Source organism: Rhipicephalus sanguineus, chromosome 8 (assembly GCF_013339695.2).
Source record: "Rhipicephalus sanguineus isolate Rsan-2018 chromosome 8, BIME_Rsan_1.4, whole genome shotgun sequence".
Classification (NCBI taxonomy): domain Eukaryota; kingdom Metazoa; phylum Arthropoda; class Arachnida; order Ixodida; family Ixodidae; genus Rhipicephalus; species Rhipicephalus sanguineus.
Window position 1 is genome coordinate 77,999,122 of NC_051183.1, and position 118,559 is coordinate 78,117,680.

Consider the following 118,559-nt stretch of genomic DNA (forward strand, 5'->3'; position numbering starts at 1 on the left):
GGTTGCCTACATCGACGAATGTGTAGCCGCCTGCGATGCTTTCGCCCTCTTCGATGCTGCCGAACCTGCTTCGACGAATAGAGGTCCCGAACCGGATTTTGACGTCAACCCGAGCCTTCCGAAGGTCAAGCAAGACCAGCTCAAAACCCTGCTCCTGCAATACAAGCACTGTTTCTCGTCGTCCTCGCGGGTGCGACAAACGCCCCTTGCTAAGCACCGCATTATAACAGAAGAAAATTCTCGACCACTCCGACAGAGCCCCTACAGAGTTTCGACGCGAGAACGTGAGGTCATAAAGAAACAAGTCGACGAAATGCTACGCGACGATATCATCCAGCCTTCAAAGAGTCCGTGGGCGTCACCCGTGGTATTAGTGAAGAAGAAGGACGGGACACTGCGCTTCTGCGTTGATTATCGGCGCCTGAATAAAATCACGAAGAAGGACGTGTACCCCCTCCCACGGATAGACGACACCCTGGATCGACTTCACAACGCAACGTACTTTTCGTCGATGGACCTCAAGACCGGCTATTGCAGGTCGAAGTAGATGAAAGAGACCGAGAAAAGACCGCTTTTATAACACCCGACGGCCTCTTTGAGCTCAAAGGTCATGCCTTTCGGTCTTTGCGCGGCACCTGCGACGTTCGAGCGCGTCATGGACACCGTACTGGCTGGATTGAAGTGGCAGACGTGCCTTGTGTATTTGGACGACGTCGTCGTGTTTTCCTCGACCTTCGACGAGCATCTCCGGCGGCTTGAGGCAGTACTTCAAGCAATCAAGACCTCTGGACTGACCCTGAAGCCAGAAAAGTGCCGATTCGCATACGACGAGCTCCTGTTTCTCGGTCATGTGATCAGCAAGTCTGGAGTGCGCCCAGACACGCGGAAAACAGCGGCCATCGCCGACTTCGCGCCTCCCACCGACAAGAAGGCCGTCCGCCGATTTCTCGGCTTATGCGCCTATTACAGACGCTTCGTCAAAAACTTTTCACGCATCGCCGAACCACTCACGCTTCTCACGAAGAATAACGTGAAATTCAGGTGGGAACCGGTGCAAGTGCAAGCATTTGAGGAACTTAAACGACGCCTGCAGACGCCACCCATACTTGCGCATTTCGACGATTGCGCCGATACTGAAATACACACCGACGCATGCAGCGTAGGACTCGGTGCCGTCCTTGTGCAAAAGACGGACGGGCTTGAAAGGGTTATCAGTTATGCTAGCCGGTCATTATCCAAGGCAGAAGCCAACTATTCCACAACAGAAAGGGAATGCCTCACCATCATCTGGGCTACGTCAAAGTTTCGCCCCTACCTCTATGGCAGGCCCTTCAAAGTTGTCAGTGACCATCACGCCTTATGTTGGCTAGCTACTTGAAGGACCCTTCAGGTCGTCTCGCACGATGGAGTCTGAGGCTTCAAGAACTCGAGATTACCGTCGTGTACAAGTCCGGACGAAAACACTCTGACGCCGACTGCCTCTCTCGTGCCCCCGTCGACGCGCCGCCGCAAGACGACGACGATGACTGCTTCCTCGGAACTATAAGTGCCGACGACTTCGCCGAAAGGCAACGAGCCGACGCGGAACTGGGGGGCCTTATGGAGTACCTCCAGTGCAAGACCGCCGTTGTTCCGAAGGTATTCAAGCGAGGACTGTCGTCTTTTTCTTACGGAACGGCGTTCTCCTGAAAAAAGAACTTCTCGCCACTTCGAACGGACTATCTTCTTGTCGTGCCCTCATCATTGCGACCAGAAGTCCTCCAGGCCCTACACGACGACCCGACGGCTGGACACCTCGGTGTTTCCCGCACGCTCGCCAGAATACAAGAAAAGTACTACTGGCCACGCCTTGCTGCCGACGTCGCCCACTACGTCAAGACTTGCCGAGATTGCCAGCGACGGAAGACACCGCCGACTAGGCCAGCGGGACTTCTGCAGCCAATCGAACCACCTCACCGGCCGTTCCATCAAATCGGGATGGACCTACTGGGCCGTTCCCGACGTCGACTTCCGGCAACAAGTGGATTGTCGTAGCAACTGACTACCTCACCCGCTACGCCGAGACAAAAGCATTGCCCAAAGGCAGTGCCGCCGAGGTAGCCAAGTTCTTCGTGGAGAACATCGTCTTGCGTCATGGCGCCCCAGAGGTCCTCATCACAGACAGAGGTACCGCCTTTACTGCGGACCTAACTCAGGCGATCTTAAAATACAGCGAGACGAGCCACCGCCGCACCACCGCCTACCACCCGCAGACCAATGGCCTCACCGAGCGTCTAAATAAGACCATCGCCGACATGCTCGCCATGTACGTCGACGTTGAGCACAAGACGTGGGACGCCGTCCTTCCGTACGTGACCTTCGCTTACAACACGGCCGTCCAAGAAACGACGCAGATGACGCCGTACAAGTTGGTCTACGGAAGGAGCCCGGCGACGACGCTCGACGCCATGCTACCCAAACGTCACCGACGAAGAAAATGTCGACGCCGCCGCTTACTTACAACGTGCCGAAGAAGCTCGACAGCTGGCCCGCCTGCGCATCAAGACCCAGCAGCACACCGACAGCCGTCGCTACAATCTTCGACGACGCTTCGTCGAGTACCAGCCCGGCGACCGTGTCTGGGTCTGGACGCCAATACGACGACGCGGACTAAGCGAGAAGCTTCTTCGACGATACTTCGGACCGTACAGGGTACTTCGACGTCTCGGCGCACTCGACTACGAGGTTGTCCCCGACGGCATCACGAACCCTCAGAGGCGCCGAGCTCGACCCGAGGTCGTGCATGTGGTGCGCCTTAAACCGTACTATGCTCGTTAACGCACCTGAGGACTCTAATGTTTGCTTTCTTTATTAGTTTTCTTTAGTATTGCATGTATTCATGTTCTGTTTTTAAGCATCGGGACGATGCTTTTTCAGAGGGGGGCATTGCCGCAAGTCTTATGAGTTGAAGCTTCACCCACAAAGACTGTGAGCAACGCGCTGCGCAGGCCTCGCCGTGATGTGTAGGAAGCTTCGCGATTGTTTTGGAACAATCCGTTAAGATTGCGCGCCGCACGAGAATGTTCCAGCTTTGTCGAGAGAGAACGCCGCCAACAGCGATATCGCTGGAAAGTTCGATAGCACCTGTATAAAAGCCGACGCACTTCGCCGCTTGTCAGTTGATCGACGGACGACGCCCTGTTCGCCGCTATCATTGTACAGCGTGTATTGCTGTAGTTCTAGTTCTCATTTTCCGGCCACAAGTTCGGCCCAATAAACAGTTTCATCCTGCAAACGCCGACTGCTGTCTTCGTTGACGTCACGACCCCGTGACAATATTGTCCTTATGTTTTGTATTGGAACTTGCGATTGTTTGTTCTTTAGAGTTTCCTTTTTTTTTGCCTTGCTAAACATATATGTATTTTTCACTTTCGTTTTTTCGCACTGTGCATTTTTTTTCTCACCGAAGATACCGTAACCACTGAATGATGTATATTTTGTTTCTTCTCCCGTTAACATCATGTACGGGAGCCCCCCTGACAGTTTCTAACTTTGGGGCTCCTTGTGTATTACCAATCTTGTACACACTTTCCTGTAACTGACGTCGTTGTTGAATAAACTTAAATAAGTGACAATCAGACGTACGACTTGCATTAGTCGCTGCAAAACGGCACCCGCTGAAAATCTACGGTGAGGTGCATATGCACTGAAGGTGAGGCAAAGGCAAACTTCGTACAAAAGAAAATTCTTTCCTTGCTTAGAACAAAAAAAATTATTACTCGTTCCAAATTTGCTCTATGTCATAACAACGAAGCATACTACACAACGATTATAAGTGACATTTTTACTTGGACCGCTACATTGCGAAATTCAAGCCGTAGTATGGGTCAAACTGATATCTTTCTCGACTTGGTCAGAATATTATCGTGATAATTTTCCTGCTTCATTCGGTCTCACAGTATCTTTATAATTTATTATATCAACTTGTAAAGCCCACAATGTGATTATATTACTCATGAAAAAATCAGTGCTTTTTCTAAAGGAACGATAAACATCCTGCATTTAGCGATTTTTCGTCAAGGCCAAAAATAATGAGAGTGAAAGGAAAAATGAATAAGCTGTCATAGTGATGATAGATCGGCGCCTTCAGGTTAAGAAAAAAAATGTATCACATAACGGCTCACACTAGTAATTTTATACATATGTTATTTAGTGCCACACAGTTTCACTTCCTTACCCAAAGCTCGAAGCGCCCGCCAGGCAACACAAAGATTTTTCCGGAAATATAACGCCTCAATAACTACTGCTCACATTCACACATACTAGCGAGAATTGTTTCAACATGATCGGTGATGGTCGAAAAGGCACCGGGTCCACTTGATATGAAATTACCCATATGTATTTTGTCGCTCTTTTGTATCTTCTGAATATTATCAACTTATCTATCTTTCGGCAGGTGGCTATGGAATGCTTTATTGACACGGGAAGTTACATTCGAAATAGTTCAGGACAATTCAAGAATATGGATGACTCAGAACTGTGCGATCGTGTTTTTACGCAAGACAGGAGCGTATACGTACATCAACAAAAATTCTTTGCAACTCAAAGAAATTGAATTCCACAAACCATGCGAAACTGGTGTCACCTTTATCACCGCGCAGTAAAAGTCTGTATTGTCATAAAGAAGCTTCTCCTTCGCAACAAACGTATAACCTAGAAAACAGAAGAAAAGTAGAAGTCAGCCATTGGGTTAAACTTGAATTCTAACATTTTGTGCTTTCTGACAGCTTGGTGGAAGCACCCATCGTCACTGTCTTTCTTATACCAATCGGAGCAGAGGCACGACGATGTTACTTCTCTTTACCCGTTGATTATCGGAACAGTAATTAGGAAGAACCGCTTCAAATTAATGTAATATTGCTTACAGTCATATTCAAACACAAAGTTAATAAGGCACGGGCAGCAAAAACACGCTTATCGTCTCAACCCATCTATCAGGACACCAAATCCGAAGTTGATATTACCACGCCCACTTCTTGTCTTCTTTTGATGTATTCGGGTTTGACCGGCAGGGACGGTTATCAACGCTCGACGTTGTCCGCGAAGCAGTGTTCGAGAAGCTTCGCGATGGTAGTAGATCGTTTTGTTAAGATTGCACCCCGCACGCGAATCGACGCGCCGCGTCCACAGCAAGGTGAACGACCACGTGACATCGCCGACTATCTGGCAGGAGCGCAGTAAACCCCCCGAGGACCTTTCCAATCGCCATCGCCAAGCCGCTACGCCTCTCCCCAACGCCGACGATACACTGGTCCAACCCGAGGCCGGTCACCTAGCCCACATACGGAAAACTAAGGGCAGCGACCGATGGAGGTACCGTTGCTGTGGGACGAAATACCGAAGATCCTCCAGCGCCGACGACGATGCCACGACGAAACCTTCAGGACACGACGAGAGCCAGACAGTGCCCTGACGACGAAACATCGCGGGCCGAAGTACACCTGACGACGCAACGCGGAAGCAGCGGAACAAACCGACGTAGCCGTGACCCGACGCCAAGACCTAACTGCAACGCAAGACGACGAACTAACGACCTCGACGTTCTTATCGACGGCCACAGCGTGACAGCCCTCGTCGACACCGGAGCCGGCTAATCTGTCATCAGTGGACAGTTCGCCACGAGGCTGAAGAAAGTTAGGACACCTTGGGAAGGCCCCGAAATCCGGACAGCTGGATGTCACCTCGTAACGCCAGAGGGAATCTGCACAGCGAGACTCACCATTAACAACCGGATTTATCCCGCGAACTTCGTAATCCTGCCGCGTTGCTCGAGAGGTGTCATCCTTGGTATGGACTTCTTAGGCCTTCATGGTGCAGTGATCGACCTAAGGTCCAAGTCGATAACGCTGTCCACGGAAAAGGCACTACCGCTGCGCACTCCGCCAAGAAAGCACCCATTGAATGTGCAGGAAGAGCAGGTCACCATTTCGCCTCGCTCCAGCGTCATCATTTCCGTCGGCGCTCAGAAATCAGCAGACCAGGAAGGCATCGTTGAAGGCGACCAGCACCACTTGATTAACCGCAAAACTTGCGTCGCAAGAGGAGTAGCCGAGCTGCGGGCAGGGAAAGCAACAGTTATGCTCACGAATTTCACCAACGAATACAAGCACGTGAGCAAAGGCACGATGGTCGCCTACATCGAAGAAATCGTAGAAGCCAGAAATGCTTTCGGCCTCACTGATTCTTCCGAGCCTACTCCGGCGAATAAAGCTCCGCAACCAGCCTTCGACGTCAATCTCAGCCTTCCAAAGCACAAACAAGAATAGCTCAAAACCCTGCTCGTGCAATACAAAGACTGCTTTTAATCGTCATCAAGAATTCGGCAGACTCCCGTGGCAAAACATCGCATCATAACGGAGGAAAGTGCCCGACCACTCCGTCAGAGCTGGTACAGAGTTTCGACCAGAGAACGCGAGGCCGTGAAGAAACAGGTCGACTAAATGCTACGCGACGACATCATCCAGCCGTCGAAGAGTCCGTGGGCATCCCCAGTGGTGCTAGTGAAGAAGAAGGATGGGACTCTACGTTTCTGCGTCGATTATCGTCGCCTCAAGAAAGTCACGAAGAAGGACGTGCATCCCCTTCCCCGGATAGACGACACCCTGGATCGATTACACGCGCAAAGTACTTTTCGTCGATGGCCCTCAAGACCGGTTACTGGCAAATAGAAGTCGACGAGAGGGACCGAGAAAAAACTGCCTTTATAACACCAGACGGCCTGTTCGAGTTCAAGGTCATCCCCTTGGGTATTTGCTCGGCACCTGCGACTTTTCAACGGGTTATGAATACAGTACTGGCCGGCTTCAAGTGGCAGACGTGCCTCGTGTACTTGGACGACGTCGTTGTGTTTTCCTCAAACTTCGACGAACACCTTCGGCGCCTTGAAGCTGTACTTGAAGCAAACAAGATCTCCGGACTCACCTTGTAGCCTGAAAAGTGTCGCTTCGCGTACGAGGACCTCTTTTTTCTTGGGTCACGTGATCAGCAAGGATGGTGTTCGCGCGGACTCGCGGAAAACAGCTGCCATCGCTGCCTTCCCGCCGCCCACCGACAAGAAGGCAGTACGCCATTTTCTCAGCTTATGCGCCTATTACAGACGTTTCGTCAAGGAATTTTTATGGATCGCCGAGCCACTGACGCAACTCACGAAGGCCGACGTCGAATTCAGGTGGGAAACGTCGCAATTTCAAGCATTTCAAGAATTAAAACGACGCCTGCAGACGCCTCCAATACTTGCGCATTTCGACGAATACGCCGATACGGAAATGCACACCGACGCAAGCAGCGTAGGACTCGGCACCGTCCTTGTGCAGAAGACGGACGGATTGGAAAGAGCCATCAGTTATGCTAGCCGGTCGCTATCAAAGGCAGAAATCAACTATTCCACAACAGAAAAGGAGTGCCTGGCCATCATATTGGCTACATCGAAGTTTCGCCCCGACCTCTACGGCCAGCCGTTCAAGGTTGTGAGCGACCACCACGCATTGTTTTGGCTAGCTGACTTGAAGGACCCTTCAGGTCGCCTCGCACGGTGGAGCTTACGACTTCAAGAATTCGACATAACCGTCGTTTACAAGTCCGGAAGAAAACACTCCGACGCTGACTGCCTGTCGCGCGCCCCCGTCGACCCACCGCTGCAGGACGACCAGGAGGATGCCTGCTTCTTGGGAATCATAAGTGCCGACCACTTCGCCGAACGACAGCGAGCGGACCCAGAACTCAGGAGCCTTGTGGAATACCTCGAGGGCAGGACCACCGTTGTTCTGAAGGTATTGACGCGGAGACAGACGTCGTATTTCTTGCGCAACGGTGTTCTCCTTAAGAACTTCTCGCTGCTTCAAGCTGATTCCCTTCTCGTGGTGCCCTCGACATTGCGACCAGAGGTCCTCCAGGCTCTGCACGACGACCCGACGTCTGGACACCTGGGTGTTTCTCGCACACTTGCAAGAATACATGAAAAGTACTACTGGCCGCGCCTTGCCGCCGACGTCACTCGCTATGTAAAGACTTCCCGGGACTATCAGCGACGCAAGACACCGCCGACTAGGCCAGCCGGACTTCTGTAGCCTATCGAGCCACCTCGACGGCCGTTCCAGCAAATCGGTGTGGACTTACTGGGGCCGTTGCTGACGTCGAATACCGGAAACAAATTGATCGTCGTAGCTACCGACTACCTCACCCGCTACGCCGAGACAAGTGCCCTACCCAGAGGCAGTGCCGCCGAGGTAGCGAAGATATTCGTTGAGAACATCGTCCTGCGTCATGGCGCCCCAGAGTTTCTCATCACCGACAGAGGTACAGCGTTTACTGCTGACCAACTCAGGCAATACTGATATACAGCCAAACAAGCCACCGCCGAACCACAGCGTACCACCCACAGAACAATGGCCTCACCGAGCGGCTAAACAAGACCATCGCCGACATGTGTGGCAACTATAATTCATCTGCGACCCGCCGACGAGGTTAGAATTGGGCTTAGGAGATCCTTTCCGACTTGAGCAACTGGTGTACCACGGACGTCAGTAGGATGAATCAGGCCTGCTGGTTTGACGGGTGAAACTTTCTTTCAATGGCAATCAAGGCATGTCCGAACGTACTGTTAAACGGTCGCCGTCAATCTTGGCCAGTAGCACTTCTGCCTCGCTCTTAACAGCGTTCGCGTGTAACCAAAGTGGCCGGATGTTGGTACATTCGGTCACGATACACACTTAATATAGTATAGCTGCGAGTTGTTCATTTTAACGCGATAGCGTTCAAGAGCTCGTTTCGCAGAAATTGCGGTGCCGGCATGGGTGCCGGCGTCGTTGGTTGTGAGCTAGAAATCGTCATCTTGTCCGTGACCGAAAGAGAGAAAGAGGCCAATAAAATAATTAATAAAAAATCTTCGGTTCAAGTGAGAATCCAACCCAGGCCGTCTGCGTGGCAAGCAGGTGTTCTACCGCAGAGCCCTACTAATGCTTGAAAGCGCTTAAAAAAAGCAATATGAATGTCATGTAGTGGAACAAGTCTCCATAACTCATGTGATTTTGCGTGGCAGCAGCGTAGAATGGCGCCAAGCGTCAAAAGATATAAATGGCGCAATGAGTGGGTGTTTTAAAGGTGTACCCGTTACAAAGCGCTCAGACATAGTTATTTATCATCAGCTGGAAAAGCATGAACAATGTGAGCAGCCGCGTAGACTCACGTGTTGCCTTACGAACGCGTAGTGGGCCCTTCGCTTATTCGCAAAAGGAAGAATTATGGTGTAGTGGGTACTTAACAACTGTACTTGCACTAGGCATTCTAGGATAGTTTTAAACGGCTAATGTTACCCGCACAGTCGTTCATTTATTTACGGAGCGGTTGAGGCATGCCCCGAGAACTGAAGCGAGGCTAGCAATATAGAAGGCGATACTCACGGGGCCCAATTATGCTATCGCGTTCTACTCCTGAAGGCGACTCTCAAGCGTCCTCCAAAATTTTCTATTTTGATGTATACCAGAACGTAGAAAAGCAAAACGCAAAAAGAAAGCAACGCGCACGACGAGTACTTAAGTGTGTGTCCTTATTCCTATGCGTAGTTTGCTCATTTTGTTCCGTTGTATGTGAGAATAAAATAGTAGTTCTTATATCTATATACCTGGTGAATCGTGACGACCGAGTGAACGCTATTTAAACCCGCCCAGTGTTTTTCCTAAGAGGTCACCATTCACTTTAGACTGTTATTGTGCTGACGGATGTGATTTTTCGTTTGTTACCAGTTTCCCGCCTGTACGCTGTTTTTTTTATTTCCCTCCCTCTCCCTTGAAACATTGTGCAGACGGCCACTTGCGTGAACGAGCGCCTGCACGACCAAAATACTGGAAAGAGGACAACGAGCACATATATTCATGTTCACAGTAAAGAGCCGCAATGTAATTGTTTCTTCGAAGCAATTAACAACGTCATGAAGCACAGACAGATAGGCCCACGAACTGCAGAAGCCTTCCACGTAAAATTCTCTTATATGTTTCCATTACACTGTCGTCATTGACTCGGCCCATTGTGTCATCTAGTGCTCTCTCCACTGAACCACTGTAATAAACTAGCTGCCCTTGAGAGATGTGAACTTTGTGCAGCGTAGGTGTGCTCCGTTGAATACGTTCTTTTGCCGCTTGCAGATTTCAACCCGTGATTTAGGCGTGTTCGCAGCCTTCGAACTGTTACATTTACAGCTCCATACCTCCACACAGCGGCACAGGCTCACGCCCCTGCTACTCCAGGTCATTAAACACCCGATTCCCTTTCACGAATTTTGCATTATCAAAGATTACAAATTTCACGCTCCTTAGCTTGAGTTCATACCTTTGCATGAACAGAATTTGAGTGAGCAGACCACAATAATTAGAAGGCAATTAGGTGGAGTATTTCAGAAGCTGCTACACACGTCGCCGAACGCACTGGTGCACTGGCGTAGTAGGTGCATCATAATTGTACTTGCAGTAGGCGCGATAGGCCAGTTCACAGCGGCCAATTTCACGCGCACAGTAGTTCGTTCACCCGCGGCGATGTTTAATTAGAAGCGAAGCACGGCGAGCGAATGAGAAATGTGAATGGTGTCCTATAAATTATCGCCTTTGGCTCTTATAGATGAAGCATTATCGACCTCAAGTTCCCAAACGAACGATTTTTATGCCAGGGTACATCAAGAAGTGAAACGGGCCACTTCTGTAACGAAGGTGACGTCAGTAAAAGGGCATGTTGTTATTACACTTAAGAATTGGATCAACATTTTGATCTAGTTCCGGTCGGGGGTAGTTCTGGTCGGACGTAACAGAGTGGTCACATTTCTTGCGCGCAGGAAGTGATCAGTTTCGATATCGGCCTTAAAACTGGATGCTGAATATCTCTAATTACGTGCAACTTTCCTGATTTCTAAGAAGTGAGTATGCTCAACAATTTTCTAATATAGACCACTGCTGTCACGTCAATGATAAAAAAGTGAATTAACGAGTTTTTCTTCCGTCATTTTAGCGGTAGCGAAGCGCTTCCGCCTTGACGTAGAGTTCGTGTGCGACACCGACAGGAGCCTTATTCTAATAGGATTACAGTAAAAATGTCTGTATTATCTAAAGAAAAAAAAGGTTTATGCGTTGTCGACATTTCTATCAGCGAAAATGACTCCCCGATTCTCGTTAATCCGGTGAAGGAAGGACTTCTAATATTGCGAGGCCGTCGTGTTGGTCATTCACAGTGTGACAAACGTGTGTTCGAAGGGGACAGCCTTCCATTGCAAGTCATCTCACGCGCAGGGCAGCCCTTTGTGCCAAGACCACTTCAATGCCAGGACTGCTTTAAGATGGGACACGTTTGCGCTCTTTGTACAAACTCTACCGTGTGTTCGCGATGCTTAGGGTAACACAGTACACTAAAAGTGATGTAAGTATTGAGACAAATGGTCCGAGATGGTTAAACTCCTAGGGACGCTGCTGCATTGGTGCGTCGTCGGTGTCATGAGGGTCGTGGTAAAGTCCCTCATGAATGTCACTGCTATTCCCCCAACTAAACGATTTGCCATGGGAATTTCCGCGGCCCCAAACCCCGAATTTCGCATATTTGACTGTTTTTTGTGAGAATCAGCACGCTATTATCTTTATTTGTGAGCCACGCTTTCACAATGTAATACGGTTATCTAGTTTAAGAAGCCTTGAAGTCTGCTACCTTCAACGAGCATAGTAAAGTCATCATTTATATCAGGTGCGAACTTACCTATATCGAGCGTACAGTAACACCTGATTATAAACACCAGTATTTCCGCCTGACAGCAAAACCCAACGACCTCAGTTTCACGCTAGCAGGCGCAAATGTTTCACCCTCAAGCCCTTCTGACTCATCCACGCTAAGGACACATCTATCAACGACAACTGAAACATGGATTATTACCGGAGATTTCAACACTCACCACCCACTATGGGAAATGGGTGGATTGTCGCGAAAGACAGTTGCTATCTTTTCACTCAGATAAGGAACTGCATTTTCAAGACGACAGCAGTCCTTCGTTTCTATGGGAATTTACATATATCGGCTTCCTCAGCATAACGTTTCTGTCACGAATTCTAAGCACCAAGGTGGAGTGGTGTTCGGATAATGGAACACATGGGAGTGACCACGTTACTACTTTAGAAATCAAGGTGTTGAGCAGGACAATCCAAAAACGTGATGCCACATTTCAGCATCCTTGCTTGACGAAGCATCACATTGTAGATTTCCCTTAACTTGGTGTGTTGTGAAATATGTCCTTAAAGAGATACTGACAAAGGAACATGCATATGTAAGAGCTATGCAGAGCCGTGCAGAGGTCATCAAACTGTTTTCTTGAGGATGCATGGTTTCGCGATGCAGGTGCCACAGTGCATGTATTGCGCCTCAACGATTAGCTTGGTCAATTCTTCATGCTTGTACCGAGAATAACTCTGCCACTAGTGGAATCAGTAGGTGCATTTCCTTCAGTCAAGTGTAAGAAACACAATGGTATGCTCTTTACTTCGTTTGATTTTTGTTCACAGAGCCTATCGTTCAGACGTACCCTACCAGTCAGGCTGACAAAGTTGGCATCGCATGCCGTTAGAATGTAAATGACACTTGTCATATACTTGCTAAATCTGCATTTTTGTTTTGTTTATTAGCTTCTTCTTTGTGTGTCCTGGTCTCGTCTTCGCTTAACTCATTTGGTGTGTTGCCATTTTTTCTGCCATTTTCTTGAGGCGTATGGCAATGAATTGCTGCATTTTTTTCATCGAACATTCAAACTTTTATATTGTCAAGTGTTGCGCTCTGTTTTGATTAACGTGCTCTAATCTGATAATCGTGTACTATTGAATTTTATTACGAAGTATTTTTGTTATTGTTATTAACCTGCACTGTAGCTTTGTTCATTGTGAGATTTTGTTCATTATCTAATTTCACTGTAACCCCCCCTTACTCAATGCCTTCGGGCATGTAAGGTATTTTCAATAAATAAATAAATAAATAAATAAATAAATAAATAAATGGCATAAATCCTTACTTCTGGTTCTCAGTATTTGACACGTGTGACCGGAACGAGGCGCGTAATGGTTTTGTAACTGGAGGAACTGAGCTATCACTCTAATATTCTTCGCCCAATGCACAAGAAGATAACACCCGCACGCTTGCCCTTATCCCGTGTTGACGGAATGAAACGTCTCTAATTTTTAAAAAAAATCAAGTTAATAGTGAAATAACAGAGTTCATCCATAAATACGTCCGGTGACCAAACAACAGTTGGTTGAAATCCATTGCTCTACTTCAATGCTCGGTGTATGAGCAGGAAATATCGTATAGTTCGAACACATAGAAAACGACGCATGACGCTTCGGCGAAATGGACAAACACAGGCGCGTAGTCGCAGGCAGAAAAAAAAGCAATAGCGTCAATCAGAAGATTTTGTCGACCTGGCGAGCAAAACACAATTTCGCGTTGCCCACCTGCGATCTTTTCGGCACAATAGTAGGGTTGTATTGTTTTCCATACCAATATAGGTAAGTCTATTTCAGTAGAAGCTGCCATCCAATCCTTTGTGTCTGCTCATATGCTGAAACGCAGTTGCCGAGAAGAAAAACATGGCTGAAGAGCTGCCTTGTAAGATCCTCCTGGTTTTCGCTTCGATGGCATTGGTAAACGGTTTATTCACATGCGGAATGGGTAAGAGCTGCAGACCGGATATAAGACAGGTGAACATTTCACGTCAGTCTATTTATCTTTCTCTATAATTTGTCCCACATGTAATTATATAAAACTGCTTTATTTATATTGGCACCGAATTATTTCCACATTACTACATGCATGTGTTGTGGACTTTGACGTCGTGCAAATAGTAGGAACAGCATAGATTCGGTATACCATAATACAAGTAGAAGAAGTAAAGCCGTTTTACCGAGTGCAAGTTAGAGCGCCCATGTAAGCCGCAATGCGCGAGGTACTTCAAAAAGCACCAATGTTTACATCTGTATGCCCCATAATGCAATGAAGCAGTTTTGTGCTTCATAGTGCCGCCAGGCTGCGTCATCGTTATTTGAATTTTCAATAAGGTAGCAGTATTCGCTAACGTTATGCCAGGAGACAGTTCGCTGATCACAGCAATACAAGACAGCGTCCATGGAAAACGTATAAAAAGTACTTCGAAGGAATATTTTGCAGTGTAGTATGTTTGGGAACGTTTTTGCTTCATTCTAATTTCGCTTTTATTATTCAGAAAAGCTTGTGTGAGCTTATTTTTGTTTGGGTGATGCCAGTGCAAGAATAATATACAGCGTAATGTAAAGCAGGGTGCATTAGTCGATACTACTCCGCAGGGGCACTACTACTCCGCAGGGGCAGCAACACAGTGCAGAGAAGTACACAGCAGATGTACTCAACTAACACCTAACTTTCAATACTCACGCACTGTGTATTTGCTTACACGCTACATTCTAGCCCTTAACATTGGACCGCTGAGTATGCGTTATCATTATGCGGCTGCACACTTGAAAGCTTAGAAAGCATATGTTTTATTCTTTTGCATTGAAGAAAGCATTCATATTGTGACTGTTGTGACTGTAATCTTGGATTTATTAATGAACAGTAGCACTCATGCATGGTTTTCTTTAATCATGCAGTTTTTATGCACCAAGGAACGTGTATGGACATACAACACGAGCACAAGCGAGTATGTTCGATGTAAATTCGACCAGGTGGCGACTATCGCTAGCGCATCTGTTCTCTTCAAGCGGTATTATTTTCATGATGAGCAACAGTAAGGTATCACACTACTTCATAAACATTATCATAATTACTTTCTAATATTTATTGGATGACACTTATAGCCACTGGACCGCCAAGCGCTTTCAGGGAATCTTCTCTAAGCAGCAAAGAGACGTCATGCAAGTTCGCAACATGGGTATGCACATAACATTGTATCCGTTTCTAGGATTCTCGAATTTCAGCATGACAGGAGTGAGGGGAATTGCGGTGTACTTTTTTTGCGGTATCAATTATATGGACACTCTCGGCTGGCTTGTTTTTGCCGGCGCCGTTGCCGCCATATCCTGGAATCATATATATATATATATGTATATATATATATATATATATATATATATATATATATATATATATATATATATATATATATATATATATATATATATATATATATATATAAACCACAAAGCCAAATAAATCAGGACAAATATTGCCGCAGCACGCCACAGAGATTCGAACCTGCGACACCCCTCACTCCGCAGCGCGCTACTTTAAACAACTCGGCCATGCGCCAGCGGCTGTTCAGCATAACAACGGCGAGGTATTTATATACACAATTTAAAGCTAACGGCAGACAGAGTTCGGAGGTGCATCAGTGTGTGTAGTATCACCCGCGAGATTGCCTGAAGGGCGCGCTTTAAAGCGATGCTCCTATATTTTACTTCAGTTTGAAGAAGACACGCAATTGGGCGAGTTGGTGAGGTTCCACGGTAAAATATAAAACAGCGCTTACTTAAACACAAGTCGAAGGAAGAAGAGACACACACGGCGCTGACAGTCTGTGTCTCTTCTTCTGACAGTGTGTGTCTCTTCTTCCTTCGTCTTGTGTTTAAGTAAGCGCTGTTTTATATTTTTTCCTTCAGTTTGAAAGCTGCCCTTGAGACGCGCACTAAAAAGTGGCCCATTTCTGCACCCACCGATAATGTGGAACGCCGATTAAACGATGCTTCGAACGCTATTGCGCGGCAGGAGACAGGGAGGGCTCCCTCCACGCGCCGTAGATTTAAAGAAAAAGATGTCTAACAGCGTTGGGTGGCAGAACGCTGCTCACACATGAAGTAACAACCGTAACAGTTGTTAGTTCACGCTCGTCCCGTGTGTACCTGTGGGTTCTTTTCGAGAGTCCCTCCTTGTGCTTGAGCAGCGCGCTGCAAGTGTCGAGCTGAGACCGTCGTTAGTTTGCGGTTGTCCTGTGTGTGCTCTTTTCGTCAGTCCATTGCGCTCGAGCGGCTAGCTGCAAGTATCAATCTGCTTGCCGTTCTCCCTGCGACATTTTAATTTGTTGCTATCGCATCTCTGGCTTTCCCGTTGAGGAGAAACTGTGACTTCTTTTACTGTGGTGAAAATGACAAGATTGTTTTTCACATCGGCAGTAACGAGCATGTTTTTTTTTTCCACAAAGCAATGAATTCTATTTTTAATTGGGCCCTGAAAGTCGTGAACGTATGACCACTAGCGTCACCCAACAGCGATGGGGTTTCACTCTATTGGTAGGAGCAAAGCACTCTCGCAGGTAGACTTAGTTTGTTCAAAACAAGTATGTACAGCTTAAAATTCTATTTTGTGCACATCTCGCATCTTTCCTTTGCATCAGAGAGTGACTTTCGCTTTTTTTTCTCACGTGTTAAAAGAGGCGCCTGGTGGCGCTGCCGGCGACGCGTTCGCCGGCCTGCCTGCGGCAGAGAAACTTGAGCCACGCGAGGACGGTGTCCTGCGCCACTCATGAGAAAAAGAAAAAAAAACGATGTCTTAGGCGAACAGCAGCGCGACGGACATGAGGGAATTTTAGAACCATGCCCACGTGTCCTCATGCCTAAAGTGCATACCACTATTCACCGAAGCTCTACATTGAAGACCAAGGCGTCCGTGTTGGCTGTCGTGTCACATATGCAACACAGAACACCTAAACATAACTGAAAAACAGAAGGGACCGTCTGTTGTTTTGTTAAGCACGTCTCATGTTCCTTTTATTTGCACGTCTGGCATGAGTGCAACCGCTACAGTTCGTTGCACAACGCCGGAGTACCAGTGTTGCTGGAGCATACCACGTTTTTCGCTCAACTGCGGTGGTGTTTCACGCTGACTAAACAAAGCTGGAGAGACTGTGGTAATAATATTTTGTTTGATTGTCTGCGTGCGTTAAACGGCCACTGCGGTATTTGTTTTATTATTAAACAATACCTAATAAAGCCTGCAAAAAATTGAATGTGGTTCCAGTTTTCGATATTCGCCGGCGCTCCAATCGTCATCGCGTCCAAGAACCAGTGTTGTGGGCGTCACTACATCAATGAAAGAAGACAAAACGCAGATCGAGAAATTCTGTTTGAAACATTTCTACTCATTTTCCAGAGAAACAGCTGCAATGTCAGACACTTCACACGGTATTCTATCCATTTCAATACAAAACAGAAAAGCGATGGCGCACGGTAGTAATTTCTTTCTCTGCTAAAAAAACCATATTCGATTAAGTACAATATTTCAACATTCTCAACGTATTATACTTTTGGTGACAATTTCCTAAATTAAAAAAAAAAAACTTCGTATTATTCTTGGGGCAATTCCTTCAAGCATACCTCGTATGTTTCAGCAATTTCAAAAAAATATATAGAAAAGCCACAGTTTCACACTAGTGATGGGAGTTTTACATTAGAGATGCCACAGCTGAAGGTATAGCGTAGCTGGACGTCCTTCCTTGTTTCTATTTATTATTCCATTTCTGCAATTTCTGTTTTTCTCAATATATCTATTTCTTTCTCTCACTTTCAAGCTCTTTCTATCTTTTTGTCTTTCTTTCCTTTCTCTTTGTGCCTCTATATTTATCGCTTCCTCTTTCGTTCCTCTTTCTCTTTTTTCTATTTCTTTATCTTTCTGTCGTGCTCTCTGTTGTTCATATCTCTTTTTGGCGCTTCTTTCTTTTTATCTCTTTCTCTGTCTGGCTATTTCTTTCTGTCTATTTACCTTTTTTAGGAGCTCGCTGCTTATGCTCAGGGCTTGTCCATCGCCGTAGTAGCCGGCCGTAAGACAGGTGAAGTATAAACATCTCAGCTCACGCTCGCGCTAAATAGAAGCCTTCTTCCTCTTGTTCTTCGAGCGCCTTGACGATGATATGAACGCAGGTAAAACCACATATAACCTAGCCAACTGTAGCATGCGGCGCTCGCTCCACTCCGGCGCGTGCTCTAGTTTGATAGGAGACCACCAGAGGGCTACTACTGCGCGCTTCCTCTCTCTTTCGACAGTCGTCAGTCAGTGCGCTTCGATACTAATAACATGAACGAAGACAAGGCGGCGGAGCGGAGGGCTCGCAAGGCAGCAGCAGAGCTGGCTCGCTGCCAATACCCTGCGGTGAGAGCTCGCGAGGCCGCAGAGAGACGTCAGCGTCGGGCGGACCCCGAGATACACGCCCGCAAGCCGAAGCAGCGCGCAAGCGGCGGCAAGAGAAGCTCAAAGAGGTACGGGCGCGGGACGCAGCGGCCAAGTGCCGAAAGCGGTCACTACCTGAAGTTGGTGGCGCCGATGCGCGTTTCAAGCGTGATTTCCTCGACCGCACGTTCGGCCACAGCTGCAAGGTCTGCGACCGCTTCTGGTTCGAATCAACCTGACCACAATCGCCCACATTTAAACTACGCGCGCCCTCATAAAGACGTCGGTGTGCTGTTAAAACCATACAAAAGTAGTGACGCCACGTGCCTCGCCCGCACGTAATCGCATAACATTTACTGTTCTTTCATCACAATACAAGTGGAACGCCGCTTCATGGAAAAACAAGACGTTCTTCTTGGCTAACCAGGAACGCTTCACTTACATTATGCAGTGATCCAAGGAGTCACGAGACTGCCGTTCTCCTTTTCAATTTCTTTTCCTGTTCGGCATTTGCTTAAAACTGTTCAGCCAATGCTGAAACCATTTTTGCGCTCATCTGAATCTCATTCATGCGAAAGTGCCAGGCAATATAATTAGGTATGCAAATAAATATTTCTGTTTATGGAAGGTTGTTTCAATAATACACATTTGCACAACGACATGGACTAACCTGGGCGCCATTCTGGGGCCCACTGTGCTTATAGATGAAGTCGCAAGTCGTACAATTTACAAACTTGAAAAAATTACACCATTTCCCGCTAAAAGGGACCATGAGGCGATGCGAAGCCACAGCACTTGCACGATCACGTTCCGTTGGCGTTCTTTGGGCATGCTACCGACCTCGCGTCGTGGAACGCGAAGAGGAACGTTACGCGCGTCTTGTCTTCCTTCTAACCTGCCCGTTAATTCTCACAGGGCGAGCGGGGAACGCAGTCGGCAGGCGTGCGAGAGGGGGGCAACGTAGGAGAGGAGAGAGAGGGGGAGGGGACGGGCATGCGCTGGTGCTCATTGCGGCGTTGTGCAGGAAAGAATTTCGGCATGTCTAGCCCGCGTTTCAGAGGAAGAGTGGAAAGGGGGAGGGGAGATGGGAAGTGGAGAGGGGGAAATGGGAGAGGAGATGTGGAGAGGGAGAGAGAGAGGGTGAGTGGAGAGGGTGTGCGCATGCGCAGTAAGGGTGGTCACGCCGCACACCTCCACCACAACCACCACCACCGGATTGAACTCCGCCATAAGATACTTCGCATCTAAAACTTGGAATGCGCTTGAGCTTCGCCTTCAAGAGTAGAACACGATAACGTAATCGAGCCCCAGGCACATCGGTTTCTGAACTACTGATTCGGCTCCGAGTAAATGCCTCAACCGAGCCTCAAGGAAACGAACGTTTGTGAGCGTAACATTGGTCGTTTCAGAGTATCCTAGGAAGCCCACTGCAAGTACAGCTGCCCAGTACCCATTACGCCATAATTCTTCCTTTTGCGAATCAGTGAAGGGCCCACCCCAGGTAGCACAAAAATGATGATTGACGTTCGATAAACATTTATCCGACACGATAAAAACGTGCAAAAAGGTCACGGAACAGAAGCCCAAGGTCAAGAAAACGTCTTAGATCTCGTCTAATGTCTGGCTAGAATCCGTGTTTAAGACCATCTAGAAAACGTTTTAAAGACTATCTAAAAAACGTTTTTAAGATCATCTACAAAACGTTCTAAAAACGTCACAAAAAATCCCATTTTAAAAAACGGATTAAAATATCCCATTCCATTGTCTTTGAAAATACGTTTTGTAAACATTTTTAAGACGTCATGCGGGATCTCTTTTCTTTTTGCTGTTTTGTTTTTATGCATGCAATTATGATAATGCACGTTTTTAGCCCTCCCTGTTATAGTAATTACAGTTACTTTATTCTGTAATGACTATTACAGAGTGAGAGCTCAGTAGATTTCATGTCATACTTTATTGTGTAAAACAGCAACGATTCCTGTACAGCATAGAAACGTAAAAACCATGAAATGAGATATAGCATGCGACTAAATAAGATTATTCTGAAGCGGCAAAAGAAGCCAAAATATCGCGGTAATTAAAACGCAGCTATATAGTAGCCAACCTTCAAGAACACTTTTTGTTGTATGATTCATCATTAGCAAAATTGTTGTCAAACAACTAGCAATGCAATATGACAAAATTTAGGATCAGGCACAGCCATTCTGCAATATGTAAGCGTCGTCTCAATTAGCTTTACTGAATGAAACGCAAGGATGAAGTGAAGAAAAGTTGTTGAAAAGGGAATGTCGCTGAAGCCAACGACTCGACAAGGGGACTAGTTTCCGTCAGGGCCCTGATGAAGACAACAGCCCATGATGAAACGTTTCCTCAACGCTTCATCTTCCGCTGAACTTTTTTCTTGTAGGAAGGAGAGAGAGAGAGAAGGAATAGAGGATAGGCAGGGATGTTGACTAGCGTCCCGTTTGCTACCGTACTCATGGGAGGAGAATGGGGGAGTAAAAAACACAGACACACGAGGGGCGTATCACAGGTGGTCACTCAATTCTTTTGCCTTGAAGTACTGCACGAGGGCTCGTATGGTTTTTTTGGGCTGATGTTATATGAAGACAGACTCCCAAGATCTTTCCTTCAGTAAAAGGCCGACCATCAAGTCTCCTGGCACATTGGCACACTCGAGAGTCCGGCGATTTGTTTGAAATTGCGGACAGCGGCACAAATGATGATCGATAGTCTCTACACAGTTGCAGTTGTCGCACATTGATTATTCTGCCCTACCAAGCCGATAGGTGAATGAGTTAGAAGACGCTACACCGACCCACAGCCAACACAGCAACACAACAAAAAGGCGTGGACAGTCGATGTGGACAGGACAGCGCTCACTCCTCTCCACTTCAACTGTCCACGTTTTTTTTTTTCAATGTGCTTCAATCTAATTTTGCAAACATGAACGTAAACCAACAGGCCCAACTCGCCATCTTGCTCCGACACAGCATTCTAAGCAGGAAAGGAGGCATGCATCAAGCACCTGGTGCACGGTGTTAGAATAGTTTAGGTGGAGCGACGGCGCGTTGGAATGAGGAGAAATCGGGGACCTCTTTCCCTTTCTTGCCCAAAGGCAGCGCGCGCGGGACGGTGGCCGCCTGGCTGTACCCAGCGCAAACCTGACGCTTCTAACATTCGGTGTTTTAGCGTGTTTAGTGATATCGCAAGACCCCGTGAGGATTTTGTGGTATTGTAATATGATACACTTAAGTTAGATATAAAGACTTAGTAATGTTTTATGCATGACTGTTCGGCATGCCGCATGACGCTCATATACACCGCCTTCGGCCTCGGCATTGTTGCGGATATTTCCATGAAATCCGAGGTGCTCTATTGCTATTCAGTGCCTCATCGAAGCTCACAACTTTTCTTGGATATAAGTGATGAACAGGAGCGGCATGGTAGTTGTATCATTCGACTTCCGCAGCCATTCCCACAGTACAGACATTGTTTTCGCGGCCACCAATGCAGCATTAGACACGTGCATCTCTGAAAACACTACCGTTTTCTGGCCATCGATATTTATTTTATGATGTGCCCAAGCTGCAGTTGGCAGAGTGACGAATTCAGAGTTCTTAAAAGATACCACCAGTACCTAGTTCTGCATCTGGCTGGGACACGGTGGCCTCGGTGCTGCAGTTGGCAGTGGTGGAACAGGAAAGATCGCTTCGGCAATTCCGGAGAGGGCGGTATTGGAGCCTCGACTATCCAGCGATGGCAGGAGTGGAGCTGGATGAATCTACACCAATAACACAGCGTTTCTTGGCGGGAAGGCAAACACAGGTCGCAGGTGCTTTCCTTTTCTTCACAGTCTTGGTTAAGGGGCAGTCCAGGAAATATTGTTGGGATGGCGTTTTTTGCCAAAGCCGCCTTCCTCGGCGCACTGACAAGAACGTTTCCTTTGTATAGCGCTTCCCATGATTTGGTGACAAATCGCGCATCAAAATGTTTTTCACAAACAAAATATGTTGTTTGCAACTCTTGACCCTTCCGTGGAATAATATAGGTCGCCACACTATTAAGAGGTCATTATCCTCCGGAGCAGCGAAAAGGGAAACTTTTTCCGTGCATGATGTGTAGCCTGAGTTGCATCGCGGCACAAAGCACTTCTTTCCCATCTGGACAGTGTAAGTTGTGTAAATAAGGACACGATGAACAAGGATAAGCTATTTCAAATAGTCTAGCATTTGGATGGCAGGCGTTTCGTCTGGCGAACGTATATGCACGAGTGGGGCCTCGTCTGGCTTGGCGTGTTAGTTTTAACGGGTCAGACAGTGACGTCACCGAATATGGCGGCACTCTCAATTCCTGTGATTTCCGATAGAAGAAACTAGAAAGCAGATGGTTAGGACGCTGAAAAGGAAACGAGCACGACCATTTCACGTTTGTTCACCCAAAGCAAGGCACAAAGTTGTACTTCTGCTACTGCAACAAACAGCATGTCTGTGACGAATAACGAGAGGAGCAATCAGAATGGCACACGGTGAGTCATGATGAATTGGTCGTTAAATTTACGTTTACCTTCATTACCACGCGCGAGCTAGGGCGTGTAAACGTCGCAAAGGTGGCTGCTGGAATCCATCTGATATGGTACATGCACAACGACCACCCATGAAAGGAATTTCTAACCTACCATTGTCAAATGTGTTGCTTTCTTCTGACAACCATCATTTAGTGAAACGTCCCCCCTCGCCCCCGCTTTCTTTTTCAGGGAACACCTTTTTTTCTTTTTGACTAACCGAGTTCGGGTACACCACGGTGGATCAGTGGCTAAGGTGCTCGCTGCTGACCCAGTGATTATTAACCCAGTTCGTCACGGCGGCCTCACCCAATATGCCACGGTGGCCTTATTTGTGCACGAGCTAAAATATTTTTGAAATTCGTGTTCACCTGTAAACTCATTATCGCTGTTCGCAGAAGCTATATTTCCTATGCGTTTCCCTCTGTTGGCTACCGCCACTGAATTTTCTTGATGTTGCGCATTTACTTTGAAATCATAATGGTATGTGCCCTGATAAAAAACGAGCGGCGAAGAGTAGTCGCAAACGCGGCTTTGTAAGCGACGCGACCCTCGTTGAAGCGGCTGACCTGAAGCCTCGATACACCCAGCGCAGCCTGTCGGAAATAGTGCGAAGCGCGTCTCCGTGTTCGGCGTGGAGGCTGCGCGGCGGATGCGGAGCGTCGGTACACCTAACCTATTCTAACACCATGACCTGGTGTGTGACTCCCTTCGTTTCAAAACAATCGTTCAGTAGCGCTACTTAAGACGACAGTTAGTGGAAATCGACTCCAATGTGTTGAAATTTTTTATTTTTTTTTATTTCAGTATACTGTCAACCCCAAATGGGGTTTTTACAGGAGTGGGTACATTTAGAGAAAAACAGCAAACACACAAAAGTGTTACAGTGAAAATGTAGATGAAGACGGAATCGCATAAATCTGTACAATTCATACATAAATGTCTTGACAAATGTCTGATGGCATACATGCTAAACACAGAAATATACTTAGGTTACAATATATTCACTGAGGTTACATCATCGTAGTATTCATCTTATGTTACAGGCATGGGATAAAGCAACAAGCAAGCAGGAAACTATTTGTGAATCAATCTGGCAATGTCAAGCATCTAGATCGGTGTTGCAATGGACAGCTCGGCAAGTTCTAGAAATTTTTGTACTGTCGTTTGCAACACCGTAGATGCGTCTAGCGCATTCCACTCGCGCACGGATAACGGAAAAAAGGAATAAAGAAAGTGTTGTTGTTGCAAAGGAATTCTTCAAGAGTGAGGGGGTGTTTGTTTCGAGTAATTCTAGACTGACTTATATTGATGTGGTCTGATGCTTTAATCCTAAATGAGTTGTGCAAAAGTAAGTAGATAAACTTTAGACGATGGAGTTTCGATCTACTGGATAAAGTAGCGAGCCCTGCGCGTCGCAATAATTCAGTAGGTGAATCTGTGCGCCGGTGCCGGTTGTAGATAAATCGTGCTGCTTTGCGCTGCACCCTTTCCAGTGTTGATATGCAGGTAGACGTGTACGGGGACCAGACAATGTTCGCATATTCCAATATCGGACGTATAAGGGAAAGATAAGACAGAAGTTTTATCTCGGGGGGTGAGTCTTTCAAGGCACGTTTAAGAAAGAAGAGCTTGTTCATGGCTTTTTTTGTTACTTGCTGGACGTGCGTTGTCCAGTTCAAATCGGATGTGATGTAAATACCCAGATAACGGTATTCGTTAACAGAACGCAGTGCAGTGCTGTCGGAACCATAAGTGAATTTGAGCGGAATTCTTTTCTTAGTAACTGACATGGAAACGGTTTTTTCTTTGTTAATGGTCATGCTCCAATCATGACACCACTGGAATACACTGTTTAAGGCACCGTTAAGTTTAATTTGATCAGAAATCTGTTTGACTTCGTGGTAGAGCACGCAGTCATCTGCAAATAATCTCATTTTGACTTCACACTGGTTGGCTATATCATTAATAAAGAGTAAAAATAGAAGTGGGGCCAGCACGGAGCCCTGGGGAACCCCGGATAGTACGGGAATAACATCAGAGGTGTGTCCGTCAAGTTGCACATATTGGCAGCGGTCAGCTAAAAAATGGGCGATCCATTTCGTGACAGGTCCATTACCAATTAGATGCTCAAGTTTGTAGACCAGTTTCCGGTGTGATACACGGTCGAACGCTTTAGAGAAATCAAGAAAAATTATGTCAATTTGGGACTGATTGTTGATACCCTGTGCAAGATCGTGTACGAATTCGACAAGCTGCGTAACAGTGGATAGTCCGTTTCTAAAGCCGTGCTGGCAAGGGTGGAGAAGATCGTTGTCTTCGACATACTGAGTTAGAAATTTCAAGATAATATGCTCGAGAATTTTACCGCTTGTACATGTTAGAGAGATAGGCCGGTAGTTGTTTGGGCATTGTTTATCACCTGACTTGTGAACGGGAATTATCTTGGCAATTTTCCAATCTGAGGGAATTCGACATTCTTCAATTGATTTCTGATATATCAGACAAAGATATTTGCTACAGGGTACAGCGTAACGTTTCAAAAAATCATTAGGAATGTTGTCCGGACCACTGCTTTTCTTTCCGTCAAGGTTCAGAAGCAAAGATAACACTCCCTCCTCAGAAATTATAGGGCCACTGGTCAGTTTTTTGTGTTCAAATGATGGCATGAAAGTCTGGCTACCATGGTTGTTTTCTTTACTGTCAACAGTGAAGACGGACTGAAAGTATTTATTAAAAGAGTCTACTTTAGCTTTCCCGTCTGCGGCTACCATTGGGGCACTTGATTTTTGCTTCGTCTTCAAGTACCGCCAAAATTTGCTTGGCGAGGTTTTAATAAAGGTATGCAAGGTAGTACTGCAAAACTGTTGTTTTGCACATCTTGTTACATTCTTAAGCTCAGTGTTTAAAGCATCGAGGCGAGATCGGTAGTTATAGTTAATACGATTTTTACTGTGCTTTCTAAGTCTCTTAATCTTTCGTTTTATATGAATAATCTCTCGCGTTATCCAGGGATTTTGTTTGTTCGTCCTTTTCTTGACCGTGGGAACGAAATTGCTGATGCAATAATGGATGATTTCTTTGAAGTGCGACCAGATCCTATCAATGTTTGACTGTTTATCAATACATACATTGGCGAAATCATCATATTCGTGAACAAGATAAGTCATGATAGCGTCATCGTTAGCTCTGTTGAAAACAAGGATGCGTTTTTTCAGCACTATGTGGACGAACAAGACCAGCTAGGGGCAGTTTACACAATATTAAATCATGATCTGACAGACCGTGAAGGCTTTCTATTGAGGTGTTGCTGCTTAGAAAGTGGTCGCTAACAAAAATTAGGTCTAATATTGAGCTGCTGTGGTTATGAATACGAGTCGGCGCGTCAACAATCTGAGTAAGGTTGAAAGTAAACATGAAATCTGTCATCTGGTTGGTAATGGTTGTTCCAGGGTTAGGACGGCTCCAGTTTACGTCGGGGAGGTTAAAATCTCCGGCCATAATAATCCTACCACAGGAAGCATGCCTAAGCATGTAGTCAAATAACGGGTCTAGATACATTGTATCGCTATTTGGAGGCCTGTAGACGGCTCCGACAAGAACAACGCCATCGGTTAAGTGTATCTTGCACCACACAGCCTCAACACCGGAGACTTCGGGCAGAACGGAATATACTATATCTTGTTTAAGAAGAATAGCCACACCCCCACCTCTTGATTGTCTATCTCTACGGATAACCGTGTAGCCAGGTGGTACAACTTCATGATCAGAAATACCAGAGTGCAACCAAGTCTCAGTGATGGTTACGACGTGAGGTTCTAAGGCTAGTAAAGTAGCTTCAAGTTCAGGTGCTTTATTTACCAGGCTACGTGCGTTGAAGTTAAGAAGCGTTATTATTTTTTGCTTCTGGTGACTCGGGGTTCGGTTAAAGGTGTTGCGTTTTTTGTTTTCATTTCAACAATATCATTTCGCTCTTCGTCCCATGCAAACAGTCGCCCTTTATACGCACCTTATCGTATGTTAGCATTACTTTCTCTTTACGATCGCGATTTTCTTTTGTTCGATTCCAGAGCTTTTTCCTGACGTCACGTACAGCATGGGAATAATCTTCGCTGATAGAAAAGCCAGAACCTTTTAATTTGAAGCATTCTTTCAGGATGCTGACCTTATCCCGGTAATCAAGAAGTTTTAGGATTACGGGTCTGCTTTTTGTGGGATTCTCTTTGACTAGTTTTCCAAGTCGGTGAATCCTCTCAATTCCTGTAATGTCAAGGCCCAGCAAGCCTTCGAGGACGCGTTCTTTGGTAGTTCGAAGCAACGTTTCAGTTGTTTCATTCGGTTCTTCTTAGATTCCGTACACAATGATGTTGGAACGACGACTTCTATTTTCCAGTTCGTCAATTTTTTTTGTCATGGCTGCCAGGTTTTTCTCGAGCTCAACTACTCTTTTTGTGCAAGCGGAGACTTGTTTTTCAAGACCTGTTAGTTTCTCAAGTTTCCTGTCAATTGCACTTAATTTCTGATTTGTGATAGATTTTTCTGCTTTGATTTCTCGGATATCGTCCGCTATAGCCTTTAGTTGATCGGCAAGTACGGAGTCTCCGGGGCCGGGGTTTGATTCAACATCGCCCCCCAGTAACAGAAGAAATCTTAACGAGAAACGAATGAATAAGAGCACATCTACAAGGGGCCGTGGGCCCCTTGTAGATGTGCTCTTATTCAAATTCAAATACCACTATATATATTATATATTATTCAAATACCACTTGTTTCTGAAGGTCCGTCGCGTCTCTAACTTGTTGATCTGGCCTTTTTAGCCAGTTTGCAGCAGTTTTGGTTTCGTTTCTCTTTATCTACGCGAGAGGGGCGCATCGGGCGTTAGCGTCGGCGCGCGCAGCAATCTCTCGGCCGCTCCCATGGCGTCGTCAACCCGCGGGGCTGCGTCGCGGGAAAAACGTTCCGCTCGAAAGCGTGCTCAACCCGCTCACGAATTTAGTGAAGCTGAGTCGAGCTATGAGTCCGAAGACGACACCAGCTCATCTTCAAGCGCTGACAGCGACAATGCTTCGAGCCAGCCCGGGCCATCCTCAGCTGTGTACCGGTAAGTTTTGTTTTCCGCCTTGAGAGGTCTCATCTGTCGGAAGCGCTTATCTGCCGATCTCGGTGCACGACCTTTGAGATGTCCTGGTTATCTGCAGGATACGCACAGCGCTTGGACAGGATGTGCTGCCGCCGGCAGCCAGAAAGCTTCAATTTTCACCAAGAAGGCCATCCGGCGCGCATCTCGGCCCGGCACACCGGAGCAGCGCAAAACGTTTCACGACGGCGCGCGATTTTTCTTTCCTGTTTTTCACAGCAGAGGTCATCAGGACCATCTGCGAAAATACCAACAAATATGCTTGAATGCATATCTTGGGCCTTCCGACGTATGCCGAAAAAGATGGCTTGTGAAAACAGGTGACTCCGGAGGAACTGGTGAAGTTCATTGGACTTCTTATTTATATGGGCATTGTGCACGTCCTGCGCATTCACCTGTATATTGGAGCACCAGTTCTCTTTTTTCGGGCCTTATTCCACGGAACGTCATGGCAAGGAGACGGTTTTCAGCACTTCTGCGCTTTTTAAGTGTAAGTGATCCTGAGGCGACTACTGTGGCTTCCCACGGCAAGCTTCACCGGATTGCGTGGCTTTTGGGACACATGAACAGCACATCCGCGGAGCTTTACCAACCTGCGCGGAATCTCTCTGTCGGCGAAAGAATGGTAAAATCAAAAGGAAGATCGGGTATTCGGCAATACATGCGTGATAAAATTGTAAAGTGGGGGTACAAATTGTGGGTGCTTGCTGAGTCGCACACTGGTTATTTGGTCCAATTTTATGTGTACGCAAGCAAAAGAGAAACGTCTGGCGCCAGTGGACTAGCATGTGATGTGGTGACAAAGCTTTGCGGGAGGTACTTTGATCAGGGATATATTATCTATATGGACAACTTCTACACGTTGGCGGCACTTTTTGTTCACCTCTTGGAAAACAAAACCCTCGCTTGTGGCACTACACGGAAGGACCGCCGGTGTTTTCCGTACGAATTGAAGGACCCCACATGGGAAAAAAAAATCAAAGAGAGGCGAAGTTCGGTGGCTACTGCCGGGACAGCATTCTGTACATGCAGTGGAAGGACAAGAGAGCTGTCCATATGATGTCCACTGCACACACTGCCAACAAAAGTGTGACAGCCACAAGAAAAGAGAAAAGAGGTGGCGTGTGGAGCCTCGTTCCAATTCAGAAGCCGCTCCTGATTGAAGAATATAATTATGGGATGCAGGGCGTAGATCGATCAGATCAGCTGATCGCATCTTACAATGTCTTGATGAAATGTGTGAGGTGGTGGAAACTCTCTTCTTTCACTGCATTGACATTGCAGTTGTGAATAGTTTCATTATTTTTCAAGAACACCAGTCAGCGACACCTCTCTGCCCCAGAACTTCAGAGAAACTCTAATTTTGACCAGCTATCCTTCCGGTTGGAGCTCGCTCAACAGCTTCTCGAGGTGGATGCGGATGATGTTCCACGAGTGGAGCCTCCGCCAAAAAAAGTGCAGCACCACCCCGAAAAGATGCCGAAAAGGAAAAACTGCCGCAAGTGCTATGAGGAACGCAAAGTTGAAAAAAAAACGAACGTTCTTTGTGAAACCTGTGGCGTCCACCTGTGCTTCACGAAAACCAGAAACTGCTTCACCGCATGGCACGAGCGGTGAAGCAGTTTTCGGTCTGCAGTATTTTTGACTCTGTGTGAAAAATGCCTTTATGCAGATTGTTTATTTTTCTTTTAGAATATTCCTTGATCATTTCCCTTCAAAATGTATATTTGAATTTTGTTTGTTCGTAATATTTTTGTACATATTGTGCTTTGGGTTTGTACTGTTTTTCTCAAGTTCCTGCAAAAGTGGTAGATTTCAGATTTTTTATAAGTTTTGTAACATCTTCTTTGTTTTGAAACTTGTGTTATCTATAAAGAGCAATTCATTATGCACAATTTGGTGTGCTACAATGTTACCTAGAGCATTATTTATACTAGCAATAAATTTCTTCCTCAGACCTATAAAAAATGGCCATTTTCATGCGGTAACGAAAGAGTTAACTGTTGGTGTAAAGCATTGCCAGTTAGATAATAAGTAACTCGCAGTAATTTCATTGTTTTGTGTGGTTGAGAACGCTGCTGTGACTGAAAATTTTTGCAGAAGTCTTATAGTTAGATAGAATGCCACAAGATGTTGCTATCAGCTCTATCACTGCCATCAACAGCTTTGGTAACCTGTAAAAACCTAAACTGTAAGAAGTCTATGGACAAACTAAACTTCTGTGATCACAACCTTTCAGGACAGTGCAATAAAAGCAGAAGGGACAGAGAAAAGAACACTGATTTCTTCCCTGTTCTCTTACAATGTATGCCTGCAACAGTTTCTTGCTAGTACTGTATAATTTTACCACATTCGCTATTTGCTTTTTGTGATTTCCTTATTTTTACGTTTCACTTTTGTTGCGTTTCATTGAATAGAGATGTTATTTGCTTTAGTCTTGTTCATGTATAAAATAGCACGTTTTGTTTCGTTGTTTTGTATTTTTCATGTTGTAACCCGCTCCCCTCTGTAAAGCTTCGGCGATTGAGGGTAACAAAATAAATAAATAAAAAAGTGTGTTTTTACTTGACATCCCATTTGCGATATGTCATGCTTGGCTAGTTAATCGGTTAATTTTTCATTTCGTCAGGTGCGTTGCCTCACCTCGCACCCCCAGCCAGAAGCCCCTGCTGGACCACACGCTCCGGCACTTCAGGCGAGTTTGCAACGGCCCATCCGACACCTCCTCGACACCCATGGAGGTCGAGGACTCATCCGGAGGTGGCACCAAGTCCGAAGGTGGCGGAGGCAGCAGTCGCAACGCGGCCGCGGCGGCCGCCCGACGCGCCCGCATCATGGCCCAGATGTCGGCCATGCAGAAGAACTTCATCCGCGAGTACTCGGACCTGTTTAAGGAGGCCACCGAGGCGGAGGTGGCGTCGGCCGCGGCCCCCGAGGTGGTGCGGCACACGTGCATCCTGTGCCGCGAGGACGAGGAGCTGTCGCTGAGCGGACGCACCCTGGTGCTCTCCGTGCTGGTGCAGCGGTCCACCGTGCTCTCCAAGGTAAGCATTGGGAAGGCTGGTGGGCTCGCTTTCGTTGCAAAGAGGCTTGCCAACAGTGCATTCATGATTTATAACAGCGTACATGAAAAAGCATGAGTACGAAAAGCTGCGTGTTTTTGCATGTGCTGATAGCACAGTATCATCAACACGCTGAAGTGCAGTGCTTTTTCCACATTATGGGGTAACACTTGTGCCTTAGATGGTCGCTGATGTAGACATGTCAGAATGAAAGAGTAGCCTGCTGGATTTTACGTAAAATTTGTACACTTTTGCGAGCACTTGAAGTGCTTTCCCTCAAAAAGCGGGTCTTGCCGCTAAAACTGTCACCACTACGGCGGCGATACGAGTCGCGTAATGGATCAGTCCTCGTCGCTGTCAACACTCTTCGATTTCGGGAAACCGGCCCTGCTTTTGTCCACAGAAACTTTTTCGCAAAGCTTTGCTGTAAAAAATCTTCTGCTTCTGTTTGCGCCAGTCTCGCACGCACGTTTCGGGAACTCCGAACGACCGCGATGCGGCCCGATTTCCGTCCGTCTCTCTGCACATGTAATAACTATTCTTTTAAATGCGGCATCGTGGTACACTAGTCGAGTATTTGGAGTCGGCACTTCCATGCCGTCGATGCGAACGCAGAACGGGATGACAATCTCCTCAGCACACGTACGAACTGTTAAAATGGCAGAAATGGCCAAGGCGCGTTGGAGGTGGCCATTTTGAAATGTCGATGGCAATACGATAACCGAGTTTCTTTTTTTTTTTTTTTTCGATACTCGATTCTAACGCGCATGCGATTTTTGGACTCGTTTTCCCGGAAAAAAGGTGCGCGTTAGATTCGAGTAAATACGGTAGTGCTCTGTTGCCAGAGGGGCACTTATGGTACCTTTGACTGGTCTCCTCTGTCCTGCGACTCAAAGGTGGATCGATCGGGCATTGCTTGCACTCTGAGGCAGAGCAAAAACATGCAAGCCGAATGTGAAACTAGAAAAAAAGCCAGCACAGGAGGAACCACGTGAATGCTGCGAAAATCCGGTTTCTAGTCGAAGCCGTGTCAAGGCCTAGCTGAATCTCATCCCCGCAATTTCAAGCAAAATGGCGGATGCGTGGCTGCAGCAACGGAATGCTCAGCTGGGCTGATGACTGCTTGCAGGCACGGCTGAAATCGTCATCACTGTCAAGCAAAGGAGATGGCATCAACTCAGTGCTCAAACGGGCTCTTTTTGACATGTTGACAAAAATGCGCAGAGACAAGACAATGCAATCATTTCATGTGACGCTGCCGCGACCACCGCGCTGTTCATGATCACATGACCGGAAGCACTCGCACTGCTTTGTCAAAAGGGCTCGGAGCAGCGCAGAGCGAATCGAAAAGAACCAGCTGAACGCGAGGCATGTGCTCCCTTTCAACCATCTGAACGCGATGCCGCTCGCGACTGTGCCCTAGAGCGCTCTGAAACCACCAGTTGAAGATACCACTAGATTCAGGTGGTCAACGCCAGTTCCAGGTTGGGGCGCCCCCTAACACCCTGTACCGACTTACAGTATTCTAAATAAAAATTAATAAATTTAATAAATATTTGAAAGTAACCTGCACAACGGAATTTTTTAATATATAAAAGAAAGTAATAAGACAAATATGAATATTAATATTTAATATGAAAAAGAAAGGTGTGGGACATCAGTCAAGTGTTCCTTGCTGTTTTTAGCCGCACACCTTCCAACAAGCTTAATTGTATTGATAGAAATAAATTATTATTATTATTATTATTATTATTATTATTATTATTATTATTATTATTATTATTATATTATATAACCTTGATATTTTATCAACCAATTGTTGGGCACCTAAACCTTCAACAGCTGTGGTATGGCGCAGGATCGGTCGCAGCTGCCCCCTCCCCCGCCATCCTCGGGCGGGGAGGACGAGGACGAGTCAAAGAAGGAGTCCAACCCCCTGGACGAAGAAGACCCCACCTGTGCCTTTGGGGACCTGCGCTACGGTCCCCACGCCAGCACCTGCGGCCACGTCATGCACGCCCGATGCTGGCAGAAGTTCTTCGAGTCGGTCGTCACCAAGGAGCGACGGCGGCCGGCCAGGTGAGCACTGCCCAAGACACGTTGGCGGGCTAGTTGGTTAGCATCCATGATAGAGTGAGTAAGTGCAACTTGACCAAGAACGTAAAAGTCCTTGTCTGCTTTTTCTCTAGCCCTTTGTGAAGTTGCACTTATTCACCCTGTTATGAGCACTGCAAAAGCATGTTGGTGAGCTAGTTGGTTAGCATCCACGACAAAGTGAGTGAGTGCGACTTGACAAGGACGTAGAAAGAAAACAGCACTGTGTCCTTCTCTGCTTTTTTTTAACAAGTCTTTGTGAAGTCACGCTTGCTCACTATCATGAGCACTGCAAAAACATGTTCCCGATCTAGGTGGTTACCATCCATGACAGATTGAGTGAGCATGACTTGACGAGGATGTAGAAATAAAATAGCTCTGTGTCCTTGTCTGCTTTTTCTCTAGGTCTTTGAGAAGTTGCGCTTGCTCACTCTATCATGAGCACTGCAAAAGCATGTTGGTGAGCTAGTTGGTTAGCATCCATGACAAAGTGAGTGAGCACGACTTGACAAGGATGTAGAAAGAGTTAAGGGGGCGGCCGGGTCTTTGGGACCAAAAAATCGCAAAGAAATCGTTTTTTTTCTAATGGCATTTTTGAATTCTGCGAGCATTTTTCCATCTGCCTGCCAATTTTCAGACTCGAGGAAGCGATAATTTACTTGTTATATCACTTCAAAGAAGACGCGCGAGCTCGATTTGCGCAGAATCCGACGAAAAACACCACTTTTTTCGCGACGCGGAGCAGCCGTTTGACGAATGCCATAGCCGCGACCTTTGTCTCGTTTGAAAGAGCGTTTCTTCGTCTACAAATTCCCGCTCATGCCTCTTCGCTCCGCTCATTGGTTGGAGAAAAAAAAGCAACCGAAAAAGAAGCATAGTACGCGATGCTATTGGCTGTTACGCGCACGTGACCGCGAGCTGGCCATTTCATTGGCTGAGCGCGTCTCGCATCGTCTGCTTGGGGCGGCAACAGCGCGCAAACAACTTGTTGCGCCGCCATTTTGCCTGTTCTTCGACCGCCGACCGGAGTTGCTAGCGTGCTTGCGACCCAAGTTGTTGCAATGCCTGGATCAGCGCAGAAGTTCCATTTGCGGCATAAGTTTGGCAAAAAAAGAAAAAAGTCGCAAGCGAATAACTTCAAGGCGCGTTTGTTAGCGAGAAGTGTCGACGACGAACGAGATGGGTCGCCTGCCGCTGCTGCCGATGCAAGCCCGTCAGGCCCGCCAGCCTGCGATGCTCCTGATGCTCCTATAGACGACACATCGCTGGCAACGGAGCGCGCAGGAGAACATCGAGACTCTGCATCACCCAGCTCGTCCGCCGACAGCGAAGGATTCGCCGAGCCGCCCGAGGCAGCTAACGGAGAGTTAGGCCTAGCGGGCCTGACGGCCAGCGACGCTTCGCAAGGCAGCGTCCGCGTCCGCCGCGATACAACCTTGCTAACGCAATTAGAGCTGCGGGAAAGGCAGACGAAAGCTGATTCGAGGCTACGCGACCTTGCATCAACGGCCGCGTCGAAAAGAAAATTTGATTTTCTGAAAAACGACGCACTGGTCGGCGCTGCTCCCGCGGTGCCGAGCGAAGAGGCAAGTTTCATAATTGCCGATCTCGGCTGCATGGGTCCACTGTTGGATGTTATGAAATGTAAAGTCTGCAACGGCAGCGTCAGCATCTATAAACGGGACAGAGAGTACGGCCTTGCCGTAAAAATGTGTGCGCGCTGCGTGAACTGTGGTGACATCGCGCAAGCATGGAGCTCTCCGCGGGTGGATTGTGATCAAAAAGTGAAACCGTTCGCCATCAACATTCTCGCCACTCGAGCCATGCAGGCCACTGGGAACCGTCAAGCTGCAATGAACAATATCTTTTCGACTGTGAACATTTCCCATCGCGGTCTCCATAAGAAAACGTGGCAAGGATACGTAAAGCGGAAATTGACGCCTGCAGCCAACCGCGCGGCCGAAAAAGTCACAGGCGAGTGCGCGAGTGCAGTTCGCGAGCTGTATAAGGAACTGCATATTGACAATTCCGACAATATTGCAGTTTCTTATGACGGCTCGTGGATGACGCGCGGGCACTCATCCCACATAGCCGTGGGGGCAGTGATCGAGCTCTTCACTGGGCTTGTGCTGGACTATGTAGTTCTGAGCAATTACTGTGCCGGATGTGAACTTGGACCGAAGGCAGTTCTGAGTTCTGAGAATGTGCCTCGAGCACTGAAGAAGCGCCACTACAGTGCTAAGCATCAGTCCGATTATGTTCCTGGTGGCTATTAGCATCTGCATTGAAAAATATGCTCATTCTCATTGTGGTTTTTTTAATAAACTGTGTGTTTTGTTTTTTCCATTTTTCTCAAAATGCAAATTTATGACTATGTTCAATCTTGAGGCCTCGATATCTCGGCAGCTAGGGCAGGCAGAACAATAATTCTTTTTGCAATGGAAACCTGTATGCGTATAGAATCCAAGTATGAGAATGGAATTTAGAGCCCATGCCTTTTTAATTAATTACTCATCAAAATTGTAATATGTTGTCAAGTGCTTTTTAGAATGTAAAGTTCATTCTGCTGTAAAATAGCTAAAAAAAGGCAAAAATAGAAAACTGCTTGCATCGTTTCAATCTTTAGTCATTAATATATGTTGCCATATCTTAAATGTCGCTTTTAATTAAGCAAATTTTTTTCTACTGAGGCCTTAAACAATGGGGGGTGAACTTAAGGTATCTCGGGAACGAGATGAGTTACCGGAAAAGTAATTACATATTTGAAATCAGCAAAAAAAACTGCACAAGTGTGCACAGTTTCATCAAGATCACTGAAGAAATAACAAAAAAATGTCTAAAATGAGTCTGCCCCCTTAAGTAGCGCACTGACGGACGAGGACAGAGAAAAAGAAGGTGCACAACACGGGCGCTAACTCGCAACTGATTTTATTCGGAAGAACATGCTAATATAAAGGTGAAGAACAACACAAAAAAAAAGGAACAGAAACATACAGTAGACTCCCGTTAAGACGAACTCGAAGGGACCGCGGTCATCTGTTCGTCTTATCAGGAGTTCGGCTTATCAGAAGTGCCCCCAAAAAGAGACATGCTAACATGCCAAGTGCATCCAAATATGTTACTTGAAAACACTGAATGGAGTAGACTTACAATGGGGGGCAATAAGACAAGAAAAAGCATTTATTTGGCTCATCTAGATAAAGACTACCGTATTTACTCGAATCTAACGCGCACCTTTTTTCCGGAAAAACGAGTCCAAAAATCGCATGCGCGTTAGAATCGAGTACCGAAAAAAAAAAAGAAACTCGGTTATCGTATTGCCATCGACATTTCAAAATGGCCGCCTCCTACGCGTCTTGGCCATTTCTGCCATTTTTTCAGTTCGTACGTGTGCCGAGGAGATTGTCATCTCGTTCTGCATTCGCATCGAGGGCATGGAAGTGCCGACTCCAAATACTCGACGAGTGTACCACGATGCCGCATTTAAAAGAATAGTTATTACATGTGCAGAGAGACGGACGGAAATCGGGCCGCATCGCGGTCATTCGGATATAGTTCGGAGTTCCCGAAACGTGCGTGCGAGACTGGCGCAAACAGAAGCAGGAGATTTTTTACAGCAAAGCTTCACGAAAAGGTTTCAGTGGACCAAGGCAGGGCCGGTTTCCCGAAATCGAAGAGTGTTGACAGCGACAAGGAGTTGTCCTACAGCGACGAGACTGATCCATTACGCGACTCGTATCGCCGCCGTAGTGGTGACAGTTTTAGCGGCAAGGCCCGCTTTTTGACTTTGTGTTTTACTTTTTTGAAACTTCAGTTCTTTAATACCCAAATACTTGTTCTTCTGAATGTGCCAAGTTTGACTGCTACGGACTTTTTTTTGTTCATTTCTCTCACGAAAAATGGGTGCGCGTTACAATCGATGTATTATTCTTTTTTTTTTGTCGCGGAAAACGGGTGCGCGTTACAATCGAGGGCGCGGTAGAATCGAGCAAATACGGTATGCCTTCAAGTGGTGTATTTACACGAATCTTACGAGCACCCGATTTCGCGTGTTCAAAAATAAGAATGCTCGTGAAGATATTTGCTACCACATTTACATGACAAAACTGTAACACGCTCCTATGTTGACGATTAGAAAAAAAAATTAAGAGACAAGCACAATTTTTCTTCAAAGAATGTAAAATTTATTGTCGTGGCAGTTCATTTTCTTCTGTGAGCCTGTTTTGCTGGCTCCAAGATCACTTCTGGATACGCCTCGGTCGCGTGCTGTTGCCTTGACAAAGTCATTATACGCTGAGTTGCTTAAGAAAGTCTGCAAGGTTTTCTTCGAGGTCCGGATATTTTTCCGTTTTCGGCCCGTAGTAACTTTTCCTGATCGACGTGCAGCTGGAGATTTCCCATCGGGCTACTCACGGTCACACGCCTCGCCACGAAAAAGACACGACGCAGCTATATTCACTGTGCAAAATAGCCTTCCTTTGTCGTGCGCTTCCATAATCAAAATGGCTCATCACAATTTGCACTTCACTGGGAACAGATAGAACGCGCACAGGTCCTACACGAACCAACGCGAACTGACCACAAAATACATGTGCTCGGCCGCCATTGTGTGATGGCGATGACAATGCACCTGACCCCTCTGACGGGAGTGCGCCGCGATCGTACTCGATTGTAATGCACAGACCATTTTTGTTCCTGTTGTCGCTTTTTTTTCCCCACTCCCCTTGCGTTTGCCCCTCTGACCACGGCGGCGGAGGGGCCCCAAGCTCTTGTGTTGTTCTGTTCTCCTTTGTACTCCACCTGGGAAACCGAAGAACGGGGGGGGGGGGGGAATACAAAAGGACGCAATGGCTTGGGGGTCCAAGTTGTAAATCCCCCACTCTTTTTGTTGCTTTCTTTGCTGATAAAGCCCACACCTCCCCCACCCACAGGCTGGGGGTGAGAGGGGATACCGGCTTTATCCGCTGACCGGTCTTCTTCATTTAGCTCGCACCCTCGGCGTCGTCGCGATTTGCTTCGCGTCTTTGCTCCAGGAAACGCTTTTTTTCATCTTTTTTGCTTTTTCTCGGTCGCCTGAATGCCCCACCATGACTGCAGTGTTCGTTTCGCAGAATCGCTAGCGTTGTTGATCACCCCGAAAGTTCGTCTTAACAGAAGAGTGCAGTTGGGCGGTTCGTCTTAAGCGAATTCTTTTTGCATTGAGTCTATGGGAAACCAAACAAATGGTCCCGTGTTGTTCGGTATAAGCGAGAATTCGTCTTAACTGAGTTCGTCTTAACGGGAGTTCACTGTATAAACTTTGTAATCATCTGCAGGTTCCGCTTAGGTATTGAAATTCCGCGTCACTTAGCGCGATAGATGGTAGACTGATACATTTTTCTCCTTTCCTTTGAATGTGGAACGCTTCGATGACTTCTCTTGCCATCTGTTGTCTGTGACGTGACAGAATCGTAGTCAAGGTGGACGATTGGGCGAGTTGGTGATTCATGATCGACGTATGTAACTGCGCGGTAGTAAACACGGACGACGGACGACGTGCTTGTATCTTCTTGTCGTCCGTGTTTACTACCGCGCAGTTACATACGTCGATCAAGAATCGTAGTGTCGGCGAAGAATGGTGTGCAGCTGCATTGTTTGCAATGGGCGGCGAGTGAAAATGGTTTTGTGTCTGACAGTGAACGCTCATGCTCCCTAAGACGGATATTGACACACCTTCCGCTCTGTCCAATGTATGATTTTCCGCATGATAATGGGATTTGATAGACGATGGCTTCTTTGCATTCTGTGTACTGAAACGTGTGATTGATGCCGCATTTGCCACGAACATTGCCGCTGTCTCTGATTTCTGTGTCAGTGATTTTTTGCACTTTTGCGCACATGGATTCCAGTTTATGTGGGAAAGAAAAAACGACGTCAACGTCATAACGTCGAGCCACGTGGACAATGTGATGCATTTAAGGCCCTGCAGCTTACGAACGGCAGGGCGGCCAAACACGTTGATGATGGCGGTCTTGAAAGCGGACCACGTCGGGAAATCGGATGCGTGGTTGTTGTACCACATGCCGGCCACACCCGCGAGGTAGAAAACCAAGTTGCTCAGCTTGCCTGCTTCGTCCCATTTATTGGGGACACTCACCCGTTCGTAAATCGTGAGCCAGTCCTCCACGTCGGTGCCATCCGCGCCGGTGAAGACAGGAGGGTCGCGGATACGGGGGACACCGGGACAAGCGGTCGGGGCAGGAGGCGGCGTTTGCTGAGCGGCGTCTTGCGGCATGGTAGATGGCACGGTACGGGATCGAAGCTCCAGGGGCATCAGATGGAGACCGAAGTTGTGGGCACGGTACAGCACTCTCCACCACTTTGTAAAGGCGTTTATTGACGGCGGGATCGACGGTGACGATGCGCAGCGACGACAGAGCGCAGACTCGCAGACTCTCACGAGCAAGAGCACGAGGGGCGTGCTCTCCGAGAAGAGGCGAAGAGGGCGACCCACTAGAAGGCGCTCAAGAGGACGGCCCATTACAGCGTTCTAATGCTTCTGTACAATATGAATAAGTGGCTGATTACAAGTACTATGCATTGTTATTTTTACAGCAAAACATTGTTAATACACCCTTGTTTTAAACCTTCAGTGTAGTTCAAATGCACTTGCGACAAATGTCCGACCGAGTCTCCGTAAAGCCCAATGCGTTTGCTGCATTAGTGTAGTGGCTTGACCTGCACCTACTTGTGTGTACATACTGTGATGACATATTGTTGCATAACTGTGCTCCTGAACTGGTGGTGCGGCTGAAACCGCAATGTGCTGCAAAGAGTTTCCCTTACAAAAATGGGTTTAGACAGTCTATAGACCGTCTAAACCTATTTTTAGACAGTCTATAGACTTTCTACGTACATTTTTGTACGGGTTTGTGCCTCTGTGGGAAATTTTTCATGTCTTTCGATACACGCATGTGCAGGTATGGCCGGCACATCAGCTTCAACGTCGAGAAGCGTGAGTTCCTCTGTCCACTGTGCGAGTGCCTGAGCAACGCGGTGGTACCTCTGCTGCCCCCGGTATCTGCGCTTGTGCCCTCTGAGTGCCTTGAAAGGGCTGCCCAGGTAGGACTTGAAAACGTGGCTGAACCGTCTGAATATTCCTAATTTTAGAACAGGGAGTTGAATATAGTTGGGTGTCTATAATTATTGTTTACATTGCAACATTGAAGAATAACAACCTTGCAAATTTAAAATGATGAAGAGGAAGGCAATAACAGGGATAGGCCGTGCAGTGAGTTAGAGGCATGGTGGCTTTCGCGAGAGATCGTATGTTTGGGCAATGGTTTGAGTGTCTGTGTCAAGTGTAGTGCTGTTTCCCGGAGTTGTGTGATCAGCTCGTTACAGTATCAAACAACTCTGGCAGCTTTCTGAAAATCTATTGCAAAAAAATGAGCACAGCTTGCACTAGGTCGTGCAAGGCTTGGTCACAGCAGAGGTGGATGGCTCATTTCCGCTTGTCTTGGTAACCATCTATACAGAATGCTTGGGCGGCCATTGAGCACATGCCGGTTCATGATGTTGATAATTTTCTATCTGTGACACACGGCAAACCTCGAGCTCTGCTGTAAAATAAAGCACTAAACCGGGCAAGAATTAAACATTCACTGCCACTTTCGGTGTGAGGTACAATATCGTTAAATGGAATCTGAAGGAGCCAGCAAAATGTGTTCCATTAGGATTTCCGTTTACTAAGAGGTGAACAAGGGTGCAGAATCCAAGTACGAAGCCCGATCATATTAGAGGCAGTTGTTGTCCAATTAGACGGCAATTCTGTTTAAAGAGATTTCCGTTCACCGAGAGCCTACAGTATTGAAACGTTTCACTGTACTGTGCCCCTGATATGCCCCTGGTGATGCGATTGTTTCTCAAGTTATCAATGTTTGTGCTGATGAAGCGGCCGTGCTTCGATGGATGCTGTCAGAGGAGGCATTGAATCTGAGGGCAATTGCATCATGCCATGGAGCAAGATGGCAAGTTGGGCCAGTTCGTTAACGATCATGTTTGAAAAATTTTGTTGAAGCACACCGAAAAACACAGACTAGGAGAAGCAGACAGGACAGCGCTTACACTCACAATTGAAGCTTTATTAATCAGAAAAAGTATACATAGCAGATACGTGGTTCCTCACGCATGCGTAACAGAGCAGGGCGCAACAAAAAGAAATTCACTCGTATCGGGATTACAAGAATTTTCGGCGTTACATGTCATTTATTAGTTATTGGAAGCACTACGTATCTAGATGCGTGTATTACTTGTCGTGCAGCTCAATGGTGGCACAATGGGGGCCGGATGTGGTATGACTCTACTATCTCGTGGGTAAGCTGACCCTTATGTCGAAAAATGATCTCGGTTTATTTAAACACCGGGTAACATCCGCAGTTTTTACAGTGATCTGCAAGATGAGTGTTGCCTTAATGCCTTAATACATGCGTGGTGTTCTCTAAGCTGATCATATACGCATCTTCCAGACTGTCCGATGTAGACTTTAACACAGGAAAAATGGCTGCCCACGTGCTCAAGAAGTGCTCAAGAAGACCACTCAAGAAGTGCTAAGCCAGTGCTAGATTATGTGTCCAGGCACTCTTAAGTTAGTAAAGAGGGGAAAAGTTGTCTTGTCTCGTGTCCACTTTGCAAAAATTGTGTGGTCATCTAATAAGTGATAGCTTTAAGAGTCACTTGGAGAAATTTCAGAAGTCAGGTTACCCCACGCAGTAAATTTTTTCAATGTGCACGGTCCTAGTTCGAAAAATAAAGGGCAGAAAACAGGGAGCCAGTTCGGAGCCAAAGAAGCGTGGGAAAATGGCTGTCATTCCATATGTGCACAAGTTGGCACACAACTTGAAACATGTTGCCAGTAGAAACTTCACATCTGGAAGAGGGGACATGACTGTGTTAGTCAAGCCACAATTGTGCTGCATGATAAGGAATGCGCGTATCTAGATTAGTAGTGCTTGCAATAACAAATAAATGACATGAAACGCAGAAAATTCTTGTAATCCCGATACGAGTGCCTTTTTTTTTTGCGCCCTGCTCTGTTACGCATGCGCGAGGAACCACGTATCTGCCATTTATACTTTTTCTGATTAATAAAGCTTCAATTGTGAGTGTAAGCACTGTCCTGTCAGCTTCTTCTAGTCTCTGTTTTTTGGTGCGCTTCAACCAAATTTTTCAAACATGCCATGGAGGTTGAAATAAAGGAGGTTCTCGTCTCAAAATACGTATGGCTCGGGCAGCAAAGATCTTGCTTGTGCTGCTTAGTGATGACTTTGCTTTCGCAAGCTTCGCTGTAACTAACCCGTGCCACGCGGCAACGCATGAAAGCAGCCATGCAGTGAAACATGCAATGTGCATCTTCATCCATCTCTTGCATCAAATTGCTGGTACATTAAAAGCTCATTAGTTTGAACCTCGTTAATTCGAAAAATCGGATAATTCGGACGTGTTCCCTAGTCCCGGCAAGCATATGCATTGTTTAGTGGGATCAAAGTTGTTAATCCAGTCACATATGGCCGCAACCCGGTTAATTCGGATAATCCGCGGAGCGAGCCGAGCTCGAAGCCATGTAAATGTGCAAGGCGAAAGAGCAAAAACGGCGTTCGCAGACAACCAAAATGAGGTGGCGCTGCCTGCAATGCTATCTTCATCAGTTAGTGACCACTGTTTTGTCCACATGTGGATCGAACACTCAGCAGCTTCGTTTCAACTTGATGCAATGCGTATGCGTACACTGTCATAAAACTCAAACATGGCGGAAGCTGTTGAAGACGAAGAGCTTTCAGCCACTGTCGGCATGCTGGCATAAAGCTCGCTTGCCACATCACAATGGACAAACCATCAGTTGCCGGCCATTTTACCTGTACAAGAACTATCGTCACATGCACGTGGTGGTGTTGGCGGTATGTAATCAGGGATGGGTGCAGAGCACCTTTCGGGCTAATTTAACACAGGAGTCTGGTGCTGTGGTTGCATTGAGAACGAAGCCATAGGATGCAGAAAATTGCGGCTTTTACATCGCTCTTACACAAAATAAGTACAGGATTTACATATTCATCAAGAAACTGAAAGCGTGTTGATGTAACAGACATTTGTTTATTGATTCCTTGATATTTTTGATAATTCGGCATTCGGTTCATTCGAACATTTTTTCCGGTCCCAGGAAATCTAAATTAACAAGCTTTTACTGTATGTCGAACTACCTTGTGGTACCCTCCGGATTCAATACATCCGTGCAGTTCCCCTGACGGTCAAAGTGCCGTACTTGTAGTGCCTGTAGATGTCAGCACTTGAGTTCTCTCGTGAATTCGACAGGAATCTCTCGTGCTGTCGGTGACCGGTACTTACTAATTCTTGTCCTCTCCCATTAACCTGTGCATGCAGGTTCAGGCCCTTGGCCCAGACCCAGGCTTCGAGGCGTGGCTGCGGGGTGCCCGCTTGGCCCTGGAGCGAGCCACCCTGCTACGCAGGGAGGGTCCCTCCAGCGAGGGTGAGTGAGCCTCCGGCGAGGGTGACCTCTCAGTGATGTGTCATCACAGTGGGACGTCAAGGTTAGACAGCAACTCGCGACATACCAGCGGCAGACCTGTCATCTGCTCGTGGTGCATGTAAACAACTGTGAGGGAATGGTCGTCGAGCGGCCCCAACAGCGATTTCTGCGATTTCGGCTGCATGCAGGACGCAGAGCACGCAAACTCGGGCGAACTGTGTTGGCTCGTCAAGATAATGTCGGGAAACTTTCAAATCAAAGTGAAATATTTTATACCTGTTGTCTGACTCCAGTGCATGCAAAACATTAACACTGCACACTAAGGAAACGTAAAGAATCCCTTTTGCGATGTCTTCAAATCGTGTCAGTACTCCTTTAAAGGGGTCATGAAGCACCCCTTGGGCTGATTGAAAAAAACACATCCTGCGGAAAGCTGACACGGCTATGAACTGCTCTGCCAAATATTACAGTCGTGCGCGCCGCGTAATGGCCACAAGCGGAGCGCGAAGTTGCCGTTTCCCCAGGCACCCTCTTTTCAAACAGAGGCCGGTTCTCACTCTCGTCGGTGGGCGGGGCGTCTGTCCGCTGTACGTCGCAAAGACATAGCATGCTTATTGGCCGATAGCCGACGTAAATCGAGAGCGGCGTTCGGATCAGATGCGCTTCTTGCCGCGGAATGCCGCCACTTGCCGGCGCCGCACTCGCGCAAGCGAATCACAGCGGGAGAGCGATCGCGTTTCATGACGCGCGCTGGCGTAACTTCTTTCCCCCATGCCACCCCTCCCTGTCTAGCTTCCAGTGCGCTCGTCGGCACGAGAAAAGAGAGAAAGCGCTGGGAGCGTGCGCCAAACCCCCGTAACTCCGCTGATTCTTGACGGATTCGAGAAATTTTTGCGGCAATCGATTCGGGAGGCAGTACACTCCGATACTGAGGCCATTAGATCATTACTTGGAAAAGTGGTTCATGACCCCTTTAAGTGAAAGAAATGGACCTGGGCCGGCCATGTAATGCATAGGACAGGCAACTGCTGGTCAGTTACAGCAATGAAATGGATACGAAGGGATCACCAAACCGATTGACTTACCTCCTCAGTACATGCAGAGGAGCGACATTTCGGAAAGAACGTTGCGTGAATGACTTGCAAGAAGGGAATTCTAATCTATAGGTGCCTGCGGATTTTTCACCGGAACTGTACGCCAGAAACTTTATATGCAGGAAAACATGTAAGCGAGGAACGTATAAGCGGGATTCTGCCGTAGTTGGGTGCTGTCCATCTGAACTATCTTCCTCAGTTGTGTGAAGTATTGTTCTTTTCTTAACAGTGGAGCTATTTAAGCTTGGAGAAACACCGTTAGTCGAAAGCAAAAATGATCGTCGTCATGAACCAATGCGCGCTGTTTTCGTCCTCTTCTTCCTCTTTGTCTCCTTCTTCATCTACTGCTTCGCTCCCAGAACACGTGCGCCGATTTGTCTGGCATGGGATGCAATAACTCTGATGGGTGAGAGAACGAGTACAGAGAGAGAGAGAAAAAGAAAGAGATAGAGAGAGTAGTAGAGAGAAAGAAAGAAAGGAAAGAAAGACAGAAAGAAATAGAGAAAGAGATAGAAACAGACAGAAAAAACAGAGAGCAAGACAGAAAAAGAAACAGAGAGAGAGAAAGAGGAAGCAAGAAATAGAGAGAAAGGGAACAACGAGAAAGATGGAAAGAGTGAGAAAGAGAAAGAAAGAAGGAAAGAGAGGAAGAAAGAGCAAACTAAGGAGAAACAATGAAGGCCGCCCAGCTTTGCACTTCCTTAAGACTTGGCACCACTATACTCAAACCTCGATATAACGAATTATCGGCTATAACGAAGTAAATGAGGAATAGTCTTGTCAGAAATACAGTGTTATGAATAAAAGTTTATAATGAATTTTCGGATATAACGAAGTTATTTTCGTGGCATATGCGACTTTGTTATAATGAGGTTTGAGTGTAGTGCGAAGCTGCCTTCATTTTTTATTTTTTTTTTGTCCTGGTTGGCACAGACAAGATGCACCCGCGCCTGCTACCTCCTCCCCTCAAGGAAGTGCTGGATGCGCTTCCGTCCGAAGCGGCCAGCCACCTGTCACGCCTGTACGCCTGCTACAGGGAGCCCTCGCCCACCAAAGCAAATGGGGCTGGCAACGGTGCAGAGGCGGGCAGTGGACTGCAGTTCCCCGGCACGCTGTCCGAAATGCTCAAGCTTTTCTGCCAAGCCTGCTACATGGTGGGTGGGTTCTGCGTACATGCGTGCGCAATCTTGATAGTGGGCATGGTATAAATACAGTAGACCCTCGTTAAATGGAATCTGAAGGGACCAGGAAAACGTGTTCGTTTAACGGGAGTTCCGTTTACTGAGAGAGGAGCAGGGGTGCAGAATCCAAGTATGAAACCAGTCATATTAGGGGCAGTTGTTACGTTCAAGCAGCAGTTCCGTTTAAGCGATTTCCATTTACTGAGAGTCTACTGTATTCCTGACAGGAGCACTATGTGTTTCTATGAGGGGCACAAACACACATGCCTGCCTCAGTGGTACAGTGGTTGCGGTGTTCGGCTGCTGCCCCAAAGGTCGTGGGTTCAATACTGGCTGCGGCGGTCACATTTTGATAGAGCCGAAATGCTAGAAGCCCATGTACTGTGTGATGTCAGTGTTAAAGAACACCAGATGGTTGAAATTTCCAGAGAGCTTCACTGGGGCCTACTTCATACAGTATAGACCGCTTATAACGTAAGTCGCCGGAGTCGCGAATATCCGCACTATAAGCGGTACCGCACTATAACCAAAACAACCTTCTACAAAGGCTGCACTTGCGCAAAACGTGTTGAGCATGTAGCCTCGCGTGTCCGATAATCGACATATGCGATTTGGGGCGCTTACAACCACTTAAATCTCCGAATGTTCAAAAATTAACCGCCAAAGACCCGCATTGCCAACGAAATGAACACGGGGGGAAAAAGCAAACAAAACAAAGTGCCATCGCGGAAATTCGCCGACTACGTTTCAGGTCACCTCGAGGTATGCGCATTACACAGAAACCATGTCGAATCGCGACCGAAATTTCACGTGCTGAGCGGTACCGATCGTTCGATTTCACGGGCGCGCACGCGATGTCCAAGACATTGCAATCGAATCCGGAACCACCATTCGAGAGTTGCATGTGCCAACCATGCCCTCGTTTTCATTAACGATATGATTCTCTTCCCTTCAAGTGCAGCCATCGCAAAAAGTTTCGTTGATTCCGCACCAAACCGCAACTTTCATCGCCCGCGACCGCTACCGAAAAGCAACCAACGCTGATTAGGCCTAGCGTGCGGTTCAGCATGTTGTCGTGGGAAGTTTCTCCAAGACAACATGAAGATCGGACGTCGAAAAGATCGCACTCAAGCACTAACCCAAGAACAGCGCGCATGATGCGAAGTTTGTGCGGTTTATGTTCGCGGCTGGGAGATCAACGGCGACAAAAGCCCGCCAAGCTCGTTTAAGTCCGCGCACTGGCAGAAAAGGCGAAAGCTCGCGTCATGAAGCCGCAAAACTTTTCAATTTGCGGACGAGGTAGCAAACGCGATATCTGTAGCAAGTGTGATAACGACGACGCTTTTCCCGACAGGAAACTTAGGACGTGATCGTACGTTCCACGCGTAACGCGCTGCCGGCAAGCGGCCGCGGAGCCTTGCCGCCGCCGGTGCAAAGGCTACTCCGTCGCCTAGGCAACCACCATCCTTCCCCACTCGGCGAGCCCGCACAGCGCTGCCGCGGTCTTTTTCCTCCCTCCGCCCCTCGTTCGTTCACTGTGCGTGCCCTCGCCCTTCGTAACGACCTCGTCGCTCCCTCCCCAGCGGCGTACCTACTTTGAGAACCGCACTCGCTACCGCGTTTGTCAGAAATATTTTCTCGCAATCGCATTATAAACGGTATTTCATCTTGGGGGACTGCATAATAAGCGGTATGCGTATACATGTGGTTCTATGGGAGGGTAAACGGGAGTCGAAAAAGACCGCATTATAACCGGTCCTGCACTATATCCGGTTACGTTATAAGCGGTCTGCACTGTAATCATATTGTGGTTTTAGCATGTAAAACACTAGATATCATGATTGTTATACCCAAATGTCGTTATAATGTAACGAGGTCTAATGAAATAGTGGGTATAACAAAGTAAATGAAATTCTCCTTGAAATCTCCATGGATAACCATGCGTTTGAGACCTAGTTGTAACGAAGTAAAATTGACCTGTCAGTGGATATAATGAACGATATTAGTCTACAAAAAACGCCAGGCCTGCGCGGAAAGCGCAGCAGTCACAGCGAAAGCTGGAAGAGCGGCATTTCTAGAGCCCGTTATAAACTCTCTTGTGGCTACTAATACAAGTGTACCACTACGCCACAAATCATAATTTTTGGGAAGTTGGGAAGCACCCACCACGACATTATTCGTAATTCTGCGGAGAAGCGAGGTACCATCTGTAAGGCATTATGTGCATTTTGTTGATGCAACAGTTGATGACGATGAAGAATTACGGCTGAGCCCTTTGTAATGGGTTGGAAGCTTTAAACGACACACTAGTTACCTAATTCATATTGTGTGACGCCCAGTCGTTATTTAACTGTCCCACCACGCCTTATAAGATACGTTAACCGGAGAAACGGGGAGAGAGAGAGAGAGAGAGAGGGAATTAACTTAATGAGACCCTGAGGAAATGGATCATGAGAGCCTTATGGGCTTCCTTAGCAACCAATAGAAGTGCACTTGCGAGGAACCCGCTACGTTATAAATCATCATAATTTTTGTGAAGTAGGGAAGCAGCCACTATGCAATTTTTCGTCATTCTGCGGAGAACCGTGGTACTTGCTGAACACCTGTAAGGCATTATGTGCACTTTGTTGATGCTGTGGCTGATGGCGATGAAGAATTATCGCAGAGGCCTTTGTAATGGGTTGGAAGCATTCAACAACCCACTCGTTGCGCAATTCGCATAGTGTGACGCCCGGTTACAGAATTCGCGTTCGTGTGACACCTGCTTGTTATTTTACTCTTCTACCACACTACATTACATACCGTATTTACCCGCATAATTTGCGCCCTCGCATAATTTGCGCACCCCTAATATTTAGCCAGCTTTGGTAAAAAAAAATATTTACTCGCATATTTTGCACTCCTCGCCCCGCTCGAGCCAGCTCGCCGGCCCGCGCGCACGGGGAAACTTTGAACGGCCGCGCCCCCGCGGCCCTCACCGAGCAGGCGAGCGCAGTCATACACAAGACAGGCCGCGAGTGCGAAGTTCCTTCTTCCGATTACTTCGTTCTATTCTCCGGAAACCGCCGAGACCGTACCCGAACTGCCCGAACACCCAAACCTGTTCACGGGTTGTCGGAACTGTTCGAGCGTTCTCCCGCCGTGAGAATGCATGCACGCGACACGGCACGGACTACTTTCTGCATCGGAGGCGTGCGAGGGCCAGTCGCGCCAACATTTCTTCTCGCTGACCCTCCTCGCCTCCTCCTCTGCGTCCGCGCTGCGACGCAGCCTTCGTTGATTTCGGAAGTTTAGGTTTCGCGATCAGCCAGTTGCGTTTTCACTGTTCTCTTGCGCTGGGCTACAATAACTATTCGGCAAAATTCAAGCTCAGTGTTATAGAATTTGCCTAAGGAAACGGGAACCGTGCCGCAGAAGAGTTCGCTTTTTAATACAAGACCGGGAAGGAGACCGTTCCGAGGACCGAAGCATGGAAAGTTTCCTGCCGTTGAAGAATACCTTTTCAAATATGTGCGAGAGCTTAGGCCCACCGGTATCGCCGTGCCGTGGCACCTCGTTACTCCCAGCATTGTCGTGAAGAGCTTCAAGAGGGCGGTGACAGCGGCCGCGGCGATGATTCTCAGTCGGACTTCTCAACCAGTGATTCTGACTAGACCGTGCATGACCGAATCTGCCTGGTTAAAGTACGTGCTAATTCTGTTAAAAACCCTTCGTTTGCACTATAATTTATTTTCTTCTTTAATGTATTATATCGCGCGTATTAGAACTATATATTGAGCGTTATTTCAGATGTGCTCGTGAAATCTCCGCGTAATTTGCGCACCCCCTTTTTGGAGCTCCAAATTCGCGAAAAAAAAGTGCGCAAATTATGCGAGTAAATACGGTATGTTAATGTGGTTCCTTCCCGACATGAAGCCTGTATAGGGTCTTTTTGCAATGCAGTTTCAAGCACCGGCATGGCTCAGAGGTAGAACACTGGGCTCCCACACAGAGGGCCTAGGTTCGAACCTCGTTCCATCCTGGTAATTTTTTCTTATTTCCTTTTTTTTTTCTTATTTCGTGCGATAGCGGTTACGGACACCGGCGGCAGCGGCGGCGCACAACTACGGCGCCAAGAACAGCCGTTGAAATGATCTCATAACAGCTTTCGCTGTAAAAAATCCAACCACAGTGCGTGAAGTATATCATTTCTGGCGGAGTTCGACACTCATTTGGCGTGGCCATTTTAAAACTCGCATGTCAACCTCGCGACCATGCACAGCCACGCCACGCGCGAACGAGCGAGCCATCCTCCTCGCTCAGCCAGCAGGGCGCAGTGAGTGGGCCGGTGGGCCATGTGACGGCAGTGAGAAGTGCAAGGTGGTTTCCCTCTCTTTCAAGAACCACTTCGCTAGGCTCCCTGCGCAGTCGAGGTTAGTCGAGGGTTGCATGTGCATTTGCACAGTGCACATGTTTCGACGATGACGGAGGTCAGTTAAATGCGGTCGCTGTGCACTGTGCTTTCGGCCTTTGTCTGCCTTGTGTGCCGCACCTTCTCCACGACAACGGACTTGATTGCTGTGCACCGTGGTTTCTCAGTTTTTTTACGGTCACGTCGCTGATTTCACAGTTGCATGGATGAAGGCTCTGTGGAAAATTGAAAAGAAAAGCGATCTTGTTAGAGCAGGAGGCAGCCATTATAAAGGCTGTCGAGTCCAGGACGAAGAAATCTCTGGTTGCCCGAGACTTCGGCATTGCAGTCAGCACATTGTCCAGCATTCTTGCTTTCAACACCGCAAGCAGAACCGCAAGATGTGTTTTATACTCGACAATTGCACAGCCCACCACACAAGTGCTGAGCTTCGCAATACTGAACGTTTGTTTTTGCCGCCTAACTGCACTCCGCTTGATCAAAGGATCATTTTGTCTTTCAAGACAGGCTACCGCAAGCACTTGGTTGATCATGTGCTTCTCAATATGAGCTTGCAGCGAGAAATGAAAGTTGACTTGTTCATGGCGATTGAAATGCTGCAAGCCACATGGACAGGCGTTTCTGTGAGCACAATAGCCAGCTGTTTCTGGCATGCCTTATGCAAAGTGGCCACTAGTGCCAAATCTGATGGGATTGTTGTCGTGGATGGGAATATGGCTGAAGTTGAAGCGTCGTGGAAGGCGCTCGGTGATGCTGGTGTTGTTGCAGCAGATGACTTTTTTTTTTCACTTGTGTCAGTGCCGATGCCGACGCGGTCACTATGGAGGAGCTGACCGACGATGCTATTGTCGCAGATGTCACTGGACAAACTGACGCAAACGATGCCGAAGACGCTGTGGTCTCCCTTGCACACACGTTCGATGTGCTAACGGCATTGCAGGGACTCGATGTGGTTTACCTTTTATGTCGTTTCTTCGGCGCCCATGGTGATGGTGAAAACAGCGTCAACGCAGTGGCCACCGCTGAAAAGGGAGTCTTTTACTTGCGATTTCCGTCGCTTGCGTGGTCGTGCAGCGGTACAGTGGGCTGCGAGGCAGTTTCCTTCTTTGCATGCTTATAGTTGTGCACCCAACTGAGCATACATTGCCGTAAACTGCTATTATTGATTTAACGAAATAGTGGATATCACGAAATAATTACGGTTCCCCAAAAGCTTTGTTATAACGAGGTTTGAGTGTATTACACCTAAGCCTCGATGTAATGAACGCTTAGATAACGAATTATCAGTTATAACAAAGTAAATGAAGAATAGCCTTGGTAATAAATACAGTGGTTCGAATATACGCTTATAACGAATTTTCGGATATAGCGAAGTTAATTTCGTGTCAAATGCGATTGTCTGCGAAATTTTGGAAATTATAAGTACTTGAGATGCGAAGTGAAATAAAAAACGCCAGGCCTGCGATGAAACCGCAGCACAGTCACAGCGAAAGCTGGAAGAGCGGCGTTTCTAGAGCCCATTGTAAGCTCTCTTGGGGCTACAATACAAGTAGACTAGAAAGGTACCCACTACGCCATAAATCACAATTTTTGTGAAGTTGGGAAGCACCTACTAAGCCATTATTCATCATTCTGCGGAGAAGCGAGGCACCAGCTACACGTCTGTAAGGCATTATGTGCACTTTGTTGACGCGATGACTGATGACGATGAAGAATTATGGCTCAGCCCTTTGTAATGGGTTGGAAGCTTTAAACGGCCACCAGTTATGTAATTTGCATTGGGTGACGCCCGCTCGCTATTTCCCTCTCCCGTCATGCTGTATAACATACGTTGACGTGGGAGAGAGACGGGGGGGGGGGGTGCGAAGAACTTACTGAGACCCCGAGGAAATGGATCATGCGCTCATGGGCTCCCTTGGCAACCAATCCAAGTGCACTTGCGAGGAACCCGCTACGCTATAAAGCATTGTAATTTTACTGGGACCCCGAGGAAATGGATCTGCGCTTATAGGCTTCCTTGGCAACCAATACAAGTGCACTTGCGAGGAACCCACTACGCTCTAAATCATTCTGATTTTTGAGAAGTAGGGCAGCAGGCACTGTGCCATTTTTCTTCATTTTATTGAGATCCGTGGTACCTGCTAAACGCATGTAAGGCATTATGCGCACTTTGTTGATGCTGTGCCTGATGACGACAAAGAATTATAGCAGAGATCTTTGTAATGGGTTGGAAGCATTTCACAACCTACTCGTGGCGCAATTCGCATTGTGTGACGTCTCGTTACAGAATTCACGTTGTGCGACGCTTGGTGCTTATTTTACTCTTCCACCACGCTATATTGCATATGCTAATGTGGTTCCTTCCCGACATAAAGCCTGTATAGGACCTTTTTGCAAAGCAGTTTCAAGCACCGGCATGGCTCAGAGGTTGAATACTGGGCTCCCACGCAGAGGGCCCAGGTTCAAACCTCGTTCAATCCTGGAATTTTTTTCTTATTTTCGTTTTTCTTATTTCGATCGATACTGGTTACGGACACCGGCGGCGGACAACTACGGCGCCAAAAACGGCCGGCGAAATGATCTCATAACAGCTTTCGCTGTAAAAATCTGAAACTAGAGTGTTATCGAGCAATGTGCCATATTTGTGATTTTTTTTTTCATAAAATACGAGCAACAAATTTGCAAGATAATATTTGGTAAATATACGTTACTCGTAGTATGCCAAGAAAAATTTTGAGACTCGCATCTAAAATGTTTATCTTGTAGGACCTCGTCAAAATGCCATTTTCACGCAATTCGCAAAAAACGGTTCTGCTGAGTGGAGACTTCCGAATTTTTTTATTGCGATAGCAATTATATGGACAGTCTCGGCTGATTTTTGCTGTCCCCGTCGCCGCCGTCATGCACCGTATATGTATATATGTATATATATATATATATGAAAGCCACAAAGAAAAATAATTCAGAAAAGCTTACCGACGCGTGGAATCGAACGGGCGATCTCTTGCTTCGCAGTGCGCGGCGTTAGACGGTTAGGTCACAAACAGTGCCGTCTTCCAGCCTGCTAACGGCAGGGTATTTATATACACCATTTACTTCAGCATGCTTTTTTAGTCACCACATAGGCGGCGCGACGTGCGTGCGTGGCGCGCTTAAAGATCGTTGCCCCGCTCCTGCGAACACCGTTGCTCTTCCCCCTACAGGGTGTGGTCGCCTTCATGCACCTATCTCGAGGAAAGAAGGGGCGGCCGGTGGGGGGGAGCTGGGGGTACGAAGGTCACTTCGCTCGCTCCAGCGGCCGCGTTTGCGAAAGGAGCGCGCTGTTCAAACAGAAATAAACAACTGGGACAATTAGTTCGCGCTTGTCCTGAATGTACCTGTTCGTTCGTTTCGTACATCCTGCTTTATCTTTGAGCACTGCGCTAAGTGTCGAGCTGTGACGCATTAGTTTGCGCTCGTCCTGTGTGCGTTCTTTTCGTGCATCCTTTGGGCTCGAGCGACGCGCTGGCAATTTCGAGCTGCTTTCCGTTCTTCGCGTTACATTCCAATTTATTGCTATCGCATTCATTCTTCGCCGTTGCAGCGAAACTGTGACTTTTTTCACTAAGGCAAAATTCTTTTCTGCAAAACTGAGAATGGTTTCGTGGCCCTGGGGACTCGAACCGCAAAATATATTTTTATCAGCAAAATTAAAGGGGGTCCGCGGACATGCACCGATGTTCTTATCTGAACACAGCCTACCCTATTTGGTTCGAAATTATTCAAGCCCGATCACTAGGCTTGTGTAAATAATATTAGTTCGGTTCGAAGCAAATAATCCTCAGGGTCGAATGCTTTTGAAGCAAATTCGGATAGTTGTCAGTTGTCAGTTTTGACTTGAAACTGTTGGCTACTGAAGACTACTGCACGCGAGGCTTAGTGACAGCAGTACACTTTATGCTTTTCCGTGCACAACATACTTTTTCGTATGCCACTAAGACATCTAGGGTGCCTCTTTAAAGGGGCCCTGCAACACCTTTCTTTGTTATATTGGAATAGTCCCATTATTGACGTATGACTCTTCACGAGCCATATGCCGCAAAAATTTTTCGAATCCGTCAAGTCTAAGTGGTGTTACCAAATTATAGAGATCACGTTCTGCAGCTTTTTCTCTCAACTCAACGCAGCGAGCGCGCGGAAAGCTGCGCGCGGCGTGAGGGGAGGGAGGGAGAGCGGAGGTGCGAGGAGGCGACGTCAGCGCCGGCGGCATTTTTTTCATTTTTTTCTCTCTGGCGTCTCGGCGCAACCACGTGGTCTGTGCCGCCACTTCCGGTCGGCTTGCGTCGTTCTCGTCGAGCGGAGTCGATCGCGCTGTGTATCGCGCGTGCTTGAAAACTGCGCGTCGGTTTGGTAATGTTGGGTGTGCACCTTGAACGCCGTAGTGTTTTCATCGCTCTGCCAACCATGGAAGCAAACGTGCGCGCTCGTTTGGAACGAATGACAGCTGAGATCGGTTTCGGCCCATACTCCGATACACCGCCTCGTAAGACGGCACTGGCAGACGACCCCGAAGCGCCGCCATTACCGGACTCCAGCATTGTTATCGGAGACACGCTGCGCCCGTGCCTCGGTCGGTCGTGAGAACGTGCCGACGATGCAGTTCTCAGCTGACGAGGCAACACTCGAACGGCTGCCACTCTCAACGGCAACCGGCGATGGTCAAAAGCACAGAAATATTCACTTTTTCGGCACTGCGCATGGCGAAGAAAACGGAACCATGCAACTACGAGCAGACGAGCTGTCGGTGAGACCGGAAGTGCTAATATTAATGTTTGTTCGGTGTTTTTAACGCGATAACAGAATATAAACATACATATTATCTACTTATTGAACTCAAAATTAACAATGAAAGTAATAATGAGGGTGTTATCGTGATTATAACATCAGCCAATGGTGGAACTGCCGACAATCGCGTCATATTTTGCGGACTAATACATCATTTGTCGAGAGAAGAGGGAGCGATTTTCAGCTGACTTTGAGAATTTATTGTAAATTCCAGGCCGTGCGCATCGCTATAATATTTGGCTCGCGTGTTCTCGGGAGCCTCGACTACCGATCGGCAGCGCTTTTTGAGCATGCTCGAAAAGTGTTGCAGGGCCCCTTTAAATGCATCGCCAGAGTCATTGTAGTCCTTTTCAAAATAGTGTGTCACTTGAGACATAGAGCTGCTTGGCCTGGCCTTTACGAAAAATTCCACATCGGGTCAGCACCCGTGAATGCATTGGTCATGTCACTTGCCTGTAGTCAAGATGTAGGCCTGATGTCAATGGCACTGCGGCTAGCCTAATGAAAATGAAACTCGTGGTAGTACTTGCACGCTGTTTTGATATTCGTTCACCCCGAATACTTTGTAATATTGGAAATTTTAAATTCAGGTCGAAGCAAACTCGAATACCGTAATGTTTGTGCGGATCTTCCAAGTGCTCGAATATTCCCACAAGCCTACCAATCACTATTTGCTTCAAATTTGCTTCGAACCTCAAGCCTGCTATTCACCCATCCCTAGTGTTAAAGGGACTCTAAAGTGGAACAGTGAATCTGTTTGGATTCATAAATTGTACGCTGACAACTCTAATGTCTGATCTCATGATCATAGGTTTATTAATAAAGGAGAAAATCAAGATCAAAGTTTCATTTTTAAATTATCGCCGCACGTGACGTCACAGATTTCAAAGTGTATTTTTTGTATTTTGGTGACATTGGCTCAACGAAATTTCCTGAAGCTTGGTATGTTAAGTGTCCAGCTCCCTCAGAAGACAATGTACATCGTTTTTACAGATTGGGAACTGCATAGGCCCTAATAGATGCCATGAAAACCTATGACGACACAGCGTTTGATGAAGGAAATTCAAGGTGGCGTTGCCACCCATATATTTTTTTACACGTTTTCTCGCTTACCAAGCATCTTCTCGTGGCCAGTGTGGTGATTTTGGTATCGTGAAAGAGTAATTTGCTACAGCATAGACCGCTTATAACGTAAGTCACCGGAGTTGCGAGTATCCGCACTATAAGCGGTACCGCACTATAACCAAATCAACATTTTTGAAATGTTGCACGTGTGCAAAACATGACCAACAGGCAGGCGCGCGATTCCGACTATCGAGGCATGCGACTGGGACGTAAGTTTGCATCTGCTTACATTTGAAAATGTTGAATGGTTAGCGTCCGCGGACCTGCGGTGCCGACATAACGAACGCGGAAAAAATGCGCCGTCACGGGAAGTCGCCGCGGTAACATACTGCGCGTGCGCGATGTCGAAAACGGTGGCGACCGCAAACCACCACTCGAGTGTTTCACACGCACGCCCGCGTTTTCGTTAAACATGTGAGTCACCCCTTCTAAATGCAAAATGTTTCATTGACTCGGCACCAAACCGCGACTTCTGTAGTCCGCGGCCACCGATATGGCAGCTAGCACCCGTTAGGCCTAGCGTGCGCGCTGCAACTTAGCATGCCGTCGCGAGAAGCTTGCCTTAGACAACACGGAGATCGGGCGTAGAAGAGATCGCACTCGTGAGCTGAGGGCATCACGCGTGAAACGAAGTTTCGGTTCGCGGTCGGGAGAACAGCTGCGGCAACTATCCTGAAGAAGTCTTTCAAGCTGCTAAGTCCGCCTGTTGGTGGCAAAGGCGAAAGCTCAATCGCGTCTCAAAGCATTGTTACTTGTGGGGGAATCGAGGTTGCACGCGCGATATCTGCGCTCTACGGCGAAGCAACTATTTTCCCAACGGAGACAAACAGCGGTAACGCGCCCTTGATGCGGATGCGCACGCCCGTACATAGCGGAGCGCGCATGTCAAGCGGCCGAAGAAAGGGGGGCAAAGGCTTCTCCGTCGGCCACGCAACCGCTCCCCCTCCACGCAGCACGCACCCGCACCGGGCTGCTGCCTCCCACAGCCGTCCCTTCTTTTTTCTCCCCCCGCTCCTTGTTCGTTCGTTCCGCGTCCCCTCCTCCTTTGTAGTGCCGTCGCCGCTCTCTCCCCCGCCGGCGCATCTCCGCTGAGAAGCACGCTCGCTCCCTCGCATCTCTGAGAACGTTCCGGCAGCCGCATTATAACCGGTCTTTCATCTCGGCGGACTGCACAATAAGCGGTATGCGTGTACATGGAGTTCTATGGGAGGGTAAACGGGAGTCAGAAAAAACCGCATTATAGCCGGTACTGCACTGTAAGCGGTTACGCTATAAGTGGTCTGAGCTGTATTACGAGAAAAATCGTTTTTCTCTTCAATGTCCCTCTAATGATTGTCGGTGTCTCTCAGGTTGGCCTGGACGCGCACCCCAACGTGGACGACGACCGGGTGCCTGCCCAGGTGTGGTGGTCGTGCGCCTACACGATCCACGGGGCCGAGTGGCTGCTAAGGGGCAAACCCCTGCTGGGAGACCTGTCGGCCCGGCGTCTTCACTGCCTCGAAGCCCTCGTGCGCACCGCGGCCGCCTCACTGCGCGTCTCACCCCCCGAGGCCGTGGCCAGCCACTGCCTGCGCATGATGGGCCGCGTGTTTGCAGTCTCCAGGTGCGTGCGCTTTTCTGCGGCATTTCGTGACAGGACGGCGTCTCTTTTGTCACCCAGAGCGCTTTCCTATTGTTGAGCTCGTTACTGTAACTAGAAAAAAAAAAGACGCGTTCACCATGACTATGCGTGTGCGAACATTTGAGTGCTTTGAGTGTTCAAATGCATATTACAGTATTCGAATTCGGTTCGACACACATTTAAAAGTTCCGAAATTTCTAAGTATTCAAGACGAATGAATAGACTTATTTTACCGTATGCAGCCGAGCTGAAGAAGTAATTTCACTGCTGCGTGGTGCCGCTATGCCACAAAGCCACCTATTCAGGGGAAGTCTGCATTGCTGCAAATCCACACTTCCTGGTTATGTGCGCATGTTATCTGTGCCCAGATTAATTTTGCAGCATACACCCTCCACGGGGGTGTAGTGGTTATAGTGCTCGACTGCTGACCTGAAGGTTGCTGGATTGAATCCCGGCCGCCACGGCTGCATTTTCAATGGAGCCGAAAATCCTTGAGGCCCGTGTACTTTGATTTAGGTGCATGTTAAAGAACTCCAGGTGGCCGAAATTTCCGGAGCCCTTAACTGTGGCATCTCTCATATCCATATCGTGGTTTTGGGACATTAAACCCCAAGAATTATTATTATTATTATTATTATAAATTTTGCACCATAAGCTGTTATGAGCTCACAACAGCTGATTGTAATGGTACAGTTGTCAGCGACTGCTGGTGTTCGTCGCGACTAGTGTGAAATGGGGCATACATACTGTCGTGTAAAACTGTAATCAAATAGCATAGTATTCATTATTTCCGAAGAAACTACTGTATAGTTTGTGTGAAGCGTAGCATATTTACTTGCTAATCACCAGCATTGACTGACGCTGGCTTGCACTGGGAAATGTTGGTGATTTTGTACTCGAATTGCCAAAAATGACACGTACTTTCCAAGGTACTTATACTATTTGGTACGTCAAGGAATGAAAGTTATCGTTTTGAGTAGCGCTCGTGTGTCCTGCGTGTCTATCATCCTCGTCATTCCTCGAGCTCAAAAAAAAAAGGGTAATTCAATACGCACCACCAAGCCCACTTCAACACACTAGTTGTGTATCCGCTATTATAACAGTGTAATAAAATCATTCATGTGTACTGCCACACCTCTGCTCTTTGTACGCTGCGACAGGTTTGCTCGGGAAATTTCATCACTGCTTTTTCTTCGTTTGCTCGTAGCCCACCTGGTACGAGTCGCAGTTCTCAAGACGTCAGTCCCACGTCTCCGTCCGCCACTTCTCAGCTTTCCACTGACATGACAATGACGGCAGCAGCAGCAGCAGCGTTCTGTAGTGAATCTCCCGACAACCTGGTGACATCGGTCGACTGCCTCGAGCAGGGCATCCTAGGCACAGCGGGTGTGTCGCTCTCCGAACCCAGCCTACCTCCGTCGGTGGCCATGACTCTCAAGACGGCTTCCGGCGGCTCAGTGCTGGACATAGATGCGTTTGGACTGATGGTGGCGTTGTGCCTGTCGGCCCCTTCGTTGTTTGCCAACGCTGCACCCCTGCCCCTAGGGGGCGCCCTGGACGGCCACGTACTGCGACTAGTCCTTGCCCTTCATCTGGTCCAGGTAAGTTAGCAGTTTGATGACGGGATCCCAAGGAGACGAAATATATTAATACCTCGTTATAAAATCAATGGTTCGATGATAAATACACCCTTAACATAATCCGGAAGTGTGCTTCCCTGCACTGCATATTTGCCCAACTACTGTATTTACTCGATTGTAATGCGACTGCGATTATAACGTGAGCAGCGACTTTTCATTGCAAATCGCAAAATGGCCTAAACCGTAATCATCTAGAATTGGGTGCATCATTGCACTTTTTAGACAACTTGAACTTCAATATTCGATTGTAACGCAAGGGTCGACTTCATGTGGCAGAAAGCTGGGAAAAAAAGCTCGCGTTACATTCGAGTAAATATAGTAATGGCTGTACCTGTCGTCTTTCAAGTGGCCACCGAGGTCGTAGTTGTACGTTCTGGGGCTTGTCTATTATGCGTGCTTATATCAAGAGTGCCGAGTCTACATTTTCCGCATAACAGCGTGTGCAAACTGCGCTTGGAACATTCTGTTTGCAGAAGTGACTAGCTGCCATTCGTTCGGCTAACCGCATCGCAGGAAAGCTAATTTACAGCTATGAAAAGGGTCGATTGGTTGGTTGGGAAGAGGCACGATGAGAAGAGGGCAACAAGAAACGCCGACCAAAATGAAAAAGATTTAGAGTGTGTTCCAATACTCGCCGTAGATGGCTAAATAAACGGCTAAGTGGGCGGCCACCATGTTGATTCCCATTCATTCCGATTCTCACATAGCTGCCAAAATAGACAGCTTTCTGATAATGGCATCGGAGACAAGTGAGGTGCAAGCTACTTAGCTGTGCAAACAAGATGGCGGCTCAGTGAAATGCTCGGATAGCTGATATCTTGCCGGCATCTTGGATCTTGCCGGCCTGCACACAAGCAGGTGCTTTTCCACATGCTCAATATAAGCTGCGGCCGATTTTTCATAGATTTGAACACGAAACAAGTTAAAGAAATAACAGTTGTCTGTATTAGCATTTTCTTGTCGACACGAGGTGGCGTCGTGTCGCGAAGATGTCATCCAGACGCGTTCCACTGCTTGTACGACTGAGGCTCGATGCTGTCTTTTAAGCTGTTCGCGTAGACTTTCTACAATGCCATCCAGAACTGGAACACAGTCTTAAAAACATTGTGACGTTTTCGCTTCCTTATCAAAGCCAAAACGTCTTACTGTTTTTAAACCTTTTCATGTTGGTCAGTGTCTCTTATATGTTTCCCTTTTCTCACCACACCTTATTATGACAAAGTTGAAGGGAGAGTGAAGTTACTTCATTATATTCATTACAGTAAACTTGACAATTCAAACTGATAATTAAGACTTTCAGTGAGAACAAATTTTAAATTTTTGGGTGATGCACAATGTTTTCAGTGTTTTCAAAGCCACCTATTTCAAACTACTTCATTGCACAAATTCGGTTGATTCATGTTTTGCTTAAGTATCTGAAAATACAGTCGACTCTCGTTAAACGGAACCTGAAGGGACCAGGAAAATTTGTTTTATTTAACAGGCGTTCCGTTTAGTGAGAGGTGAACAGGGATGCAGAATACGAGCTCGAAACCAATCATATAAGAGGCAGTTATTTAAACAGCTGTTCCGTTTAAGGGGGGAAGAGGCACTTTGACATGAAGCATCTTTTTATTTAAGTTAGGATAATGAAAACTTCGGTGATCATGTATTTACATGTGTAAATATCAAATATGAACTCGGTTTTTATGTAGCCCTTACGACAATTTTTTTAATTAATCATTCATTAAAATTTCGTTTAATCACTTTTTCAATAAATTGGCTACTCGGATCCTGCTGAATTGAATGTCATTGCATTCTACAGTTATCAAAGAGTGCAAAAAGCAAATTTCATGGTTCTAGCTTTCCTACAACAAAAGTTATGAAGCTTCAAAATCCGCCATTCGATTACCGAGAAAATGTATTTTTGTTATTTTCTCTCTTGTAAGAACTTACGCTTTTCTATAGTAACATATGACACTTTGTTGCACTCACTAAACATCCAGCTTTTCAGTAATACAAAAATGATCAAAATCGAGTGTACCAAAGCTGAGAAACGCTCGCTAAAAGAATGAAAGGTGGCCAAAAAATTGAAACTGAGAAAAAAGCAAAAAACAAAACTCTGTATCTTCAAGGAGCGCTACACAAGTAAAAATGCTTTACTTTGCAAATAAATGCCTTAGAAGACACCAGGAGAGTAGCCTATCACATTTTCCAATCGAAACGGCCCCAGTGCATGTCATTTCAAGCAGTTTGTTGATTGCGGACAAGTCGACGATGCCGTAGTTAGCCGCCGACGGGTCAGAGCCCTCGCACGCTGTAGCGAGCGTGCGCAGCTTGCGCTCGCTAGCGGAAGTTGCCGATAAGCCGGAGATCTTATCTTCAGTCTTTTTCTGCTGTTGCGCACGATCGGTGCTAGTCAAGAACGTCGTGTCGATCCTTCTACCACGCTTCCTATCACTGACGTCGTCGAGGCGGCCGCCGACACAGGTGAAGTCGGCATTTCGACCGATGAATCGCGTTCCGCCACCACGCCGTCCTCCGCTGGATGCGCTTCTGATGCACCCGAGCCGTGATCTCGCTTCTTTTTTTTTTTTTCGAATTTATGAGCGCTGCGCAACTTTCGATACGGCTTCGCCACGATCAAAGTTCCAAAACGCGGCCGAGAGCGTAGGCCTAATTCACTCCCGGCGGCTGCGGCGCACTTCGTCTAGCTCACTTGGCGCCGTGCCAGTAAGCCGCCGCAACGTGCAGTCTTTGTTGAGGATGATAAAAACGCCTGCTCCAGTTTCTTGCCAGCTTGCGCGGGTTGGAACTTTACGGACGTAAATCGACGAGAACAACACAGTTATACTACGGCGACATCAACTTGCCGCTTTACGTGCACTGTAGCAGACAGCGCGGGAGGCCCGACGAATCGGAAGGCGTTATTTAGTCACGTGGGCTCACTGTGCCAATAGGCTCACGCGGAGGGACCTTTTTTTGGCGCGGATTTTTTACGTGAATTCTGAGTGGACGGAAACAAGGGCGGTGGGATATTCAAAAAAAAGCGCGGCTCTTTCGAATGCGACCAAGATGGCTGCCGTAGGTAACGTAGAACGGCAACAGCGCGGCGCTGAATAAGCCCGTTTTTTACGCGTTCATCGCTAAAAATTTAGCTCGCTGACGGCACATAAAATGCTGTCACGGCTAAAATACTGATCTAAGACGCATGAAACTTGGCGAGGTTATGCATCAGTAGCGGCAGAATCCAAATAAAACATTTTCAAAAATTCGATTTTTTTTCTGATTTTCGGTCTCAAAGACCCGCTTCCCCCCTTAAGTGATTTCTGTTTAGTGAGAGTCTACTGTATTGTCAACATGCGATCGCTCAAGTGATCGCCTGTTGACTGAGAAAGATAGAAAAAAAGAAGAGAGACTGTGTGGCCTTGGTGGATCTTGTGTGGAACTCTTGTCACTTTCGCCACAGTACAATTGATTGAGTGATTGAAATACACTCAAACTTCATTATAATGAAGTTAAATCTTACACCAAAATAACTTCGTTATATGCGAAAATTCGTTATAAATGTACATTCCTAACACTGTATGTATTGTAAGACTATTCTTCATTTACTTCGTTATAACTGATATTTCGTTCTATCCGTGTTCGTTATATCGAGGTTTTAGTGTAACTTTAATTTACAAAGTACCATGGCTCTACGTCTCCTGGCTACTGCGTTTTTTGTTTTTTTGTGGTCCTGTGAAAAACACATTTGAAGGGCTCTACTTTACAAGGCCAAGAGAAGGAACGAATGCACAGTTGAGGACGACAGTTGTTTGTTCTGCTGCGATAACTGCGAATGTTTTCTTTCTTTGTGCAGGTGATCCTAACGGTGGAGCCACACGAAGAGAAGATGGAGACGGACTCTTCGTCACCTGTCGAGGAGCAGAGCAAATCTTCGCAGTCCAACTCGAGGTTACTGGAGTTCTGTAGCGAGGTGCTCACTGCTGCTGGAATGCCACCGCAGAATCCGTCGACGGTGAGCCTGATATTTCTTTTTACAGTCGACGACCGATAATTCGGACTCCACGGGGAACGTAAATAAGTCCGAATTATCAAATGTCTGAAAAAACGAATGCATCAGAAAAAAAAAAACTTTTATTGACACTTCAGGGTCCCGGTGGCCGAAAAAGGTTGTCAATGCGTTGCTGCCCGCACTTCCACTTACGTGCAACCAAGTCCGCCTGTATCTCCGCCAGTGTGATGTGATCGCTGTAAAATGACGAGCTGGTTTCGTTCGTGAAGGCAACGCGTCTGTGCGGCGCACTTAGCGGTCGTACAAAGAGTGGCGGCGCGGCACGTTTGGGTTCTAGCTGCGTGCACTACGCATGCAGATGCACCAGGCCACATGCACTATCGAGCAGTTGACTGAAGATGCTTATAGTAAGGCTTGTCAGCGATTGAGCTGTACTGCCGCGTTGGCCACCTGCCGCCATCACGCCTCCGTGCATTTCCACTGCTTATCTGTAAGACATCGCCGCCCCAAAGGGGCCGCCCATAGCGGCCCCTTTGAATTTCCGGTCCGCTTCACCCCATAACACTTCGGCATCGCGACAAAGCTGACTTTCAGACTCTGCTACTGTCGCAAACAGGTTGACTCGCGAAAGCACTGGTTCGAACCTACAAGATGATAGACGCGGCAGAGGTAGGGGCTTCAATTATTGCCTTTCGGACCTGCAGTTTGGGCAGAAAGTCCAAAAAATCGGACGCCGAAGAGTTCTAGCGCCCGAAATTTCCGACGTTCTTGACCATTGACGTCTATGGCGCCAGTGACAGTGCCGCGAAAGCGTCCGAATTTTCGAGCATGTCCAGAAAATCGGGCGTCCGAAAAATCGGCAGTTGACTGCCAATTTTTGCCGCGTTTGGTTGTCGTCGGCGCGGCCTTCAGCGCTGGCTGTGAGGGCACCGTTGACGCCATTTAACTCAGATCTTTTGAGACAGCAGAGCATAAAATAAAGCAAGTCTCAAGATAAAAATGAACGCGCGCACAGAATGCTTTACCGCAGACGCATTCGACAGAATGGCGATAGCAGCCCAGCGCGAGGATCCAGGAACCGGAATGTAGGATGTTCGCGATGTCGATACGATTTCCCACAGTTGACCAGTGCCTCCAAGATCGGCATTTTCAATCACAAATCTCTGAGGCATAAAGTAGCGATCGAAATAAAGCCTCATAGATCACCAATTAGCTTTCGTTTCGATCTCTGAGGCCATACTTTGTATGGTACGGGTGCCGGAGGAGATAATGGCTGGCAATTCGGCGTGTGCGTCAGTCTCAGACAGGGTCCGGATTGTCGAATGTAGATCTCGCAGCTGTCCGAAATATCGGTCGTCTTTACACATTACTTCTACGGGATCATCGGTGGTGCCGCGCGACTTTCCAAATAACCGAGCATGTCTGATCGGTGTCCGATTTATCGGTCGGCGACTGTATCTGTCTAATATGTGCTTTAGTTAGGCTTGTGCGAATATATATTTTTTTGGTTTTCGAAATCAATCTACAGCTCTTTCCACTGTGATACCTCTCCTAGTCCATGCGTTGCTTTGGGATGCGAATATTTTATCTTCCAAAATATTATAAAACTGAAAAAGCAGCCACAAAAATTTGATTTTTTTCAGTGTTCAATGACACTGCTGCATTTAATAAGTGCAAGAAGTGCATTAATTTAAAACTGCATTTTATTGCGATAGCAATTATATGGACAGTCTCGGCTGGATTTTGCCGTCGCCGCCGTCATGCGCCGTATATGTATAAGTATGTATATATATATAAAAGCCCCAAAGAAAAATAATCCAGAAAAATGCTTCCGAAGCGCGGAATCGAACCAGGGACCCCTTCCTCCGCAGCGAGTGGTGCTAGCCACTACGCCGCGAAACACAGATCCTCCACGTAGGTAACGGCGAGCGTTATATACACAACGTTTACCGCTGGACGGGCTCAGAGAAGGCTGCGCTTATTAGCGTTCCTTCATTACCAGCGAGATGGCGTTAGGAGCGCGACAGGCGCATTTAAATGTCGTCGGCGAGCTCGCTCGCTTCTTCTTATACTTGCGCAGGGAGAACCTTGCCCTTCCGCTGTCTGCTCGCGCGGTTTTCTTGTGCTGAGGGGAAGAGGGATGTTTCACGCTTTCACCGTGATGTCCGCGCTCATGTTACGGAGCGTACGAAAGCCACTCAAGCTCAAGGGACGCCGCTAAACGAACAAACAGAAGATGAGCGCAAACTATCAAGTGTCACAGCTCGACACTTGAAGCACGCTAGTTTCCTTCGCTGCTTCGGCCGCCTTCGCAACAGGAGCGCTGTTCAAACTGAGTATCCATTGGCGAGCGTCACTTCATATAGCATTAGTTTCTTGCTATCGCATTCATTGCTTCGGGCTTGCGGCGAAACTGCGACTTTTTTTATTAGAAAACATAAAAAGATTAGTTGTGCATTGGAAGGAGAAGTTGGCTTTCTGGCATGGCTTATGGTCAGCTTTTTTTTTCTTTCTAGCGGTGTTTTTGTGCAAAATGGCATTACAGTACTGTTGCATCATCTGTCCATCAGAAAGAGAACTGGATGCATAGACTTGCTCAGATCGACTTCGGTAAGAGAAATGGGGACTTGTTTTTTCTTCACCGACAACCCCGGTCAATTTACGGTAGCAGGTGTGAGAGACGTGTGGATGCGCAGGGCTTGACTACAGGAAGTAAAGGGTCAAAGGGACAATGCTTATGGCAGCGCGCATCAGAAACGACAGTATGGACGCACAAAGATGGACATAAACGTAAGCGCCGATGTTCTGCGCCTACGTCTACGAGGGGTGTTCAGACAAAAAGGTACGAAAGGACACTGTGGGTATAAATGAAGAACTTATTCAAAGTATACACTATGTGCCTGATCACAACGATCCCATTGGCGAACGAGCCGAAGGATTCCTTGTTCCCAGAATTCCTGTGGCCGTGACGAGACCCAGTCCTTCACAGCATCCTTGAGTTCGTCGTCCTAGTTGAAACGCTTCTATTTCAGATGTTCTTTTCAGAGGACCAAACACATGGAAATCGCAGGCGATGAATGGTGGCCGGTATAACACCTTCTGCTGTCAGAAATCGTTTAATGCCCCGCTACTCCTCAATAGTCGAATTTTGCAATGTGAATGCCATCCTGTCCTCACACGCATTGCCGAGCCAATAGGACGACGCTCTTTATAAGAGCCTCTGCTCGCTATTGCGCATGCGACCGCCCCTGCATGCTCCGATCCACGGCAGAGACTCCAATCGCATCCCTAGATGTCTCGCTACATTCTCCCAAGTGGCATAGGCATCGATGTAAGCGGTCATGTTGTTACAACGTTTCATGCCTTTTCATTTGACCACCCCTTGTATGTCCAGCTTTATGTGTCCATTTTGTTGTTTTTGATGAGTGCTGCGATAGGCTGTCATTTGCCAACTAGCCCATCAACACGTCTTAAGCAAAGAGAAAAAAACCTATACAGTGAAATCTTGGTATAACGAACTTCAGGGGACCGCGGAAAAATGTTCGTTATTCTGAAAGGTCGTTATAGTGAAAGCCCAAAAATTTACCATAACAATAGAATTTCAGTAACGCAAACGTCCTATCCTTGCAACGGTACGTCCTTGAACTCGTTTCTCACAACAATGCACACGTGAACGTCAGAAAAGCCACGTTTATTTGAACTACTAGTACGTGATCGTTTTTTGACGGGTGCAGCACAAACTCTGCGTCACGAACGATTCTAGACCATCCGCATTTTTATGCGCCGCTTCGGTCGCTGTTCCGCTTTTTTCTATGAATATGCGGAGTTTCCTCAAGTAGTCCAACACATCTGTGGCCGACACGGACTCGTCGCGATCTTCGGGTGCTACCGTGACATCGTCGTCCATGTCATCGCTGCAATCCTTTGAGGCCCAACTGCATGCACACGAGTTTTGAGCGACGGCCAACAGGATTTGCTGTTGCGGAGGGCCATCCATTGCCGTCACTTGTCGCGTCGCAGGTTTCTGGAAAGCCAGAGAACATCGCTTGTCGCCCGGAAGTGAGCACGACAATGTCGGCAAAATGGCGGCATCTCTGACCCTCGCTTCGGTTGCAATTTGCTCGTGATGCTTCCAATCGGCGCGTACTTCAAGGAATGCAAGTTATAGACTACCTTCTTTACAGCCCCATCTCACGCGGAGAACGAGGCAGCGGCCGTATTTTGTCGTTAATTTTGATCGACGGTTCGTTCTGATGTTTCGGTGGTAGCTTGCTGCATTGGTGGTAGCTTGCTGCAATGTCAACATCGTCGTCGTGTGAGGTAGCCCTTCTCCCTGCGAAGCAACGTTGTGAGGCGCTGCGGCTTTTCTTAAACGTTCCATGACAGCAAGAGGAAACGTTGTCGAGATGTGCCTCGTGGACTAACCCCAACATAACGCAGTTTGCAAAGTGCGACGTAGCGTAGGCAGCATATGCTTCCGGGCGCCCCGTGGGATCACAGCAGATACTACCGTCGCGGTTAAACATAAGATTGCGAAAAAAGGAAATCACGAAACGCTTTTATGGCATCCTTATCTCAAACAAGACAATAATAAATTTGGCATGTTGTCATTCATCTACTCTGTAATTCTTTTTTGTAATTTGCCTGCGTGCACGCAATAGTTTTCAATCGAGCAACCGTGACACTTTGTCGCGAACATGTGGGTGCTCCCGTCGCGACGGAGCCCGTTTGTCGCAGTCGCCTTCGCTCGAAAGTCGCGTGCAATGCATGCGGTTGGGCCTTTACAAAACCTGATGCGTTGTCGCCTCCGCAGCGGAGGGGAAAAAAAAAAGTTCCCCGCCCGCGTCTTTCTCCTCGCGCCATCTCAGGTTTTTGCGGGAGGGCGTCCACTCTTCGTGCTGCGTCATCTGCTACCTTACAGCTCCGACTGCCATGACCGATACACTGAAATCTAAGAATCCTCGCATTTCGGGATATAGTAGTACTGAGGTGTTGTTAAGATTACACGGGAATTAAATAACGATCGTTATTCTGAAATGTTCGTCATTCTGAAGTTCGTAGTAGTGAAATATCTTTACATTGAAACTCTAAGCAGTTGGCACGGGATTTCTTAAAAGTTCGTTAATTTGAAATGTTTGTTAATGTGGTGTTCGTTGTAACGAGGTTTGACTGTAGTCAAATTACTTTGATGATTTTGCAGCTGGGTGCTCCGTTTGTGGAGGCTGTGCACGAGGGCCTCAGGCCGTTCTTGCGGTGCAGCGCCATCTTCTTGCACTTCCTGAGCAGCCGGCCACCCCCCGATGCCCTGTGCGTAGCCGGTGGCGACACATGGGGCGCACTGTGCGAGTTTCTGTCGGTGCCGACTGACCTGTCCAGTGTCCTGGAGCCGCCCGTGCTGCGACAGCTGGCAATAGGGTGAGAATGTGTAGTCAGTCGCATTATCGGCAAAATAGTAACAGTGTTATAGTTAAAGGTGAACACTGCGCTTTGTAACATCTTTTTTTACAGTGAAGCAGCCTTATACTAGCCTGTGCAGTAGTAGTAGTAGTAGTAGTAGCAAGTTGGCATCTCTAGAAAACTATTGGCTGAGCCGGCAGGTCACGTGATCTCACTTTGACCAATTGGGCGTAAGCATACACATTTCAAATCTAGTGGCGAATACATGATCTCGGTAGCCAATGATATACAGGGTGTTTTTTTTAGACAATACAGATTTTTTATAAAAATCCTATGATAGTAAGGCTCCTGTCTTCTTCGCACACAAACTCCACATCGAGGTGGAAATGCTTTGTTGCAGCTGAAATGACACTGTTGTTACTAAGTAACAAAGACTTGTTAATTAACTTATAAATTATTGACCTGAGGGCAGTTATTTATATCGGAAAGTTGTAGTGCGTGATAATTTATGGCAGGGGTTGGCAACCTGCAAGCAGCTCGCGGGGCAGTATTAGCGGCCCCAGGCACGATGTCGAACCCCCCCCCCCCCCCGATTTCATGGGCGAAATCGACAGGAGCCTGACTTTCATAGAATTTTTATAAAAAATTGGTATTGTTTAAAAGCAGTACCCTGTAGGACTCTCGCGCTCTTCTTAACCACACGTGACGTTGCTAGCGAATCACATTGACTTACGTGTATAGACATCGCCGTGCCGAAGACGCAGCTTCGCAAGATCTCTAAGAGAGGGCCAAGCACCAACGGAGAGCCGATGGCTCCAAACTGCAAGCTTGCAAAGCTGAGGTAATTCGCCAGCGGAGGGCCAAAGACTGTGAAATGCAAACTCGCGAAGCCAAGGCAACACTGCAACGAAGGGTTGCTTCCGCTACTGAGGGAAGCAAGGGCCACTGCAAAGAATGGCGATCATCGTGCTTTGCTGTACGACCATCTTCATGGAATGGATGGGCCGTCGATTTATTATAATTTTTGACTGATCTTGCTGAAACTTGCTCAGTTTATGTATATTTATATGCCGATTACAAATACGCATTTGTTTTTCTAGTGCATTACGTACTTTTTAAAATGTCACAGATATTATGTGCCTTCTTGGGAGCAAGATCTTGCCTAAACTGAGAGCTGCAAGTAAATCAGTATGTCATGATAACCTGGAAGGAAAACTGCATGCAGCAAAAGAAGACTGGTAGGGATGGGCGAATAGTAAGCTTGAGGTTCAAAGCGAATTTCAAGCGAAATAGTGATTTGGTCAAATAATTTCTGATCGAATAGTTCGAATATTATATATCACATATTATTAACAAAAATGAGCATTTTTGTCATGGCCCAGTTAACCTTCACGATATTTTTAACCCTTTGAGGGTCGAATTTTTTCGCGAAATCCAGTCCGAAAATGCGTAATTTTTTTCATTGCTGAAATAAATTCTTCAGACAATTCTATTTAAAAAATTGTCAAATTTTTTTCGTGACCGTAAAGTGACAAAAAATCATTTTTGTTGTTACATACACATGGTTTATTCTGAAGGCAAAAAAAAAGAAGAAATGAAGGCAAAAAAAAAGAAGAAATCTCCAACCAGAAGGTTTATTTTAAATAACCCGACGTTTCGAAGCCTGACACATACATCCGCCACTCGGGGCATTTCGTAGAACTGGCGTCCAACGTTGTGCTTGAGGAAGCCGATCGCATGGTGTCTTTCGACGTGGTTTCCCTTTTCACCAGCGTGCCCGTGCCCCTCGCACTGACTGTGACGCGCCGGGCCCTCGAAGACGACCCCACCCTGATCGACCGAACTCCACTTTCGGTAGACCAGATATGCCAGCTGTTGGAATTTTGCCTCTCAAGCACTTATTTCTCTTTCAACAACGTGTTTTACAGACAGACCAGTGGGACAGCCATGGGGGCCTCGATATCGGCAACAGTGGCAGCTCTCGTAATGGAGGACATCGAAAAGCGAGCGCTTGCCGTGTGTGACCCCAAGCCCAAGTTGTTTGTTCGCTACGTAGATGATTGCTTCTGCGTGGTGAAATCCGGCGAGGCCAACAACCTGCTCGCCCGTTTGAACTCCGTGGATCCCCACATTCAGTTCACAGCGGAAATGGAGATCCATTCAACCCTCCCGTTCCTGGATGTGTTGGTGAGAAGACAACGTCAGAGCCTCTCTTTCTCTGTCTTCAGGAAGCCAACACATACAGGACGCTACCTCCACTTCAGCTCAAATCACCCCGCCTGCCACAAGTTCTCCGTTGTACGAAGCCTCGTGAAAAGGGCCGAAAGAATCTGCTCGTCTCCACGACGGCAGAAGGAAGAAAAAGGAAAAATAATCCGGGATCTCGGCGACAAGCGGCTACACAAAGGCGTTCATTCGCAAGGCCCTGCGCAGGAATAAGGGCGGTGGGGGTAGAGAGCCAGCGGCGCCGCCTCAGCGACGCCGTGTGCCGATTCCCTACATCGCGGGAACCAGCGAAACATTAGCGCGCATTCTGGGAAAGGCGGGGGTCGGCGTGGCACACAAGCCAACCACCACCATCGGCCGTTTTTTCCCCCTTCCCAAAGACCGCGCGCCCGCGGAGAAAGCGCAGGGCGTCGTGTATAGGATCTCGTGTTCAGACTGCCCCGCCGCGTACGTCGGGGAAACAAAGAACTTCCGCGAAAGGATGCGGCAGCATAAGAACGATCTGCGTCAGCTGAACAGCGAAAGGAGTGCAGTAGCGGAACACTGCGAAAAATGTGACCACCGCATTAGTCCTGACGATGCGGTGATCCTGGAACAGGAAAGCTGTTGGCGCCGGCGGCTTCTCCTCGAGTCGTGGCATATACAGAATACAGCGGAAAACATCAACCGCACCACGGGAACCTTGCCCCCCCTCTATTGTCAAGGCTTGCGGCAACTGTCGGCAAGAAAGCGCATATAAGCGCCGTGCACCTCGGGCCATCTGACCCCTGAAGAAGAAGCCGGTCAGGCTTCGAAACGTCGGGTTATTTAAAATAAACCTTCTGGTTGGAGATTTCTTCTTTTTTTTGCCTTCAGTCTTTCACCCAACCAGGCAGACTTCTGCCGAATGTTTACCTTTAATTCATGGTTTATTCGTAGTAAAATCAAGCAAAATAAAAAAAAAATTAACTGTTTTTATAAATAAAAATTGTGCATTGTATTAAACGTAGCTCACAGACATACAAAAATAAGCACACCAGAGTACTTTTCTGGCTAAAAATGTTCGTACTCTAAAACTAAAAACTTTTCAGCGTGATAGTCTTTGAAGCATGGTTCGCCAAGCCACGCTTTTCAGATGTCGCTCCTTGATCGTCACCGAAGTCTCAACTCATCAAAAAATTCTCTTCTGACAAACTGAAATCCAACGAATCAGATTCTTATTCGGCACTTAAATAGTCCGCATCGGAAGAATCGCTGCTCGACTCACCGGCAGCAGAGCAATCGGCGCGCGCTTCCATAGTGTAAGCGAACTGCATGCGTCAGTGAGCGCATGGAACAAAACTCTATGGTTGTGCGCCCGTCCAGAAAGCAAAATGAGTGAAAAAGCTACAGTAATTCTTCGTCTTATCGCCAACAAGACGTAGTTAGTTTTTCCGAGACCCCGAAACGGGAAGCGCAATCACGGCTGCGTCATTTGTGTAATTTAGCGCCTCACCGAAACAGATGTAATCGTGCCCCGGGGAGCAATAAACGAGAGAGTAACAAGTGGTCACTCTTTGAGAGATTAGAAACCAAACAGCCATCAGCTTTGTGGCCGCAAGAATCGAAGCCCATCCGAAGGACCAAACCGAAACCAGCCGGACCGCGTGTGCGCGTTCTGATGCGCAATTAAAAGCCGCTGCGCCTCTTTGGAAAAAAAAAAAAAAAAAAAAGACGAAGAGACATCGGCGCGTAAAAAAAATTCACGTATTCCCGAAGCGTGGCAGCACATTCCAAGCAAGAGAATGATCGAAGAAGGCGTGTATTTGAAACCAACCGCGCCGCAGGCACGCTCGGTTGCGCAACCGATAGCCGGCGCGCGGCGCGCCATTTTGCGAAGCATAAAAAAAAAAACAACGGAGAGACATCTGCGCATGAAAAAAATTTCACGTATTCCCGAAGCGTGGCAGCACATGCAAAGCAAGACAAATGATTGAAAAAGGCGCGCACTTTAAACCAGCTGCACAGCGAACGCGCTCGGATGGGCAAGCGATAGCCGGCGCGCCGTTTTGGGAAGCAAGAAAGAAATGCAACGGAGAGACATCGGCGCATGAAAAAAATTCCACGTATTCCCGAAGTGTGGCAGCACATGCAAAGCAAGACAAATGATCGAAAAAGGCGCGCACTTTAAACCAGCTGCACCGCGAACGCGCTCGGATGGGCAAGCGATAGCCGGCGCGCCGTTTTGGGAAGCAAGAAAGAAATGCAACGGAGAGACATCGGCGCATGAAAAAAATTCCACGTATTCCCGAAGTGTGGCAGCACATGCAAAGCAAGACAAATGATCGAAAAAGGCGTGCACTTTAAACCAGCTGCACCGCGAACACGCTCGGATGGGCAAGCGATAGCCGGCGCGCCGTTTTGGGAAGCAAGAAAGAAATACAATGGAGAGACATCGGCGCATGAAAAAAATTCCACGTATTCCCGAAGTGTGGCAGCACAAGCCTTGCAAGAGAAATGATCGAAAAAGGCGCGTTTTAAAAATAAACGCTATGCCGTACATGTACAACGAAAACCCTTTGGTACCAGGAAGCTTCTGCCGTATATGTACGGCGAAAACGATGAAGGGGTTAAGGTTTGGAACTAGGCATGTGTGAATGTCACTTTTTTTGGTGCCAGTGGCAGATCCGGAGGTGGGGCGGTAGGGGCGATCCCCCCCCCCCCCCAAAGCCTGTGTCACCCCCCCCCCCACACACACACACCTTCGCTGCCTGTCCTCCACCTCCTTTGTCAGGTTGCTTCGGCTACAACTGCCTAAAATGGGGAAGGAGAATATTGTCCGTGCCCCCTACCTCTCTCCTTATCTACCCCCTCCCCCCACCCACGATTGGATGAGGGAACCACCCCCCTCCAAAGTAGGTACCTGGATCCGCCCCTTTTTTGGTTTGAGATGAAGTGGAAGCAACTTCGAATACACTCAAACCTTGATATAATGAACACGGATATAACGAATTATCGGTTATAACGATGGAAATGAAAAATTGTCTTGTCATGGATACAGTGTTATGAATGCATGTTTAGAACGAATTTTCGGATAAAACGAAGTTATTTTCGTGTCAGATGTGACTTTGTTATGAGGTTATTAGTAGCAAGATTTGTATAGCAGTAGGGTGCAAGTTATAACTGGTACAATATATTACATTTTAAAGATTAGTATGCTTAGAACGTATAAGCCCGTATAACACGCTTTTAAACACAAAATATAATTAGCTGAAGGTAATATGTACATGTAACCTTAAAGTGTAGCTTCGCGGCAGTGCTGATTTCCCCTGGATGGTCGGTTTCATGGCATAGCACTCCCCCAGATATGAAACCACCTTTACAGGGGGAGGGGGGTTATGCGCTGGAATATATATATATACACTCAAACGTCGTTATAACGAATTGTCGGTTATAACGAAGCAAATAAAGAATAGTCTTGTCATAGCTACAGTGTTACAAATAAATGTTTATAACGAATTTTCAGATATAATGAAGTTATTTTCGTGGCAGATGCGACTTTGTTATAATGAGGTTTGTATATATATATATATATATATTCGTTCATTTTGAATACTGTAATATTCGTTTGAATGTTCGAAGAACCTGAATATTTGCCCATGCCTAAGAAATAGGTGTTATAGGCCCATTTAAACAAAGGTTACTTATTAACATTTGTGAGCAATATCCTAGCTTGACACGGATTCACTTGCAAATGTTGAACATAGCAGCTTGCGAGTGCCGCCTTTTAGCAGATGCTTTATTCCTGAATAAATGCAGGTTTTCACTTCCTTTTTAGAAACTGGGCAAGTATCTGTGCCGAGTGTTACATCAGGAGACAGTGACAGTAAAGTTCGAGCTTTGTGCAAAAGTTGAGCAAGAACAAGGCAACAGTAAGCGTGACATTTCTATCTCAAGATGTTGAAATAAATACGTGCATTGCCGTACATGCTCAATCACCATTCCTGTTGCTACGACACGGTTCTTTTCTCAACTCAGCCAACACCACCCACTGCGGTGGTCTAATGGCTCTGGTGCCCGACTGCTGACACGAAGGTCGCGGGATCGAATACCAGCTGCCACTGTCGCATTTCGACAGAGGCGAAACGCTAGAGGCCCGTGTACTTAGATTTAGGTACACGTTAAAGAACACCAGATGGTGAAAATTTCCGGAGACCTCACTATGGTGTCTCTCATGATCGTGTTGTTGTTTTGGGAAGTCATACCCTGACATTTATTATAATGTGATTAACTCTGCCGACACCTGCTTCCATCTATTCTCGTAGGTGGGCGTCGCACCCGCAGGTGCGTGTGCAGCTGCGCTCTTCGCATCTCGTGCGTCACCCCGTGCAGCCCAACCGGCTGGTGGAGCTGCCTAGCGACTTCAGCGAGCTCATCAACGAGGCGTCCCTCTTCCGCTGCCCCAACTCCGACGGGGACGACTCGCGGTCGCCCACCCTGTGCCTCATCTGCGGCCGCATCCTCTGCTCGCAGAGCTACTGCTGCCAGGTGAGTGAGGAACCTACGTGGCGCAACTCGGTTGGACAGTCTCGGCATGGAGGAAGGAAAAACACTGAGGGAGCATTACGTGACAATCTTGACGCCTTGTCATAAAAAAAAAATCAGTACTCCTTGCCCTAATGAAAGAATGCGGGCAAGCAAAGCTTGGCGTGATCATGCCTGACGTACTACGTTTCTTTCTTTCTATCGCGTTGCGCAGTGCTCCCTCCTAACTTTTTGCTTCTTCCATGCTGGGAATTGAGCCTTCACCAACGCGCTTAGCAGCGCAGCAGTTCAGCTTACAGGCAACAACAGCAGTCGTACTTTCATATCCAGGCAACAATGAAATGTGGCGACGTGAAATGACAAGTCACCTCGATAAAAGATTAGATTGCCATATCACAAAAGGCTGATTGTCAACAAGCCAACGATCGAGAGCGATCAGTTATTGGAAAATGGTGCATACAAATATGCATTTGACCAGCATACCTTTGGGGGCCACATTTGTATATGATCGGCAGCTCCAGGCTTTTCATGTATGACACCGGCACCGAAATCTCCGAGTCATAACAAGCTTTGCTCGGAAAATGAAAGGCAGAAATAGGCCTTGGTCATGTGATAGGCAAGTGCTCCTGTTGGTCAGCTTGCTTTGGTTGCGTCTGCTGCGGGCACTGCGAGTGCGTAATCCAACCCAGGAAGCCGCTTGCACTGGGTCCTGGTAAGCGGGAGGACCGGCGTCGGAGGAAGTTGGCTTGCCGAGGCTAGCGGAATGACGTGATGCTGCCTTCTAGTCTGTTTCTTTCGTCCATGAGTCTAGCCATGTGTTGTTGGTAGTGCCCCTTCTTCGAATCTACTGTGATATTTAATGCATGGCATTATTTGGTGTATCAGTCGAAAAATTTCGCGTGAGGCCAGCCACTTTGGACCCCACACCAACAAGAGGAAATGCAGTCGTAATGCCATGCAATTAACATGTACAAAGGTAAGATAAGAAAAAAAAATTCAAAGCCGTTCCACTCTGGTGGGCAGCCAGTGAAGCTGTGCAGCATGTGCGGCTGTATTGCTGCAAGTTTCACGTCATCACGTACAATAAGTATTGCATCGTCATCTTCAGCATACTTCCATTGACACGGAGCTCCATTTGCTGGAGCTCAAGTAATTAAAAAACATTCTCAACTTATATTCCGGTTCTGATATGTGTGTACCGTCCTTAATCATACTGCAGCAACAAAGCACATGCCATGTGGACTGTCATATGCTAATGTGCTGCGCGTGTATTTTCATTTTTGTCATGCATGGGCCATTATGTCTCATGCTACAACGGTTTGAGCAACGCTCTGCTGGTTGGTAGCGTGGCCAGCAAAATAGTGCACTGTCAGAATTCGGCAATGTGCATTTAAAGTTTCTTCACATATCAGAAATCAACCCTTTTTTTTTGTTTCAGGTGGAGGTGGGTGGTGACCGGCTAGGTGCGTGCAACCTGCACGTCACCGTTTGCGGCGCGGGTACCGGTCTCTTTCTCCGGGTGCGGGACTGCAAGGTGCTACTCCTGGTGGGGCGTACCAAAGGTGGGTTTGTTGGGAAGCAACACTGCATTACTTGCAATATTATTGAATCCGGTTATATACATTCAACGTCTGATTTTTCGAACTACCTGGGGACCGTGAAATCGTCTGAAAAATCGGGCAGAGTGAAAAAACGACGTTCAAACGTTCCAGGGACTTGGTGGGTTCGTCGCACCATATAGCACATTTTATTCCTACTTGCGCCTCCGGGGACCGCGCGCTGGAAGGCACCGTGTCACCGACGCCTGCCTGGCGTCTCGGAACACCGCTGCTCAGTACAGAAACCTCGTGCGTATCGCAGTCGACGCACGCGCCACTATGGTATGCTGCGGCGATCGCATTGTGCCGCTAGCGCCATGGGAGCCACAGTGGCAACACGTGGATAACAATAATTTCGGAATAACTTCGCCTCCTTACGCCTCGCGCTCGCTCGTCGCTGTGTTCGGAACGCACTTTCTTCCGCATTGCCTGTCATAATGAACAAGCGGAATCAATATACTGCCGCGTTTAAAAAACAGGCGATCCTGCTGGCTGAAGAGAGAGGCAATTCGAGTGCGGTGCGGCATCTTGGAGTGACGGAGTCAATCGTTCGAGGTTGGAGGTAGTGCCGTGACCGCATCTTCCAAGCTGCACCGACTTGCAAGGTGTTCCATGTGCCCAAAACCGGCTGTTTCCCGAAAATCGAAGAGGAGCTGGCACAATTCGTGCGCCAACGTCGCGGCCATTTTCTGCCTGTCAATGCCGAACTCGTCCAGATCAAGGCAAGGGAGCTTGCACGTGAGGCTGGCGTGCCCCGTGACACCTTCAAGGCCAGTCGCTTGTGGGTGCAGAAGTTCATGCGTCGTGCGGGATTCTCGCTTCGCCGAAGGATTTAAATTTGCCAGAAGCTTCCGGCCGAGTGCGAAGAGAAGCTAATTGAGTTTCAGCGCTATGTAATTAAGGTCAGGAGGGAGAAGAAGTACCCCTTAGGCCAGATCTGAAACGTGGATGAGACGCCAATCTTTTCGGACATTCCGGCTGGCTACGTGATCGACGAACTCGGCACCAAGGAGGTACGCGTCCGCACAACGGGCAACGAGAAGACTCTGGTGACGGTGATGCTGGTGTGTGCGGCGGACGGGCGTAAGCTGCCGCCTTTTCTCATATTTAAAAGAAAGACTCTCCCAAAGAACGAGACATTCCCGCCCCGGATGTAACTCAGGTGCAACAAGAAGGGCTGGATGGACAGCACCATGATGAAGGAGTGGATCCGTGTTGTGTGGGGAAGACGTCTGGGTGCGCCCCTCAACACTCCAGTTATGCTTGCGCTAGACATATTTAGAGGCCACTTGACCGATGAGGTCAGAGAAGCGCTCCGCAAGTCTTAAGGGGAGACGCGGGTCTTGGAACGGCCAAAAATGGTCAAAAAATCGATTTTTCGCAAAGCTTATTTTCGAGGCGTTTGTACTTCTGAGCACCTACTCTCAAATTGCTAACGCTAAATTCGGTCGGGAAACGCGATAAAATCGGCTTTCAAAGCACCCCAGCAGCACTAAAATGTCCCCAAAAGGACGAAATTTGTTCGAACTTCCCGCGCGCGCCATGAGCGTTGCAGCGGGCCGAGCGCCGCCATCTTGGGCTAGATTTGAAGCTGTTTTCTTTGTGCACATTTTGCGCCATCTCAAAATGGCGTCGCTCAAGCAGAACGGCCGCCGTCGCGGGTTTTCTCAAGGTCGTTTCCAGGCCACTGATTGGCTCTCACACGGCGCGCTTGAAAAGCGCGCCTTTCCGAGTCTCCCATTGGCTGGCGCGACCGACACGTCAATTTTTTTTCTTTGTGTTGGGTTCTCCGCCGTGCCTGTCCGTTTGTGTGCGCCTGCTTTTGCGATCGTGCGTGTTTCTCGACGGACCGTGTTTCCACTTTGTGCCGGTAGTTTTTCCACGCGATCGAGATGCCTGGAGACTCTCGTCTGAAACCATCGACGCAACGAGCTTTTGGAAGCCGCAAAAAACGGGCTTGGAACAAGAAGGCGCCGGCTACAAGTGCACCGTCGGCAGCGGAGTTGGAGTCGCGGCCGGACCCTTTGGATCTGCCGGGAACTTCAACTGACGACACCGTGGGACCAAGTTCGACTAGCGAAACACTTCGGGTTGATGCCGCGTACTACTCAACGGCAGAGCAAACGCAGCGAGTTGAGAGATCGGCGCAAACGAAGACCGTTCTGTCTGGAAAGTCGGCTACCCAGCGCAAGTTCGACCTTCTTGGAGTCAGCGCGGAGTGCCAGACCGGTGACGCCGGGACCGATTTTTTGCTCGTCGATATGAAAGTTTTGAATAACTTTTTTGCACAAGCGAAGTGCGACAAATGTGACGCAAAAAGTCTCAGCGTGAGGAAGGCAACGGACAAGGAGTACGGCCTTGCGGTAAAGCTTATTTTTTCTTGCAGCAGTTGTGATTTCGAGAAGAAGCAATTTTCTTCTCCGAGAGTGAGCGGAACTGCCACCATCACTCCCTTCGAAGTCAACATGAGGGCCATGAAGGGGATACAGATGATAGGCAAAGGTGTTACTGCCCTTTCAGACTTTTGTGCGTGTATGAACCTTTCGCACCGAGGCTTGCACCACAAGACGTTTCAGGGACACCTAAAAAGTTTAGTGAAAGCCTGCGAAAACACAGCGACTGAAAGTGAAGCCGCTAGTGTGGCAGTAATAAAAGAGCTGTATACAGACTTCTTGAACCCCATAGGGAACATCGATGTTGTGTTTGACGGCTCATGGATGACGCGAGGTCGGAGCTCACACATAGGTGTGGGCTGCATCATTGAGCTCTACACTGGCCTTGTAATTGACCATGTTGTTTACTCAAATTTTTGTCTCGGCTGTGCCCTGGGACCACAGCCGCAAGACGAAGGGTACACCGACTGGCTGGCAACCCACGAGTGCCAACGAAACATCGAATGCAACTCTGGCCGCATGGAAGTAGAGGCTGCGCTGACCATGTTTCAGAGGTCCTGGGCCAAGCATGGTCTTGCGCTACACGACTGTGCTCTCTGATGGAGACAGCCGCACTTTTCATGCCTTGTCCGAAGCCGAGGTGTACGGCTTTATCCAAATAGACAAAAAGGACTGCATCAACCATGTCCACAAGCGAATGGGTGCAGCTTTACGGAACATTGTGGACAAAAAGAAGGCTCAGGGTGAGTCTCTTGGGGGTAGAGGAAAGCTCACACAAGAGAAGATCAAGAAGATCGCGAATTACTACGGATATGCCCTGAGGAGCAATATCAATGACGTGCCAGCTATGAAGAGGGCAGTCGAAGCTACACTGCTGCACATGACATCGACAGATGATGCACCAAAGCACTCAAAGTGCCCCGAGGGTGCTAGCTCTTGGTGCAAGTACAATAGAGCCTTGGCCAATGGGGAGAGTCCACCTTCACACAAGAATGCCCTGCCGGCTTGTGTTGCGGCTGCTCTGGAGCCAGTCTTTGCGAGGCTCAGTGATGAGAGCCTGCTGGCACGGTGCTGTGAAGGGAAGACCCAGAATGCGAGTGAGAGTCTTCATTCAGTCATCTGGACCCAAACTTCAAAGAATGGGAACGCTTCGCTGGAAAGTGTGAAGCGAGCTGCCGCTGAGGCAGTTGCCATCTACAACCAAGGAAGAAGGGCAACCAACGAGTCCATTGCTGCAAGTTTGGGCTATGTTGCTGGGGATTGCCTTGTTCGACGAAGCCTAGAAAAAGACTCTGTGTTTACGCAAGGCAAATGCAACTCATCTGAAGAGCACCAACACAAAAAAGACTTGCAAGGCGACACAAAATGGGTGCAACTGAAGATTACAGTCCTGGACTACTTTGAAGGTATTCTCTCAAGCATAGCAACCTATTACCCAGGGTAACATGCTGCCTAACATCTAGAAGGTTCTTCCTAAAGACTGAAAAGACATGAGCAGCCAGTCGCTTGAGCCTCATACCCATGGCTTTTCCAGAACCCCCCAGCCGCTTGTCATGGTGGGGTTTTGATCATGCTTTACACATTGGAAAATTTTTTTAGATATGATTCCTTGGGTGGAACAAGACACTTTCTGTTTTGTTTTGAAGGGAAACAGATGGGGAACATGTGAATAAAATTTATGGTTAAAGGTTCCTTTCATAAATTTATACAGTGCGTGTCAAACTTCAAACGCGATTTTCTCAGCTTCACATTTTTTGCCAACTTGACCAGCCTTACGGATCTTTTCATTATGTTTTTGTAAGGTAATTTTGATCAATTTTATACCGTTGAATTCGTAAGAAATAGGACTGTGGAGCTATGCTATTTTTTGTGGCTAAGATGAACATATGAAATTTTGTGAACAATAATGTGAGCTAATTGCATTTCAAGATTACACAGTGTCAATACAATTGAAAGTTCTTATATGATGATATATCTCAGTGACAATATAAATAGCATAGCTCCACATGGCAGGTCTTTGGCTACAGCTGCATCTTAAACAGAACCTAAAAATACTGAGGGAAAGTGTCTTAATGACCCGTAAGAAATTACCTAATTAGATTTCACTTATGCTCTCACAATTTGATAACTAATTGAAGTACATGAAAACTAATTATATTTTTGAAATCAGGAGGAAGAAATACATATACACACCCAATTTCATTACAATATCTCCAATAATAAAACTTTTCATTTCGAGACCAGTGTCTCCCCTTAACACCGACCTTGTTGTCATTACCGGAGGAATGACTTCGCAGCTCCAGCCACTGGATGTCTGCATAAATAAGCCCTTCAAGGATCTCGTACGACGGGAATACGAGCAGTGGCTGGAGGCTAGCAATCACCAACTGACTCCATCGGGTCGCATGAAGCGAGCGTCAGTGAGCGAGGTCGCTCGATGGATTCATAATGCTTGGGAGGCCCTGCCGTCGGCAATAGCGTCACGGGCATTCCTGAAGTGCTGCCTCTCGGAACAGCCTGGACGACGACGCGGTTTTTGCCGACAGCGATAAGGACTCGAGCAGCGAGGAAGAGTAATCAGGCGAGCTAGTGGTTCTAGCATTTCCGATGGATGTAAATGTAAATAAAGCCCTGCGCGCGACCGCTTTTTGACTGCTGTTTACAGTTGCATCACTTCGCGTTATAATAGTAATAAACTTTTTTTTTTTCGTCCAGGCCGATAGTACCCCCCTCGCGTTATATTTGCGGTCGTGTTATTTACATGCAAATACGGTAATTAGTTTTCTTGTACGTTGCATACATTTTGTTCTGCACCATGACAAATGTGTAAAACATAGGCCTTTTAGCCCCCCCTTTTTCGATCCTTAAACTTCTATACATTTTGCCAATTAATGGCTCATATTGTTCCATTTGAACTGTAGAGTGCCGAAAACTATCCAGAAAGTGCATAGAAAATATTTGCTAGACGTGAAAAATTCAAACATGGGAAATCCATTGTTACGCCGACCCCGTTAAATGTTTACTAGCTGAATTTTTTAATATGCATAAATAATATTGAGATTTGGGGGAGATAACTGCACTCCTCACACCTTAGAGAAAATTTGGGCAAAATTTCATGCAGATCCGAGCACCAGAAATACCAAAAACAAGAGGGGCACGCTGAAAAAGTTGCCAAAAAATGTGTTTTGAGAAAAACGAATTTTAAAGTTAAAATTGGATGTTTATTTATGAAACAGGTAACGAAATCCGATCAAAATTGCACACAAAAGAGGTAAATTGTTCTCTAGTAGCCACTGCCACTAAAATGAGCCAGCGCCATAAGTTTCTCCTTCACAGCTCTTTCGAGCAGAGTAGCTGTTGCGCGAGCTCCCGCTGCCGCAGGTTGTGCTTGCGATCGGTCCGTCACTTGCCGCCCCTACGCTGGCCTCCTCGCCCGGAGCAACTCGCCGCAACGTATACGTCATTGAAAGAATACTTTCGGGGCACTCGCTGTTCTTGCATTGTAGTTCCAGAAACGACGCCTTTACGTTTGTAAGCTGGATTTCGGACGCGTATTCCCGAACGGTGACACGTTGGACACACTGCACCGATCGCGAGGATGTTCAATGCGGTTATGTCAGCGATCAAGGAAGACTCTTTCTACCGTCATCTTTCTTCGTCGTCGAAGAGTCCTATCTTCAATTTGAGAGGCCCTGACATACTCGAACGCCGCGGCAAACTCGTCGGAAGCACCGCCGTCGCCATCGCTAGGCCTCGCGGCAGCAGACGCACTTGCCGTTCGGCGAGTGTTTGGCTTCAATTTGCGCCGGCGTCCTCAAAATTTGTTCACCGAGTGATACTTCACTGGCCGGTGACTGTGCTTGCTACAGTTCTCTTCATCCATGATGAAATTAAATACGCGAGAGAAACGTTCAGCTGCGCAGCTCAATGAAACACGGACCCTGCAAGCAGGCTTCACAACACGCAAGGCGTGCAGCGGCCAATGGCGGTCCCCGATCCGTACCACGTGATTTAAAAGCCAGTCGCAGCGCTCGAAAAGCGCGGCAAAAGCGTGCTTTCTTTATTATTTCTTGTGCTTCTGTAGCACGGGAAACCATGGTTATTTGAAGATCTCCTCATGAGATCCCCATTGCCGAGCGGCCGTGCGTCATCGGCCGCGAGGCGCTAGAAGGCGTCACACTTTCGGTGAAGATTAACAGCCACCTTGTGCTCTTTAGACGCAATTTTAACGCATTTCCAGTTGAGTGTTGACTTTGATTTTTATTTTCGGAACAGTAGAGATACTAACAGGTGAAAACAAAAAATTGATAATTTTTAAAAAAACTCGCATTTTTCGACCCGCATCTCCCCCTTAACACTTAAGCACTGGGGCAAAGCTGACTTTCGGACACAGCTACGGTTCGCAAACAGATTGACTCTCGAAACGCACTGCGTCAAACCTACGAGATGATAGACGTGGCAGAGGTAGGGCTATAATGCAGTTTCGGAACTGAAATTTAGGCAGAAAGTCCAAAAAATCTGATGCTGAAGACATTCAGCATCTCAAATAGTCAGACGTTCTTATACTTGACGTCTATGGGGCTTGTGACGAATTTGGCCAGAAAGTCCAAAAAATCTGATGCTGAAGACATTCAGCATCTGAAATATCAGACGTTCTTATACTTTGACGTCTATGGGGCTTGTGACGGATTTTACTTGAATGGGCGGGTCTCACAATATAGTGGCGCCACACTGCAGTGTGGGGCCACCATGCTGCAGTGAATGCTAATGTATATTTTGGAAATCGACTTACATACGAGTAGACTTACAATCACGTTAACACTGTACTCAGTAGCAGTAGTAAATGTTCCCTTGGCATAACCCTCCACAATACGTCCTTTTTTTTCAGGATGCTACCTTCCACCACCGTACGTCGACGAGTACGGCGAGACCGATGCAGGCCTGATGCGTGGCAACCCGTTGCACCTGTGCCCACGCCGTTACGAGCAGCTGCAGCACCTGTGGCTCTCGCATGGCATACCCGAGCAGGTGGCGCACGCACTGGAGCAGTCAACCGGTCTTTCGTCAACGAACTGGGCGCTCATGTGAATTGGCAAAGGCAGTGACAACACCCTCCACCCTTCGTGCCTCAACTCGTTCGAGTTGCGCATACAAGGACATGCAGTGTGCCTGCGAATGGGGAACATGCCAGTCGCCGCGTTGGAACTGAATCCTGTCTGCCAGCGTTAGTGAGTGCTCCTGTGTGTGACCTTGTTCTGTGTGTGGACGGGGGCGTGATTTTATGACATGCACTTGAGTGTCCATTGTGTGCATGACGTCAAGATCACCTGGATGTCTTGTCTGCGATGTGCACTTGAATGTCCAGTGTGCAGAGGCGATGGTCTAGTGCACTTGGATGTTATTCGACCGTCAGGGACCCCGTGTCCGTGCTGAATTAATGAAGCCTGAATGCAGCCAGCTGCCTGTTGGAAGTCGTTGCAAGCTCAGCGAGAGATGGAGAGAGCATTGACCCCCAATGCTTGGACATCCCTTTCGTGTCCAAATGTTGTATTTCTAATAAGACTGGCAAACCAAGAGCTCTCAATACCACCCCCCCTACCCCCCTCTTTCCTGGGCCTTCCAACCGCGAGACTGACGTGGAAAATGTAGGCAGGCATGTGTGTGTGTCAGTCGGGACATATCTATCGTGGCCGGGTCCTTTATTTGCCTGACGGAAGTGCACGTTATTAGTTGGATCAATGGAGTGACATCCTGCGATGGAAAGGTGAGAGAACATGGCACACACCAGCCCTGACGTGTACTGTGCAAGGCTAGGCCCTTGTGCATGAAGGAAACGGTGTGCAGTTTTGCCCGCAGTTGCGTTGCTGACGTGGAAGGTAAAGTGCATCTTTGCAAATGCAAGTAATTCAAGGGAGAAGCCTTTACTGGCAATGGTGCCTGTGCTAAGTTAGCATGCCACAAGTGTTGAAGTGTTGAGTTTTTTTAGAGGTCTTGAAGCAATGTCGAGCCTCTTTGCCTAGGGAGGTCAACGAAACTACTGAATTTTAGGCAATTTCTTACATGACAACACAACACCGTTTTGAGCATGGCATTGCAGCACAGCATGATGCCAATTCGTTGCTAAGAGGTGCTGGGTGTTGGCCACAAGTTTGAATTCCTTGAAAAGGACAGCTAATTCGTGGTTACTTCAACAGCTCCTCGCCTATAGTTTCTTTTGTTGTGCTGGTCAGTTGTGGCTGGAAGGCAGGTGGTTATGAATTGGCATCTACTAGCTAAAATAAAATACAGCATAGGCAGTAGGCTATGCGAGGGGATGACCTCAAATACATATTCAGGCAATTATCTGGATGTTCTGGTGTTCCACATGTTTTAGTGATCACTCTTTAGTTTTTCTGATAAAACATAAGATGACCCAGAAAGCCTTCTTTTTCATGTTGCGTCTGAATGGTTGTCAAAGAATTGATGTGCCCCAAGCACATGTTCAAAAGCAACAGGCAAGGTTGGTAGTTTGCATCCTTGAATCAAGCTATATTGCTGCCACTTGTAAAACAGCTCGTGTGCTTTGGCTGCCTTTCTTTTTCTGATTGGAGTGCACCTCAAATATATGCCGGAGCACTCGAGTTTGCTGTGATGTTACCGAGAGTTATTTGCGCATTTTATTGGTATTGGTAAATTGTCAACAGCTTCTTCGTGATGTTTAAGGTGCTTTATCTGCTTGTGTGAAATGCAACGCAGTATAAAGATAACGTAAATAATTTCCGTGTTCTCGTGATTCCGTACGCTGCCCAACTCAGTATTCCAGTGTTGTCCCGATTTCTGATTAGGTTGTGACAGTTCTCTCTTACTGGAAGTAATTGGCTTGTAGTGCGGCTCTCGAACAATTTGCTGCTTACGCTGTTGTCTAAATATGTCACACAAATTTCAAACATCACAACTCGGCTGTATAATTTGGCAGGAATGTTTTGCCCTGTAGAGTGCCGTTTCATTGCTAAACATTCACTCAGGAAATTTAGCGATTTATTGAATAACATTGACGGTGTGATAATCGTACGACAGAATAAACTCTGAGGTGATATGGATATGGTAAAGATTTGCTTGTATGGTTGGAACACACTACAAGGCAGGTACTGTGCATTGCAGTTTACCTTTGTGCATACTGTATCTGCAGCAGCTGCACTTTTTTTTTTGCTATTGGTAATGTGCAATTGGTATGTGTAAACTCGCATATTTCTCCTGGTTGAAATAGCGTATGCACTTGTGGTGTGATGTCTTCTCTCATTTACTCAAGCACGCGCTTGTTTTTGTATTTGTTTTGAGGATGTACGTATACATACTTTTTCTGTATTTTTAAACTTGGAGGCTATCAGTGCTTTTTATCATGCCACAAAAAACTGCCAGTGCTCGAAATCTGTGCATATCCTTTCGATTTTGTTCTTAACTGCTCAAGTTTACCTTTATGTTCCAAGGGAATTTCTAAGTTTCACGCTGCTGAAGTTGGGGGAATGCGAACCGCCAGTCATGCAAAATAATGCAAAAAAGATGTAAGAGAATTCAAGTAGGGTACTGGACTTTGTGTGCCTGACTGGACTATCTCTGTATCTTCTAATGGCCTTATTTACAAAAGAGTGACAAGAGAAAGCGAAATAATGCAAGAGGAGTACAAAGGAAGTTGCAAATGAGTTCTGCGAAATCCCACAAGGTGGCGGAAGGGTTGAGAAAGGAAAAATAGACAACCACCCATTTGTAACACGAAGCCACAAGGAAATCCATTCGGATTTCTCAGAAAGAGGGCCTCATAGTTGCCGAAAAATTCGTCCTGGTCCGGAGTTCGGACCCGGACCAATGCCTTTCCGGGGCGGTCGCTCTACCAATTGAGCTAACCAGGAAGCTCATTTGGTTAGCTCAATTGGTAGAGCTACCTCCCCAGAAAGGCGTTGGTCCCGGGTTCGAACCCAGGACCAGGATGGATTTTTCAGCAACTAAGAAACTTTCTGAGAAATCCGTATGGATTTCCTTGTGGCTTTGTGCTACAAGCGGGTGGTTGTCTATTTTTTATTTCTTAACAAAGGAATTTGGTTTTTTGGGAAGACAATCCCACCAGGGGGGGGGGAACTATTTCTAAACTCCCCATTTTAGACATGGCTGTCTTGCCTTTCCTTTCTTTTTTTCAAGATTTGAAAGGGCAGAGTTGTGTCTCCATAAGTGTTGCGCAGGCTTGCTGCAATAACAGATCTCGTTAACTTTAAAAAAGATTTGCTTGAAACATTGGCATGGCAGATTAGTAATGCAGATCTCGCGTGTGAATTCACTTGTGCCTCAGGGCAAATTCTGTTATGTACCACTTATTTAGGCTTTGCTCATGAATGGTAGGCTTTAACATGCATTTCAGTAGTGGTTTAAAACGCCTCTGTGCGAGTTGATCCTCATTGAAGAATGTCGTTCCTCCATTTCGAGGTGGTTGACTAACAATTCATACTATGTGTGGTCTTGAAAACTTGACATGTTTTCGGCTTTTGCAGTCTCTTAAGCCGCACACAGCCGGGAGATCATTGGCCTCTAGATCTGTAATCTTTTAGCCAGAGGGCGCCATCACTGAGACGCAAGTTCGGAAGGCACGTCTTAGCTGTAATGGATCCCAAATTTTTATCCTGTTTTCTGAATGTAAGAATTCAGGCAGCTTCTGATGTAAGCTTGCATTTCTATTATGTAAGGGCAGTGATTTTCGAAGTCATGAAAAGCTCTCTAGGGTTCGTGGTGCTTTGAGTCATGTCCATTTTAAATGTCCCAACGTGCGTTTCTAGCAGAGGCTCACTTTGCACAACTTACTTAAAGGGACACTAAAGAGAAACAATGAATCGGTTTAGATCGATAAATTGTACTTTGAGAACAATAATGTCGTTAATTTAACCATCATAGGTGTATTAATAAAGGAGACAATGAAGTTCAAAGTTTCATTTTTAAATTTTGCGCCAAAATCTCCAGGTGTGACGTCACGGATTTTAAAGTGTATTTATCGTATTTTCGCGGCATTGGCCCTACAAAATTTCCTCAACATTGGTATGTTAACTCTATGGTCCCCACAGAGGACAGTGCACTTCATTTTTACCGTTTAGGAACTACGTAGGCCCTATAAGGCGGCGTCAAAATATGTGACGTCACGGCGAATGGTGCGGAAACTTCAAGGTGGCATCGCCACCCACATTTTCTTTTTGCGTGATTTCTCGCTTACTAAGCGTCTTCTCGCAGCAAGCGCGGTGTTCTTGGTATGGTGAAAGAGTAGTTTACTAATACGAGAAAAATAGTTTCGCTCTTTAGTGTCCCTTTAAACAGCTGCCAATTTCCTTGAATGCCTCTTCCAAGATGCTGAAAGACTTCCATCTAGACAGGGGATAATGTTCATATCGAAGTGTTCTTTCTTTTTTTCCTCGTCACTGTCTCAAGAATATGCGTATGAGAGAAAGGCTCTGTTGGGTGTACAGAATGTGTGGGCTGTGGGGTACAGGTCTCGGGGGAAGTGGGGGGGGGGGGCTGTAGGGAGGTGGCTCGTTTTTAAAATTTTGTGTGCCTTGCGGTATGTTGGGCCACACTTCGCTGTGAACATACGTGCTTGTGATCACTGTTTGTGAGGATGCTTTCTTTTTTTCTGCATCCTGGACAGCGTGAGCGACAAAATTTGGTCGCATTTAATAAAAAGAATGCTATGTTTGGGACTGTTCTCTCTTCATGACATTGGTGATGTGTTGTTCATCCGGAGGAGCAGAGGGGGGTCCTTTGCCCTCTTTCTGGGTCCACCAGATGTATGGTTTCAAATGGTCATTTGTGCACCACACCCAGTCACCATGATGACTGTGCAACAAGGCAGCTTTGACACACCAGCTCTCGTGGAACATTTCGACGACAAACCTGCGATGGCAAGATTAAAATGTTGGTAATTCAATTGTGGCCATTCCATTGTGCGTGGCAGCGCTATACCAAGTCGTGTTTGCTGCTACCAGGCAAAGGTCGAGAGTTTCAGCTGTGTTGCTGACGATACAACATACTCGCGCAACAATTATTTGAGATACAGATACGAAATACTACTGCAAATATTGTATCTGATACAGTACTTTCTATTGGTATCTTAAGATACTTTGATACATTCACAAATTTCTCGTTATAGGTCTGTATATTTTAGCACCAAATGCGTATGCGCAAAAATGTTTGCTCAGAAATTTCTAAAAGGGACTGATAAAGTATACTTTGAAAATGCTCATAGTTTTGCACGGTGATGTTGCGTAGCAGTATTCAAAGCGAAGCTTTGCCTCTTTTTCAGACTTGAGTGCTACTGTGGCCGCTTTCTGTATCTGGAGATGGTGCTAGTTGAATTTGATTCTGCAGCAAGAATGTCGACACAGCACTAATGGCGATGTGTAAAGTAAAAAAAAAAACTTGTGTGAGTGGTGGGATTGACATACAGCACAAAGGACAAATAGAGATGTGTGTGGTTGCTTCTAATACGTAGACCTGTGTTTAATGTGACACGGATGCAGTAACGCATCGGAATATGTGCTTCATTATGCTTTTTATGCACTTTTTATATGCTTCATTATGCATTTCTGTCATTGCGATACATTTGCACCAAGATATTCTTAATTATTCTTGACATTGCATACTTTTTATTACTTTTTGCGTGAAAATCACAAAGCACAGATACTGATACACGTCTTGCCGGACATATCGTATGATACAGATGCAGTATAACCAAAGGTTATCTAGAATGGTATCTGAGATACTGGTCAGTTCAGCCAACGGCTAGGCATCTAACATTCTTCACCTCAACCATTTCACTGTATCTTGGTGGATTTTTGTCTTTGCTACTGTAAATCAGATCTTTGTTTTCCAATGCTTACCTCGTTACCTCTCATAGACCAGCTCTGCATGTCCGTACATTTCGTACGGCCACTGTCTTCGAACAAGTGAGGCTGTCCACGACAAAATGACCAACTTTCTCTTGCCAAAGAGAATCTGAGAAAGTCCATGCATCTAGTTTTTGACATGCGCAGATGGCGCTAGAATACTATTATTAATCAATTTTATTGCATAACAGATGAATTAGAAGGCATAAAAAATCCGGCAGATCCCACGCACTGTAGGAATCGATGTAATGCGAAGCAGCAAGCAAAGAGCTGTATACATCGCCTTGTTTGTCATTGAGCCAAGTGAAATCATTCATGCCATGGCATCTAGTTCGCCATATATCGCATGTTTGCCATGCACGCATGCATGCACAATCTGGTATATACCACGCTAAACGTATATTCTGGTATATACAATGCATGACCTGTCATTTATGTTCATCACGTACTAGTGTCGTGCCATAGCAATTTTGGTATATATGCACTAACAAAACGGCCGGAAGCGCACCATGACAGTGTCATGTAAATCGTAACTTACATGTCATGCATAACATGATTCCCGTGCTAAGACCTGTAATTTATGTTCGTCATACAGTCACCTCGCGCCATACCAATTTTGGTGTATATCAACTTCAAGCTAGCGTAACGGCCGGGAATGCACCATGAGCGTGACATGTAAATCATGACATACATGACATGCATGTCATGGTTTTCATGTTACCACCTGTTATTCATGCTCGTCATACAGTCACGTCGCGCGAAACCAATTTTGGTGTATATCAAGCTAGCGAAGCGGCCGCGAATGCATCATGAGCGTGGCATGTAAATGATGTCGTACATGACATGCATGTCACAGTGATTCCACTCCTGCGCCAACTGCGCCAGAGTGCGCCAAATTGTATTTACTGCGCCATCCTGATAATATCGACGAAATTTGCGCCAAACTGCGCCAAAGTCTCGGGTTTGGGGGCGTCTATCACCGGCAATCGCACCGCCGGCGCGTCAGAACATGTGCAGCTCGATCTTGGGGCTGCCAATAAAGTCGCAATCATGGACCAAGAATTATTCCGCTGAATAAATAGCGCTAGCGCGTGCGTTCCGAGTAAGCCACGATGCCATGCACGGTGCCGGCGCAGCTTCTGCTCTGCAAGTCGGCTCGACAGCAAAACGCGCTCTCCGCAGAGGCTCGTGACGTCTAGGCCTATCGGTAGTGAGAAAGTGCGACGGCGATTCATCGGCGGACGTCGTCTGTGCCAGAAACGCTGCTGATAGCTCGTTTCAAGTGTCGCACGGCACGTAAGGAAAGCAATGTTCAGTAATAACTACACGTGTGCTGCTAAAATGTCTGTCACTTCTGTTTCCGGACATCGCGGAATGAAATCTGTGATCGCTCGCAGTAGATATATGGGACAATATCGAATTTTCCTTGCTTCGCGTTTATGGAAGAGCACGTGAACGGTGGAAACGCGTTGACACTTTTCCTCAGATATACTTTATCCATGGACCTTGTAATCACTCTGCGGAGTTTGTAATCAATGGAGTTTGTAATCACTCTGCGGTGAATACCCCCTAAAAGGCCCTGCCCTTTCGAACTCACGTGCTAGGGTTCCAATTCGAATTTTTCGCTTGCTTTTTTAAAAATGTCATCTCATTAGTAAAATCATATCTCCTGGTCGGAGCAGCCCCAAATGCGCAGCTGTCAGTAGCGGGACCGTCGCTGACTGCCCACAGTGAAGCGGCTACGCCATGTTACACGTCCGCTCCTCGCTTTCGGGGGTCAATAACTAACGGTAAAAAAAACTCAGTTTCGCTTAAGAGCGAAGCAATGAATGCGATACCAAAAAATTGTATTGTGAAACGAAGTAAGACTAGCAGCTGACTCTTTTGGATCCGATCTCGCGTAACTCAACAAAACGCTGGTTTAAGGGAATACGGCCCCTCCAGGAATTGAAGCGTTTTCTTGCTCCGAGTTCTCTAAACGCGAAGTAAGCGTTGAGAGCACAGCAAGTTTACGAGCCGTCTCCTGATGCCTCGAGATAGCGCGCGCGCAAGCGACTGCGCCCTTCGAAAGATGCCCCCCCCCCCCTTCCGCTCCCCTGGCGTCGCTTCATGCTCCTTACGAAAGACGGGCGGGGCGTTTCCTCTCTGTTTGATGAGCAATCGACGGCAGGCCCGCACGCGGGAAGATGTTATCTCATGCGCTGTCCGTGCGGCGGAGACAGACGGCCGGCTAGTTTAATCTCCGCTTCAGCCGCGTTCGTCGCCAGCGCTCGCGAACTTTTACCCGCGGCTAGAATAAGCGTGGTGATGTTATTAATTTGGACTTTATACGGAAAATTACGGCAACGGCGACGGCAAAAATCCGCCAAGAGTGTCCATATAATTGCTATCGCAAGGGTCAATGTACGGGGCAGATTTTGCGCCCCCCCTGTGCGCACGTCTATTCTCCTGAGATGATTTTTTCCATGAGATTTGCAATGAATCGAAATATTTCTAGCCTTCATAAGAGCCTCATAATAATACTCAGGTGCTTGAATGTTAATGCAATATGCTTCTGTATTGCACTCCAGGATGTACAATTCGCTGCTCCAAAGTGCTCCCAGATGCAAAATTATCTGCTCCAAAGTGCTCCAAGATGAAAATTTTGCTGCTCCAAAGTGCTCCAAAACGGAAATTTTGCTGCTCCAAAAATTGCTCCAAATCAGAAGTCCTCGCATCACTGATGTCATGATATTTATGTTACCAAGTGTCAGTTATGTTCGTCATGCAGAAATGTCTCACCATACCAGCTTTCGTATATATCCATTCATTTGAACGCCCGCGAGTGCCCCGAGACCATGTCATGTAAATCATGCTGCACATGACATGCCAGTCATGATTTGCACGTTAGGACCTGTCATTATGTTCGTCATGAAGTCTTGTCACGCCATACCAATTTTGGTATATATGAAATTAACGGAACGGCCGCAAGAGCCCCAAGGCCGTGGAATGTAAATCATGCTGTTCATGACATATATGTTATGATTTTCATGTTATGACCTGTCATTTATTTTTGTAATAAGGTCATGTTATGCCACACCAATTTTGGTATACATCCGATTAACGAAACGGCCAGGAGAGCATAAAGTCGTAGGCGGCTAGATAGATAGGTACGCTCAGAGTCGCAGAAGTTCGCTAAGAAATGCTTCGCATTTAAAATACACAGACGAGGGTCCCGAAATATGAGACTGCAATGTTACCCTCGGTGAAGGTTACATATAAGGATTAGCAGCAGTGAAAACAATGGGACATATGAAAAGCAATATGCATACCAGAATAAAAATAAAGAATTTATGAAACCTAGAAACACCTAGAAATTTGATTCAGTATATAGAAACACAGATTTAGTACAACTAATGGAAAAAGAAGATAAAAGTTTAACAAATACTGTTAAGGAATAGGGTAAATAGTGATATGGGTAAATTATTTCGTAATGAGATCGCACAGAAGTATGAAGGTGGTTTACCGTAATTAGCGTAAACCTAGGGAAGCAAAAAACAATGTTAGCTGCGAAAACGAAAATATATTTTCCCCCTACAACCGAAACGGGCTGCAAAACTGACGTGAATAGTAGGCAACTTTGTGATATACTCGTCCTAGAGCGCAGCACTTACCCCCGTATTCTAGAACGTCCCTTCACTCAACGCTCCACCTTGACTTGAGAAAGTCGATGGGAGCGCCGTTTCTAGGCGGAACAAATCACTGCATATCAGCGATTATCTGCAGCGATTCTTGAGAAGCGCGGCAAGGTCAATCTAAATAGGTCGCGAAAGTCGGAACGAAAAGTGGTCGGAAACCTATTGCGACAAACATCAACACCCGCGTGACGATTAAAGCGCTACTAGGTGAGGGGGGGACAAATAATGAAAACAAAAAATTAATTAAACGTTTATTTTCATTAGTTGCAATTTTATTTGTCACGAATTAAATTAGTAGATTACTTTAATCAAACTTTAGTCTTGGGTATGTGGTTGAGTGGCCAATTTTTTTCGTTTATTTTCAAAAACAGCGGGCACATGCAGGCAGTCTGGTAACATGGGCCAACGGTTTTGCATGGAAATTGCAGTAAAGGAAGAGCGCCCCCTCCTGTTTGCTTTCCTCGACATATCTCAGGCTTACGACAGCATTGAGCAGGACAGGCTATGGCAAATCTTGCAGGCGCTTGATATGCCAGAGGAGTGGCGCAACCTACTGCAGCGCCTTTATGCAGACGCCGAGGCAGTGGTTCAGTGGGGCAACTTGATCACTCCCCGGATTCAGGTGTCTAGGGGACTCAGGCAGGGCTGTCCGATGTCACCACTGCTCTTTATGCTGTACGTGGCCGGAATGGAGAGGAAGCTTTCAGAGTCTGGACTGGGGTTCAATTTGAACTACCTAGAGGAGGGTTTTCAGAGAGTACGAAGGCTGCCTGCCCTCTTCTACGCAGATGACATAGTCCTGCTGGCGGACAATGCGGCCGAGATGCAGGCTCTGCTTGACATCTGTGCGAGGGAGGGTACGGATCTTGGGCTGAACTTCAGTGCAAGAAAGTCTGCGGCCATGCGGTTCACACCATGGGAGGCAGTGCGGGACCCGACCCTCCTGCTGCAGGGCAAGGAAATTGAGTGGGCGGACAGATACAAGTACCTTGGGGTAACGGTGACGGCAACGATGAACTATATATGCGGGTATGAGAAGGAGTTGCGTGCCAAGGCTTTAAAGCGCCGGGCCTTCCTGGGCTCACGAGCTCTGTGGGCCTTCAGCAGGTACGAGGTCACCAGGGAACTGTGGAAAGGTGTTGCGGTCCCTGCTCTGACTTTCGGTAACGCTGTGGTGTGCCTCTCATCCGCGACTAGGCAGGCGCTCGAGGTTCGCCAAAGGGAAGCGGGTCGCACAGCCTTGGGGGTGCACGCCTTCACTCCTAATGAGGCAGTGCAGGGCGACCTTGGGTGGTCGTCTTTCGAGGCGAGGGAGGCAGTCGCCAAACTCTCTTACGAGAGGCGCCTCAGCGGCCTGCCAGATGGCCGTTGGGCCCGGGAGGTGTACAAGTACGTACACCTCCGGTCGGTGCGGACGAAATGGGTCGCCCGAACCCGCTCGCTATCGGAGCGATACAGGGTGGAGGCTATCCGGCTGACGGCCCCCCTCCAGCGCGACACAAGGAAAAAGGTGCGGGAATCAGTTAGCGCGGTCGAGACTGAGAGATGGAGGGAGTCGGGACGAGCGAAGAGGGCCCTGGCCTTGTATTGGGAGGCAAAGACGGATATTGCCAAGGAGGCGTTGTATGACAACTCCAGGGGCAGCGGGCTACTGTGCGAGGCGCGAAGTGGTGTACTTAGGACACGCTCGCTGCGCGCCAGGTACACTGCCGAGCTTGACACGATGTGCCCCTTGTGCCAGGGCGCAGAAGAGACAATCCGGCACATTGTGCTAGAGTGTACTGGCCTGCGCCCTGCGATACATGATGCTCAGGACTCTGGCACCTCGGCACAAGGCGCGACGGGCGCAACAAACGACAGCAGCGCTTTGGCAAGAGCTCTCGGTTTTCGCGGGTCCGGCGAGCTGCCAAGCTGGGAAGCGGTGGAGGCTACGAAGCGGCGGCTCGAATGCTGGTGGAGAAAACAGGTCGAGCAAACGCGCGCGCCGCGGCGGTAGCGGCGGCTATGATGCGCCGAGGGCGCATTGGATGTTACCAACCTTTTTCTTTTCTTTTCTCTCTCCCCCCTTTCTCCTCCCACCTTTAAAAATTTTTTCTTCTTAACTTGACCTTCGCTTTGTCTTTTTCTTCCTTGCCCGATCCGGCATAGACCGTTGATCTCCCGCTCCAAAGGGAAGAGGCAGCAGACATCATCATCATCATCATCATCATCATCATTTTGAGATGCAAATGGCGTCGCTCGCTTTTGCGCAGTAAGTTTGTGCTTGTCGTCCGTAGATATTTCCTCGCATAACCGTTGTTTTCTAGTCGTGGTACTTGGCAGAAGGTAATATAGCCCATCGCAGCCATCGGGAACCGTTTCAGTGACTGTGTTTTGCCAGCGCACGGCCGGCGTGCTGTCGCCCTTCGGGACGATGAGTCCGCCACGCTACGCGAAGAAACGCTGCGCTGTCTACGGATGCAAGAGCAACACGTGTGCAAGGTTTGTGTGTGTGATGATGTGGATTGTGTGGCCCGTGACGGGGCGAAGAGGGAACGACAGTTCTGCTCTGCGGTACGCCTTGGAGGGGAAGACGACGAAAAGGAAGCGCGAGCGGGGCGTGCGGCTCGAGGAGTTGGAGCGCGACACGGTTGGAACGGCAGCCGCTGGTCGGCGGTTCGGGTCGCGACATCGCTTAACCAGGCGTCCGGCAGCCATGTGGACCTGGTGAGCCTGATTCCCGCTCTGTGCCCGGTGCTGACACAGAGACCGGCAGCCTAGTCTGTTCCTGGCCTGAGGTCCTGAGGCCCGAGTGGTGTCACGAGGTGGCCGCGCCTCATGTTGGCGACGGGCAGCTAACCTGCGCTGCAGTGGCCTGGTGATCTACCGGCCTGCAGTGCCATCATCACCACCACTACCACCTCGCCACGGTCAAGGCAGCGTGACTGTTGACTGCACAAGGAATACCGGTGACGACCGACCTCGCCGCAGCGGCAACAGTTCATAACGGCGAGTAGGACAGTTTGTGTGCGAGGCGCGTAGGACGTTTAGGATGTAAATAAGGAATGTTGTAGTGTGTTGTGTGTGAATCGTCAGAGTTATCGGTTGTGTTAAAGTCTGTGTTGTGTGCACAGAATCACCTGACTGCTGGTGAATTATTTCGGATCCTGGGCCCACATTACACCATCACAGTGTGCACGTTGAATTGTTATGCTACTTCTGATTTCTGTGTTATATATTTTGGGGTAATATCCTGTGCAACTGCAATATTTCGCCAATAAAATACACCTTATTTATCAAATCTGTCTTTTTTGTCTTCCCGTTATCTTGCAGGCTTCCATTATGGAGCCGTCATAGTGATAAGGAAAAGAACATGCAGCTATAAAAAAAAGTAAGAAGCGGCGTCCTGTCAAAAAATTTCATAATTTCGCGCCCATCGCGTTAAAACGTGACGTCATTTCCGCTTCCGGTTGTGACGTCATCTTTTTCTTTTTTTTTAAATTCTGTTTGTCCCCTCCTCACATAGATGGCGACTGTTGCAACAACTAGCCACCGGCTTGACACGTGGGCTTCTACGGAAGTTACGCTACCAGTTTACATATACCTTGAGCGCGGCGTCATTCTCGGTCGAACAGCGGCGCTGTGCTCGACTTGTTCAAGTGAAGGACGAAATTCGAATCGAGGAGCGTTTGTGAATACGGGGGTTAGGCGCCAGTTCCTGCGTTTAACGTCGGCGTGCCTCGTTCATCGTCGCCGATAGAACGAGCACAGCAATGGATGAACGCGGAGCGCAGTACGCGTCTTAAAGCGCAGCACTTTTCTACGTTGAGCGTCGGCGTGCCTCGTTCATCGTCACCGATGGACGAGGCACGCCAGAACAAGGCGCCAGTTTCTACGTTGAGCGTCGGCGTGCCTCGTCCATTGTCACCGATAGAACAAGCACAACAATGGATGAACGCGGAGCGCAGTACGCCTCTTAGAGCGCAGCATTTAGGCGCCAGTTCCTGCGTTGAACGTCGGCGTGCCTCGTTTATCGTCACCAGTGCTGGGAAGTATCGAAGATACATGTATCTTAGATACTATCTTAGATACTCTTTGGGTATCTTGCATCTGTATCGCGATACGTTTCACAAAACGAGTATCTGTATCTGTATTTCCGATACATTCAATAAAGTATCGTGTATCTAAAGATACAAGATACTGCTATAGAAACACCACCGTGCCAAACAATAAACGTTGGCTGAACTCCGCTTCTCAAGGTGATACTGCTGCCACTGTGCCACCTGAATAAAACTAACGGAAGTGACAATCTTTTATCTTTCTGCCAGAATGCTCCAGCGAGCACAGGCGATTAGGTCTACGCGTCGCTATTCGTGGAGCAGACTCACATGATGGCACTCGAGCCACCTCGACAAGAACAGGCGCGCGAACGTCTACGCGCAGCCGGCGTTTTATTCTCGATGTTTTCTTTCTTTTTAATTCTGTCGGTGCTATGAGACTTGTTCGTAGCCACTGTACTGTGCTGAGTACTCCAATGCGTGCGGCGTCCTTCGCTCAAATTCTGATGCCGCTATAGTGTCGTTATCGAAGTTTGTCTTGCGTGGTGCTTTATTGCAAAGTCTTAATAATGCAAGATTGGGGTTGATTTACGTCTCGCGGCTATCACACATCAGCGATTTGAAAGATCTCGTGGAAGCAAGCTTGATGATGAGATTGATTTATATGCACATGAGATTCTAACAACCGTGACACCACCGGTGCCGATGCTAGATGCAGTAGAACAAGCATTTACGTAACAGAATATATTTTGACCTACTGTATCATTGTTCTTCCTGCTAAATTATTCAAGGAGTTATTTTAATGATAATTTGATTTATAGCACAATTGCTTTCTTTGCTGTACTCCGTTAGCATTACATGCATTACGTAGGCCTCGGTATAGTTCTTGCCGTCTGTTTACTGTTATACGTCTTTTGTAACCAGCCGCTAAAATACGTTCTTTGCTTTAGTTGTATTTTTTTAACTGTCTGCTTGAAAGGACGTAAAATAAGCTGAGCGTGCGTAGAGTATGCAGTAACAAAAATTCTGCTTACGATTTAGTAAAATAGCAAAAATGAGTTTGCATTGTAATACTGCAAAATATAAGAAACCTTTAAAAAGAAATATTAGGAAGGGGGCTCGAGAAAAATATAGTGCAAAGTACTCCGTTTTTTTTTTTATGAGCGTCCGCACGAGCCCCTTTATACTATTTTCCATGGGTACTGTTTTTTTTTTTAATTTTCTGTCCTTAACATCTAAGTTGAGGCAATCAGTTTTCTATTGTCTGACCGTAACATCTAAGTAGACGGTACATCATGCTCTATTCGGCCGCGGCGGCTGCATTTTCGATGGAGGCGAAAATGTTTAAGGCCCGTGTACTTAGATTTAGGTGCACGTTAAAGAACCCCAGGTGGTCGAAATTTCCGAAGCCCTCCACTACGGCGTCTCTCATAATCATATCGTGGTTTTGGGACGTTAAACCCCAGATATTATTATTATTATTAGAGAGTTTTAGCACTGGGGACCTCAAGCCACCTGCGTACGCACGCTCTTGCGTTCCTTAATTTTGTACTCCCAGCCGCATCCACCGAGAATACAAAAGAGCGCAAGGGCCCGCGCGCCCTCAAGCCCGCGGGATCCCAGCACTAAAACTCTCTATTATCATGCTCTATTGTGATAGCTTCTAGAGGTGCCACCTGCATCGTATTTATACAGGGTGTTTCGCGTAACTGGAACCGAATATTTACAAAGTGGTTAACCTCTGCCGAATTAAACCAACTACATGGTTTAGCGTCATGTGGCTCTCGTTAGCGTATTTTTATATTGCGCTAAATTGGTTAATTAACTACGATGAAACATGCAACACTTCAGGTATTCAATTTAGGGCCAAGTGCACTTTGTTAGGTTGTAGAAGGCATTGAGCGGCTGCTGGTTGTAGAGGGTGAAATGAGCGGCTGCTGGTTTAGGTATCGGCTCCACAGTGCGTCAACATTTCTTAAGGCCGCACACGGCATAGCAAACGCCACCGTCCCTGAGAAGCGATAGCTTGACGGTCCGCGCGCCGGTCGTTTCGCTCGAAGCACGTTTCTGAGCGCTACAGTACGGTAGCGCATGAGCACAGTCACGTGATTTTATTTCACATTTCGAGGGCTTCCTTTAAAAAGCCGGAAAATATTCACCACGCACCGTGTACGACGCAAAAAAAAAATGAATCGGTCGTTTTTAAATGCGCTCTATTCGTGACGAAACGCACTCGGCTCAAATATGAATATTAAAAATGTTCCATGATTGAGCTTATTTAATTAACCATTTAGGCGCAATATAAAAAAATACCATAACGAGTGCCATATGACGGTAAACCATATGACATTGGTTTCATTCAGTCGCAGTTAACCACTTGTCTTTTAAATATTTAGTTCTACTTACGTGAAACACACTGCATACTTAATGACTGTGATTGTTTAATACGGAACCACCTTGCTATTTGACTCAAGTATGTTCGTTTTCATTTGTAGGTCACCGACTCACCGTAATGCGTTTTTTTTTTTACTTTTATAAATCAGCAGGTAAGAACAGCTAGCAGTGGCAATAGTGCGAATAGCAGTGATATCCTGCGACGCTTTGTACTGCTACAATACGTCTGAGACGTTTCTGTGCGCCACAAGTTCTCTCGGAGGAGAAAGTCCCTCAACAATTTCAGCGTTACCAAAGAACTCTGGTAAAAGATAGCCCGTTTGTGAATATGTTGCTAGCGAATCCTTTACGCCAGAAGATAAGTAGGATATGAAAAATTTTTGCACATTTATGTCTTCGATGAACTGTGAGTGCTGACTGTGTAGCTATCGTCTTCGCGCGATGGGTCGCAAAAAAAGTATCCCTACCAGCGCTTTTGCTGCTCTACACCTGTAGGGTGATGAGCTGTTATGAAAACGGTAATACGCTTACGGACAGCTGACCTCGCCGCGTATAAAGAGCTGTCATGTTAAGCAGCCAAACAAATCCCAGTAAGTTGTTTCGGAATGAAATTGGTACGCTTTGTGCACGGTGTAAGAAGTAGCTTTGAGCAAGAATGACAAAACTTTCGGGATGCAATCAGATATTTCATTACAATTAAACAATGTTAGTCGCATTTACAAAATTTTCAAGTAAACGCTTTTGTACATACGCCTTTGCTGCTTCATTATAAAGATCTATAATAGCAAATTTGCAAATGTTTCGAAGTATCTTAAGATACAATTGGGACGTATTGTATCGGATACATTTTTTCGGGGAGTATCTTGTATCTGTATCTCAAATACTTTTTGGCAGAGTATCTTGTATCGTATCGCGATACAATTTCAATGTATCTTTGCCCAGCCCTGATCGTCACCGATAGAACAAGCACAGCAATGGATGAACGCGGAGCGCAGTACGCGTCTTAGAGCGCAGCACTTAGGCGCCAGTTTTTGCGTTGAGCGTCGGCGTGCCTCGTCCATTGTCACCGATAGAACGAGCACAGCAATGGATAAACGCGGAGCGCAGTACGCATCTTAGAGCGCAGCACAATTAGGCGCCAGTTTCTGCGTGGAGTGTCGGCGTGTCTCGTCCATTGTCACCGATAGAACGAGCACAGCAATGGATGAACGCGGAGCGCAGAGAGGATGGCGAATGGATTAGGAGGGCCCTGCAGTTCGCGCAGCGGGAGAAGCTCATCGCATGCCGCTGGAAAGGCGCCATAGTTTATATTCCATTCAGGCGCGAATTAATATGATTGACTGTTTGCAAATGTGTCAAATTCGTGCAAAATAATTCTGAGGCAACCGATATTACATCCCAAGAAAGACATCGAAGTACTATGTTTGTGCGAGCTTTAGTAATTACTCCTAATTAGCGTGTAATTAAATATGTAGGGGATAGTCGGGAGGACTGGGACACTTATCACAAATGTATTTTTAGTTTTGTATATTCGAAACGCAAAACGGTGTTTGATGATACAAGTCGAAATACGCACTAAGAGAAAAAGAAGAAATAGAGAAGGAAAGGCAGGGAGCTAGTTAACCAGTTTAAGAAAACCGTTTTTCTTTTGCTACCCTACGCATGGGAATAGAGTGGGGGAGATTGAAAGATGGAGAGAAAGATAGCACATAACACAGCACACACAGAGTCAGTCACTGTCCGTCACTCTTGCGTAGTACGCGACATTACTGTCACAGCCGCTTGTTCAAGTCCGTTTCGCTTAAAAACCTCAGAAGTGCCTTCGTCACCTTCAGCTGCGATGTCTTCTGTCGACGACGTGCAAGAATAGTTTCAACAGACATTTGTCTACTATCAAGGTGCGCTAGAACGGAGGCCAGTTCAGGGCCCGAAATACACTCCAGAAGTTCTGAGAAGCATTGGTTCCAGCTGCCACTTCTGGGGCAGCTGCAAAAATATTGTTGTGATAGCTAAAATATGTCCCATTCCACCCGTCTCTTTGGGTGGAGTGGGACGTCTGTAACACAATGGTCCAAACGTCTTCAGCGACCATTATGAGCCAATAGTTCAACATTGAACTTGAAGCAGGGTCGCAAACGCTTTCTTAACTAGATAGTTTTTGACACTGGCAGCTTGATCACAACGTCCGTCATTGGTACAGTATTTATATACTTAATTCTGAGGAGAAAAGTAAACTTTTGTGATCTTTTTCTTCTGCAGGAACTGGACACTGACGTCCCCTGTGTAATGGACGTCAGTTTTTTTTTACTAAAGCTGGCAAAAACAAAATCATCTTTTGTCACTTGAATAGATTCATTCAGCCAATAGAATTCAGGAATGTCGTGCTTCTCATCATTAAAACTTGACATATGTCATTGTCAGAATCGTCAAAGGCCGCGAATGTCGTGAAGGTGACATCACTCTTTGGCCTTGTTGAAGGTGCTGATGTTGACAAGGCTTTTATGATTCTCAAGAATTAAAGGGATGGGTTCTTCCGTCGAGCATACATTTTGCATGTCGCACAATGTGTTCTAATGCCAGTAAAAACAGTTCGCCGGACATCCATCCCGACCCAAACGAGTACTTCCGGCTTGGTAGCCCTTCAAAGAGAGATAGAGAGAGCGAAAACACATTTATACCTCACGCGTGCAAACATTAACACCAGTGGCAGAGAATGCACGAAACGGTCACCAATTCGCTGCAATCTGCTGATGTGAGCTGAGAAATTTGCTTCTCTTCACGTGCTGCTACTATCTATGGTGGATTATGTGCTAGCCCGTTTCATCGCAACTGTATAGGTGCGATATGTAGTTAGCTTGCATCGGTCGTACAAAGGAAAGCATCCATATTAACGTGCTTGTTGCTAGAAAAGACTTCCGGCGATCGAAATGAGAGCTGCGGGTGACGATCCATAATGCCCATAAACGGCAGTCTCTTAGTGACTTTCCGTCCCAAGTAACCACGGATATCCGGTAGGCATACGACGGGACGTCCATTTTGGATATTCCGGACATCCATCAGATATCCACGAACGTACAGTGTACGTCCGATCGACATACATCGGATGTACAAAGGTAACAAATTTGTACGTTCGCTCGACATCCGTCTCGGATAGCCAACATGGACATTGAAAGGACCATCAGGGGATTATATATATATATATATTGTAAAGGCGTTTATTGACGGCTAGATTGACGGCGACGATGCACAACAGTCACGACGGAGCGCAGACTCTCACGAGCACGAGCACAAGGGGCGTGCTCTCCGAGAAGAGGCGAAGAGGGCGACCTACTAGAAGGCGCTGGAGAGGACGGCCCATTACAAGGTTCCAATGCTTCTCTACAATATATATATATATATATATATATATATATATATATATATATATATATATATATATATATATATACACTAGTATATATATGTGTATATATGTATAACACATCTATATATGTATAATATATCCCCTGATGGTCCTTTGAACGTCCGTGTCGGCTGTTGCAAACTAGTACGGCAGTAAACTGACCTGCATTCTCATTAGCGTGTTATGCAGCTTGCTTGCCTTTAGCAAATACCCTTTCAAATACTCGTCTGCTGTACGAAGAGCACTCCGCAGAATAAATTAGACGAACAAAATGCTGCATCTGCCACCACAATCCTTGTACTTCTGCACTGCTTGCCTAAGCGATGATTTGGATATTTCAAGAGCCTCTGCTGCATCTCTTTTCATCGCACACTAATCTCATATCCAGCATCACGCTGTTTCATGCATGATGGCTGTCTGTAAGCTTTCACTTGAAATTGAAAGTGCGTGTTTGTTTCTTCTATTTTATTAAGTTCATTTCAACTAATATGAACACTTAAGAGCACTCGTGCTATTCAAGCGCTTATACCGGAGTGCTCTCAATTGTGTAATCAAAGCTTTTTAAATGAAGCGGCATCGCGTTTTATAATACCCCTTCAGTTTAGCCTCTCCTAACGTAAACTGTAATGTAAAAAGTATGTCTGTTTTCCAGTCTAATTGCATAAAATTACATAAAATATTACATAAAATTAAATAATTACATAAAATGTGAAATAAACAAAATTAACTCCTTTCTTGGCTGTGACTCGACCATGAAGCTGATTTACAAGCAATGCTCAATGGTGAAACTTCGCTTGTTAGGCCTAACTTGCTCTTGCGAAATATACGACGCTCTTTTCGGGGGAGAGTGGGTATTGGTGTCCGCGAAGCTCTTTAAATGTCAGAATGGTGCTATTGTAATAATAGAAATTTACTTTTGACACGCGAAAGAGGTGAATTCCAGCTACAGAAAGGTCCATTCGCCGAAGACGTCCGCCATTACAGCCACACTATCGGTATGCTAGCACCATCTTACGAGTAGTTCGTTAACGTATTTGAAGTAACTGCAGGAGAGGTATACGAGCTGTCCCATTCCTCCAACCGTCCCAAACCTCCTTCCCCTAATTATTGTGCTGTCAGTCATTTTCAGTTTTAAATAAAAAGAATCAATTCGTAGGCTCAAACGGCACATGTAATTTGTTCTTGGTTGTATCCATTTGGAATAAAGAAAAAAAGCCGACTCGCTTGACCGGTAGATCAGACTCGCTATAGTTCTTTCTGAACAATGAGCGACGCGACACCTACAGTTCGCGCTGTTTAAAGAGTAGCTCATCACCGCCGCTGCCAAGGGATCCGGCAGGTAAATGAAAACGCGCTTATAGCTGCGTTCAAATTTCACATTAGGGAGTATCGCAAATGTCGGTAATTGTTTTTTTTTTCCTTTCAAAGTCGGCTGCAAGGCAGTGTTACCTGGAATAGGATCACCTACCTATGGACAAAGAAAGCACGCAGATGGTCACAAAATTTATTTCTTTGTTTAAAAATAACTTACAGGACTCAGATGAGGCATTGTGTAAGGGGGGCAGTACAAAAAGTGAGCGTCCGCTATGCTTTGAATACGCGATGTACATAAACAACAATATAGTATATAGACCACATCACATTGTTTTTTTTCCGTTCTAACAATAAATATTTCTTGGAATACATTCACAGCGTATTTAGTGTGCCGAATCCACATAACAATAAAATTCACTACGTATACTTCGTAAATAGTTTATTTAAAGCACCCGGAAATACGTGATACTTTTCCAGGGGGAGCACTCTCCCTTGAGCCCACACGCATCTGCAGCATTGCGACAGGAAGCTGTTGCAGGTAAGAAGCTTCAGGATCAGCTATGAAGTGTGGAATTTATGTTGGAACGAATTGTTAGCCAAACAAGGCATCGTTGAGTGTTTACCGCAGTGCGTAAGGCCAGCGTCACTGATCCATGCGTTCTTGTGTACATGAACAACATCAGCATACACCACATCACATGTTATCTCTCGATCGTTTTCTCTAACGATAACTATTTCCTACATTCCTAGTGTACGTACATTCGCTGAATGGCCATGTCAATCAAAATTCGCTGTGTACTTTGGAAAGAAAATGGTTTAACTAAAACGCCAGGAAATGCGAGAGGTCCAGGAGGAGCACACTCACTTTAGCCCACATTGAGTCTGCAGCATTGCGACAAAAACGCTGCTGCAAGCATCAGCTATGAGGTATCACAGGGGAATTTATGTAGCAACAAATTGTTAGCCAAAGAAAAGGAATTGTTGAGTGTTCTTCCCAGTGCAAAAAGCCAGCGTCACTGATCTATGCGTTCATGTGTGGCAACGGGCGCTGCGGCGTCGGCTGGCCCCTTCTAGTCTTTGTCCTCTGGCGCTGCTGCAGGCGGAGGCGCATCATCATCACTGGGTTGTTGTTGTTGGTCCTTAGCGATTGAAGTTAGCTGAAGCGTTGTCAGGGAGCCTCAACATTTACGGTTCCTATACACAACGGCAATGATACGAACTATTTTGTTATTCACGATCGTCTGGAACAGCGCATAAACAAGATACATATAAGAGCGCTTATATTGGACTAATATTATGAGACTAATACCAGATACAGGGGCGCAGCCAGAGCCCCCCCCCCCCGAAAATTTTCAGTTTTGCTTGCGTATATATGCACGAACACATACAAACGCACGCACTAACATACATAAAGTATGGTTGACCCCCCCCCCCCCCCGAAAAAATTTCTGGCTACGTCCCTGACCAGATAGAGCCAAATTCCGACATAAATAACACACACACACACATATATATATATATAACAGATTATTGGACGTAGTCATGGAAATCCGTAATGTTTACCGCTGACGTCAGCATAGCAAATGTGTGGTCATAAGTACCAGGATTAACGAATGCATTTTTCTGTGGCAGGAAACAAGGTTTGACGGCAGCTATAAGTACTTAAGTACCTAGATACTTAGCACCCAAGCACTTAAGTGCGCTTCTTCAAGTTTCTCTCCGCTAGACCATGCGACTGTTCATTCATGCCAACGTATCTTATGCTGTTCGGGCGGGACGGCAAGAAAAGGATACATATGGGGCGACACTCTTGTCCTCGTAGATGGTGAAGTTCTCGTTCTGACTGACGATGGCAATCGACACGTTCTCGGCGGTCAATTTACCGCCGGTGGGAAGGCAGCTGCGCAGCGCCCGCAAACCATGTTTCACCAAGTCCTCCAGGTTGCCTGTGCACACAATGCATGCTCGTACAATGCTTCTTCCTCACAGCATTTATACTCAGCCAGTTCAAAATTTGAGTGTGTACAACACACTTCTACACTTCTACTATGAAACTGGAAGTCACATTACTATTGATATGTCTGAATATCAAAATCTGCAAATCAGACTGCATAATAATATTTTTTCAGTTTCAACACCAAATGAAATAAAAACATTTAGGGATCCATTGTGGAAAAATGAATGGGGTTTATTTGTGTATTTCATAAACGTAATGTCACCCTTAACACTTGTCGGTTTAATGGCTCTTATAGGAATCGCAATTTAAAGCAAATATCCAACATGTAGAAATAGAACAAACAATCATTATTCAGCACCGGAAACGTTAATTGCATAACCTACATGCATTTATCGAACGTCCATGTGTTGCATTACGTTGGAGTGCAGAATTCCTGTGCGTTACCTTTAGAACATGCTACCAAAGGCACTTGCTTTGGTTGGCCCCAAATTAATAGTCCTAAACTATTTGTGGCCAAAAATCTAAGTGATGTAATTTTGAAATAAGATGTTCTAAAGGCCGCCCGGTACTACCAATGCCGTCATTTCTCTTTTTAATTGAAAACGAGCTAATAGCATTAACTTGACCTAATATGGCATCGCATAATACTAAAGAACTCACAAATATATTAAACTATCGGATAGCGTCGCAAGAAGTGAGATTATACGTTGATTTTTTTTTTTGCGTTTTGAACATTGAACTACAACAATTTATTGAATTCCAGTAATTGTTCCAGCTTCGAAAATACAGAGTTTATATTAGACATTTTAAACATCCCTAATGTTACCCTCTCTCATTTCATACTTTATTAAGAATTGAGAAGCAGCGTGAAGACCATGTTTTTGTTGTTAAATGCAAGTCCCGTTTCCTAAACACAACACATCGAGGACGATCAGCCCAGTGACTGTCAGAGTGGTGCATTTCTCGCATCGTCATCATCATCCTACCTTACGTCTCCTACCATCCTACCATCATCCTACGTCTCTCTCAATGATTTCCAACCGACCATGTCCTGCGCGAACTGATTCCATTTTATGCCCGCAAATTTCTTAGTTTCGTCGCTCCAGCTAACCTTTTGCTGTCCTCGGCCGCACTACCCCCCGTGCATACGCCTATGTTCCTCGGTGAATATCCTTTACACGAGTAGGCTCATAGGCGTGCGCAGAGGGGGGGCAGGGGGGCGGCCGCTCCCCTAGTCACCTAAGGAGAGGGGGGGGCGGGGGCGCAAAGTGTGCCCCATACATTGGCTTAACAGGAAGGGGGGGCGCCGCGATGACCCCCGCCCCCCTGAAGGGGAACCCCCCCGCACGCCTATGAGTAGGCTTCCTTGTTAGCATTTGATCTAGGTATATTCTCTTCCACACATAGGCGTGCGCAGGGTTCCCCATAAGGGGGGGGGGGCGAAGGTTCCTCGCAGCGCACCCCCTCACCCGTCACTAAGTCATTGTATGGGGCAGATTTTGCGCCCCCCTCTTAGATGACTGGGGTGGGGGGGCTGCCACCCCTCCCCCCCCTCCCCCATTCGCACGCCTATGCTTCCACAGATTATAGTGTTGTCTACCTCGAACTCTCGCTCTCTCGGAGGACCTCATCACATTATTCTTGCCTTCTGTATCCTCTGTATCAAATAGAGCCGAAGACTTGCTCTAGGCTGCAGGTTGTTTTCAAGTTTCAGACGTGTAAAAGAGAATACAATTAAGTAATAAAAAAGTGTCCAGAAAGAAGCAAGCAGAAACACTGCTTTGTCCAATCTATTTGTTTTTCCTTTGCTAAGGTCTTGCTTCTCAGCACCGAGAAATGTTTTGTAATGTCTCGAAACAGGCAACTCTCACTGCTAGGATCCACAAGTCATACATACACAACTTGAACTCATCCAAGTGCTCCTCCAAGTATGTGCAGGCCGACTGAGAGCGATCCCCGATAGCCATGGCCTTGCATTCGAAGGTGTCGCCTGACGGGCTGCAGGCCTGGTAGATGTGTGGACCGAGGTCCTAAGCAAAGAATTTCAACGCGGTGATCTCAAACAGGATATGGACAGCACAGCACTGACTATCAAGCCGAAATGCATATACAAGACAAAACTCCCAAAAAATAAAACAAACAGGGCGAAGACGCAAATGTCGACACCAGATGACAACTGCCGCGCTTCATGATACTTTGTATCTTTGTCATGCAACATTTGACAAAAGCACTTCAAAAAATAAGCATAACATCATTTTCGATCAAATTGGGTGGGCTGTCGATCTGGCTCTTTTGCAATTCGTCCCCACTGAAATGTTGCCATCTTGGCCGGGAATCCAACCTGCGTTCTCAGGCTTAGCAGCAAACGTTAGCCTCAAGCTACCACGGTGGGCGTTAAACGGAGTCTCACCGCAGCCAATTTCAGAAGGCACATGCGAACTGGAAGGAAATTCTTCAAGTTGTTTGTGGGCATACGTACATAAAAAAAGTACCTTCCATTTAAGCACATTGCGAAGACGAAAGAGAACGACCGTTTGTTCAGGACATCACTATATTCAGCATACACTTTATACCAACCTGCCATCAGTTTTTTTCATAACAGCAATAAAAAAATTACCGACGATTGCGATACTCCCGAATGTGAAATGTGAGCGCAGCTGATGTTTTCATTTGGCGATATAATATAGGCAAAGAATTTGAGATAGACATGTATGTACGTATCATTACGGACTACTCTTTATTTTTATTTTATTTTTTACTTTATCGTTATGTTTTCATTTCTCTTCTGCTTCGTCAGCGCGAACAGCTGTTACAGGCAACTCTTTACTTTTATTCCTTAGTTGTCTTTTTTAAAAGTTATTTATTGATTTTTGAGTGTTTAGCTCTGTTTAAAAAAATTAATTTTCTGTTTCCGCGGCCAAGGCTCCAGGGTAATCCAGCAGGCCTCGCCAAAGGAATAATAGCGTCGCATGGCTCTATACGCGCGAACCAGGAGCTGTCTAGCGGTGTTCGCTCGGTTACGGCGATGGACAACGAGGCACAACGCTCAACCCAAGAACGGGCGCCCAAGAGCATTGCTCCAAGAAGCCTGTACCCTAACCAAACTGCTGCACTTGGATTAAGGGTTATATAGATGTGCCAACTTACGTCATATCCAGCTATCAGGAGACCAACTTTGTAAGGAAGCCGGTCGTAACTCTGAGTGGCCGCCTGCATTTCTGTTAGTGGAGCAGTCAAGGAGCGAGATTTAAAAATTATGAAAAGGGCAACAATATTTACCCTAGGTTAAATTAGCTGTATAAAGATAGAAGGCTTGTACTAAACTGATATAACATTGGCAAGACAGGGAACTGTTTCTTTTTATCTACTATTTCAATGGCCTTTTCCACAACTTTTTAACAATACTTCAATAACCTGACTGCCTCATTGCGCACCCTACCACTGTAATTGTTGGAATTTATAGTCTTGTCAAGATTTGTAGCCATACCATGCGTATTGCTAGTACTGACCTTCATTAAAGTCCCTAGATTTTTAACTAAAGTCCCTAGATTAGGGACTTTAACCTTCATGTATCGGTTACTTGTAGTTTTGCAGTGTTATCAATTATTGGATGGCGCTTCCTTTCTGCTTATATGTATGCCCTCCTGCTATGATCTTCTGTGAGGTCGGTAGATACTGCTAAATAATTAACTTCTTGTGCTGTAACAGTATTACATGTTCATTTATTTAAACAGCGATCCCCCCCCCCCCCCGCCCATTGTTCCAGTTCGAAATAAAACAAGGTTCGCAGCGGATGCAAAAATCAAACCAAGCGCTAGCTCTTCCCACAACGGCTGCCTTTAGTTCCTGGCTTTCCGGGCATAAAAGTGGGAAGTAAACAGTTCTTGCAATGAATCATCAGTGGTCCCTAGCTGCCATTATCGTCAAAAACATGCATGGCCGTAACAAGCTTGCACTTCATTTTTAAGAACGGTAAAAGCGCACTAGAAACGACGACACAAAGAAGGCGCACACACGCACGCACATGACGAAGCCTTTACCGGTCTTAAAAATGGACTACCAGCGTGCCCTGATTGCCACTTTGGTGAACTTGCACTATCAACAATGATGAGGCAGGTATGTTGCTGACTCGGCGTCCCCCTCAGATGGTTAGGAGGGGGGGGGGTTGCCTGACCCCCTCATGCGCACGCCTATGATTACGAGGGAAGCCGTAGTGGAGGGCTCCGGAAACTTCGACCACCTGGCATGGGCGTCGGCAGAACTTTTTGCAGGGGGTGCATCCGCGGAGGGGGGTGGGGCTCATCCATCATAGGCGGCCTTTCCTTCACTGCCGTGACATGACCGGCAAGATTGTTCAATTGTGTGTAACGTGGAAAGTTGGCTGGCAATCCTGAAGACGGTTTCACACGGAGATGCGGGATCTGAGTATGCTAATCAAGCTGTGTACCTTATTGCTAGCTGCATAGAAAATTATTTCTACTGCGAAGATTGGTGTCTTTCGACCTCGAGCAACAGAGAGGGTGTGTGCTGTGCCCCCCCCCCCCCCCCCCATTCCTAATGAGGAATCTTGCGGACGCCTACGGCCATCGCTACACTTCAATGGTAGTCTAATGAGGCTGCAACACATACGGACGCAAAAAACGCCAGGCCTGCGCGGACAGCGCAGCACAGTCACAGCGAAAGCTCGAAGAGCGGCATTTCTAGAGCCCGTTGTAAACTCTCTTGTGGCTGCTAATACAACTACACTAGCAACGTACCCACTACGCCACAAATCATAATTTTTGTGAAGTTGGGAAGCACCCACCACGACATTACTCGTCATTCTGCGGAGAAGCGAGGTACCACCTGTAAGGCATTATGTGCAGTTTCTTGATACGTCGGCTGATGACGATGAAGAATTATGGCTCAGCCGTTTGTAATGGGTTGGAAGCTTTAAACGACCCACTTGTTAAGTAATTTGCATTGTGTGACGCCCGGTCGTTATTTAACTCTCCCACCACGCTTTATAACGTACGTTAACGGAAGAACGAGAGAGAGAGAGAGAGAGGGAATTAACTTTATTGAGACCCTGAGGAAATGGATCATGGGAGACTTATGGGCTTTCTTGGCAACCAACAGAAGTGCACTTACGAAGAACCCACTACGCTACAAATCATAATTTTTGTGAAGTATGGAAGCAGCCACTAAGCAATTTTTCGTCATTCTGCGCAGAACCATGGTACCTGCTAAACACCTGTAAGGTATTATGTGCACTTTGTTGATGCTGTGGCTAATGACGATGAAGAATTATTGCAGAGCCCTTTGTAATGGTTTGGAAGCATTCAACAACTCACTCGTACGTTGCGAAATTCGCATTGTGTGACGCCTGGTTACAGAATTCGCGTTGTGTGACACTTGGTTGTTATTTTACTCTTCTACCACGCTACATTACAGATGTAAATGTGGTTCCTTCCCGACATGAAGCCTGTAAAGGGTCTTTTTGCAAAGCAGTTTCAAGCACCGGCATGGCTCTGAGGTAGGATACGGGGCTCCCACGCAGAGGGCCCTGGTTCGAACCGCGTTCCATCCTGGAAATTTTTTCTTATATCTATTATTTCGAGCGATAGTGGTTACGGACACTGGCGGCGGCGGCGGCGGCTGACAACTACGGCGCGAAAAACGGCCCTTGTTGTGATCTCATAACAGCTTTCGCTGTAAAAGGATACGGTTTCCGAGAAGTGTGGCGAGTACGCTGATGGACAGCGGCGTGTCGTACGTAGCACGGTTTTTCTGGCACTTGGTCTGCATGGAGTCGCTCAGCTGCCGGGCGTGGGCCGCCAAGCCCGCGAAAGAGATGCCGACGTGTTTGTCGATGGGGATGATCTTTTTTTCGGGAACCGACAGCACCGAGGGGGCCTCCTTCAGTGCCACCAGCACGGCGTGGGTGTCGCTCTTGAGGCCCGCGGTGGCGGAGCCGCTTTCGACAGCCTGCGTGGTGGTGTTAAACTGGAGAAGCCCGCCCTGGGGACTCCACCCACCATGCTGGTTCTGGTACTGCGACGAAGAAGGCATGAGGGACGAGAAAAATCTGTTCGGGGCATTTGCGTGCCAATGGTGTACGACTGAGGAGATGCACATGTCGTCAGTACAAGCAACTTACCACTGTACTGGTGTTCCACGATCACGTCACTGTATCATGCTCAGTGCTGCGAAAGACCTAGCTGTTTCAATGTCACCGAGACGCAATCGGAACGCTGCTGTAGTGTGTGCGAGACCTTACTGCAGGACCACTTCAATACACAACCAATACACTGCCTCCGGGCTCGGCCAACCTTTAACCACTCGATCATGTCAATTGCTGACTTCATGAAGTGACGTCTTGATGACGTCACGATAACGTCATTATCTGACGTTATTGCTCGCTCGGAGGCGGTCACGTTGGTTTTTAGTTCGTGGACGGACGCAACAAAATCAAGCAGGTGTGCCATTTACAGTTCCGCCGTGAAAAAATTGAGAGACGATTTGACTCCGCCAAGCAAAGTAGTATTGTGCGAAAGCACATTGAGAGCCCGCGGTCACGCCAAGCGTGGTTGGAATCTCGAACGCCTCGTGTTCTTTCCCGACATCCGCGAAATCGCCATAGGTAGGACAGTAGTGCTTTAGCGCTAGGATACCGCAGACTGCACTTACCATGGCGAAGTGAAGGCAGCGACTTGCCTGATCGAACACTGCCGCGTCTAAAGTGCGCTTTGCCGAGGGCGCGCACTCGCGTGGCCACCGCGGTGACGCCTTTCTACAACCGCCACATGACGCTGATGATGATGATGCTTCTGAAATGATTGGCACCTACCCACTCAGGGGGATCGGCCCAGAGTTGGGCGTTTCATATCATCTTAATTTTTTTGTATGCGCAAAATGCCTGTTAACGTTGCCATTTGAAAGACGGCCTTTCCCATATCTCATATATGGGTCATTTCTGAGAAAGGGGATTTGACGTGAGGCTTGAGAAACATATCGCTACTCATCTCCAGAATGACTGAAATCCGGAAGCCGATTCTGAAATATAGAGTTTTCGTTCCACATTTATTTTTTAACACACGGTGACCGCAGGGAGTGCATCACAAAAGAATGCTTGAGACCAGTAGCGCATGAACATACTTATGAAGAAAATAAAGAAATAAATATGGGACGAAATACAGTCATATGCGGGCCGCGTGTTGGAAGCCCCTGTACTAGTGTGCCGTTTCAGTAGGGGCGAGGTTTGAGTAAAGGCTGACGTCACTCCGAAGTGTGCGCCGTGCCTCCTTCTCGCCCAGTAGCGCTCGCGTCGCGCGCCACTGGGTTCGCGCCATTGGGACAGGCGGGGCGATGTTATCGCCCTTGGAGTTGATGCGGAACCTCAAGACACCTACCTTGACAGCGACGGACAAAATTCGCCTGTAGCGTCTATATATAATTGTCATCGGAATAAAGAAACTGAGCTTGTTGGCTCACAGGTCACGGCTCCGTTATAAAGGAGTCGCTTAGAGCGTCCATCTATCCGTGCTTCACCACGTTCGCGCGTAGATCCTGACGTTAGTATTTATATGTGCGCTGCGCTTCCTGCTGCGAATCAAGTGTTTCTCCTTGCTTTTAAACACTTTTCTGTAAAAACTTTCTCGGCGGAAGAAATACTTACCGGCCTCTGGCAGTGCGCAGAAAATCCTCAACCGAAGCATAGCACATCGATAAAGCGTGGACTCCAGACGGTGGTCTAGATGGTCCCCCATATGGAACCCCAGATGGTCGAAATTTCCGGAGCCCTTCACTACGGCGCCCCTCACAATTATATCGTAGTTTTGGGACGTAAAACCAGGCCCCGGAAACTGAGCGCCAGTTTCGGTTTCAAAGAGCATGCGCGCTCGCAGTGGTTGCCGGGCATCTTAAGATCTGGTTGAACGACGTGAGGTTCATGTGTATAGTTTTTACAAATAAAGAAATTTGATTGAACTGTAAAGAACTGTTATTTCGTTTGTTTGTGTTTTTTATCTCTTATTTTGTGAATTTTAAATCGGGCGAAGCGCTGGAACTGGTTGACTTGTGTTCGAAACGCTTGCCTCCGCTCACCCTTACCACTCGCTCAGCGATATCACAAGTTGGATCGCGCTCGGTTATCTCACTCGGTTGGCATGCCAAGTATGAATACGGGAAAGATAAGACATTTGGTGTGGCGTGCAGCGAACGGAAGCCGCAGTGAACAACGTCGAGCAGAGGTCAACCATGTATTGGAAAAAGATGGCTAAATCGGGGCATCACATGGTTTGCGCGATTCTGTGGTGTGTAATACCGGGGATTTCCACTTCCGCGAAAGTTTTTAAGGTTTCCTGGTGACAACGGGTGAGCAATACTTGGGTCCATTATATTCATTTTGCATGAGTACACGAGTAAACCCAGTTCTCTGCAAGCCATTGATTGCACTGACATAAGCGCAGTGTCGCTAGACTATAATTCGTCATGACGACAACCTACCTGTTGCCGGCAAAATACGATTAATGAAAGGCTTGAATACGTGTTGGCTCGGCTACACACTCTGTTTACCTTTTACTTTTGGCATGTAGTTCAAATGATGAGAAGCAATTATCGGCTCCTTCCTGTTCATGGAAATTTTACATGTAGCCAGTTTGAAGCTTTGTGGGCCTTTACTTCCAATACTGTCACTGCGCCATGTAAACTGCGTAATATTGAATTACTGGGGACACAGTCGTGCGCACGCTGGTCATTATCAGGATCTCCAACAAATTGCCTTCTAAATAAAATAAAATTACCATGCAAAATTTTGGTGCATCTACAATCAATTAAGGGGTCCCTAAGCAACCTCTGAAAATACAAAAAACGAATGCGCTATTCTGTGCTGGCGTTTCCCGTCTGTTCGGCAGAATTCGTGACGCCAGCAGTCTGTCGACGTGACGTCACGAGGAAACAAGCGCACGATCTGTCCAGATACGAGAGATATAAGTTGTTAATTGTTTCCTACTCTGCTGTGCCATGCAGTCGCATGCCAGTTCTACCGTGTCTCGCATGACTATCTTGTGCGATCAGTTGATTTCACTTCGTTTTGTGCGTTTCCGACTACCTAGGTAACAGCGTGTAGGTAACAGCGTGTAGCCGAAAATCGCGAAATCCTGATATGCTCAAGGCTTAGGGATGATATTGTCCACGTGTTTTATGAAGAAATAAGTGGCGAGGAGGGAATGGCGAGAATGAAACCACACTCTAGTATTTGAACTCGGAGTGATCTAGGGGCCCTTTAAGAGTACGCAAGGGTATGGCTGACGTGAACAATGAGCTGACACTTTGCCTGAAAGAACAGAGTGGAGGCATCTAACTGAAGCAGCCTTCTGAACCACTGTGCTCCGTGTGTACCGTCCACCCAAAGCCGAATGCGAGCAGCACAGCGAAAGATACGTGGCTGACGACATTAAGCGCAGTGTCTTGTAGACTGCAGTGCGTTGAAACAACAGCAGTTAAGACATGCGCTCGCAGAACAGAGCCAGAAGCGTCATAAACGAGAGCTCGACAAATGGGAAGGACCTTCACAAGGTCTCCTAGAAAGTGAGCATCGGAAATTAGTATCTAATCAGCGCGAAGAACTTCGGCACAGCCAACTGGGAGAATACAGCTATCTCTGTATTCTCCTAGCACTTTCCACGGAACAAATCAGGCGCGTGCAAGTGTTTTTAAATGAGAATATTTTCTCGGCGAGCCAAAGGCTCCTTTTATTTATGAAAAGTCATTACAGACTCGAATTGTTCAGGCAAGAAAGAGTCTAAGACTGTGGAAAGAAGGTGCCAACTCGCTAAGCTCGTCTGTTATAAAGAAGGGAAATAAAACTTCGCTAAAATGAAATAAAAGGTGTTTCGCAAGGTCCTGACATTAATTCTGTACCTAATGGTCTGCATGTAAAACATAACTGATAAGAACATGCCAAGATGTCTGGTATTCTTGTTGTCTTGCGGGCTCTTCACGCAGTCCTACGGAAACCTTTGCTTCCAATTTTCATCGACTCCTGGTTGCCGCCGAACGAGCTGACGCGAGATTGGCGTGGAAGCCCCGAAAGCACTTCTCCAAGTCGCCCACAACGCAGGCCAATAAAGGCCATTTGGCGCCGTTGAAGCGAGTCATTTCCGGAAAGTGGACGGCCAGAAAGGGCAAACCCTTCCATACGTTAACGCATATCGGTGCGTACTTGCAAGTCGAGTCCGCCTCCTGTCTGGTCAGTATGGCCAAACACCAGGCAGCTCCCGCGTCGAACGCGCCTTCAACGGCACTGCTCTCAAGCGACCGCATCGTCTGCACGAGCCTCGATCCGATTTCGGACGCGTCCAGCAACAAGAACTTGTCGTTCTGGAAGAGGGCCCACGGGCCGGTGTGTACGTCCCGTGGTATGAGCCACGAGTATAACGTCGCCACAAAATGTAGGCGTTCCTGCTCACCGCGGACGGCGATGATACTGCGACAGATCGAGTCGACGGCTCCTAACAGACACAGTCCTTTTATCGGACTGAGAAACGCGAACTTGTGGACGTCGATGGAGTATAGTTCATCTGCCGGGAGGTTGTAGAAGATGCCGCACAGGCTCCGTATGTCGTCTTCGGACATGGCCGATTCTCGCGACGACTGAAGATGTATGTCCGGGAAGCGAAGCTCGGCGCGGTTTCTTCTTGACGCGAAGAAGTAGGTGTGCTTCGCCTTGTTGAACGTCGAAGAAGCAAAATCTTTTGCGGCGAGAGAGTACCTAGTTGAGGATGAAGTGCACGAATGCGCCAAGAGCAGAACGGTGGTACCTAAAGCATCGCTTCCTCTAGCACTGCGTGGAAAGCTGCGTCGCGCCTGTGCTGGGCACGTGGTCACTGCCGTGTTGTGCGCGTAGCACTACACCTCATATAATCACATGCTGGAACAGTTACACATAATCTTCTGCGGTCTTGACATTTTCGACAGTACACGAATGACGTTACAAATCAGGCTTGTCAAGGTGCTGGTACACAAATATGGTGGTCACGAGTGACTTCACTGCATGTTATCATGCGCGCGTCGACTGTCTTTTTACAGCGAAAGCTGTTATGAGATCATTTCACCGGCCGTTTTTGGCGCCGTAGTTGTCCGCCGCCGCCGCCGATGTCCGTAACCAGTATCGCTCGAAACAAGAAAAAAAAAACACGAAATAAGAAATAAATTCCAGGATGGAACGAGGTTCGAACATGGGCCCTCTGCGCGGGAGCCCAGTATTCAACCTCTGAGCCATGCCGGCGCTTGAAACTGCTTTGCAAAAAGGTCCTATACAGGCTTCATGTC

The 118,559-nt window shown here is 47.1% G+C and overlaps 3 protein-coding genes and 1 long non-coding RNA gene across 4 annotated transcripts; 3 read left to right on the plus strand and 1 right to left on the minus strand.

Annotated features, from left to right (window-relative positions):
• The first annotated feature begins 13,596 nt into the window (after positions 1-13,596).
• On the plus strand, positions 13,597-15,032 carry LOC119402833 (uncharacterized). The gene is made up of 3 exons (XR_005185952.2): positions 13,597-13,748; positions 14,673-14,814; positions 14,880-15,032. It is a non-coding gene; the product is annotated as an uncharacterized LOC119402833 (long non-coding RNA).
• Positions 15,033-17,469: 2,437 nt separating this feature from the next.
• LOC119403335 (E3 ubiquitin-protein ligase UBR2) lies at positions 17,470-89,277 on the plus strand. The gene is given in 15 exon segments (XM_049418282.1): positions 17,470-17,484; positions 21,570-21,728; positions 24,254-24,279; positions 30,511-30,925; positions 32,802-33,022; positions 39,997-40,138; positions 43,454-43,559; positions 45,587-45,807; positions 57,544-57,797; positions 59,023-59,416; positions 63,297-63,455; positions 68,653-68,867; positions 75,359-75,581; positions 77,017-77,140; positions 84,458-89,277. Coding segments are annotated over 15 exon segments (2,874 nt in total). The 3' UTR covers positions 84,658-89,277.
• A 5,279-nt stretch (positions 89,278-94,556) lies between these two features.
• On the plus strand, positions 94,557-96,137 carry LOC119403336 (retrovirus-related Pol polyprotein from type-2 retrotransposable element R2DM). Its single transcript, XM_037670280.2, has one exon. The coding sequence runs from the start codon at positions 94,557-94,559 to the stop codon at positions 96,135-96,137; it is 1,581 nt and encodes a 526-aa protein (XP_037526208.2).
• Positions 96,138-106,359: 10,222 nt separating this feature from the next.
• LOC119403338 (proteasome subunit alpha type-1) lies at positions 106,360-113,297 on the minus strand. Its single transcript, XM_037670281.1, has 5 exons — positions 112,952-113,297; positions 110,394-110,464; positions 109,144-109,276; positions 107,084-107,235; positions 106,360-106,446 (listed from the first exon to the last, which is right to left on the minus strand). Exons 1-5 carry the CDS (start codon positions 113,295-113,297, stop codon positions 106,360-106,362), a joined length of 789 nt encoding a protein of 262 aa, XP_037526209.1.
• Between the last annotated feature and the right edge of the window lie 5,262 nt (positions 113,298-118,559).

Excerpts from the sequence above, each read along its gene's own strand:
- LOC119403336 (XM_037670280.2), top strand. The coding sequence starts at position 94,557 with ATGGAAATTGCAGTAAAGGAAGAGCGCCCCCTCCTGTTTGCTTTCCTC.
- LOC119403338 (XM_037670281.1), bottom strand. The coding sequence starts at position 113,297 with ATGCCTTCTTCGTCGCAGTACCAGAACCAGCATGGTGGGTGGAGTCCC. Across the intron at positions 110,465-112,951 it reads CGCCACACTTCTCGGAAACC|AAATGCAGGCGGCCACTCAG; the intron begins GTATCCTTTTAC and ends CTCCACTAACAG. Across the intron at positions 107,236-109,143 it reads CTTGGATGAGTTCAAGTTGT|GCAACCTGGAGGACTTGGTG; the intron begins GTATGTATGACT and ends TTGTGTGCACAG.